At 41.2% G+C, this 121896-nt stretch overlaps 3 protein-coding genes across 5 annotated transcripts; all 3 read right to left on the reverse strand.

Moving 5' to 3' along the window:
• Positions 1–59930: 59930 nt before the first annotated feature.
• Positions 59931–85654, reverse strand: LOC118229271 (feline leukemia virus subgroup C receptor-related protein 2-like). 3 transcript variants are annotated; one of them, XM_035421110.1, is made up of 11 exons: positions 84300–85654; positions 80686–80827; positions 76141–76281; positions 72453–72520; positions 72177–72280; positions 68955–69065; positions 67806–67911; positions 65709–65820; positions 65240–65295; positions 63989–64100; positions 59931–62997 (listed from the first exon to the last, which is right to left on the reverse strand). In XM_035421110.1, the coding sequence occupies exons 1-10, from the start codon at positions 84876–84878 to the stop codon at positions 64032–64034; spliced, it is 1488 nt and encodes a 495-aa protein (XP_035277001.1). In that variant the 5' UTR covers positions 84879–85654; the 3' UTR covers positions 59931–62997; positions 63989–64031. The 3 variants fall into 3 exon arrangements, with proteins under 3 accessions (XP_035277001.1, XP_035277002.1, XP_035277000.1); XM_035421111.1 differs by lacking the exon at positions 63989–64100 and having other exon boundaries at positions 84300–85653; XM_035421109.1 differs by having other exon boundaries at positions 59931–65295.
• Positions 85655–86764: 1110 nt separating this feature from the next.
• Positions 86765–94949, reverse strand: LOC118229272 (basic leucine zipper transcriptional factor ATF-like). Its single transcript, XM_035421112.1, has 3 exons — positions 94022–94949; positions 91448–91552; positions 86765–88755 (listed from the first exon to the last, which is right to left on the reverse strand). Exons 1-3 carry the CDS (start codon positions 94085–94087, stop codon positions 88549–88551), a joined length of 378 nt encoding a protein of 125 aa, XP_035277003.1. The 5' UTR covers positions 94088–94949; the 3' UTR covers positions 86765–88548.
• Positions 94950–101206: 6257 nt separating this feature from the next.
• Positions 101207–116144, reverse strand: LOC118228806 (jun dimerization protein 2-like). Its single transcript, XM_035420239.1, has 4 exons — positions 115984–116144; positions 104440–104655; positions 103061–103165; positions 101207–102306 (listed from the first exon to the last, which is right to left on the reverse strand). The coding sequence occupies exons 2-4, from the start codon at positions 104638–104640 to the stop codon at positions 102121–102123; spliced, it is 492 nt and encodes a 163-aa protein (XP_035276130.1). The 5' UTR covers positions 104641–104655; positions 115984–116144; the 3' UTR covers positions 101207–102120.
• Positions 116145–121896: the final 5752 nt, after the last annotated feature.

Consider the following 121896-nt stretch of genomic DNA (forward strand, 5'->3'; position numbering starts at 1 on the left):
AATTTGGTTTTAACATGGTCATGGAACTTGTTGTTCCAGACCAACACACGCAGACGACACATCCAAGTTGTCTTGACACATTCCAGTCGAGACAACTTGGATGTGCACAGATCCACCTGGGTCCTTAACGAGATGCGCCTGGTCGGATAGACAATGTCTTTACCCTCAGAGGAAAGCTGTTAAATTTTGGTTAGTTTTTATTCTCACAAAGTCACTGATGCGACAGAATCCCACATGTTCCCTGGAACCTGGTTGATAGATTATTTTGGCCGCACAAACATTTGATTGGCTCATGGAATTTGAGCTGTCAATCAGACACTGATAGAAAAACCATTGATACACTGCTTTAATGTTTAAATCAGACTCCCTATTTCCTCCTAAAAGAGGTGTTCCTGCCCCAAGCTGGTGGCTAATTGATCAAGCAGTGGGTTTATTGCAGGGTCATAAGAGTAAAGGGACAGGCATGCCATTATGCCTCGGTTGACCAGAGATGTTAATTGTGAGTGTGAGAAGACGGTCAGTCCCATGGTCAGGGAGCCAGACGCCAAGAATTTCCTGTGTATACTTATACACTATTACAGTATAATATTCTTACAGTGAAATGCTGTATTTGCTTTACAACAGATATAATGGGACCCGTGTAGTCAAAAAACGTTCAGCTTTTCACTCATCGGCCCATAGAACATTATCCCAAAAGGCCTGGAGATCATCCAGATGCTTTCTTGCAAATGTGAGATGAGCATTGATGCTTGTCTTGGCTAGCAGTGGTCTCTGACTTGCTACTCTCCAATGAATACCATTTTTGCCCAGTCTCGCTCTTATTGTGGAGTCATGAACACTGACCTTAACTGAGGCTAGAGAGGCCTGCAGGCCTTTTTGATGTTCTTCTGGGATCTTTTGTGACTTCCTGGATGAGTTGTCACTGTACTCGTGGAGAAATTTTGGCAGGCCGGCCACCTCTGGGAATATTCATCAATGTTGCAAGTGTTCTCCATTTGGAGATAATGGCTCTCACAGTGAAGTCCCAGAACCTTACACATGCCTTTGTACCTCCAGGGTGATGTATTTCAACAACTTTTTTCATCTCATCTCTTCTGGTATTTCCTTTGATTGTGCTTGTGGAAACTTTGCAGTGACTACTTGACCCTGATGGTAAGGTTCAATATGAGTGAGGTTTTGATTCAACAGGGCTGGCTGCAATCAAGCTTGGCTGTGTTCAATCAGCTGAATCTAATTATCAATTAAATTTTGTTAATTGGTTGATTGAGTAACTAGGGGGGCAACTTTTTCAAATGGGTGTTATGGGTGTCTGATAACTTTCTTTAAATAAATGTAAAAAAAAAAAAAAGATTTTATAAATGGCTTTTGTGTTTACTCAGTTTCCTTTTGTCTAACATTGCATCTTGTTGAAAGATCTGAAACCATTCAGTGTCACAAATGTGCAAAAATAGAGGAAATCAGGAAGGGGGCAAATACTTATTCACGGGACTGTATATTGCTTATGGGATTCCAATCTTCAGACTGCAGGTGACAGGTGTTTTGCTCTAAAAACACACTCTACAACGTAAGGTGTAAGAGTTCTAAAAAAAGTATGATGCCCTAACCAAGAAGAATAGACAGCCTGGAAGCCCTGTGAGGGAGGGAGAGGGGGAGAGAGAGAGAGAGAGAGAGAGAGAGAGAGAGAAAGAGAGAGAGAGAGAGAGAGAGAGAGAGAGAGAGAGAGAGAGATTTGGCATTGGAGTTAATTATTTAAAATATTATTATTACTTTTTATGGTTGTCATCACATAGCCATCAGCCACATCTACATTCCATATAGCTTGAATCAATATTAGAATTACTGCTACTCAACCCAATCCTCACTAAATGAATAGCATGATTATAAATAACCCATTAGGATTAAAGCAAAAGGCAATTGCCATGGCTAAATAATATATGGAATAGAAAAAAAAAACTGAAGAAAACGGTATCCAGGTTATAACTATGTGCTCTCACTGAATTTCAAGTCTTGCTGAATGTATTGCTTGGTAAGCGCTGTCATATCTCCGAGTCTGTTCCAACCCCCAGCAGAAGACTAGAGAGGGACAGTGGAATGGGGGCTCTGACGCAAATCAACAGGGTGAGGGAGTGAGAGAGTAAGGGCTTATGGCAGGTATCCCTTTGAAAAGGAAGGCCCTGACTCCTGGCTTTCTTGGCCTCAGAAAGGCAATCAGATGGCTATCTCTGAGAAAGAAAGCAAAGGAGAGAGACAAAAGGGAAACGGAGTTGTTAAAATGTGTAATTGTGAGAACGCACATCCAATTCCTGAATCTTTTTGCTTACAACGATAAACAAAGCAGTGGTGGCATGAAAACTCCCACTCTGACACAGTGGCTTGCCAATCGAGCATTAACAAGGTAATGAGGGTACACAGTGCCTCCTTGTATGAGCTGCACCAGTCCCCATTTAAAATCATTACACAACTCCCAGGGCAGATATGCTGCTGGACACAGTCCAGCCGCAGCAGAGTATTACGGTACAGGAAGTGGGCGACTCCATCTTAATTGGCATTAAGCAGCTCTGCTCAAAAATGAACTCTGGCATTTGTAGTTGACATTTCTGTTTTCAACTGGCTGGAAGTCTGGAGAGAATTTATTGAGTCATTGTGGTGTGCGTGTGTGTTCACGCAATGCACACACAAATATTTTTTTTTATTTGATCAGAGCCTTAACTACATATTTCCAGCATCCAGAAGAACACTAGTTAGCAGGCATGCACATTGGTGCACATACTGTGTGCTGTTTATACTTTCTGCAGGCAGACCTTAGTTTGATTCAATTTGAGTCAATTCTGGACATCCTGAACTTCAGTTCTTAGCCCTGGCTTTATTACAAAGGAAATAAGCACAAATTCAGATGTTTATAATGCTGGTGCAATTGTCACGCTATTCGTAATGCAATACTTCAGCACTGGTTGCCCAAGCAACATCCATGAACAGAACTTGCCGGCACTCCACAAATGCAATTGGAAACACGTTGGTTTATTTGTTTCACAAAATGCCTCTTATAAATCTGCAATATAAATCTCCTTAAACTGCGAGACCTCAGAAGTCCCACAGCTGCCAGCTTTCAAAGGCATGCTGACTGCTGTAGGTCCTTTTGATTGCTTAAGTCAAACTCGCATGTGTGCCCCGAGGAAAAGTTCATTCAGCTTTTTTATTCATTTTATTTATTTTTTGCCGAATGGCACTTCCCTTTTGTAATGAAAACAGCAGACCTTGACTGCATCTGCTATTACCACTGCAATAAAAAGATGTAAAAGCAAATTACATCAGGACCACATGCAGCGGTTGAAAGGTTTAGGGTATTGCGGAAAGGGATTTTGTATTGTCTTGCACAGTGTAAATGAGTGTTGCAGACCAAAACAGTAATGAGACGTGGAAAAATTGGTGGGAACCACGGAGAAACACCCCCTTGTGTCCAACAGGTCTCTTTCTCTGGATGTACTCCTGGGAGAGAGATTGCCGTATAGTACAAAAAAGGACTATTCCCTCAGAGGAGAAGAGCAAAATTCTATGAGTGGAGATTACAATTAAAGGCATACTCTACATGATTTTTTTTATTAGAAAATATTAGAAAATAACAATGCTAAGGCATATCTATGACGCACCGGCAATATCAGTCTTTACACACTTCAGCCAAATTCATGCAGCTTGTATTTGTTATTCTGAAATGCGTTCGAGACGTTTCTAGGCATGGCGCTATTTTCTGTGTGGTTCTTGTTGCTAGTTTACTGCTGCAATGACAGATGCAAAGATGCCTAGATACAGCAAAGCAAAAAGACAAGCAACAGGGCTCATTCAAAAACTAGAGTCATCCTTGGAATTACTTTTCTTCAGTGGCGTCAGCTGAAGTTCGCCAAGGGGATGAAAAGCAACGCAGTTGGCCTGTTTTCTGTTGGACCTGTAAGTAACGCTACTTTTAGCTAGTTACCTTACACAGCTAGATGCCTAAGGTTGGGTAGCTTCTACATCGAATTCTGTTCTTCTATCAAGATGTCTTCCTCCCCTATGGGAACTGCTGTTACTGTTTATAGCTGCAAATTAGCTAGCTCTGTAATTTACCTGCATTTATTTTAATCAGGGGCTATGGATAACTTCATGAAAAAGTCACTTTACAATTATATTAGCTAGCTATGATAGACCTATGGCCTGCTAATGTGACTCATTCCACACATGATTCAGTGTTTACATCCCAATTCCAACTAAATGTCCAGGGGGGTATTTCTGGAAGCAGAATTATTGAGTTAGCTGGATAACTGGATCCTTCACTTTCCTCCTTTGAATGAAATGCCGGTGTTCCCATGTTCTCAACAATCAGCATTACACACAAGAACACTGCACACAGAGGGTAAACACCGCAACCACTGCAAAGACACACACAGAGCCAACTTATTACCTTCACCCTGACACGCCACATGCACAAACAGAGGTGCCACACACAAATATCGAGACACACAGGTCCACATACTGTACTTCTTCTCTATCCCCGCCCCTCTAGTGACTCCTTTGAACCTGCCACTGGGGCAGATTCAGGCAAGTGGCCGCACCTCAGCTCTGTGTGCCAGCCACGCAAATGGCATGCAGCCTTGAGATTCTCGGTCTTGGTGCAAAGAACTTCACAGCATCGCTGTCACCCCAGAAATTTAATGCTCAAACCTATGCACCCACAAATGTGCACACTGTCACACCAGCACCTGTGATGATTTAACTGCACATATGCTACAGCACTGTACAAACTTCATTTAAAGGGGATAGGAAATAGGGGTGGTCTCCCTTGACTTCACACTGCACACTAACGTACATCTTAAAAATGTGAACTGGGAGCTGGCTGGGGTCAGGGACGTTGTGACAGCAATGGGATTAGATGCAGCTCACTCTATAGAATTCCCCCTGCACTCTAGCCAGGGGACCACAACCTCCATTGAAGCCATGTGCTTTAAACAAGCAAGCACAGATTTCTGCCGATTATTGTGTAATTTGGCCAGATGTTCGGTAATAAAGTCATAATGCGGCGTGGGAACCAGATGGCAGTGTTCGGCTCAACTCATATATGCTCTCCCCCCCCACAATCCCTTCTCCCGTCCTGACCACCCCTCCTCGTCTGCCCCATAATCACCCCCCTTTTTTTTCTGTTAATCTCCAAACCAAATAATGGTTGCTCAGAGCTTACAGTATAAAGAGACATATGACACAGAGGCGCTTTAAGCTTATTGGTCTCACTCCACTGGCTTCATATCACTCCTGTCGTGAAAGCAGAGTGGGCTGTTGTCGTTGGGGAGCTCCACACGTAACCAGAAAGCTGGCTGCTCAAATCCCAAGCTGGGTTCTGCTGAAGTGTGCTTTCGGCAAGGTACTGTTCTTGGCCTTGCTTCAGTAAGCACGCAGCTGTTTCAATTAGATATTTATGAAACGCCACGGAGATTCTCCCAGGGCATTCACGTTCTTGACATTAGGCATGTCCTTCCGCTTTTGCACTAGAGTGAGGTTCAACCTCCCCACTTGGGAATTTTTTTTCACCTCACTCTGTGGTTTTGTGGGGTTCAGGCCCAGTCTTTCCCAATTTTCTTATTTCCTGTTTTTCGTCTTTGTGACAATGTCTGTGTACAAAGCGTTATACAAATACAATTTAATTGAATTGAACCTAACCGCAAATGCATTTGACCTTAAAAAATCATATTGGACTGGGTTAAGTAAACATTTGTCCGTATCTATGAGCGCAAGCATTTGTTTCAATTTTCACAAACGCAGTTTGGTGGGTTAGTCATGGTGAACTTGCCAAATCGTGTTTGTTAAGAAAATACAAACATTTTCATTTAATCTTGAGTGAAACTTAACAAATGTTAATTGAATCCAGGTCATTAACACAAGTTCAGGGGGTCACCAAAATCAAAAAACAATGTTGTGTAAGAAAGGAAAAGGAAGGCCAATGTGCTTAAATGTCATTCAGTTGGAGACTAAGCACCATAGTGGTTTGTTGGACTTCCCCCACAGAGAGGACGTACAAAAAAGGATTTAAATCCCATGCTTTTCTGAATGGGGAATGCCATTCAGTCTTCTTTTGTGTAGATTGCATAATTCTGTTTTCTCTAAAGCACCAACACACCCTTTTGATACTTAAGGACTCTTGTCCACTGCTAAGAATGTTAAGAACATTGAGGGAGAACATTCTCAAGCTCTCAGCTGCATTTTGCAAATGAATGAATGAATTATTTCAATGTAGGACTTAGAAATACAAAACACCAAAGTGGTAGAGAAAAAATAAATATGAAGCCATTTAGCTCATTAAAATGACATGTTGGAAAGGTACATAATAATACAAAATACATAAATGGCATAGGAAATCAATGTACTGTAGGAAAGTGAACAGCTCTAATAATACCAAGATACTGTCTCATGGCTTCATTCAACATTTGTCCTTTGAATAAACTCAGAATTAAATAATGTGAGTTTGGCTAGTCTGTTGATCAACACAATGAATAAAAGATGATGTATTGGAAAAAAAGTTACTCTAATTTAATTGTGAGTCAGTTTATTGAAAACACATCATAAATAGGACCCCATGTTTTGGGAACTTGAATTTTAAACCCTTTTATTCAGTCCTCCAGCACAGAGATGATGATGCAGGCTCCGTATATAGAGCCAACTATTCAACAGTCATGAATAATACCATTGCAGTACATGGATCATCTCAGAGAATAAATTCTACAACTACATTTTGGTCATGCAATGGTGATGTTTACTGACATATTCAGCTGTATTCACAGTAATGCATCAACAACACTTCAAAGGATTACAACATGGGTATCATCATTTAGCCAAACTGATCTTCTGGCATAGAGTGAATTTTCTAAAACATGAGCAAAACATATTAAATGAATAAATGTACCAAGTGCTAAGTACACAAATTTATATGGCATTGTTTCTTCTCAGAGTACAATGCTACCCTAGAGTTGGGACCACTAGACTGACAGGTTCAGGTAATCTGCAACTTTAAAAGTTGGACCAACTCTTCCTGGAACAGATCATGATCACTGTAAAATAAGTAAGATATTACATTTTAAATATTATTTTTCTACACTGAAACCTTACTATGTTTAAGTAAGGCCCATATGTTAGGACGTTGTGCTGTGTGAGCTGGGATACTTACAAGGGCTGATCGCTTTGGTAAAGTTTATCTGAAATTCTTTCCTCTGCCTCTTGTGCTATCATTTCAACAGACAAACTATATATCTAAGACCCTTTTTTTCAGAATGTATTTCAAAGGCAGAGCAAGGACACAACGAGGGAAGTTTAGTGGGAATTTGTGTAGATAATTGAAGAGCAGAACTTCCACACAGAGGGATCAGTGAGAGTGGGGCAGGTTCAAGAGGGGTATTCTTCTGGGGCTGCCACCTGAAACACTGCCAGCCTGTGGAGAGGCCAAGGAGTGTTTGACCACAGAAATGAGCTACGCTTAAGAAGAGCCCAGTCCACACAACACAGTATAGTACAGTCACATGCAGCACAGCATAAACTGGTCTACATACACAGCATAGTATTTCTCAGTAAACACCCATAGCAGAGCACAGTCCAACTCATATAGCACAGTCTCACATAGCATACTAAACCAGTTCTCATGGAAACATATAAAACATTGAAGAGCCTTTAATCCAGGGCCACCCAACCCTGTTCCCAGACGTCTACCATCCTGTAGGTTTTCACTGCAACCCTAACAAAGCACTCATCATTCAACAGCTAGAGATCTGGATGAGCTGCTAATTAGTAGAACCAGGTGTGCCAAATTAGAGTTGAAATGAAAATCTACAGGGTGGTAGAACTCCAGGAACAGGGTTGGGCAGCCTTGCTATAAAAAACTTTATGAAGTTGTTTTTCATTGAATTTCTTGTTTACATTTGGATGTTTTCATCATGTTGAGGAAGTGAGAGTATCAACATTAAAATTGTTAACTTTGACCTGGAAGTAAAGCAGAACTTTACAGCTGATCTCACAAACATCTGAAGGAAGTGCATCACGCCAAAACAGCAGCTCTCAAGTCCGACTTAAAAAATTGGTGGGGTTTAGCCAGAGCATAGAAAAGATGAACCAGTGAACTCTCCTCAGAAAGAGAGTTGGGGGAGGAGAGGGGAACAATGAACGCATGACCCCTTGCACAAAAACTCTGCGGTAATCATGTCCTTCTGGGCCAAAGAAAACATCAGCTCACTAGCATTAATTATGACCAGCCTTGGCAGGAATAACTGTCTTTAGCCCAACTATGTTCCTTTAAAAGACAAATAAATAATTACATTAAACAATACCAATTAAAAGCTAGTAAACCAGGATGTGACAGCCACTGGCCACTGAATTTCCACCACTTGTTATTCTAAAGTTGTTTGTTCATAGTTTAAGCCGAAAATATGAGTGGCCTTTCATTTTTGAGGCTGAAATTGGCTTCATATTGACAGTGTGGGATAGAATTAGTGTAATTGCAGCTGTCATTTCAGTGAAGGGCCAAAACTGAAAGTGAGAGCAAAACAGAAATAATATGTGACTTGGAATGAGTCAGCACTGCCTTTAAATGTTTTGGTGATGACCTTGAAAGTGGATAAATAAAACTGTAATGAAAGCTGGAAAACACTGAAAATAATTAAAGGAAGACTCATCTTCCATGACTGCCAAAAACCTTACCAGTTTGGTTGTTGGCTGCGAGCCCTGGTCTCGAGACTTCCAGTCAGGTCTCTCCACCAACCTTGAAAAAGCAAAGATGCTGAAGAGATGAAAGGTCAAATGAAAAATGAGAAATCTCTGGCTTTGAATAGTGAGCACCATGCTTCAGAAACATGCTTCCAGTAAGACCCTTCCCAGTGGATTCCATTTTGTAAACCAAAATTCCCAGAATGTTTTAGATAGGGCCAAAAAAGGTTTTCTAAAAAGGGCTAGCTGGTGAAAGACATGCACTTCATTGTGGTATGGGGAGTTGTTTGCACAATTTAATTAAGCACTGATGCTCTGTAGGCTAAATGCCAGAGGCTTCCTGACTATTTCTCAGCTTGATCCTGGTTTCCTGTCTTTTAGTTCAGCCTTTGGGAGTCTGGACTAGGGTTGGGAATCGTTTAGATTTTTCCGACACCGATGCCAAAGCCAATACTTTAAAACAGTACCGATTCCTAAATGATGCCTGAACCGATACCTTCTTTAAAATAAAGAGCAAACAACAACTTAACCACTTAGCACACATGCTAAATCTGGCCAATCCTTGCCCATTTAGGGGGTATCCTATTTAAAGCTTTATAACTCCAGATGTGAACACCACAGAGACTTTAAAAATGGCTTAAATGAAGCAAGGCGTTTGTACCATTTACAATCTAGCTTAGATTACTTTATATTCATAATATTGGAAGAAATAAAGTGCCACAAATGCAAATGTCTAGGCAGAAAATCTAAAATGAATTTGCTTTTTTAGTTTGCAATGAAATACTGTGAGATTGCATATATACAGCAGGTTATAGTAGTATACATGTTCTGGATCAAAAACTTCTTGACCACAAGTTCATAAAATCTAAGGGTGGATATGTAGAACTACTAAAGATCTATGAAGCAAAAACTAAGCAGTGTATCCAGAGTCACCAAATCTACCCAAAATGTCTAAATTATGCATTGCTGTAAATCACAACAAATTCACGTATTTCACTAAACATCAACTGTTTTTACTCAACAAACTCACTGTGCATCATTTTCAAGTGGTAATTACAAGCTTTCTGTCAGTACAGTGGTTTAAAATCGCTAGGGGTCCAGAATCAAAATGCAAAATCTCTCCAAAAAGGAATAATGCTTTTTGTCCATTGTAAACTATATAAATGAGCCCCTTATGAAGGTTTAAGATGAAACATTGATATCAGATTTGAAAAATAATGGAAAAATAGTGTACAGTACCTAAATGTGTAATAATTAACTCTTGTATGTATTTCTGTATTTTCTATTTCTATTCTGTACTCTCGTATGTTTTCTTGTATGGGGATGGGACGACATGAAAACAATTTTCAACCGACCACCACGTTTTGGCAATGTTCCAACTCTCACATCTCACTGTTGCATGCTTCACAAGAACTATTACACTACCATCCAACGCTTACATTACAGTGTGAAATATCCACATTATATAACACCACTAACCTATTTAAAGACTCAATTTCAAAAATAATGTATATAACCAAAATATTTTGAGCAGTAATACTTACATAGCAATGTTGAAATCTCATCTATGTTCAGTAGATGGCGACAGAGACAGTATCAATGATACTGTTCTATTCGCTTCTGTTTTGCTCCAGAAAACGATGTCAGCTAGGTCTATCAGCAAACATATGGCTTAGCTATGTCCAGAAGTCCTCAAGAATAACAGTATTTTCCAAGAAATTACGAAAAATCGTTGACAACGTTTCGTCTTTTCTGCTACCACAGAGTGAATGCTTAAGTTAATGTGATGATAACAAAACTTTCGATTACGCTGACCTATAAAACACTATTCCAAAAGCAAAATTATACATCGTTAGAAAGCATGTGCTCTTACCTACTGAATAAATGGATTGTCAATCAAGCCAGACTGTACAAAAAAGGCGACAACGCCGTAAACAACACGTGTTGGTATTATGCGCAGCTATTTCTGAAGGCACCCAGGCATCACAAATGCACATATATTTCACAAATGGATCGTCCAAGACAATATATGACCACTCAATCTCAAAAGGGACATCTCTATGCGTAAAACCAATGGTAAGGTTGTATATTTATTCAATATTTCGTTCCAGATATTGACTGTAGAATGACATGGTATAATTTTTTAAAACTTTGTCACCGTGGTTGAATTTGCATTAACTATTGCTATTGCAAGATCGCAATTTCCTGGAGGGGCTAAAAAGTGGCACCGAAATTTGCATAATGATTCGGTCTGGTCGGTGCTGACCATATAGGAACCGTTGTCATTAAGGTACCGGTTTTTGATACTCAACCCTAGACCTGACAGATTACATCTCTGCTTTATGTGAATGAGACTGAAACATCAATGTGTGTGTGTGTGTGTGTGTGTGTGTGCGTGTGGGACTACTAAAAACAGAATAGAGGTTTGAAAATCACCCTCCTTCCTCATTATTTAGTCACTTGGAGAATACAGATTGTAAACAGCTGTGTTCTAAGCAAAGAGTGTCAAGGTTTGCCTACCTGCATGTCTTTGGACTGTGGGAGGAAACCGGAGTACCCAGAGGAAACCCACGCGGACACAGTGAGAACACAGAAAGACACATAGCCTAAATCATTATAGCAACTGACTGATTGAAAATAAAGCTTGCCTGACTAGCTACAAAAAAGTGCATGACAACTGCCTGCACTCACCATTTATGTCTCCCTGGCTAACGTTAGAGATGTGCTGTCTGCTGCAGGTGGCTCAGATGTCAGCTTATCAACCAGAATTTTAATTCATTGGCCCTTTTCACAGAGATTGATGATGATTGGGCACAGGCAGAATCAACTGCATCCACATTCTACCCCTGTTCCTGAGTAAGCCACATGTTTTGAAAATAAATTTCTGCTGAATCTTTACGCGCAGAATTTTTTAAAATTGAATTTGAGGCGTTGTAAAAATGGAACCTGAATGTTTGGGAGCCTGGTTTTTCCAGATGACAATTTTTGAGATGTGAGTTCAAAACATTCAAATGCATTGATTAAACAGCTAAAAAAAATCTGATCCGTTAAATTCAATGTGTTCCTTATATTCTAATCTTTAAAAAATCTATTTCCTTCCATACTTAGTCATCAGAACCAAGAAGCAGAAGAGTAATTGATGGGATGAAAAGGACTGCAAACCAGGGAGGGAAGGTGTTTGCAAACTTGGGGGGATAGCTAACAACTGTCAGCTTGTGCCATTAAGCTGCAGTAACCTGAATGTGAAAAAAGGTGTCAGTTCTTACACTTAAATAAGTAAAGCGGCCAGATTTTAAATAAAAACCACAAAACCAACCAAAGCCCAAAGTTGTATTTTATAAGCATATTTTTACTGTGTTCCAATCCAAATTAAAATGCTCCCTTCACTTCTTTCCTCCAATGGAGTGAGCCCTGTGATGTTTCATATGACGTTTATGCAAGGGAGCCCTTCCTGAACAAGGGGAGTTATTGAGGGGAGGGGACAGACCTATTTCAATAGAGCAGGGGTGTCAAACAAAATTTCCAGGGTGTCATAGTGTCTGTGGATTTTTGTGGTTTCCTTTCAATCAGCTGCTAATTAAGGCCTTGAGAACAAGGTGCGTGGATTCTTTAGCCAATCAATGACTTGAATGAACCTCTGTTGCCATGAACACTTGGAAAACTAGCAGACACAGTTCGTGCATTCGGACGGTCCTCGTCAACTCGTAACGTCGGAAATTTGTCACGTGACCAAGTCGTATTTACAAAGTGTTTGCGTTCGGGCGATCATGGCAACTGGTAAATTTGTCACATGAACAATACGTATGTTCGCTGGGGATGTAAAGGAGGTGGACCAATGAGATCACCCACTGTTGGTCATATGACACTGTTTCTGTGTTTGCCAGTTGTCCACCATGTGTTGAAAGCAAGGTGAGGTCAATGAAACGTCACGACTCGTAAACTCGGGTATCATGGAACTTGCCCTTTGTTTACCACTGGTATTTACTACTTGGTCGGCCGTTCAAGTGCAACTTCCTGGTGATAAACTCGGAAATTTCCGACTTTACGAGTTGACCAGGACTGACCGAATGCACCATGTGTTACAGTGATGACGTCTTTTTGATGGTCAGCCTGGAAGTTTCTTCCGCCATGGTTTGCCTTGGCAGATTTCCAATGCTTGTCTTCCATAGGGATTTGGTTTTCTGCAGAAAATAAGGTCTGTGGTAAGCCTAAGAGAGTTTCACATTTTGTTCTATGAGATAAATTACACCCATTAATATCTCGACTGTGAATTTTAAATCTGTCATGTGCTTTAAAAAAGTAAGTTGCTAACAAGTTGTTATATTGAAATTGTTGCTTGCTGGCAGGCTAGTATGGAAACTTGAGTGGTGGTTGGCAGAATGTGATCGTTATTGTAGTTTCAATATAGCAACTTGTTAGCGACTCACTTTTTTAAAGCACATAAGAGCTTTGAAATTCATGGTTGAGAGATTAATGGGTGTAATTTCTCTCATAGAACAAAATGTGAAACTTTTTTAGGCTTACGTTAACCACAGGCCTTATTTTTCACCGAAATTGATATCCCTGTGATAAAAAAAGCATGGGAATTCTGCTGAGGGAATCAATGGCTCAAAAATGCTAACTCACTTCTGAGTTTTAGGACTACAAACTATAACACTCTATTTGAATCATTGAGATTTACAAGAACTGGAGACAGCTTCCGCTTACCAGTTTCATGAATTCTTATGGGAGCTGCTCACTGGCACATGAATCCAGTTCATGGAGGCTGCTATGTTCGACTGTGGGGCTTTCTGGCACCAGAGCTTGCGTACTGGTTACTTAAACGCGAAGGATCACGGTAAACCTGTAAACACAAAGCAATGGCGTGAACCACTGAGCACCCTTGAGCACCCTGGGGCTGCACTGTGGGAACTGAGAGCAGCTAGCTGGCTACAGGATTTTATGGAAGAATGCAAGTGACTCATTGTGACAAGGACATTTCAAATGGTTTCGAATGTTTTTGCGAGGTAAAGTAACAAAGGTGGACCATATTTTTATCGAAGCATTCAGCTGCACTTGTCTGTAACATTACTACTTAAGGAAACAAAGCTAACAACAAAGCCAAGAAACTTAAGCCAACAAAGCCCGTATAGAGAGATGGAGGTGGTACGGCTTTCTCTATATGGTCTTTGGTTCCACTGTCTAATTGTAGGTAGCCAGTTAGACAGCTCAATAGCTAGCTTGTCAAACATAAGTTATTTACTTAGCTAGCTAAGCACAACTAGCTAGCACTAGCTACACTTGACTTCAACTTATTTATAGCTAGCGTGGTCATAACCCACTTGTTTTTGTCTCTTTGCTTTGTATTGAAAGGCTGCTCGGTGCATGAAAGAAAGCAAAACAATCTATATTATAAATAAACTTTTTCATTCAAGTGAAAACACAGTCTTTATAATTTTGGCTATGTATACAATATGTAGAAATAAAACAAGAACTTGTCACCATTTTCATGAATATTATTTTCAGGAATATGACAGTATTGCAGATAACTTTATTAATGTTAATAATAATAATAATAATAATTTTAAAACTATATCATCAAAATAATAATGGCACTGAATGTGGATTCATCGTACTCTCTGAGGTGGAAAACTCAAAGCATTCTGATACATCGGTTCTGTGCAGGCAACTTCAAGGCTCTGCTGGCTCAACCCCTCTCCCCGTAGTCAACTCGGCCTCATGCTTGTTAGTGCACTGGTGTGCCTGTGTAAGCATGTGCGCGCACTCTGGCGTGAAAACATGTGTTTTTTTTTTTTTAAATCAGTCCCTGGAGAGTACTTAATTCAGTGTGATTAAATTTTAGAATTTAAAGAACTGTCCAAAATAGTATAATTTGGCCAGGGTAAGTCCATAGTTTTTAATGGACTTCAATAGGGAATTTTGCTTTTTGGCACCAGAGGCTAAAGGCACCAGTATACTCAAACGAAATCGAACTTTTTGTTCAAAACAACCCTTTTTCGAACAAGAGACGGACAAAATGACACAGTGTTTTGTGTTTGTATGGCACAGTGTGTGCAAGCCCTCAGCACGAACTGTTCCCATGCAGTTCGCAAGTTCACAGACCTCCTCCTGTTAGCAATTGGCCCATCCAAATATCACATGGTTATTTGTGTCACGGTTGACTGGCCGGGGCAGAGTGCTACTTTATTTTCCTGTTGGTCTCATCACTGCACTGTCATTTAGCAGGTCACATCTAGATGGGATCAGAGGTGGGTAACGCGGCTTCAAAGAGTAAAAAGACTGTGACCATGTATTTTCTCCACCACCATGCACTAAACCAGCTGATTCTAATTAGCATAACTCTTCACCATGGTAGGAGAACTAATTATTGTAATCAGCTGGTTTAGTGCATGTTGGTGGCGCAAATACATGGTCAGTCTTTTTACTTTTTGAAGCCGGGTTACCCACCTCTGGATGGGATACAGATTTGACATGGTGTCCTATCCAATAGGTTTGCCACAATAGAGGAATGAAATCATGGAGGAAAGCTTGACCTCATTTGTTAGACAAACTAAGGATAAATTGTTTGGAGAGAAAGGTTGCCAAATAAAAGATGGGAAACTAGTAACACTAGGTAGTTTCCCTGTCTTTCATAAGTAGCTTCCTCATCTTTTATTTGGTGACCTTTCTGTCCAAGTGGTGTATCCTTAGTTTGACAAATGAGGTCAAACTTTCCTCCATTTAATTATTCTATCTTGGTGAACCAATCGGATATGACACCAGTTCCTGGAATTTCCCATATCCCATCTATGCAAGACCGTAAATAGCATCAGCCAAAAATGAATATTTTGCATGAAGTAGTTAAAGTGGTAAAATCAGATAAACCTTTATTATGGAAATACTACAAAAAAAGCAGTGCCTTGGACTCAAAGTGCAGAAGTTCTTGCAGAGTTCCTCTAACACAGAAAATACTGAGAGCAAACATTTCACTGAAATCCAAGGAGCGACAGTAAAAATGAAACCTGAGATAAGGTTTGAAATTAAGATTAGGCTAATCTTTAGGAACGATCAGTATTGTAAGAAAGGCTAGCAGTAATGTGCATAATAAACAACTTGACTGTGAAATACAGTAGACTGTTCCCATCAACGTAATTGCAAAAGTAATTCTGATGTAAAGGGTAAAGGAACTTGTCTTGTAATCCAAAGCATGAAATGTCAGAATCCTCAATGGAGCATTGCTATTGTACCCTTGAGCAAGGTACATACTCCAAATTTCTTTGCAAAATATTCAGCTGTATAAATGGGTAAAATGCAAATAATGTAAGTTACGGATGTTAGGCCAGTGACAGTGTGAGAGGCCCAAGGCCAGCCTACTTGCAAGCCACAATCGTAGAATGTAACCAGAATTTAAATGCAGCCTACCTACATAGAGTGGCACAGACCATTAATACAATACTTAAATATTATCACATTGAAGTGTTTCCTTTACAGTCAGTCATTTATACAAACTAGGAAAGTATTAGCATGTTTTAGTGTAACATAATTATGATACTTTTCTGTAAATCCTAGCTGGATGGTATACTATGAAGTAAGCTTAACCTACCCAGGGTTTCTTGGCATTAGCTGGCCTCACAAAACCAACCACAATTGGGCTTAACCGGTATCACAAAGGTGGTTATAAATGTGCTAAGTGAACACAGGCTTTGTTATTCAAGCTGTGTGCGCATTCCCATAAAAGTACCATTGCCTGCAAAAATGAACAATGTACCAAAAAAAATGTAAAAATGATCAGTACCCCATGGACCATACTCGAGCAACGTATTTCTCACCGGAGGAAAACAAGACTGACATGAACATATAGGATGGGTACAAAGAACATACTGTAAAACATCATAATGTCAAATTAAATTAAATTACCATGGTGATACTCCATGATATAAAGTGACTCAGCTTTGTGGTACATAGTGTAAACCCAGGCTTAAAGCTTAAAGCTAGCTCACTAACCCTGTAATGTCGCTTCGTAGTAGACTCCTCTGGGCAGCATTTATTTTTGAACTGGGCCTCATATTCCCTTACAGTTGTCAGTTAAATAAAACTTTGCCATTAAATGAACATTAATGCTCAAGGTCACGGCTAAAATATACAAAAATACACTGCAGCTGGACGTGCTGCTTAGTGTGAAGGCATGTGCAGGGTAGGCCAATGCATGTTTTGAAACAGCTGGTGAAAAAATCCCACTGTGAGCAACATCTGTCTTTTACACGTACGAAGCAGCGGCCATGGAGCAGGCAGCTCCCAGTGCTCGCAAGGTCATTATTTAGATCACCTGCTTATTTATCCCCTCGTGCCTGCTCAAAAAGTCACCGCTGCAGCCATTTTTCAACAGAGACCTCATTGTTAATAAGTGGGATGCCAGAAGGCAGGGGAGAGAGAATGCCGGGCAGGAAAGTGGCAGGCCATGGCCCGTTTCTCAAGCGCGTGATCGGCAGGTGTCCGATGGACGTGTGTGGGAGGGTAAAGTCCGCCCCCTTGGGGAGGGCATATTTTGACAACATCTCCATTCAGCTAGTTAATGCTAGCTCCTCTGTGTGGAATTCTTTGCTTTTCATACCTGAGGGATTTGCTGAAACACAGAGTTGCATCTGATTCTTATTAAGATGAAGTGATGAATGAGAGCGAGTAATACTTTTAAAAGTACAACATCAAACAAAAAAAATGTCTTATCCTTGCTTCATTTTCTCCCTCCTTATTTCTGAGGGTCTGTCTTGAATCTCTAACTGGCCGGAAGAATTAAAGGCTAAAAACGTTTGTATGCATAAATTTTCAGGCGTGCTAACTGACATTTATACAGTCACAATACCCGCCAAGAAATTGCAGCACAAAATGTTCACTTCAAATTTTAATTTAGGTGTACAGCAGTAGAGCAGACTAGCAGTGAAACTCATGAATGAGAGTGATTATTTTCATACCTCTCACACAATTTTTGTTTTTTTTTAAGTTTAAAAAAAACAAGGTGCAGCAAGCACTGTGCATTACCACTGTTCAGCTCACCCCCAACTTGCACCCAATTTTTTAAAAATAACAGTGCATTCCACCAGAATAAGCATTTCTGTAGGTTACCTTTCCTATACAGACAAGGGAAGTTTGTATAAGGTGCAGCTTCATTCACTTTCATTGTGAAATTCGAATGATATTTAACCCTATTTTTACAAACACAGATCATATTGCAGTCATTTTTTTTAGAATTATTCTTTTTCCAAGGTGTTCTTTTTGTCTTGAGTCTTGAGTTTCTCCTTTTTCTGTTAGGCGGCCAAAATTCTCACTGAAAACGACAGGCTGTCTGTGGGGAACGCACCGTTCCAGGCAACGGTCTACAAATATATCCTTCCTGCTAACACGGAATCTTAATCAGCCCACTTGTCTTGCAAGAAAATCTGCCATGGGAATTTGTACATCTGCTGATTGTCAGTGAGCACTTTACCTTAAAACTCAAAAATCTGAGTTCAGAGTGTGCTTTTCCCTATTGTCAATTTAAAAAAAGAAATGTTCCGTGCATCCATATGAATTTGAAACGGTCTTGTTTTTAAATACTGTCGGCCCCTGGTACAAATGTACAAATGCATTGAACTACAAAATAACACAAATCACACAATTGATTCAAATAGTGTTTTTCACCCTTCGCAGCTAGGATGGGTGTCTTTGACTTGGGGTGGAACACGGCATTTACGATAGGTAGGAGGGCAAATAGAGGAAGGGTTGGATTGGTTATCAACAGAGATGACATAATTCAAATACTTGGGCCAAAATCAACCAGAAACATTCATTTCCTATTCCTAGTCCCCTTTTATAAACAGACTTCTCCATTACAGACCTACCCAGAGACCTGGTCACCCCTGCCCTTGAGAACAAGTCCAGATAGAGTTACAGTTGCACACGGTGGGAAAGGGACAGAAGAAACAGCACATGCTATGTGAGTGCATGGCCACAGCAAGGCGTTGGGAAAACTCCAAGCAGTGTTTTATTTCTTGTTAGGATTTTTCTGCCAATTCCAAAATTAGACCATGCATAATTTAATGCCTGTCAGGACTCTAGGACACCCCCCACCACCAAGAGTGAGACTGGTTTGTACCTGTGGGAGACGCCTGGCTTGCTGTTATCTAGGCTCTGCAGTACCCATCATTGTGGGGGCGTTTTCCCAACCCAATGGAAAAAGAGGCCTCTTTCCAGGTTTCCAGTGATTTTCTGGAGCTTCCTCTATGCTGAGAGCATAAAGAACCCTTCTCTTGTCATTTACAAGGCAGCTGATCCAGGTGAGGCAGGATTCCAGCCAAAAGCCAATCACAGCCAGTGGGATCTTTCTTCCCTGTATCTTTTCTGAGAAAAGTCCTTCTGATGTGTTCCCACTACAACTATCTCAACTGACTGGGCCTTTATCCCATTATATTTGCAGCCCCGTCCCATAGCCACATCATCCTGCATTAATTCGGGCGAAGGCAGAAAAGCTTGAGCTCTCTTCCAAAACAAAAAGAGCTGAGCCGTCCTGTTCTTGGAGTGGTGGACAGTATTACTTATAAAAAAAGACACATGCAGGGTGCAGGCGACCGGTCGAGCTGTTATTATGAAATGAGGTGCAACCCTGAAACCCTCTCTCAGGGTACCGCTGAGACCAGTTACAGTACACATTTGCCCTGTGGAGCCACTGGCCAGCCAGCAGTGAGGTGGGTTTGACTTTGGCCATGTAATGCGTCAATTAGCAAGTCCATAGACTTATAGACATTATGAGCTAGCCAGTCATTTCAACTGGCTTTGTTTTTAATTCATCGCAGAAACTAAAACCGTCAAAGTATATTTTCAAAAAATGCAGATGCACCCACTGTAGATGGAAACAAGTAGCGCACAGGGCTAATTCGAAAAGACATGTCATAAAGTTACTTTGTTTTTGCTTTTAATTTCACTATGAGTTCATGTACGATTAGGTTTTATTTAAGCCACATGTCAATAATGTTGATGCTTAAATAGGCTGGAAAAGGCAGAGCCCCCTGCCACACTTCAAAGACTTTCACATCACTGAAAAAAAAACACAAGAGATGTGTAGGCACAGGGATTCATTTATACTGGGCTCCTTAAGGAAATGTATCGCTGACGTATAGAAAATAATATAACAAAAATGAAAAATAACCATGATGCACAAGGAGAATTAATGAAAATATACCAAGAGCAGGGTGGCCTTCTTGGACCCATGGTATCGCACACAGGGCTGCCAGTGACTGCTGTGGCTCTCTCAAAACAGCGTTCCCGCATGCCTGAATTTGTGCTGGCTACAGGCCATGGCACTGTCAACGTTAGCCACACGTGCTAATCCTTTCTCCTGCCCCTCAAACAGTCATCATGCATCTCCAATGAGCCCCTGGCAGCCACAGCTCATCTGTCGTACTGGGGGCTGAGCGAATGGCCAAGCTCAATTCACAGCAAAATTTTCTCAACGCTGCTGAGCCCTGTGGCCTCAGCCTGAGCTCGAGCAGCACGTGCATGATGGAACAGGTGTCGTAGCCAACCCGTGGAACGCGGTCTCAACCGTGGTCTCCAAAATCACACTCATACTTTCCTTCTTGGAACAGCATGGTGTGCCTTCAGTTCACTTTTCCCACCCATGAAAGAAATGTAGAAGATTCCTTCTAAATATATGACATTTATCTAAACTGAAAACAGATCCTGTTTACAATTTACAATTCGGTCATTTAGCAGATGCTTTTAGCCCAAGCGACTTAAAAAAGTCCAGTTCATGTGGTGAGCAAAAACCACAAGTGCTAGAGATATGTAGCTACAGTCACATAAGGGCCAGTGCCAAGTTGCATACCTGTGAGATAATGGAAGAAAATGTTAGTAATTAGAAATGTATTTAGTAATATATTTTAAATTCCTTTAGTTTATTTTGGCATTGAGATTAGTTGTTACTTGAACTAGACATGATGTAATTTATTTATCGTTAAAAATCAAAATGTAATTGTGCTATGGTGGGATTTCTGGCCAAACACTCAGTTTACCTCTCTTGAAGGCTAATGCTTACTTTTGACAACTGGCAAAAAAGCCTTTGAGTCATCGATGGCAGTGAGCTTTTCATAGTTTTTCGAAGTATTGAGGAACATTTAGAAACCCAACACCAGTGAAATATTCACACTGACTCCTCCTGTTTGGCCAGCCTGATATGAAACAATCCAAAGACCCAGCTAAAAAGAGGAGATTCAATTTTTTTACAAACTTTTAAATTGTTAACTGTCTGCATTTTTGTTTGGATTAAATAGTCCATGCTATGGACAATGAGAAAGAGGTACACTGGGACAGTTTTCAAAAGCACGGAGACGACGTACCTGGCAGCTCCTAGCGATGGGACTTCAAAGGGTGCACTGCTCTTTGAAGCCCATTGGGCTACGCCCCCGTAGTCCCCTTAAAGAGCCAGTACGGTTAACGGCTTCCGCATGTTTGGCACGGGTCGCTGGTGCACTGGACTCAAACTTCATACATAAAAGAATGGAGTGGAAATCAAAGCCATCTCCCTTAACGTCTCATCAAAGATGTTACATTGGATTTAAAGCTCCTGCAACAGCTGCAAAAATAAATAAAATACCTGCACACCAAGTAAAAGGCGGGAGATAATTAGAGAAAAGAAATCCTGACATGTTATACTCAGTGGAAAGGTACCATATATTATTCATACAGTCTGGAACTAGCAGATTAGTCTTGACTACCATAGCCCACCACCCGGTCCTCACTTTCCCTCTCTTTCTCCCCCTCAAACACACCTTATATACCTTATATACTGACAACAAAACATTCACCTTTAGTATGATTTTCAAAAACATTTGACTTTCAGGTAAAACATTGAATTGATTTCAAACCCCAAAAGTCTACATCTATACATGTTTACAGTTATATAAGTGGACATACATGTTTCTTTGGTAATTCAAAGGAAAACTGTGGGTCTCTTCTTTGTACTTTTCTGTTACTTAGAATTGTTGAAGATGTTTCCTAGAACAGATGATTTGCCAGTCCTATTATTGTTCTGCTTTGGGCAATAAGAAAATAACTCTTGCCTAATTCTCTAGCTATTACAAACTGTAGTTTGTAATTCACACAGAATACAAATAGGACAGCATTAGCACCAGATTCATTCGTGCCACATTTGTTCAGAATAATGGATTTGGGCAAGAAGACCTTTTTTCCATCACACAACATTATGAGTTCTGTAGTCTGCAGTTTACAAATAAGGTTATGTAAAGTGACAAATAAAGTGACACTGACGTAATTTGGGCTTTACAGAATTGAAGATAAACAGCACTGCTGTTAAACAGGATGCTTAATTGGAAACTGGAGGAGCTACGCCAATCTGACTTGCCGTCTTTAAAGCAAATGCAAGCTTTGGGTGTCTGCACACAATTGTGGTTACATCGCTACAGTGTCCCACACTGAAATATACATTTGTAACAAAACAAAAACAAAAACAAATTCTAGATAGTTTAGAATCCATTCAATAAAGCCTTATTTTCCTCTCACCTGGAAAAAAAGTTTTTAAAAATGGAAAAATCCAGAAATTCCTGGGATTCTGTGGCAGTGTGATACACAAGGAAGGGCCAAACTCAAAATAACACAGTGAGGGGGGAACCCCAGGGCAGAGCTGTCAGTCACATATCTGTAAAAACATAGAGAACTGCCTGCCACCCGCCATTTGCATTTAACCCATTCATACCACACGTGTGATGAACATTTGAGGAAAACACAGTGTTCTACCTTTTTCCTTAAATGACCCAGACTACCCTGCGCCAGACATTTTTATAAAGCCTCCTGCCACTGTGGGCCATGTCCAGAGTGCTAGACATTGTTGGGGTGTGAGAGACGCCCAGTTGCGGCTTTGTGTGGGACAACTGCAGGAGGTGAGAGATGAGGGAGAGGATGCTCAATATTCAGCTATTCCTATGCTTATATTGTGTACATAAAGGCTTACTGACACTGGAGTAGTGCACCAGTCCACTGTCCAGCATTGCTTACACAAAAAAGGATTTGTGTGGATGAGTTGTCGGAAAGAAAACCTTTCCTGTGATCTCATTGCAAAAGAGATCGACATTTAGATAAGCCAGAGACTTTTTGTAACAAAGCGCCGTGGACTGATGAAACAAAAATTGAACCCTGGCCACAATCACCAAAGATACAGTTGGAGGAAAGGAAAGAACACCTTGCCAGCCATTGGGGTGGATCCATTATGCTTTGGAGTTGTGTGGCCGAGCGGCCCAGGAAATATAGCGTGGGTGGAAGCTTGTCCTGGAGTCAGTGAAGAAATTGAAACTGAAAAGATAATGGGTATTTCAACAAGACAATGATCCAAAGCATACCTGAAAAACAACCATGAACAAAACATTGAGTTTTTGGTGTGGCCTTCACAGACCCCTGGCTTGACTATTATTGAAAATATATGGGGAGATCTCAAACATGTAGTGCATACAGGGAAACCTAAGGATATTGCTGAACTAGAATAGTTCTCCAAGGAAGAGTGGGAAAAATTCCTAAAGCAAGAATAAAGACTGCTAGCTGGCTACAGAAAAAAGTTTTTTGAAGCTGTGACTTCTGCCAAACGAGGTGTTTCTAAGTACTGACTGACATTGTTCCCAAACATTTGTACATTTCCGTTAATTTTTTCAACATGTTAAATTAAGCAGATAAAAAGTCATTTGTAATATTAAATTTGTCAGTGGTTGTGATGACGTGGAAATGAGTGTCATTACCATGACATAATAATTTGTGTCCATAACTATGACATACCGTTGTTATGACACAACCTGCAGGTTGTGTTATGATACAACTGACACAGCTAACTGCATGGAAGGCTTGCTATGGCAGAGGTATCATAACACTGATTCATCATGACATTTGAAAATGACTATGTCAATAGTTTGTTGAAGGCTACGTCACTGTTCGCCAGCCTTGCCAAATAGTGAAAGCAAAAACAGCAAAACATAAAATATCAAAAACACCCCGTCATAAGTTTATGTATTTTTTATATGTAGGTTGAAGAGTTCATCTTGATAGATAATGTAACATTGTCCATTTACTGCGCGTGCACACACACACACACACACGTAAGTGTGCGCACAGACACGCATACACACGCACGCACACACACGTCATAAATTCCACAAAATAAGATGCGGCCTTTCCAAAGAACACATAAACTTTTGGGTCTTGACTTGGCGGTCCCTTGGAGGCTGTGAAACTGGCTCCTTTATGTTTTATTGAGTGTGACCCAGTACCCCAAGCTGAGCACCGATAAAAACCCACCCCAGGATGACAGGGTTGAAAACCCTCCCTTCCTTGATTTGTGCGTTGAAGGCTGTGCTTGACATCAGTCACACCAATGCATCTCAGCTCAGCCGGGCCCCTGTGGAAGCAAAGTTTCCTTTCACTGCGGAAAGACAGGACTGTGCTTCACTGACTGCATGTTCCACTGGGAAAATATGCCTGCGTAAAAACACTGATCCAGGTTGTGTCCACATATTGTAGCGAGGGTGGGCTGAAATGTGATGCAGCAGTTAGGGAATCAGACATTGGCATTGATCCAGTCATAATTTGTCCTTAGCTCTGACCTGCAGAACAGATAAATGCAAGAGCTGCTTTTTTCCTCTCAATGGAGACACAATTTAAGTGATTGTTCAACTCGCCAAACTGCAAGCTGTGTTTATGAAGAAGCACACTCGCACTCGCAATAAATTCCAAGTTAAAGTTAAGGGCAAATGTTGACGGACACAAAATACTCCATATTAAGCTATTTGCTGACAAAACCAAAGCAAATGAATCACATACATGTTAAACAGTGGCTGATTTACACCAGTGAAACCTCAAATCCTCAATGCCTGTGCAATTCAACAATGGATATCATCAATTATGACATTCAGATAGCTAATAAACTGGCTCTCACTACAGTACTGTATATCATTACAGGAATTAATACCACATTCTTGGGGGTGTTGTCAGCTGACCTGACACCCACGCTTAAATGTAGCAAGTTAATACCCACACAGGACCCAGAGCTGTACCTAAATTAAGATGAGAAATGGCAAAAGTGGTTCTCCTCGTAAGTTCAGAAAAATAATAACACCTCACTGGCAATTAGCATCAACAGTGCTAGGAGAGCCAATTCATAAAGACATAGCTTCTCAGGGGAGGAGTCTGCCTGCTCTCATTTGCCCCGGCAGGGACATGACACCAACGCGGGGCCTGCCCCCAGTTCTGATTTATTATGGAGGGTCCACAGCACATTCCTGCTCATTCACATAGAACCTGAGTTTCTTGGAAGGCAGTTTTTCCTGACCCATCCCCTACATCAGAGCGGCCCCAAATCCAGCACTCCTTGGTGACGCACCTCTCCTCACAGGTTCTCATCTCTCCGTGAGGAAAGGCTGTTTGTTTTGGCAACAAACCCTGGCGGGAGATTGTAGCGCGGCACCGGCTCACACCGTCGCCATCGGCATGGCAAACGCCACCCCACACATGAGGACTGGCACTGTATATGGGGCGTGGCCAAGGGGACGGAGGGCGCGCTTGGCGGCAGACTGGCAGAGGGCTGAAGGAGAGGCCCTGACATCCAGAGAGGTGGCGTGCACAAATCTGGCTTTCTGACGTGTGCTGTTCTCCCTTCTCTTCAAAGACAGGTCATTCAAACCGTAGTCCCCCAGGTGTGTGAGTTTCTGCTCTTACAAAACCGCCCTCTTAAAGCACGGTTCAAGTGGAGGTATATTTTTGCAATTTGGGCATATTTCAATTCACACTATTCAAGACTGAAAGTAGTGAAAAATCAGTTTTTCTGGCATTACAGTGACTACTTGTAATAACTGGTGCACTTTAATATTTGCATGTCATTACAGTGATTCATAAAATGAAAATGCAGTGGTAAACATACTGTATCACCTGGTCCTCTGACATCTAAAAACCAGGAATAAGCCAAGTATTTAGTTTTAAGAAGCTTAAAGTATAAAATATGATGTATTAAGTACTCAAAGTATTTAGGTAATTAATTAGATAAATACTTTATGTTTTCAGCGAGCCAACTAGTGCCGGAGGAAACACTGATCACAACTGTCTTTGAACCCCCTGCACTGTTAGCCGGCAACAGCAATAGCTATAATTGCACCGCTGACAGACAAGGTCCAGCAGGTGGAAATGTAGACATTCACCCTAACGTGAATGTCCCTGACGGTAGAGCACATGCTCTCTGAGCACAGATCTGTCTGTCTCTTTGATGCGGCCATCTTCCTGTCCATCAGACAGCTCTGGGGCCTCGTCTTGGCAGAGCTGAGTAGCAGAAGCCGACCCCCTTCCACCTCCTGCAGCTGAACGGACGGCTCACGCTGATATTTGCCTTTCTCTGTGGCATCTTCACTCTGCCCGAGGAGCCAGCTTTCCTTCACGGTAAACTACCATTTTTATAAAAAGGAGAGCAGGACAAACTGCTCTTCTTACAGTTTTTTGATTCATTCAGACAGCTAGAAAGTGGAGTCTAACACACACTGAAGCGTCCACAGCTAAGAAAGTGCCATAGCAAGGATTTAACACCCAACCACTCGCATATGGCTTAACAGACACATGCCCAACAGACTGCCTATATTGCAGCGTGCTGCATTTTACATTGATGTGTGAGTATATCTGTTCCATGATGTAAAAAAATATGTTTAAGTTGTAAATAAAATCTGAATGATGTCATTCGTGTATTGTCCAAGCTACAAACACAGCTGTGAGGAGAAATAATATTATGGATAGCAGGATATGGGCTGCTGGATGGCTCTTCCCAGTTCAGACCCTGTTCTGGTGTGAGGAAGGCCTCAGGGACCGATATCCAATCCTGATCGTGTTAATGTCACTGGCGGTTGGTAGACCCCCAGGGCCGACCGTAATTGGCTGTGGCATCACCCGGGGCGGGGAGGACAGCAGGATAGTCCGCATCTCATTGCACACAAGCAGCCTCCTCTGTTCGGTCGGGTGCCTGCAGCAGCTATTCGTGGGGCAACTCCATCACAAAACCTGCACAGCTCAATCTGCGCTCTCCCACATTAACAAATACTGGAACAGTGAGATGAGCCCATGAATTCAACTGGATATTTTAAATTGGGAGAAACCTGAAAAAAGCCTGGCTCCATACTATCCAAAAATAATTATGAGATCATAGGATATGACTTCACCCTACACGGGTTCTTCATAATGTGGCCAGCTGTAATCCGTCGCTTGCAGCTGCACCCCCCGACCCTCGTGCTTCATTGCTTATTGTTCTAAATTATTCGGATTTGTACAAGCAAAAGAAAACAAAAAACGTGAACATGGGACCTTGTATAATGTACCCAAACTGTAGAGGAAGCCAGATAGGATGCATTTGCTATGCAAACAATTAATAAAAATTGTGATAATACAGCGGAATAGCGAAAATATACAATGGGAATAAGTAGCAGGCCAAATGGAGCAGCTGGAGGGAGAACATGGCAATCCTGTTCCTCTTGAATGCTATACTCCCAGGCAGACTGGACCTCTGATTTACATGGTGTTACCTGTAACATTAACCCCCGAGGTATTTACAGCAGACAGCACCTTTGGGGATTGCAGAGCCGTATTCAAACATCGTTAGCATGGACATCACGCCTTTCTGCAATAAATGTACCGTAAAAAAGCAAAGAAGACGTGTTTAATTCTCACAGGTGCAAGTGGTCAGGCCTGATGTACCCACAATGGAATTTTCAAATGGAGAAAACAGGTATTTCCTGCTTTCATGGTTTTAATGATATGAGAGCTCAGTGACTCTGGTGGAGGCTAGTTTTCAGGCTTGTGGGGATTTTGGTGGGGGGGGGGGGGGGGGGGGGGGGGGCTGGGTGGTTTTCTCAGGGCGGCGTTCCGGGTCGAGCTTGGGGTGAAGCCCCCACTGGTGAATTGCCCCACCAGTCTGGTTCTGGTGTGGGAAACTGCAAGAGAGCAACTTCGGTTAGAGTTAAACCATTGGGTCAGTTCCATCAGCCTATTACAAAAATCTCCCCTGCTTTTGGTCATTATTCACAGAAAACGATCATCAATGTTTTTCCAAAATAATGTCTGGAGTGTTTTTTGATGCCGATGCTGTATGTGTTTTTTAGCATTTTCAGTGACAATTGCCTATAGGTCAGTTTCCCATATGGTTTTTCTATTATAGCGATTATCTGTCATAACTGGTGCAATTAATATCTGCATCTCATTACCGCAATTCATAAAATTAAAATACAATGATAAAAATACTATGCCTCCTGGTTCTCTAAGGTTTAGATCAGGAGGATCTAGCAATGTGAAAATGAATCAATGAGAAAATGTATACATTTGTGTTGCTGTATGGAAATGTGGTTTATTTTTTCCACTCCCACAATGATGTAATGCATTCATGTAAAATAAAGTCATTTTAATACAAGTTGTCATTGGTTTATAAACAGATCAAATCAAGCCAAACCTTTATTTCATGATACAAAAAGAAGATATTAGCAACTGTTATTAATAAGCCAGAGCGCTATCAAAAGAGACACTTAATGTGCTAATGTACTGTGACTTAACGACCAACTCTCTGCTGCCTCATAATTGGCAACCATAAATTTTGAGTTTCATGAACTGAAGACCTTTAAGAAGGCCTACCCAGCCTTTTGCTCCAAGAACAGTTCCCAGAAAAAAAAGCTAACAGTGTGAACTGTTGTTGTTAATGAGTTATGAGTTACTTGTTATTGCAAACAAACATCTGACCCCAAGCCAGAGGCTCCGACAGTAATTCATGTCCCAGCTGAAACTGGTTGCTGCTTTCGCCACGAAAATGCGTAAGACTGCCGTGGCCACAAACCATTCATCCTCTGCGCTGTATGAGGTCCGGCTCCCTGAGTCTCTTCAACAAGGTGCCCTGGCCCTCTGGGAAGACTGTGGCTGATATTCACCACTCAGATCAATGAGGGGGAGGAAAATACTTAGTTTTGGGCATTATCACCTTGGTGATAATGAGAGGGGGAGGAAAATACTTAGTTTTGGGCATTATCACCTTGGTAGACATCATTGAGCTGAAATGTGGGGGGGGGGAAAGGTTAATTGCACAATCGCACATGTCCTAACCAAGCAGGTCCAGCTTCTTAGTATTTCTATCACCATGGAAATCTGTATTAAATAAAATAAATAAACAAATAAATAAAATGAATAAATAAATAAAATAAATGTAATGCATTGTCCGAGAACCAAGAGCGTAGTCCAGAAAGGCTCTGGAAAGGAAGAGCAGGATGAAAGGGGAGGTTGGAAAAATAATAATTGTAAAAATTATATTTTAAAAATGAAAAATTTTGTTTGAGAAAGGTTTACTGAGGATGACTGTCTTGATGGCCGAATTCTGAAATATTTCCATTATCCATGCATGGATACATTTTTCTCCTGCTGCTCTGCTGCTTTGGACACCAACAGCATTGTTTATTTTCCTACCGGTTCAAGGAAGGTTCTGGGCAGGTGAGCAAATGGTTTGGCTGGTCATCGTTGCAGAAAAAGAAAAACGTTGCATATACTGTACCTCTGGGACAGGTGTTTAAATGAAAGCAGAGACTTACAGATCAGAGAAAACTGTGTTTTCCTAGGGCCCAGACTGGCTCACATTCAACTCAATTATTTCCACAGTCCAATATGTACTACCATAAAAATGTGTGCTTATTCAACTTCAAAGCTTTGCTTGCTTGTCTGGGACTGTGGACTGTTGTGCTGAAACTTATTTTCAGAAACCCAAATGCAGTGTTGCCAAGTCAGCGGAGATTCTTTTGGAATTTGCGCTCCGTAATTAAAATCAAAGAGTTCAGATGGACCTGTCGTTTTGCATACAGGGTGCCAAACCACTTCACAAAATAAACAGGATGTTTGCAATTCCCCTTCGAGAGTTTGGGGTCTATTAATCCTGCTTTTAAACAGGGGAGCTGTTATCACTTTCTATCACTAACAGATTTCATCCCGGCCGGTACCAGCACGTCCACGTGTCAAGTATTGTTATCTGTTGGCATTCTGCAGGTAAATCAAAAATAAAAGAAAAATCTGGATCGCTCTTAAAATTGTAAATAGAAGTTTGCGGCCAGGTGTGACAAGACAGGCAATTCCACCGGGGGGCAAGAGGGAAGGTGAGTCTGCCATTGAGGCGTAAGGCTCCCTGCTCCATGCAGATGTGGGCAGCACAAATAAAATAAAACAAAATCAAACCATCTTCAAGCTTCTCAGTGATGCTGGTCAGATAAATGCCGTGAAACGAAACAAGGTGGAATTTGTTTAATGTTGCGCCACTCCATGAAGATAATGGCAGGGGGGAAATTGTGTCATCCAAAGCGCCTTTTTCCTTCATGTAATTATAGGCGGTCTCTCAGCTGATATCAAAAGCAGTAACCTGACCCTCCTGCTCTGTTCTCTAATTAGCAATGGATGTACTGCTCACATTGACCCAGGTCATCAATTTTGATTTTATGACAATTGTGAAATTTATTTTAAAATACCAAATATACATTATCTTCATCTTCAAGTTATCTTCAAGGTATTACCAATATAAACATTAAACAATATTTATTGTTAGTCGCTGTGATTTAGCTATTAAACTATGTTAACTGTGAGAAATGAATATGAAACAAGGTCTTCATGCATCCAAAAATGGCTCTTCCTGTCTCAGAATCCCACAGACAATTTGGTTCACTCCCCTATTGACCCCTGCTAGAATGAAGATTCCAAAATAAACACGTAAATGTGTCTCATCAATGTCTTTCTGCACTATATGCACCAAATGTAAATTTGTTGTTTTTCATGTTCATTAGAGAAACTGAGCCAAGCACATGAAGTTACATGACCAAAAAATCATTTTTAGCATTACTCCACCTATAGTAAAAATTTTAAATGGGTAATTTTGACCCAAACAGAACATAGGCATTAAGCAGCAACAGGTGAGCGAGGCAGGGATTTAAAACCTTCTTCAGACAAAGCGGGAAAATACAGGAGTTTCTTTCACCTTTTGATCACCATTTTAGCTGTGAACCAGATGTAGAGGTCAAAACTTCCCTTTGAATCTGATGTAAATGGACACTTGAGTGAAACATTATCCTTATATCTACAAAGGGTTCCCGATTTCAATTCGTAACATACTGAACTTTTATATCATATAAGCATTGTTGTTTCCAAAAAGGGATTCAAGGCCTTTCTGTTCAAGACCAGTCCTCAAAATGGAGAAGTGAGAAATGTGCTCTCTCCCTCCTCTCTTTGAATTTGTAAATGTGCTTTTCGCTTATAACAGAATACAGGGCTGCTTTAGAGGAAATCGCTGATGTCGTCAGTCTGTGTGGTCCAGTACCATGGCCTGGGGGTCCGTTGGCTCCTGCTGCAAACTGAAATGGTGGAAGGAGATTCTCTTTCACAGAGAGAGAGAGAGAGAGAGCTAACTGTCCAGTCCACTATTACATAACCAAACGGATACAATATTATGCCACGTATGAAGAATAAGAAACCTGTCCCATTTGATTCTTGGTCACCCAACACTTTAAAAAACATAAACATAAAACAAGTACAATTAGTTCACCATCAATGGCAGTAAATCAAGTGAAATGAAATCACACCAGGATGATTCAATGCAATAAACCTGCATGAAATATAGCCATTTTTTTTAGAATGCATTACTTATTCTGTGAATGGAAATAATGTTTCACATACAAAGTTGTTTGATCCAGGCCTTTCAAAATTCCAGGCTGGGAAATGCACTTTAAAAACAGGAGGCAGGTATGTACTTCCAGGGTCCGGCTATCGAACGCTTGTGTCTGGTCCAGACCTGAAGTGTCTTACACCACCGCATAATAAGCTGTGCAATCTGTCATGCATTCTATATTCACTGCACAGAGTGAAATGTGACGATAACCACACATAAATTAATTAACCAATGAATGGCTACACTATAAAAATATCCCATAAAAACGGTGAAAAAACTGGCAGCGGTGTTGCCAGTGAAAAACCATTTCACTGTAATGAAGGGAAAAAACTGTATAAATCCTGTTATTTTATAGGATGACTTAAATAATAAATTATTGCCATTATTCTATATGACTTTGACAGTGTTTTGAAAAAACAGTGAAATCCTGTAAATCTGGGAAATTTGTTCCACAACTGGGAGACCAGTACAGACAAGCATTATGACTCAGGGGAGAGGGGGATAAGGTGGGAGGGGATAGCCAGTCGCCAAGGGAGTGTTTTGGGGGGGGGGGGGGGGGAGTAGGAATGAGGTGGCACGTGCCCCCCTGGAATTTTATTAGCCACTCTGGGTGCCACCCCACACTCTGGGAAATGAGAGGTCATTAGGCTGTCAATCAAACAGACTCGGAACAGCTACATTCTCAGCTAGTGAGCACCCGCATTTAAAAGCAAACATGTAAATATAAAGCCCCAGCTTTATATTTATCTTAACTTTTAAATGTTCTGAACTCTTAAATGTTCTGGATAGACTCTTAAATGTTCTGTAGTTTTCATTGTAGGCATCCTGTGTGAAGAGCCGGAGTCGATTTTACATGTAAGACTTTCACCAATTTTTATGGAATTACAGATTTTTCCACCACGGATCTAGTGTGAACAAAAGCAGCAAGGTTTATGGATAAAACATGTAAAAGGTTATGATGTTCCTGCTTAAAACCTTGTTTATAGCGCAATTTCTTCATTAAATATTTTAGGCTGCTGAATCTGCCCTTTCAGAATAAACAGTGTCGCTGTCCTTACTTGGCATGGCTTTGCTTGTAAAAATGTTACTAAACGCAATTCTGTGCCCAGCTTGTCCCCCCCCCCCCCCCCCCCCCCCCCCCCCCCCCCCCCCCCCCCACTTTTAAACTGGCCCGGACACTCCACTGCCAGTCGCCCCTGGGGGTGCAAAATGGAGAGATCTGGCTGGGAGACCAGTACAGTATCCTAAGCCTCTCAACAGGCCTTCACTGTTGGCAGCTCCAGCTGATGAGCAGTTGGTAGTTATTTCAGGACATGATGCATGATCATCTGTTAATAATAACATATGACACTGCTGTGACCTTCTGGCCAGACAGCAGTTTATTTTAAAGACTGAGAGGGTGCATCCACGTCTCCAAGCATTCCAGGGCCAGAGGTGTGGGTATGAGGCTCCATACATGCCTTCAGCCAATGGGTTGATGGGAGAGGAGGTCACCCCATCTGCAAAATGAACCTTAAGGCCCTACATTATACCACCTTATCACACAAACCATCTGCCAACAAAGGAAATCCCACAGCTGACACCACTGTGGATCCTGCATCTACAAAGAGGTGTACACAGCATGTATGTGAGTGTGTGTTTTTTTTTTAAATCTCACAATGAATCCAATTTAGCATTTTGAGGCGAGTATGCCTTTCATTTTGTTTATGGGTCTTCTTGTGATGGCCAGGCACGTCTGATCGCATACTTGAAATTCTGTAGAAAAAGGCTGCCTTTTGTGAGCATGGAAACACCATGCCTAACCACTGCCTGCTTCATGTTTGATGTCCAGAATGGTAGGGCTCAGTACAAGGTCTTTAGGGCCAAACAAAACAAAGATGATAGAGCAAAAGAGGGTGAACTGCATTAATAGAAGTGAACTGTTTAAAAACGTGTTCTCTCTCATTTATCCAAACAGCCCACAGCAAAGCCGGAAGAATACTCTGAAAATAAAGCAGCACACTGCCATCTGGTAAACGTGACTTGATCATAGACTTCCGTTCAATCAATAACATAAATTTTATAGGCTTGGCAGAAAAACCTAGTGCAGTCACTGAGAAGCGCATTCCTGCTGCAATAAAGACTTGACACTTTTACAGTCATAATAACATTGCTGGGAATTCACCAGTCCAAACTTATTTAGTAATAATATCAATAATAATATAATAATACTCCCATGCAATCCTCCCTTCCACTGTAGTGTAGCTGATAACCTGTATGTGTTATAATAACAACATTTTGACTAATAATTACCCTTACAAAGAAGTTGCATGTGAAAAGCATTCACTCATCCATCCATCCATTTTCTAGCCTGCTTATTCCTGGTCAGGGTCATGGGGGGAGAGGGAGGGTAGGAGCCTATCCCATCATGCATTGGACGAGAGACAGGAATGATATCCCAGCATGCATTGGGCGATAGACAGGAATGCTATATTCTTATAACTTAAAAATAATAGTTTGCATATGATTCTGGTATCAAGTGAAAGTCATTTTGCTGAGTGTTATTCCTTATGAAAAGTACTTATTTTGTGATTGCAATAAAAGGTAAATGTGAATGTAGGAAAGAGTTAGTGATGGAGAACGCAACAGGGACATGAGCTATTGCTTTATTGGTTGCATCTCAGTATGCATCCGCATTTTATAGGTCAGGCAACACATTAATTTCACTGTAAATCTGATATCTGACTGGTTTTGGATCTAGGCCAGGTGTTCTCAAACTTGTTTTGGGGCCCTCCTGCGTGTGTTGCTTTTAGTTGCAGCTTTTTGTCTGAAACCTATTAACACAGTACATGTCATCATTCATTATTTATTTAAAGTGCATTTCACATAAGTCTGAACACATTGTGCATTTGAAACAAAATGAAAGAAAAAACTACAGCAAATGAGCATTCCTGTTTGTGTGCTCATTGCCATTTGTTTTATCAACAAACTCATCATTTTCCACAAGTCATTTAGCTCCAGTGACCAGGGACTCATTTCATGAATAAAGTTAATTTCACAAGCACATTGCTATTTTAATTACACTGCGTTTTTTTATGCTTGATTCTGATTGGGCACTTTGGTCATTCTACAGTCATATATTTCTGAATAATGCCTGATGCTGAGGATAAAAGACTGCTTTGACTTAGAACTCTTTACATATTCCTCATAAGAAGGAAGTGCCATAGCAGTCAATTTAACCGTTGTCACTTTAAGAAAATCTATAAATCTTTTAAAGTCCACGTGGCTCCCCTTTCAAGATTATTCCTGAACAAATGCATTTAAAATTCTGATAAAATTTGAATATCAATATTACATTAAAAAAGGTATAGAAATTTACTTGCTTAAATGGCCATAAGCAGTCAAATTGCTCGTCATCTTTTGCCTGAATGCTTGATCATTTTGATTCCCCTATGAGAAATCCACTGCTTGGCAATCATTTAATTTCCCCTGGCTTATTTTATTGTTTTGTAATCAATTTTTAAAAACACCACCTTTGATAGTGACCTTTTACCACATAGTGCAAATACATAAGTAAGTATTAGGTGATCTGACACATTAAAAGTCCCAGAATGTAAATATGGAACATTTTTCTTCATGGCATGCAAATATTTCTGACATAAAGTGGATAAATAAGAGGGTAAATCAGACATAAATAATCATTAACAGTGTCTCATTAAGAACATTTAACAGCTTTTTGCAATTCAGAGACTGTAATTGCAGTTGAAATAATACAACTGCATAGACAGGGGGGGCCCTGGTCCAGGATAGGAAACCCCTGGAGGTTTTTAGCATGTCCCCACCCCCCAACGTAATTTGTAACAATATCATATTTTCCCTACCCATGCAAAAGTCTGAGCGTGGAATGTAAAGAGACATCGGCTACAGAAATGTCAAGCCAAGAAGAAAAACAACTTGCTCAAATACGATGCTTTAAAGCCTGAAAAGTGATACCATTGTTGTGGAGCATGTTGTATTTGTACAGTACACTAAATCCTGTTGCCTCATGGAAGCAATAAAAATCACCCTGATGGTACGGTGAGCAGTGCTTGGCTTGCTACGGAGTTTGGGGTCACAAGGTTTCAGTGGCATGGTGTTTATTTGCTGCTGTTGGGAAAATAAAGACGGTGGAGGGAGACGGCCATTAGAGTGAGCGAGCCCATCGAGGGGCGTGAGATCCTTCTGACTCAATAAAACCCACGGCTACGGTGAGCCAGCTCACATCTGGAAAAACGGGAAGAGGGACCCGGAGTCGGGGATGGATCTCGCCTTAAATGCTCCTGTTAGAATGTTAAAAAAAAATAGCATGGAAGGAGACAAAACTAATGGAAAGTATTTTGCAAAGTAATAAAGTCGTCTTTCGTTCGTGACTAAATGACCCGTACAGTCTAAAAAACAGTCGCTGCTATGGTCATATAAAATATGAGACACAGTCACCTTAATGGTGATGGTATGGTCTGATACATAGTCGCTGTTATGGCCCTATAAAAGCTGAGACAGAAGTCAATGCTACGGTCCTGTTCGAGACATGGCCACTGTTACACGTTTTAAGTTCAGAGCCCCGGTCGCTGTTACACCCAAGACCATCTGAGACAAAGTCAATGTTATGGCCCATTAAGGTCAGAGCCGTGTTGCTTTTCCCATCTGCGCTTTAGCCGAGTGCTCCCGTTTCCCGTCCCTCATCTCGTCTCCTGGATCACGCTCGCCCGGATGTTTTTACGCGAATAGAATGTCAGGCTCTCCCTCCAGATCAGTTAAACCACGGTGGTGGGATAGTCATTTAAAAAAAAAGCCACCACACCACAAGTGAAGAATTCAATTTCCTCATAAGCGTAAGAGAGAAAGCAAAGTTAATCTTTAAAGTAAGCACGGTACAATTAGCTAAGGTGGGGACGAGCAACAAGACAGAGAGGATGTCAGATGTGTCATATGTTGGACTGGAGCTATGAGAGAATCATGGGTAACTCAGGGATTTACCTGATGAGGCACAGGCGCGTTGATCACTGCATCACTAAGATGTGACAAGAGGAGGCTCCTGGGTGGCTGTTTAGGCTCTGATCAAATGTGTGAATGAGCCCTGGACCATACAAGCTCCCACCACAGCCAGAAGCCTCACAGATTGCCACTGTATTTCCCTTAAGCAGCTGTCATGAGAAAAAGCTACCATTTAATACTCAAAGAAATCCTTGCATGGTGATGTATAATCCATAGATGTAGCATATCATGGCTGTCTATAACATAGATCAAACTAGTCATGTATGCAAAGACGGCAAATACCTACTTAGCCTCTATGAGTAGCAGTATTAATAAAGTAATGAGTTCTAACATTCTAGCTGCATGGTTATTGCAATGTTATAATGAAGGCCACAGTTGTACTCGGTGCACACAAGGGACCTTAGTGGAAACCAAGGAACCTCAATGCATGTGCATGGCATACCATGCTTGCATATCGCATGCTGACATACGACAATGAAACATATAAACTAAGCCTCATAAATACACATGTTCCCTGAAGAAATCACATGTAAATGGAGACAGCAGGCTTGGATGTCTTTTGGAAACAGAACATTTTGTTAAATGTGTTCTCATATGTCCTCCCTAGCTGTGGAAAAAAATGTGTCACAATTTGCTACAACACATTTTCAATCTGTTCTTACTGGAAAACATTATGGTTGAAAGCTAAAAAAAAAATTAAAAAAAAACATGTCAAACTGACGACTACAGAATATGTAAGGATTTTATGCAATACCGGTCACCATCATTAACAAAAAATACAGAGGATTCCAGCTGGTAGGATGAAGGAAAGACTTCTGTGGAAGTTTCTGTGGAAGTACTTACCTCTCTGAGAAACGTCTTATCTCCATAATGCAGATCGCTGTTTCATACTCAAGATAACTGCTGCAAAAATAAGGCATAAATCAACATTTGAGCAGATGACGGCATCCCTCGGCAAGATACCGCAGTAATCCGGTTCGCTTCTGTCAGATAGGGAAAATGAATGCGGTGTGATGCAAATCACTGCAACTATGTCTTCTCTGATGGGTCTTGTCATGGCAGCTGTTATAGCGCTTTCCCCTTTCTTTCCAGGAACAGCGAGCAACATCACAACACGGGGCCAAAATCACAAACAAAACTGTGAAACTACTCAAGCCACATTGTGATTAGAGCTCTGGAATTCCAGAACACCGTCAATCCTTCTGTTCAAGATGACGCAGTGTCTGGCATAATCGCGAGTGGTTCTCTGCCTGATGTGTGCTTGGAAGGCCCAGAGCCTGAGGTTTTCTTGCAGCCTCAATGAATACTGCTTTACCTTGATTTGAGACAACAGATGTTTTTACAGAACAGTCTTCTAGGGAATAACAGTGAACCTGTTTAGTATACTGAGTTGGCAATTTGACCTTTCACCTTGAACCATTAAAGGACGATCATAAAAGCTGTATGTGTTTGTATATGTAATGATGAGGAATTTTCTTTAATTGTTACTTTTGTTATTTAAGAAGAATAGTGCATAAATAGTGCAAATTAAATGTTCCATTACATTATTTTCATGTTACAAAATTTGGGAAAGAAATTAATATCTGAAATGGAATAGGTTATATGATAGAACAGTATTTCTTTTCATATATGTATAAAGTTTAAAGAGTGTCATTCAAAAGGAAGGTAACATAAAGTATTTATTTATTAGCCTACACCTTCATTCTTTGAGGAAGATAAGACCTTTGCAAACCGCTGGCCGGTGTATTGTCCACATTTGTCCTGATTTATTGAGCTGAAAAATCTGGTTCTGTTGTGTCAATCACTGCAATTATTTTGATAATTGATGGTCATTTTTTTTTATTTTCAAAAATAAAGTCTGTCTGGCCACCTAAAATGGAGGAGTTATGGCACCATAAAAAAAGCCTTCCAGGCAGTTAAAAAGTCACAGTTGAAAAATATATTTTTGAAAGCAGGGGCTCTCAAATTCGTTTCTTGGGAGTCATGCACACCCCTTCAACCCTCCCCCCCAAACGCCTAGATGACTATAACATTTAATGCTCCCTGAAAAACCACCACTAAGTAAATGGCACTTTTTATATCCCCAGTGGCATCCAGGCCCTCTCCCATTGCATGCATTAAAGCAAATGATTGATGGCTTTGAATAAAGGGTTTTAGGGCCAGCCAGAAACCACGGCTGTCATCCCTGAGCATCATACACAGACACTGTGATCTAAATAGCATGCAGATCAGTTTTCATTTTGTTTAACAGGCTTGGCCCTGTTGCACACTCTTAAGGCTAACATGTCTTAATCCTCCATAATAATCCTAAATGGCATTCCTTTTCAAGGCTCTACCTACACTTATTATCAGCCTCCAGTCCATAAGACTGAGGCTTCTGATCTAGTTCATCAGTTCCTGCACTGTTTGCAGGTTCACTAGATGTTTAACATATACACCTATTTTTAGGAAGCAGTTTTATGCAAGGATATTCACTGTGCTTAGATTTGTAAACACAGTTAATTTATACAGCTGGGTATTTATTGAGGACATGATGGTTGTGGGTGCTGTTGACGCTAAAATCCTCCTGATTAAAATGAGCTCTCAGCCAACTCTTCATGTGGCGAGGGCAGAAATATAGCCACAAACTGCTGTGCATGCTCCAGGTACCTGCTTTCCTAAAGACTACAACAGGCAGGTGCTTACAGTCTAGGGGCAAGCGTCAGACTACTGCAGTCACAGGTTGCTACTCCCTCTGAATACAAACATAGGGGCTGGGCATTACCACTTGGCCTGGAGTTGTTCTTTGAGAATGTTACTCGCTAGCAAGCTAGCCACTAATGAAAGAAAATTTGGTTTATGCACTCAGTTTACTTTCCTGCTTCTAATAAAAAGAAAATGCTAGGATTTGACAAAACTACGATTTGAATGACTGCGATTTATGTAGTTGACTCATCTCATGCTACCTCAGAAACGGCTACGACTTGTACAGTTGTCATAATAAATCCAGCAAGAACAGACATTTTTATAGAATACAAGTGGTCAGAGAGAATGGGGGACAGGAGACAAAGGTGTTAAGCCAGGCAAGGAAAAATACAGTACATGGCCAAAAGTATGTGGCCACCTGACATCCAACATCTCAGCCAAAATGATGGGCATTACTATAGAGTTGGTCCACCCTTTGCTCCTATAACAACCTCCACACTTTCCAACCGATACCCAAGGTGCTGGATGGGGCTGAGGTCAGGTCAAAAAATATCAAGTTTGTTTATTGACATTTTTAATTGCTTTTCTCAATTATAAATCGACAGTGAAATGCACAGACCTGCTTGACTTGTCATTTTAGTGGAATAAAGACACAAATAGCCTATGTGAGTCTGAGAAACACTTTTCTGAAAATCTGGGAATACTGCTAAAAAATTTCAGTATTACTAGTTCTACTGCCAGTCAAAAAATAAATTATTTCAATATAGGGCTGTCATTTCATGTTCACACACACACATTCATGCCTGTATGTCCACACAAAGAAACACACACCAACACACACACTCATAACACACCGATTCCATTAAGAATGTTAGCACGGAGTAGGGTGGAGCTGGACTCTGTCAGAACACTCTCCTTAAGCATAGTTGAGCTAGTGAAGGCAGTAGTCACTCAATTAAAAATGATGAAACACAAGTTCATACAGCACAGCACACACAGCATGATGTCACTTCTGAAATGTGACTGCAGAATATTTATTTTACATTAGAACCTAATTCCATGGGAGTAAGCTTGCTGCTCTGCAAAATGAAAAAATAAAAAAAAAGGTTTTTCACTATTATGCTGAAATAAAGCCAACACCAGGATATATTACTAATGAGGTCAAACAAGGTGCTCCATTCAAATCTTTGGTTAGGGTTTGGGTCCAGACCAGGGGCCCCATTTATTAAAAAATAAATAAATAAAAAATGAATCCCCTGGTCTGGGCTTTAATTTAAACATAATCTTAGGATAATTTCTCAAACTGTGCTTACGCTTGGTTTATAAAAAAATAACTGGGGCCAAAGACAAGTCACTTACATTGGTTTAAAGTGAGTATCTGTGACTTACACACTCTGATGTAGCACACTATTTATTAAGACATTTTTAAAACATCTTATCTTATCTTGTCTTTAAAGGAGTACCATGGTGATTTTCACACTTTCTCGGTTTTATGTGCTATTTGCACAAGAGGCATTGAAGAAACACAGTAAGCAAAGTATTAAATATGTCCGTTCTGTATTTTTGGAGAAATATGCGTTTTAAATTCATCGTCCTATTTTCAACCGGTTGAGAAAGTTGTCATTTTTCTACGTCACGACTACAGTAACCACTCCCATTTCCACGCCCCGTAAAGAAATCTGACAGGACACACCGTCCTGCTGTTAAGACAATGCAAATATTTGACTAACGTTAGGTTCACTTAAATTAGAGTGCCTTTAGATTATTTCTGGTTATATTCATTTAGCTAGCTAGCTAACGTTAGCTAGCTAGGAGGTTTGCTTTCATAAGGCAATGTTATCGATAAGGTTAGCTTGCTAGTTTGCTTTTATGAGGACGTTATAGTTGTGCTTTTATCTTAACTTGGCTAGCTAGATAGCAAAAATTATAATTGGATATAAGTCAACGTCCTTACCTTAGCTATCTATCGATACTTGATATACTACTAAGCTAGCTAGCTTGTGAACATTCAGTCTCCCAAAGAGAGCGTATCATGGGGGAAGCTATAGTAACGGGGCACGGTCTGTCAATCATAGCTAACTGACAGTTCTCATTACCACGCCCAGACGGTTCGGGTGAATTTTTATAGTGGGAAATTTAGGCTTAGAAAAATACGTTTTAAAGTACATTGAAATGACTGAAGAATAAAAAAATTATGCACATTTGTTTTGTTGTTGCCTGAAGACAACTGGGAAGTGTCACGTTCAACCACCATGGTACTCCTTTAAGTTCTTTTTTTTAAACACCTGGGATTGATCATAATTCTTGCACTCTTCATGCCTAAAATTTATTATCAATTAAGTACTATTCTTAAAGCTTACGTGCACACAGCCAACTTCAGGGATTCACGTGCAGCCCTCAAACATGCAGTACTTCCACATAACCAGCAGGTAATTAACTTAAGACTAGTGAAAACTTTACATAGAAATGTGATCATATTCATGTCTGAGTGGGATTTTATAAATACCCACTTTGTTTTCTAAGCCACTATTTAAAATGCAATTTGATCGTAAGTCCAGGGAGGCGTGCTTTCTCTCGAAACCTAGCCAGGAGAATAAGGACTGATGTCATCTTCACAGGGCAGGGACTACCTTCGCAAAAGACTACAAAACAAAATGCTACAGCAATGGGATGAAAACAAAAATGTTCTGTATACATCGAGATCCATAAATTGCATTTGTCATGCCCTAAAAGCTTGGTAGAGACTTGTTTTAGTAAAACCACAATCCAAATTAGTCAGTTAGAATGATTTACAACATAAGCCAATGAGAGTTTTATTTTCCCTTCCTTGTCAGGTTTTCAGGTGTTCTTTATCAGATACATGATGAATTACTGACAGCCAAATAAGTGAAAGTGGAACACGAGTGCGGGCCACCATTTAAAGAAGCAGGAAATGTCACAGAGCAAGTGTAACCATTTAAAAACAAGAATTTATTATTTTGGCTTTAGGTCAGTACTCTCTACTTAATGTAAAAACTTTGAAGCCGTTTAAAGTTTCAAACTAAAACAGCAAAAGTTTACATTTTAAGTGCCTTTCACGCTTGGTCAATTGGAGCAATTTCTCCAAACCTGAGTATGTTTGACCTCTAAATTTGGTGAATTTATAGGTGTGACAGCATTTTCTGAACCCAAGAAAAAAAGTTGTTTTTTTTTAAGGCAAGGTGTCTCGTATTGAAAATGTACTGTTGTCCACGTCACAGTGGTGAAGTGAAGAGATGTTGTTCAGAAAGTACATCTGGCTGCATGTGTGCACAGTTTATAGGGGTATGTGGCACTTATATACACTGGAGTTAAATGCAAAAAAATATGGCATATGGTCGCTGACTATCAACTTTAATTTGTGAGTATTTACATCCATATTGGGTGATCAATGTAGGAATTACAACCCTTTTTATACATTATAGAGGAGAAAAAGTAATGGGGAAATTGGCTGCTCAGCTGTTTCTTGGCTAACTATATGTAACTATATGCAGTTCATGCTCAAGACAGCTATCAAAAATTTAATAGCTAATTCTAGGTGTGGAATTTGCATTTGGAGTCCGTTGCCGTTGTCTCTTAACATGAGGACCAAAAAAGTGTCAATGCCAGTAAATCAGGCCATCACAAGGCTTAAAAACCAGGGTGGCAAGGGTCAGGGTTGGGCATTGCCCATCCTAGCCTCCATCTTGCTGAACCAATCAGAGAAGGAACATTGAATAGCGTGCGCTAGCAATAAATTATTATGGTCCTGCATGGGTTCTCCACAGCCAAACGCATATGGTGGAAGAAATGTTAATAACTCAGTACGATATTCCCGCATGGTATGTGCTTTATGAAACCTCAGTTCAACAAACATATCAGCTTCAGCATAACCTCTGTCGGTACACCACAAGATGCAAACCACTGGCAAGCCTCAAGAACAGAATGGCCAGATTTGAGGTTTGAGTACGTTTTAAAAATCTGAAGACTGGAACAAAGTCTTATGGACAGGTGGGTTAAGTATTAACCTGTACCAGAGTGGTGGAAAGAAGAACATATGGAGAAAGAAAGGAACTGCTCCTGATCCAAAGCACAATCCCCCCATCAGTGAAACTTGGTGGAAGTAGTGTTATGGCAGTGGCTGCTTGTCATCATAAGCTATTTCTGAAAATAATGGTTGATAATTGGCTCATTTTTCATGTTAGACTCTTGATTAGTTACTGAAAAAAATGGCTAAATGATAGACGCAGTGGTTTGTAATTCCTACACAGATCACCCAGTATGGATGCAAATAACCTCAAAATACAGCTGATTCTGCACATTAACATAATATTGTTTCTTTTCAAATCCATTGTGCAGGAGTACAGAGCCAAAACAACAAAAATGAATTGCCCCAATACTTTCCCTAATCCTCCCCCCCCCCCCCCCCCCCCCCCCCCCCCCCCCCCCCCCCCCCCCCCCCCCCCCTTTACAAGCACACACACACACACACACACAAACACACATTAATGTGTTCATCTAAAGATAACCAACTATTTATGACTCCCTTGTTTCCCTGACCACCCGGGCTGGGAATTCAGACCATATGTTGATGCTGTGGAGGGTTGTGGATGACGCAGCTGCCTTTCGTCAACATCTAGAGAAAAACAAAGGCCTATGTTTAGCATTTCAAAAAATATGCTTGTGTGTGTCATAAACATGGATTATGGCGTAAAGGATTACATTCACAATAATGTTTGTGATCTAAAAAAAACGTGAACATGGACCAGTGTATGAATGAAACAAAGAAACATGTCACACTGTTTACAAACTGCCGCATTTGCATGCACTAGAAAAACGTAAGATTCTTGACTATACGATGGCTTGTTATCATAAACCAAGTTATTCTACATCCTTCTTATAGCTAGTCCAGGGTCCTCATGTTACTGCTGAATAAAAACCCAGAACAAGTTTTGATATAAAATGGCAACCAACAGAAGCATCCAGAACCAAGCAGAGATAAGGAGAGCTATAGTTGGCGTGTGTTGAAATATTTTCACTTTCCAATGTGTATACAGCACCATTAGTGAATCCATGCCCTGGGCTACTGGCATTATCATGTACCTGTGTGCCAGGATCTTTTGAAATGATTAACTTAGATATGCTGTTTCTCCTGGCCTTGAAGCTTGAAGGATACAAATCCAATTTATCAGTGAAACTTCCAATAAAAGTTAATGACTCGTTGTGGCTTTGCTCACTTAGTAACTTGACAGACAGTGTTCGACAGGCACCGAGCAAAACAACGCCTGCCTGTCTCCATGCGGCAAAGAGACGCCAATTTTGCAGTCTTCCCTCAACAGCTCCGGGCCTGAAAGGAGCCACACCCGGTCAAAAACCAGACACAGAGGAACCAGCTGCAGGCTGACAGAGCATCCTGGTCTTAAGGCTGAATTGCTAATCATGCAGAATATAACACTGTCAAAATCTTGGTGATGTTAAACTGTTTGAACTATATGGAGAGGTCTGAAATAAGGTTAGAGACCTATATAAGCAGCCAGCATGGCTAATGAACTTGCTATTTCTACATGAGAAGGCTAGTGCTAATTAGATAGCTTGCTACTTACCATATAACAATTTTGGGCCAAAGAAGATGGACAAGGCCTGATCCAATAGTCTATGATGTGATATGTGCCTTTTCAGCTGAAAGGAATATCTGATCTTTCCCAAAGATGACATGAAGAGCAGCATTGACAGCAATATGGGGCAGTGAAACCTTGGAAGCCCACTATGTGGGATAATCCCAGTTGTGTACCACCTCCAACCACAACATAGCCAAGACTAAATAGGGCCCAGCCAGTACTCATGAGAACCACTTTTACCCAGTGAGTCCTTAAGGGAGCCCTAACCAAATGCAGAATGCTATGAGCATGGACAGTGTTATCAGGTTAATAAAGAACTTAATCTGGGGTTAAAGAGTTGGCAGGACTGTCCTTGCCTCATCTCTTATCAGTGATTCCTCTGATCGATCAATGTATGCAGGCAGCCGCCCTCTACTTTGAGAGCTCTGACTACGTGGCACTCTCCAAAACTGGCAGAGGCAAACAAACAGTATATGGGCATTTTAAATATGGAGAAAAATAAAATAAAATCAGGGTTGAAAATTGCTTAAAGAAAGTGAAATTCAGGAATGTTTTTCCTTAGGTGAGAGGGATTTTGTGTGTGAGACCCTTTCTCCTGATCTGAGCTTGGTGGGTGTCTGAACAATAAGCCCCTTTTAAGAAGCAGCGATGTACCCCTCCCCACCCTATGTGTACAAACAGAGCCCCTCTCTGTCCTCCCCTCCCTGCTATTAAATTGGCCTGTTGCCGCGGGCGCTTACCTCACGCCCCGCGGGACCCCGCTCACCGCTCCCCCCAAACGCCCAGGGAGAGCCTTGCCAGTCATCCAGCTTCACCATTATGAGGCAAAACGCAGAAATCACATGTTTGGGGTGAAACAAACCTAACATGACTTTACCCAAAGCACTGAAAGGAAAAGTCCAATGGGGCCCTGGGGTCCTAGGAAAGTAGTTCATCTTAGTCCAATTTGACAATTTGACATAGGGGTTAAGCTGAATCCCAAGTTTCTGTGTCACCCACCCAGCCTTGGTTTTACATGTTCTGAGGGGTGCAGGTTTTACACGTTTAGGAGTGACCGTTTAATTACATCAATTTGGTGCGTCAAATAGATTATACATCATTTGGAAGAAATAACGCTGGAATCAAAAACAAATTCATGCTCTGGCAGGTCTGACTATGTTTGCATAATAAGCATCCAGGGCACACAAAGATTCCCTCAGTTTTTCCTCCACTGGGTCCATGATGGTATATTCACACTCCCTCGCACTTGCTTTGAAATCAGAGGCAGATCCCCCACCCCCCCCCCACCCCAGCCAAAACCCAACCTCCAATTGTGAACACAAGATTTTGCTTTAAGCCAAAGAAAGGAAAATCAAAATCATCCTTCAGATTCTTTTTCTAAATTCTTCATTCCCGACACCGAGCATGGCTCTTCGTGGCTTTTAATGATGTGTCCATGTGACAGCGTGACCTAGGAGTGGCTCTGTTAGTGTAGCCGAGCACAGTGTAGATCCTTGGCTGAGCTTTTGGCCAAATGTGACCAGGAGCCTGCAGCAGGACATAGGTGAAGTTGACCAGGACTGCTGCAGGTTTGCTGTTACAGTACATTAGTTCCTTCTAACTTCATGCCAGTTACCCACAGGCAACCACTTGTTGTCAATGAGAGATTAGTGCCTGCTCTTTCGTGCAGTACTGTGTAACCCATATGAATAAAATAGCCAATGATTTGCAGGTGAATGAGAGCATTTCTTCCATTACGGTGCTCCTTGCTCTGGCAAAGTGAGCACAGCAGTAATGTTGATTGCAAACTGGGGTGAAAAAAATAGAAACCCGCTTTACAAGCCAGCATTACATCTGTAGTCAATCCATGTGCTGCAGTAAATTCATTCTGTTGTCATCCAGTGTAAGATTTTTGTGGTCACAAGGTTTATGAGGCTACATAACGTGGAGTGGGTTAATGCAATGCTTGAACAATGTTCTACATATTTAACAGATGCACCAAAACCCTTGATTTGTGGGATGATTTTTCGACAAGGAAAGCCAAAATAGTAGTCATTGACCAGAATTGTTTTTTTTTTTTTTTACTTTTTTTTTCCTTTTGCGGGTTTAACGCAGCTACCCACTCACAAAAACATCACATAAACCTGGCAGAACACCACAGTGTATTTGATTCGGCCTGAGGCGGCTTGTCATTAGGGCCGCAACAACATAAAGAAACACAATAAAAAATAACCACTCCCTGACTACTGGTGGCCATACATGTGTAGTGAATTTTCCTCAATTAAGAGCAGACGGCTCTCTCTAGCCTGGCCATGTGGGCACGCACATAGGCCCAGACACATTTGGTCTGCAGATTATTGGATTCAGTTGAGAGCACTTGCTGTCTAGGGAAGAAAAATGTACACAGTGCACCGAGAAAGGCAGAAATGAGATTAATAGAGGTAAAAAATTAGGCAGATTAATTAATTAATTAATTAATTAATTAAGTGGAGGTCACTTCTCCAGAATGGCACTGGCACCAAAAATGAACACCTTTGATTTTCTTATTGAAATACATGTTTCAAATTCAATAAAGCTGATTAAATAAACAAGTTGTCTTTCACGTCTCATTGAAATTTTTTTATTAAGCATCTCTGGGTGATAAAAAGCAAAGAGGGACCTACAGACGGGTGACAAATTAAAGGAAAAACCAACATAAAGTGTCTTAGTAAGTTGCTCGGCCACTAGAGCAGCCTCAGTCTTGGCACAGATTCTACAAGTCTCTGGAACATTACTGGAGGGATGGAACACCATTCTTCCAAAAGATATTCCCTCATTTGGCATTTTGTTATTGCGGTCTGCGTATTTATGTAAGTGTGGTTTGTGCACTCTTTCCCAGAGGTGCTAATTGCACTTTGGAAATGACACTGTAGCTGTAGCTTGCCCTTATTTGTGTGTGTGCGTGTGCATGTCTGTGTATTTGTGCTCTTACGTGAATATGGGCTCAGTAGTGTTTACAAATACGTCCTTGTACTGATTATTGTAATATTTTTTCTTTCTCTCCTTCACCATCACAATAAATTGTATTTCCTTTTCTCTAATTAAGAGGCATAGATAAGAAAAAACAGCTCTGTAATTTCACTATAACCACAGAATTCAAGAAAGTGTATGATATTACAATTATATTATTAAAGCTAATTAACATAATCAATGGTTATATTAAATCTTACATCATGGAAGATTAAAATTATATAAACAAGCAAGCAAAAAAAAAAAACCCTAATCCACAGCAGATGAAACTTTTTTGTATTAATCCAGTTCTGCAGTCGTCAGCAGCATCGTCCTCACTGTAACTGACTGCACAGTGCGGCAACTTACTAATGTAGACAATTCATTGCCATACCGCCATTGACCAGCTTCTTTGTGCATGTGTGGAAGTGTGTTTGTGTGAGTGAGAGTGAGAGAGGGTTTTGAAAGAGAGATATGAGTTTGGAGAGTAGTCTCATATGGTGTGGGCAATTACAGTTGAAAGCCAGGGTAAAGCATGAACTAGCACCCACCAGTGTTCATTGGAACTGGGCCAGTGCTCCCAGTAATCACATTTTACAGTTAGCTCTTAAATGCCTCCCCACACCCACTATTCATGAGGGAGTGCACTTATTTGACCGAGGGTGGGGAAAGGGGTCAGCTAGTGAGAGATTTACTCATGCAATCAGTATAATTTGTCATCCTACAATAGTGTAATTTAGCTCCTATTGGACAGAAGACAGCTGGCCCAACTAGGACATTGTGGGGAAAAAAGAGAATGAAGTAAGAGTTTAACAGTTTAAAGAGCAGTGTAGTAAATTCACTGTAAGGTATGAGCTCCAAGACAATCCAGCAGAGATGGAATACTGTGCGAGAGCTACTGTATGAAGAGAACTGCTTTACAGTAATCAGCCAAATCCTACGTGCCTTTATATTAACACACAAGTTAACTGTCAGTCTGTGGGCAGCTGCTTGGATTTTGGTAATTGTGTTGTATCACTATGGACTCACATTCAGTCTCTTAATGGTACAGCTTAAACCTATTAAACATATGAAGATAAAACCTACAACAAAAGAGTGGAGCCTGCACTTATGGGAGTATTTACTGGCTTAGATTTTAATTTGACTGGTCCAATTCCCACCCTAGTTTGGAACGCCCAATCAGCTATCTGCAGTTACTTTCGTGCAGTGATCCCTGCGGGAGTGTTCCGTCGTCCTCTGAAACATGTGATGTCACCAGCCGGCTTCTTTTCACACCACAGCCCACAGCCAGTGAGTGGAAGGAAGACATTTCTTGTGTGGCATTTGGCAAGCGGTCCCTGACATCCAATCGCCCAGCAGGGGTCACTAGAGAGCGATTATACACGGACCCCTAACTAACAGGAGGATAATCTGTGTGTGAATTGGTACAGAATTCCCCGGTCAAAATTTTGATGTGATGTGATTTTTGGATGTATGACTATTTTGGTATTCATCTGACCCAAACTCCCTCTCTCTTTCGTTCTCTCTCTCTCTCTCTCTTTCTCTTACTCTCTCCCTCTCTCCGTCCCTCCCTCACCTTGTATGTTCAGCCTGGTGGTTGTAAACCTAGCATTGGCAGTTCCATTAATCTTTGCCCTGTTTGAACAGGCAGCGCAAACATGTTGGTCGATCCTGGTTCGCCCTCACCCTACGGCTCACCCTGGGCTTCTGGCTCTGTTCTCAGACAGCTCTCTCTGCCTCTCACACATAAACCCACTCAACTGCCTAGTAGAAACAAAGAGAGCCGTCATATGACCCACAATCCAAGCCTATGAGCAGCAGCCCTGATGGCCAGTGTGTTCTGCACAGAGGGAAGATTACCCTTTACAGGGCACTCACTGTAACATTGTGACATTACTGTACCTAGTGTTACACTCTCCAGTGTCCCATTCGTCCGCACACAGACACCTCACTCACCTTTACTGAAGGGATAAACCTCCTGCCCAGCGATACTTTGGTGCCAGGCACTGAAGGATGGAGAATCTTCATGTCTTTTCTTCGTATTTCTCCATATGGGACATAGTTTCACATTTCCTCAGAGTGATTGCATCTTTACGCTCGTGCCTCTCTGAAACAAGGCTTGCGCCCTCAGCCTAAACAAGCTCAAGTTGAAGGCCTATTTTGTCTGAAGGATGTTGACAAATACAAAGAGGGAAATTTAGAAATTTAAGGCTTTCTCTTTTTGGAAGTTATAAGTGTGGGGGGGTTATGGGTTTCTTTGAGGGTCTGCCATTGCAGTATGGCAATTGATTACTGATACTATGATTGCAGGGGAAATGGAACTCATGTGAGCGAGTGTCATGTGGCCAGGTAATATGATGCTTCTTCTCCCAGTTGCCTAAATCAGAGAGATCTAAATGGTAACCAAAAAAAAAATAACATCCACAAAGTTGGTCAGAATGCTTCCACAGCCTGGGGAATCAGAGGAACAGATTTATTTTTTAATAACATGCTCCAGCTGGCAAGCATTTCTATTCAAGGTATTTATAAATGCTATATCCGTGTCCTTCTACGACTTCCCTGAATATTTGGGCTTAAAATAATTGTGTTATTAAAATAAACATTTTAAAATCAACTCAGTATAGAAATACAGGCCATTTTCTTCACAGGTTTTCACTGAAACTGAGTCTTTGAATAAACTGAATGGAGCAGCTGCATGACAACTGTGTGAAATGTAACTGATTTGTGTGTGTGCAGTCCCAGCAAACCACCTAAGCTGCACCTTCTCTGGGGAATTGATAAGAGGAGAGCGATGGTGCATAGGCTATGTAAAAGAGCACTTTTACATAGCCTATGTGGCAAGGGAGGGAGAAATGTGCTGAATGCTTTTTGATTGAAGAAATTTATATTTTTAAATTATGTTGCACTTTGTATTTCTTTAACTACTTTTTCCATTTTGTGTTTTGCCATGCACATTTGAGCACTTTCCTCAGTGTTGCTGCAATATGTCTCGATATATTTTGCCTAGATAACAAAACTGCTATCATTTAGAAATACAAACGTTTTTACAAACATGAACTTGCAATATATGGTTTTGTAATCTTTATGAAATTAGGTTGTGGCTAGTTCAGAAATTGATGCTGTAATGCAAGATACGTCTGACACAGCTGGAGATCAGCATGGCGGTAGTAGGTAGTAAAAAAAGCTGTTGGCTAATGAGACACCCAACATTGACTCATGTGGCTCTAAAATATCTGACCTGCCCCCCAAAGCGAGTTTCCTCCAACCAATTTTTTTAGCATTGCATGATGTTGTGTCTCCCCATTGCTCTAGACTGCTTTCAGCACATGTGCAGGAGCTTGTCTTCACAAAATACAACTTAGGGAATTTTGAGTAAGAGCATAATAGCGGAAGATATATTCCATCCAGGGAAGCTTTTCGATTTTTTTCTTCAATTTATTCAAGCTTATGCAAATCAAACACACAGGTAAAGTGAAGCTTCAACAAAGAGGTATTAACAAACAAAAAACAAAATATGTTAGCCTTACATTCTGTAGTTTTTTAATTTTTTTATTAGGAGTTCATAGCATACAGTAGTTCATAATTAAGTATGAAACTATTTTGTAAATTATAAAAGAATTTCATTTTTCAGTTTATAGTTGACTTCAGTGTTCCTCAGGTATGGGTGGTGGTGGGGCTCATGCAGTTTGTACTGTGTAGTTCAGAGTAAGGATGCGTAAATATGTTTTGCTTTATAGAAACATTTCCTATTTTCCATTTCTGAAACTTGATTTGACTGTCTGTTTACCTCAGTATTATAAAAGCCTGTTATGGCTATATAACATATAGGTGATTGTTAAACACAGGTTTTGAAAGGTTGTTAAACTGGATTATTATTGATGTATTGTAAAACCATGACTTTACTGCTTTAATATCTCAACAATAGCAGTGCCAGTGATTATAATGGTAAAAAGCAGGGATTATTGGTAATTTGTACATCTTTGGATTGAACTCTGCATACTTCTGATTCAGCCTTTTGTTTTTTTATCCAAATATAATTACAAATACAAACAATTTAGTTGGTTGAACAAATACAGATACAAATACAAATAGTGGCATTGCCCTCTACGCCTAATCACCAGGCATAGCTTTCAGGCAATCAGCTTCACTCTCGAGCTCAGTTCTTATAGAGTCACTCAGTTTCACCACCAGACCCAACTCTCTTAAAGACCTAGTTAGCCCAACCCTAGAAGGAATTGAACAGTTTCTGTTTTTTTGTTTAACATAAAACATCAACAGATGTCTATAACATCTAGAAAAGTAGTGAAAGATGATTTGCTTGTAGAAACAACTTCAAAGCTGGCCCTTTTTAAAATAAATGTATGTAAATGAATGGTACCTTATCAAGATATACGTATTATCAGGCCGTCTACAGGACAATAGTTCTAAAATACAAAAACCTGAATATTTTTTCTGAGCTTGGAGCATAAAAAAGAAAATATAAACTTAAAGAAACAATCTGAAGCAACAGTGTTCAGATAGGCCAGTGCCTGAAGATGACTCGTATATGAACTTTGACTGCACTAAAGAAGCTCTTTTGTGGAATGAGATAAATGTGCTGGCCCTGAAATCTTTTTCCTACTGTGTGTGTGTGTGTGTGTGTGTGTGTGTGTTTGAGTGGAGCAGACACCCTTCTGCAGTAATGAGAATTCCTTGGCATTCAGCAAGTACCTGAATACCTTAGAACCCACAGGAATGTTAAAGATAAAAGCGTGGAAACGGAACCTGGACAAATGCTATTACTCACCGCTGGCATTCCAGTGAAGGAAAACAAAAACAGTGAAAAAATGTGGGAATGGAAAAAAAAGATATTTATGAAATTTCACTTCTGTACATTTGTCTCATTCCTGGGCAAAAAAACAAATACAGCTGATGACTCTGGCTTATGAAAACACAATAAAACAAACAAATAATAGAATGTACTACCTATAAACTACCTCCAGCAAAGACCCGTTTTCTGTGTAGCAAATTTACCAGCAGTCATGTAAAGGAACTTTCTATGGAAATGTTTTTGCTGCCACTTAGTGGTGGTATGGTTGATATTCATAACTCCCACTTTGGAAATACCAGGTTTTTTAAAAATGGAAACAGGATGATTACTGTAACAATATTTTCCTCTGTCTGCTCCATCTTGCTCTGTAACATCATTGATAAATTACCTTTATGGATTATTTCAGTTTGACTTATGGTGATGACCCCGCCTGTCAATTGCATGTCATAAAACCAAGCACAGGATGCACAAAACATCTGAATAGAGGTTAAACATGTGTAAATCTGTTGATTGCCAAAGAAAGTGATATGAGTTGAAACACAATAATACCTTTAAAAAATACAAATACCATTTCCCTAATTCCCCAGCACTAATACATCAATGATCCATAACTTGCAGGATATACAATCAACCGTGTGATCACTTCTTTTGTAAGTTATGAATTATCCATTGAAGATGATCATTTGCATGTGAAATTTAGTGTAAAATTAAACTCTGGAATAATGGTGACAATCACAGTAATTTTGGCAAACGCAATAATGTACAGTATAGTTTGTGGGAGATTGCCAAATATAAAAAAAAAACAAGCAATCAAATTGAAACGTGAATCCAACCATGGTCACGACTCACGACACTAGCAACTCAAACTTTTGTGTTTTGTAAGAGAAGGGGTCATATCGCTGAGCAAAGGGTTATTTCATGGACGTTTTCCTTGGATAGAATCTGGTTTGGTACAGGGAATACAGACACCTGGGCAGTTTCAACATTTCTGAAAGAAAAAGAAATAGTTTAGCTTCACTTTAGATGAGGCTGCAGAAAGCACAATGGGCTACTATGGCAAAGCCAACCACCCATGAGTCACCTCAAACAGCTAATCTGACTGATCTGAAATAGCACCATGCGTCATTAAACTCAATCATCCACGCATACTGTACACATCTGCAACGCAGCTAAAAGAGGCATCTGAGTCCTACGTTGGCAAATAAAATTTTTAAATAGTCTCACAGTGGCCTCAGAAACTCTGCTCAGTGATTTTTCTTCACATATGTTGTTCTTTTGAATACATATGAGTAGGAACTGGTGTGTCTTTCTGAACTCTGCTCTCTGAATTTCAAACCACATTAATGGACAACTGTGTTACAAAAATCACTCCTCCCTGTAGATAGGAGTGATCTGACAATACTTATTTCAAGTAAAGCACGGCTATCAAAATACTGGCTGAGCTACTATTGTGGTACACTATTACAAATGCATTTGCTGCATATACTCAGATGATAATTTAGTTTACAGCAAGTCTCTGTATGTTTGGTTAAATGTAATAAAGTTAAACTATTTAATCTTCTGAGTAAATGTATAATATTCTAGGCCAAGCCACAAAAACACAGTTTATGCAGTTTCATTGTTTGCACCAAGAAGGCCCTCAATTTTTTTGCATGTTCTCCCCGTGTCTGTGTGGGTTTCCTCCGAATACTTCGGTTTCCTCCCACAATCCAAAGACATGCAGGCCAGGTTAATTGGAGAGTCTAAATTGCCCTAGCTATTAGTGTGTGAGTGCATGGGGTGTGTGCCCTGCGATTAACGGGCGAACTGGCCGGGGTATATTCCTGACTCCCACCCAATGCATGTTGGGATAGGCCCCAGCACTATCCATGACCCTGATCAGGAATAAGCAGGTATAGATACAGTAATGGATGGATGGGTCGTTTGCACCATAAAAAATGTAACAAAATAATAAAATGCTGAGAAATAGCTGCAATTAGCTGATAAGATAAAGGGTTTATGACATTCTCCATTCTTACTGGCCATGTAGGTGTTCGAGGCAGGTTGGAGTAGTGTTAGCAAAGTGTCCACATCTACACAGTGATGACATCACCCCCTTTGTGCTGAACCACCTTGGTTTTTGCGGTCGAGAAGGCGTGACTCTTTTTCAAAGCATATGGTTGCATTTATCTCTAAATCCTTCTATTTGATTCATGTATTATGGAAAATGAGATATAACATTTTTGACCACATAGGGTCTTTGAAGCGCTCCACGAACAATAACTCGACGAGGCCTCGGCTTGAGGTGGGATCGGTGTTCAGTCCTCTTTACGGAGGCCGACGGTCCAGAAACCCCAGCAGAAATGCGTTACAGGTGTGGCGTTGAACAGCCCGCACAGTTCACACAAAGCCCCGGAGTTAAAAAAAAAAGGGCAGAATACCCTGCTTCTCTAACATCTAACATCTCTAACATTCTTTCCACTGTTCTCGAGAAAATGGAAAAATGGGAAACTTCAGATGACGTCAAAATGAGAAGACCTTTCCCTTCCAGCAAAATGCCCTGAAGTAGGTGATTTACCACCATGCCACTTAATGGGAAACACAGCTAGGACTTAGTGTTTAGAAAACTGCCCGACTACACCCTCACCCAGATCCGGGGCAAGGAGGAGTACATTTCTAACACCACATACTTGCTGTATGTTCTTGCACTGGACGCTGTCCCACATAAGTCTGACAGGTTGCAATGAGAAGAACTGAAGATCCACTTAATGGATCTCGTCTCCTGTCTGTTCTGGCCCCACGATGGTGGAATGACCTCCCTGTGGAGGTCAGAACAGCTGAGACTGTGACCCATTTCAAACGACGACTGAAGACCCACCTCTTCAGGCTGCACCTCTCCCCATCCCTCCCTTCCCCCCCTGTAAATGACTAAACTTAGGGTTGTAACTAGGCAGCTGTTTAATAGGTGACTTAGTCGATGCGCCAGTCTTAACGACTACTTGTATTTTTATTTATTTTTATTTTTCCATAGATTGCGTTGTTGCCGTTCTCGTTGTTAGTGTTAATCAGTTTAACCACCAGGGTCCAAGTTGAACTATGCGGTTGTTCCCTGTACTTGGACCGGTACTTCTCTCTAGGGGTTTCGTCATACTTGTTCCTGGTTATGGTTATACACTTTGTTGTACGTCGCTCTGGATAAGAGCGTCTGCCAAATGCCTGTAATGTAATGTAATGTAATGTAATGGTCATAACAGTACTGTTACATTGTTTATTTCCTTTGTTAGATGCCCGCTGAAACGTACATTGCTTACATTTTACAAATAATTTAAACAACTGGACGTTTTACCGAAGCATTCAGTTTATGTGTCTTTCTCAAGGGCCCAACAAAAGTTGTCTGCCTTTGATTCAAACCTTCTGGTTACAAGTCCATATCCTGAATCTGCTACAGTGCGGTATGCATGAAATGCGACACATGTAAAACATATGTAAACGAGCGGTCCCTGTTGTAACATGATGGAAACAGTACTCCAAAGGCATGCCTCTACGTCAGTCACTCTGAGTAAAAGAGCTTCAGAAAAAAAACGTATACGGATAAAACAACACAAACGGAAATGAAACATTCTAACATTACATCAAGACAAACACTCATTCACAGATCCTACCTAGCCATTTTGAATTGGTTAAGCTTAGTTTGTTGTGCAAAATGTGTGCAACCTCAAAAGCGAGAGGTGTGACTAAAAGCACAAACGCCCCAAAAGGAAGCGTTTGATTTTTCGGAAGTCTGAGTGATTCTGGTTGAGACGGGGGTGTAGTCACTTTTCTGTCTGACTCTTTCGGCATGTGTAGCAACTGCTCCTGCAATTAACCGCAGACTCTTAAGTACTGAGGGACGCACGCTGGAACCCATGTCTTAAAACACGTGGGCTGGACACAGTAAGCTGCAGCTGCAGGTATCCCACCATTTACTGGGTGTAATAATGGCCCTTTCGTACTGTTCTGGCAGACGGTTTACCAGCTATTACTATGCCAATCACTTCCATTGTTTTTGTCCTTCCCTCTACTCATTGTGAGGGGGTAGTGTCGGCAGACATTCCACCGGAGAATAAAAGAGGGCCAGATGTTTGCAATCGCTGGCTACTCCACTTTGTCTTCAAGGATGTTCACTTTGGCAATGGTTTTATTAGAAGTTGAAGAGAAAGAAAAAAGGAATTAGCAGTCTGTCTCGCACCCCTCCCCGGCAAAACAGTTGTGACCCCTTAGCACAGTTCACGTCCCTTGGGTTTGATATAATGGAGACAGACTAGTTTCAAAAATAGAAAGGAGGCATGGAGCCTGGGGTGAGGATGGCGGGTAAGAAAGGGGGGGAATTTAAGGAATTGGTGGGGGATTTAATGTGCTATTTTACATGACCAATGTTGTTGTGGTCACATATATAATTTCCTCATAAATGCCAAGCTTGGCTACCCTTTGCAGTGTTCCTAAAATGTTGCGTGTGAATTTTTTTTTAAATGGAAGATGGAAGTAGGATAATCCAATCCACTTGTGAAAATTGTGGCTTGTGAGAATACTGCTCAACAGACAATTCAATGCCTGAACAGTGCTGAAGGTCAAATGAATACAGTTATACAAAAGTGAAGGAGAACATCAGTGATAGCCTCAGGAATAAAAAAAATGATTCTGTTGTTTGTTATTGTTTTCTTTATATTTGTAAATGCATATGGATAAAGACACTGTGTATCTGCTAAGAAAAATCCCAGTCATAAAATTAAAATACAGAAGTGCAAGATACATAAAAATCCTCTGTTGCCTAGGACAGATGGTCAGGACGTTTGGTCAGAAACTTTAGAAGTTAGTTAGGCCCGGAACATCAGAGTCATATGGCAAGATATAAAGAAACTGAGCACACTATCATGGACCAATTTACACAGCTCTCAGGTCTGTCCGGGTCCAAGCCAAGAGATCTGTTTGCTGTGGGCCTGCGTGAATGGCTTACCTCACAGAGATGGAATGCGGTCCACAGTTGTTTACGCCACCGGTACAGACAGGGAGGACTGTGGCGCGAGGTGCTACTGGAATAACAAACCCTCTGTATCTAACAGCAGTGTGGCTATCTCAGATACATCGGGCAGCAGGCAGGGAAGAGATAAGGCCCGATGTTGATGGAGCAGAACTCAATCAGCCCTGACGGTGGCTGATAAGACGAGGAGATGCTGGGCCGGAGGCACGGAGGGACGTGTCATCGATGCCTGCACCCCCATCGGGGTGAACACGGGCAACGGGCAGGCACAAGCAGCAGACAACAGAGGGACCCATTGGCGTAATCTAAATTTTAAACAAGGGACAGTGAACAGGTTTTTGGCTGTACAGGCAAGCGACGGAGAGCTCACGCCTTGAGCGAAAAACGAATCCCGCTTTAACTAGCCTTGGCGTGAAGCGAAACGAAAGCACATGATAAACGAACCTCCGGCTTCCTGTGGACAAACATTCTCACGAAGAAAGGTTGGCCCATCTCTTAGCCCTTCGCTTCGCTGCGCCAATTCTTTTTCCTGGTCTACATTTTCAGCAGACCATCTCTCAGTTGTGTCACCTTAGATGGTATGTATGCCAGAATCCCCTCTGTGTTCACTCAGTGACTCATGCTGCTGCAATGCTGATACGGGTCTTTCCCTGCAGCACCAGCCCAGCAGCATTTCGGAAAAAATCCGACACTTGTTTCCATTCCACACAGTGTACTACATCACTAAAAACAGCCTTTATGGGAATCAGTAATGTAATGACAAATTATTTTTAAATAATAATTCAAAGATTTCAGGCATGATATGTGTCAGGATCTATGAACATTTCTATTTAAACAGATTTCTGTGTGACAGAGACTTAATGCAGGGCCAAGCCCCATTCCTTTTATAAGTGGTTTCTGAGATCTGCTGCAGACTCATAGCAGATCTAGAAACCAGCTCGTTTTAATTGGGTCCAGTTTGCTCACTGCACTGAAGTCATGATATCACTTAACCAGTTACGTGAAGCATAAGTGGACTCATTCTGTCAATGGTCAGAATGGCGTTTTGTGATGAAAAATGACACAATACATTCCCTTAATTATCATGAATCTGCTTATAACCCTTTCATCCTTGCCAGCGCTGATTTTCCTACAGCTTTTCAGAGAGAGGTTTTTTTCAATCAGATGTTTGAACATGCTGGCAATACGTACGTGACATGACACGTAACTCAAGAGTATAATGTAACCTAGGTATAACAACTGGGGCACACTCTCCTGTACAATTTGTGAACCGTGATATTTAAATCAAAATATTCTGCGTGTGCCTAACATAGCTCCTCCCTGACAAACCAAACAAATTTCATTTTACATAGCATCATAGTATGGATTGCAAGTGAAGTATAGCCTACACAATTCACAAAAGAATGACTGAATAAGTGGACTTGCTCTTACCCAGCTTGTTTGCAGGCTTGTAGTGCACTCTCAGTTTTCAGTCAGTTGGCTTTTCATGAACAGACCATATTTGAAAGCACACACTAACAAATGTATTTTTGAAATACTTTTTATCAAGTTACGCCAATATTGTAACTACAAAGGAAGCATGTTTTTAGTCATGAGCGGTTAATGGTATATGGCATTATTTCAGTAAATGTTCTATATCAAGCAGCAGGGGTGCCACAAGGGATTTGGGGCCCCACCCCATAAAATCCTACACTCCAATATTTTTTAAGGGCCTTCCTCTCACCCCTGTCAAGCAGTAAACATCTACATCGAGAAGAATCGCATGAGACAATAGCAAGAGAAAACTATAGAAGTTATCAAAGCAAAAAGGACTACAGGAAGTTGAGTTTTCTGTTAACTCGCTGCAGTGTATAGTTCGAGGCACGTGGCCTTAAATCTGGAATCTTGCTTTCGTCGCTATGACTGTTTCCAGAACAAAAATGCAAAATGCACATCCCGTCCGTCTGCGGCCGGCCTCCGCGCGCGACTGCGGCGCTGATTCACACTTCCTCGCCCGAGTTACGGTAAGAGGGTTGACTCCGTGTTTACCCAGCGGCGTCCTGAGTGTCCTGCCGGCTCCGCAGTATTACGCCGTGGCCGTTTGTTCTGGCGCCGGCGCTCTTACGCTCTGAAGTCTTCAATGCAGTTCGTATTCAACACACTTCCTCTCACAAGTGGCGTTATGGCGACCCCTCCCTGCTGCAAATAAATACTGCATCTAATCATCCGGGACCCAGAACTGGGTGACAAGATTGAGGAAATTCACTCATTAAAAAATAAAAATACTTACCATCTTTAATCCTAATGTGCCCAGTCCTAAAATAAGCACTGGATTGCTTTAAAGATTAATTTGTGGGGACTAAATTTTCATTATCTTTCACTAGTGTGATTTTTCACTAGTAACCATGCCACTCAGACATATTTTTAAAGACACAATCAGGCTGTTTTGAAATTTAAAAACAATTTATTTCAAAGAATATTGTTAAAATAACAGGTATGAAAATATTTATAGTACAACATGGACAATTCCACAAAAATGCATACTGATATGTTGTTCTGCATTAGAATTAAAACAAAGGCAGTTATATAACTTCTTAAAACTTCATTGTCATGTAAAAAGATACCAATATGTTTTACTGAGTGCAAAACACATTGCTGAATAGTTCCTCGTAAAATTACTTCATTGCAAAAATCAATGAGCAATCGATACAGATGTGAACAGAACTGGACAAATATTTCTTCACTGGCAAAATAATTTGCAGCATTAGGAAAGCGGGGCTTTGTTAGATAGGATTGTTAGAAAAATCTTAGATAAAAAAGCTCCAATTAAAATAGGGGGTAAAGCCAAAACTAATTTCTAGAATCTCATTTCTTTTTCCATCATCAAACAGATCTTGCAGGTACCTTACACATGGTTTATTCTAACTTGATTGCTTAAAGGCCCATCACCACCACAGACCTATTTACAGAGTAAGATTTTAAAATGTGTCAAATGGCAAAAGTTGTCACTGAACAGCCAATGTTCTCTCTAGGTTGCCTGGTTCAGTGATCTTTCATTTATCAGTTGGTTACCATAGGACCATTTTAAAGCTGTCAATTCAAATTCAGCCCAGTGTAGTATGGCATAAAAGTGCAGATCGGTTTTGTGCTTTGCTCTTAATTGTGTGGCGTTAAGAGGTATTAAAGGCATGAAAGTTTGGAGCAGAGTGATAGAAAATCAACCGACTGAGATGAACAGCAACAGCTGCCTTAACACCCAAGAGGTGTTGTTGTTCCTGATATTCTGTCTGGTCGCCATGTTAAAAACACCCTTTGGTCAACCAACATGGGTGTTTCAAAACTGGCCCCAAGAAGAAGTCTCAGAGGTACCTCAGGCAGAGAGAGGACCATTTTCCCTTTTAAGAACATTTTGCTCATATTCCCATATTTACTTCATTACTTATTTTAGACCTTCAGATAAAATAAACATAGACTTAATTTACACAGGATCACTATAATTAAACATTTATATTACACTAAATAGTAATTGAATTGCAGCGTGCTGTGGGTGTTCCATAAAGGTATCTTCACAGTTTTATTGTTCTCAGGGCAGTTCTCAGCCACAGGTTGGCCAATTTATGTGGCCACAAGGTACAGCAGACTAGCCGACAAGCACCAAGTTGTGGAGTCCTCTCGTTACACAGGAATCAAAGGAAAGTGTGCACTAGCTGCATGGGATTCTGTGCCTGGGGAGTCTGCAATTGGATTTGACGGCATCAGTTTAGCGATCAGAATTGTCTGATAGCCTTGACTTAACCTCCAGTACACTGTGGAAGACTGGTAGATAATAACTGTATCCCTGAGAGAGGCTTTCAACTGAATCCGCTTTCAGCTTTTAGCAGCCATATCCTGAGAAATATAGACAATCACAACAACATATAGATTTAATTGGTCACCATATTGGTGGAGCGAAGGGGACACTGTATGTCTCTATGCCATCTACATTACCAGGCCTATGCTGTCTCATTAACCGACGAGAGGGATTTTGTGCATGTTTAATGCAATGAGCAGTAACAAACATTTAAAGGCATACTATGCAGGATTTTCTCCTTGAAAATACTAAAAAAAAAACAAAAAAACAACCGTGCTCAGTAATTGCACTGGCAATTTGTGTGTGCAATTCTGCCCAGTCACCGTGCATGACCCTTTTTTCTCTGTGGGCTATATCTGAAAAGCATGTAGCCAATATAAGGAGAAGAAAAGGAGAAACAGGCATGGACTGGCTCGTACAGAGCTGCTTTATCAGCTGGGTTAGTGCTGGAGAGACAGGGTCACCTAGGTGAAGAACCGAACACTAGCCATGTGGTCGGTCAGTGTTTGGTAATGTTTGGTAGCTGCTGCGCTTAGGCAACTAAATTCAGTAACGTTCAGCAACGTTAACTGCGGCTGACCATGATGGCCCTTGAATTTGCTGTGGGTTCGATATTTTACAAAGTACTGCAACAACTTAAGGCTGGAGAACAAGATTCCAATCCACTTCCCGGCTCATATATGCTATTGTTAGCTAGCTAATAGGGGTCAGTCCACCAGGCGGAAAATGATACTATACCGTATGAGTCAGGTATTTTCTACTAATATGACTGCAGCTGGACTACTACAGTATCCATGGTCAGAGAGAAGTTGCATTTTCCAATAAATTAGTAGTTCAATAATAGTTTTGAATGTGCGGTCGTTTGCCTCTATTGCCAGAAGGGTCGGCTGGTAGGCCCTGCCTGGAGGTCTTCTAGGTGGCCATCTAGGTGGCCACCCATCTAGCTATGCGGCGGGAGAGGCATACAACTTTGGTGCAATAGATTAGAAGCTAGACTAAGAAAAGGTGCTAAATGAATAAATAAAAGCGACAATGAATTGATGAGCTTGTAAATATGCATGCTTGTTTCAGTATTTTGCCAGCAGGCTAGAACTGAAACTCGTTGGAGCTGGGCTAGCAAAGGTCCGTTCCATCACCACAAAGCTTCAGCTAGCTACCCAACAACTTTGTTACATTTGGCAGTGAAGTGGGAGTCATCTTGGGGGTGTAGGCAGGTGCTGAATGGGGGAGGCAATGTTTTTGATTGTAAACACAGGAGCTAAGCCAGGAAATAAATCCTGCATAGTATGTTTTTAAGTTCATTATCAGAATTTTTTTTTTAAATGTCAATTTTATTTACTTTTAAACTAGAGATTAAGCCCTTCGGGAGCTATAGTTATATAAAACTCGGTAACCAGTCCTTTCTGAACAGTGTTTCGTCATCTTCAGTTATTCAATAACTGAAAATGAGGGACTTGGAAGGATGATCTTTCCCTTGTTCTTGTTCTTATTAGTGTGTGCGTGCGCGTGTGTGTTAGTGTATGAAGAGCAGCACAGGACAGAGTTTTGGGGATGGGACCGTGTCTGCATTTCAATCCAGGAGGCTGTCCATGCCTACAGCTTGGTCTCCATCAGGATAACAGGCGAAGACGTGTCCCTCTCCAGGCCATCCTCCAGCTCCTGTCAATCAACAACAAAAATCATGAACAAGCAATGGCCACACCACAATAACATGTTCTCAACACACCAAAACAGCACCTTCAATGACAACAGCGACAGTAGTCATTAAAAAGGCGCAACACTGTGGCACGCATCATGCTTTAACTGTAGCATTTCCCCACACATGCACAAGACTATTCAATGCACAAGCAGTTCAGTATCTGAACTCACACTCCAGAGAAGGAGAAGTACCAACAGCAATAATACAACAGCCCTGTACATGGGTGCTTTTATTGTGGGTGCTTTATTGCATTGGTTGTGTGTGCGTGTGTGTGATGCATTAGGAATACACTTAGGAATACACTTTAGTTATCAGATTTCTACAATTACTACTTCTGCTAAATTCTGATCACATTGTGTTATGTAAAACAACATTACAAAACACATATGTTCACCCCAAACTGATACTGGTCATAGTGTTCCTCATGAGAAATGTTAATTGGCAGGTAAACTTTTTTCATTACATATCATGATAAATATAATCTTGGATTAGATTTTTGGATCATTGGGCACCAATGTATTAGCCAGTGTTAGCCTACCAGGCTAACAACAAGGTTTATAGCCAAAGGGGCCAACTTGAAGGGGTTCCCAAATTGGGGTATGGAAGGTAAAAAAAATAAAAATAAATAAAAATGTACAGTACACATCCTTGGCAATATGGCGGAAGTTTACTAAAACATCTATATTTTGTACTAAATTGCTTTATGCCTTAAGCAGACCAATAATGTAGTTACTTCACAATTCGGGCAACTTATTTACCTAAGGTGTTCTGTGTTGCATCCTGTGGTTGGTATTGGATAAAGTTGCAAAAAACCATTTTAAAGGCGCTATCAGGTGAAAATGCTGGTAAGCCTCCAAGCTAGCAAGCCAGCACGCAGCTCTTGAGACGTTAAATGCGAGGACGAGTGAGGAACCAGAAGCAGGTGTGCACTGACCGCGTGGGGTTTCGTACCTGGGCGTGTCTGTGATTGGGTTTGACGGTTTGAGGCTAGCGATCAGGGCTGTGCCCCAGCCATGGGGGTCACTGCCCATTGGTCCTGCATCGACGACTGGGCATGCACCGCCTGGAACAACACCGGGGGAAGTCACGAGTGGTGGCGGTGATGGCGGGTGGAGGCGCGGGGGGTTGACACGCCTGTGCCTCTGGTAATTCCGCCCAAGTCACCGACTTCATTGGTCGACGACTGCAAGCGTCGTCCACATTAACGTGCTTAACACCAGCTCCTGTGGAGGCTGAGCTGAACTCAGCAGCACGGTGTGCAATGGGCAGAACGCCCTCATTCTAGAACATTCTAAACTAGCAAGATTTTAAACTTTGCTCCTATGGTGACAGCAGCTTGATGCTCAAACAAGAAAAACAGCCCTGAAATATCAAAAATGTGGAGAGGCAGCTGTTTTTCTGCTGCTATGACAAAGTCTGGTACCTGAGACAGGCGCCAGCAGCGATGAATGAGCATGGATTGATGGGTAATTGACTGGTTGGAGGGACTGTGATCCGTCCAGAGACCAGTGCAAGAGCAGGAACTGATGCAAGAGCAGGAAGTGATCGTAGAGGAAGTTGATGAAGAGAAACGGACTGCAGGCATAAACTGAAAATGATTTGTATCCAGCTGTTAAAAATGTGTAAGAAATGCTGGTGAAATCCGGAAAATGATCCATTGGTGATTTGTTTTTGACGTCCAAAGGACAAGTGCCTATTTTGACTAGTAAAGCGAGCAGAAATGGTCATGTTTTACTGTACATCATCAATTGGCAGCAGCACCACAAAGTCATCACTTAATTGCAACCATAAAGTGATTCGATGCGACCAGCTTTACACTGGCAGAGTTTTTGTGAGGTGAAAGTTCATCCTTCACACATTGTTCCAAATCTGATGGCAACACTAGTCAAAATCAGTCATACCTGGAGGAAACCGTGCAAAGATGCATCAGTGCATCAGTGCACATTTAAAGGCATTTCATGACGTGGGAGATGCGGTACAGCCGAGCACGGAAAGGTGCTCAAATTCAAAAACGGCGGGGTAGCGGTTAAGGACAGCCAAGCCGAGGAGGATGGAGACGATGTTCTGAGCAAGCATGGAGTCAATGGAGTTTTTAGAAGCGCCGTCAAACGATACCCACATTCAAAGCAGGCATAGAAGCCATCCAAGGCCATCCTGTGCATGTAGCATCACATTGCAGACACCACACACATAAATGCTTACACACTCCTCAGCAGACTTGTTCGCCTTTTGTCTCCTCAGATCTGACTTGATGAATCCTACAGTAGAGAAAATGGACACAGGACCAAGTTAGATGTTATGTTGTCATAAAATAAAATAATAAAACACTTAATATGAAGAAAACTGAATAGAAGACAAAGTCCTTAATACAAAGTTTTAAGGACTTACGCTCTCCACCTCCTTATCACCTTGAGAAATATTCTGTGGCATTCTGCCAATTGAAGTGAATGAGTGTGACAGCGGAAAACTAAGAGCTGAATTCCACCAGAGGGCAGCGGAATGCCACAGAAGATTCCCACCAGTAAGTTGCTTGGGGGGTAATTTTCCACTAGGATTACAAGGACTATACCCTTAACTATAAAACTCAATGAACCTTCCAATAAGAGTTATTATGTAACTGGAGTTACAATTAGCACTGACCTCCCTGTTCAATCTGACATGAGGAGTGTACCTGTAAGTATGGTCCCAACTAAAAGAAAGGCACAAAGGAAGATGTTTCCAGCAAGTGTACCGAAGGCATCCATCACTTTCCCCTGAGCGATGGTGAATCCGATCCCGAATACCTGAGGACAAGAGAGGCAAATTTTCAGACACACAGCTCCTCCTCCTACACCCAAGCATTCTTGTGCAAGTGTTCGTTCACATCTGTAAACACACATGCACACAGAAATCCATCCAAGTGCATAACCACTCTGTTATACAGATCTATACATGCATGCATGCACTGTACATAAATACACGCACGCACGCATACACAATCGTAAATTACAAATACACACACAACTCATATTGTACACAGTGAAGTATTCATGCTTCTAATAAGCATGTACATGCAAAAACAAATCACGGTAGAGTAGGAACAAGAATGGTAGAGTAGCAGCAGCTTTTAGCCTTAAGACGTTTTGTGAATATGGCTCAAGAGGATTGAATATGGCGGAAAAACAACTAATCTGTAAGCTAAACAGAAGAATTCAACTACGGCAGTTTGAAAATCTTGAAAAAGAAAGAAACTACAGGTGGATTCGGAAATAAACACCGTACAGGTCAGCCAAAGACAACTACAGTTGATGACTGGTGAATATTAAAGAGCTGTTAAGAAAACCCCTAAAACTACAGCCAGTGACATTGTCAGCAGTCTCCAGAGGGCAGGGGTGAAAATATCACAAGCCACCATACGCAGAAGACTTCAAGAGCAGTATTACAGAGGATACACTGAAAAACACACACCTCTCACCAGCAGCAAGAATCGAGAGGCCAGATTACAATTTGCCAAAAAATACAGATGAGCCAGAAGAGTTCTGGAACAAAGGTTTATGGACAAAATAAACCTTTACCAAAACAGTGAAAAGCCAGAAGTGTGGAGAAAGGAACAGCTCATGATCCAATGCACCCCTCCCTCATCTTTGAAATATGGAGAAGGTCATGGCCTGGATAGATATGGCTGCTTCTGCAACAGGCTCACTCGTATTTATTGATGATGTAATGGAGGTTGGCAGCAGTAGGATGAATTCACAAGTAGGGATGGGCGATATATCGCAACGATAATTATCAAATGCAGTATAGATAACACCGGTGATGTTTTTTCTGGAAGCATTTCATACGGCCTTTGAAGCATGGTCATTTACTACCGCATCAGGTATAATTAGAGAAAAAGACCAAAATACTTCACACTGTGGCTAATTATTGCATTCAATAATTATCATCATGACATATCTTCCATCCGTACTCACAAGTGCACAGACAAATTTTATACAAAGATATTGCCCCAACCTCATCAGCCAGCACTTCATCCTGCAGCAAGACAATGACCCCAGACACACTGCCTACACAACCATACCAATGAGGGGGAAAAGAGGAAAGTTTTGGACTAAGTCAGTCACTGGATTAAAATCAAATTTCACTTTCTGAAGAGGAGACTGAAGACAGAATCTTCCCGAAACAAAGACTAGTTGAAAGCGGGCCGGGAAAGGCATTTGCCGTTTCTGTAAAATGGTGAAACGTATACTTATTTAAATGGCATGAAATAAAAGCTTATTCTACACTTTGGTCTCACATTCATCCTTTGATTGCAAATCCAAATGCCTTAACTATGTAGGAAAAATAATTTCACTCTACCATTCCCATACTTACGGAGGGCACTTAAGTGTGCAGTTACACGAACATATCCGTGACAATACGTACACAACCGCATACACCCACACGAGTATACGTGCGCAGAGGGGCTGTCGAAATGGCAGCAGGAGGTAGCAAGGAAAGAGAAGTGGGGGAAAACTGTTAGGGATTATTGTTTATAATCAGAGGGCCACTGGTTTCATGGCAATTACTAGGCGCTACTGCACACATCAGCTACACAAATAGCCTTGAGTTAAATGTAAAACGAAAGTTTGTTCCAAACTACAGAACCAACAACAGTGGTGGCGGTTATCAGCTTTTCTGTCTGATAGTCGCAGGAACACCCACACTACCCCACGGGTGAACCCCAAACAAGCCAATAGAGATGCAGAAGTTTGTCATTGTTCATAATAGGCCGGGGCATTGAGGCAGTTACTTGTGCTGAGCAGTTAAGCAGGCCTGAAGATGTGCCTTCTGACTCCGGATACGTCAGCTCCACCGCAAACTCGAACCCCAGGGGGAGGTACCCTGTCATGAAGAACCTGAGGGACAGAATTTAAAAAGACACAGGGCACAAAAAATATATCAGCACCTCTAAAAAAAAAAAAAAAACTGTGGGTCAAAGTCTTTTTTTAATTTATATTAATTTTACCAGCATGTGGAGAAAGAAAAGCGGTAATACAGGTTTAATATGTAACTTAAATGCACAATAAAACATTTGTGGTAATAGTAATGCTTCGTTATTATCTGTGTTCGTCGTTGTGATTCATCCAAATACTTTCCACGTGGACCTTCCACGAAGAAAACCAAAGATAAAATTCAGCTGAGGTCAAATGCATCTGCTATGGAGTATCATGGAAAAACATGCTATGACAAAGTAGCCTTCTAAAAGAACCAATTATTGGATCAAAATAATAACAAATATAGAGCAAATAAGGGGTCCTAGCTTCAGAAACAAACAAGAAAAAAATATAAACAAATACAATGACATTCCATATTTTTCTTGCTATAAAAACGTGGAACGTTTTATAGTGTCATTCTACAGTTCAATAAAAGCAAAAAGATTGTTACAGAGCTTGAACCCTGGACCTTGAGATTTGGAGAGATTTTAACAGCCTGTATCGTGGCAGAGTTGACAGTCAGCATGCAAGCAACTATACAGGCTGACATAGCATAGTTAGCATTTAGGTCATTTTAATAACTAACAATGTTTCAGCATAATTAGAATTAAATTAGATTGTAATAATAATTAGCATTTTGCTCATTTAGATAGCCACCTTATTATTATTATTATCAGAATTCTTAAACTGATGTCATAGACATTTTTAAGAAGTGGCAAAAAGAAACAAATATAAAATTGAGCACAAATACAAAATTTTTCCACCAGCCTTGCTGCTTGGAACCCCAAAAAATCATCATTCCTGCATTCCAGTTCCTTCCATGAATACCAGTACTGTTGTGTGTTGTGGTAGTGGTCTACAAAAGCATGTGTCCCCTGCACATTGATGCACAAATCCCAGTCATCTGTCCAAAATGGCATCAGGGTGACAAGTGTTGGTTAGTGTGGTCACTGGTCGGCCCTTACCCCAGCGTACCAGCAGTGATGAAGACCACCCACAGGTGACCCAGGTCGAGGGTGAAGGCGTATACCACCATCCCAAGGAAAGACATGAAGTAAATGACGAATGTAGTCTGTCTGAAAGAGGGAAGAGAAACCATCCAGTCATACACTGCTCCACCTCCCCATTTTCACACTTCTCAGCATGATCATCTCAGCCACACTCTTACTGCTCAACATGATCTTCTCAACCACACTCTTACTGCGCAACAAGAGTTAGTCAACCACAGACCGGCTGACATAGTCGCATAACAGTAAACTTAAACTCACCTTTAAGGCTCCATATGGTTTATTAAATCCAATTCTAAATGTTCTGTACATGTGCTCATCCACACCAAGCTGCTCAGCACGGTGAACTTTGCATGCTTTATCATAAAGAACTACACAGATCTATGAGCAGCATCTACATCATATTAGCTTTGCAGGTACACAACAGCAATTTAAAACTAAGCTTGGCCAGAGCTGTAAAGAGATCATATGATTAAACTCCATAATGAATGACATGGATAAGCATGAAAGAAAATACACAGAGCTGAGATGTTCACAGATTTCATTTGATACACTAGGCAAGATCTCAAGGCATTATGCAATAGCTGAAGACTCTGTTGAAAAGTCAGTTTGAGCAATAACCTGAGTTTCATCATTTTCAGTAGGCATGGACGTGTGTGTGTGTGTGTGTGTGTGTGTGTGTGCGTGTGTGTATGCGTGTGTGTGTTCTACCATTTCTTTCCACAATACTCATGAGGTTTAATTTTGCCCACACTCGGTTGAGGATTGAGGAACTGTTTGCTCAGTCAGCCTTAAGTCAGTGTCTGGGTCTTTTTCTATGCCTGCTAATTAGAGAGAGCCAATGAGGTGGCCACGGAGGAGCCTGAGTGAAACTTCCTTGAAGAGTGAGCACATGTCTGGAGGCTGTGTGGGTGGGCCAGCGACAGTAATTCTACATACTACCCCAGTCAAAAATCAAATAAATGCTTTCATTTGACCTGGCCGGGAAGCTCAGCGCCTGGGGTTCATCGAGGCACCGACTGAGAATGCTAAAGCAGCAGGTCTTCACTACCCTCCCATGTCCTACATGGCCCTGCCAGTTACAGGCCTTTCTCCTCTGTCTATCACACTGTGACTGCAATTGGAGATTGTCCAGAGTGCTGTGAAATCACCCACAATGCACCCCTTGTTCGCTCCGTGGGGAAAGAGGGCCCATAAAGTACAATGTACAAAACAGAAACTAGTATGCGTTCACTGCTTCCAAAAGGTTGCTGTCATGAGGTGTGCACCTGCTTTTACTGCAGGGCCCTATCCTTATTAGCGCAGCCCATTCTGAATGACGCGGTGTCCTGGTGCATTTGCCTACCAGGTACTGTGGCTGGATCAGCACAGGTCACTTCAGCTTGTCTAGAGGCACGATTGAGTCCTTCCACCCACACACGCATACACAAAACTGATGAACTCAAAAGTCAATCAAAGCAATAAAGTCTAATATTTGGTTGCATATGGCCCAATGACATTACCAGTTGTTTGGTAACTTCTTTGAAAAAGCCTTCCCAGGCCTTCACTGTAGCTGCTTTGAGTCGATCTTTGTTTTGGGGGTTTGTGTCCTCAGTCTTCTCTTCAGCAAGTGAAACGCACGCTCAATTTGATTTAAATCAGGTGACTGTCTTAGCCAGTCCAAAACTTTCCACAGTTTTCCCCATTGATTAATGCTTTGGTTTCATAGGCAGTGTCTTTGGGGTTACTGGGATTCATTCATGATATTGGAGTACAATCACATTTGATCGTAAAATCTGTGTAACATTTCTGGGAACACTTTGGCAATCATCATTTTTTCTTATCTGTATTTGTTCATGACTGTTATCTCGAAAATCACATGAACAGGATTGTGCATAAAGTTTACAGCCAGCATTCAAACAAAGGTCTGCACATGCGTCATGAATGCCCATATTTGGTTTTTCAAGAACATTTTCAAGAACAAAAGTAAGAATGTTTTTTTGAGTTTTGTGAATGAGGCCCATTGTCTTGCTGCAGGATAAAGTGCAGGCTGATCAGTTTGGAGGAATTTCTTCATACAGCCTGATGAAAATATGTCTGTACACTCCCAAATTCCTACTGCTGCCATCCTCCCTTACATGATCAATGAAGACAAGCGAGCCTGTTCCAGCAGCAGGCATACTTGTCCAAGCCATGACACTACCTCCTCCACATTTCACAGAGGAGCGGGGGGTGCTTTGGATCATAGGCTATTCCTTCCTTTCTCCACACTTCTGGTTTACCATCGTTTTGGTAAAGGTTTGCTTTGGTCTCATCTGTACAAAAAACTTCCAGAACTGTTCTGGCTCATGTATTTTTGGCAAATTTTAATCAAGCCCTTCAATTCTTGCTGCTAATGAGAGGTTTGCATCTTTCAGTGTAGCCTCTAGAATTCTGTTTTGCGTAGGGTGGCTTGTGATATTCTCACCCCTGTGCTCTACAGAGTGCTGGTGATGTCACTGACCATTATTCTAGGGGTTTTCCTTCACAGCTTTTAGGATTAGTCTGCCATCAACTGTAGTTGTCTTCCTTGGCGAACCTGTATAGTGTTTATTTATGAGTCCACCAGGGTTTCTTTCTTTTTCAAGATTTCCCAAACTGCTGTACAGTTAAATATATGCAGTTTCTGTGCTATCCGTCTTAATGAATTCTTCTGTCCTCTCAGTTTACAGAATAGGTGTTTTTCCAGCCATAGTTAGTCCTCTGGACCTGGTGGTGGTGTATGCCTTCTGAATTCAAATGGAGTCTCCACAGATGAAAACAATGGCTAAAACACTCACTGCTCTTGAACAATCTGTGAACAATCTATGCAAAATGAAACACCTGAGCTACAGTTAACATCTGTCAGTCTTCCATTAACTGTTTTTGCACAGCAAAAAATGGGGGGGGGGGGGGGGGGGGGGGCGGGTCAAATACACAGGTTATAGCATATTAGAATACAATATTTGATTGCCAGGCTGGCTCCTCATCTACAGAGGAGAATGGGTATAAAGTTTGAGCCTGGTTAAAGCACTACAGTGGCTAATGGGTATAAAGAGCCAGCCTGGTAAATGCTCTGCAGTTGGAAAAGGGTACAAAGCGTCAGCCAGTTTCCAGCTCTACAGTGGAAAAATGGGATTATCACGGTAACAGCCTTGAGGATGAGGTTGCCTCAGGTCTTACTTGTATGTTTTTGTTCTGTCTAGCCAGAAACCACAGATGAGTGAGCCCAGCATGCCTGCAATGACGATAGTGAGGCCAATTCTCCCTGCATTCACCTCTTCATCCTGAAAGTAGAACCAATGTGGTTAATCACCTGACCCAGGGGAGCAGACTGCAGCACACAATTGCTTGGGGGCCCAGGAACCATTTCTGCATGAGGAAGGATTTGAGACCCTGCACTTTCTAATGAGGAGGCAGTTGGGGGCATGGCAGCTGTGGAGGAGGGGCGGGACCCACTTCGTAGATCTCGATGATCATCCTGTTCAGCAGCGTGCCCACAGCATAGAAACAGCCAACATTCAGACCTGTGGGAGAAATGAGGTCACAGTTGAGTGAGGTCATTCGCATCAGCACTGCTGAACAGATACAGATACCCTCATCCACAGGATGCGCAGGAAATGGCAGGAGGTCCCACATGTTTGAACCTGACCAGGATTCCTGTGCAAATGGGACAGGGGTAAAGCCCAAATATCTAACCTCGAAGGGTTGCTTTAAGCTGCATGCTTTCTCAGAAGACCAAAGGCCCAGAGGTATTGCTGTTCACAGAGAGTAGACAAGGAGACAAAAAACTAAAAGACTCTCAACTTTCTTCAACTTCAAAGTGAAGTCTGGTTGCCATGAAGGTTTTAGAAAATGGAAGCAGAAATGCATTTTAATCATATATAAGTGTACCTACCCATTATATACCCTTAGTGAAGCTCTTTACCATCAGTCTACAAAGAAAATATCCATCCAACAGACTAACTGCCCAAAGCTAGGGAGAGAAATTGCTGCTTCAAAATTAAATTTGATACAATTAGATTAAAGAATCATGGGGTTACTTAAAGGAGAGTCTTGGAGGTTAGGCAGAGTTTAAAACCAGAACATAAAATTGGTGTCTCTCTAAACAGACCATCTCCTACATGCCATTTTTAATTTAATTTGCAGACACGGCCCTTGCCACTGCATTTTTTTGTCTTTTGCATTCCAAGCAAATAAAACCTTCAAATCTTGCCCTTTGTATCAAATGACACAGTATCTCAGAATATCCCAGATCATTAGTGCAGCCTTGCCACATTTCAAACCCACAATTAGACTTATGCAATATTTCAACATTTGTGTTGCCAAATTTGGTAAATAAAACTTCCTAATATCCAGTCAGAACATGACCTCGTATGTCTAATTTTTAAACAAGCATTTTCAAACAAATTTGTTGTATAGCTGTCATATAAATTGATGAAATAGGTGAAATAGTTATATATCATTGTATGTGCAGACAGCACACAAGCAATAATGACCTTTGGGATAGGTAATTGCTTACTCATTGGCGTGCTACTAGGGCTGTGTCCACAAAAATTCTTGCTGTATCTTTCCTTCACCTGATATTTAGAACATGAAACAGTGAATATGGCAAAAACCTATCCAATCAGCAGTCTCTTCAAAATCTTACATCTTGAAATGACACAAGGAAGTAAGGGAATGCTAGAGACGCTAATACAGAGTATTTGGAAAGGGACAGATTTTGTTGTATATTCTTCACGTCAATCAGATTACAGTGAGCCAGACCCAGGCTAGCTGTATTTACTCTACAGACACTAAGTAGAACATTATATCTAATAGCCACTCAGATCTGTGAGGTCGTTCAACTACATAATGCTACGATCATCAAACTGATAAAACTGAAATATACGTATTCTTTGCTGATGTGTTGTTGTTCTAATGCTTTTTTTACGTTAATAAATGTTCCAGAAATATTTCAATTTGTAGAAAAGCCAGTGCCATGATTGGCTTGCCTTCCCCCTTGGCTAAACGCCAGATTTCCAGTGGGCAAGGTTCACAGTGAGCAAGGTTTGCTGGGTATAATGGGCCTCATTTATCAATATTTTTCATAAAACCGAGTGTAGATTTACACATAATAGGAAACAAACCAACAAATTTCACCAGACTAATCAAACACGCATAAACACAGCTATTTTCATTCACACGTGCATATTTTGATCAATACCAATCAATCATAAATGAAACGTGTGCACAGAACTTGTGATTCACATACATGAACATCCATAAAATACCCTATGAGGAGTTTGGAATTCCATTGCAGGCAATTTAAATAGACGGCTGAGAAAAGACAAAAGAAAAAAAAACATCTCTGAACAGAGATGAAAGTGCTGTTAATGAAAGTACAACCAAAAACATATTGTATTCAGTAGTATAAGCAGTGAAGTGCCAGGGCCAGGGATAGACTAAAGCCTGGCAAGATAGAGCTGTTATTGTAAACGCTGTCTCAAGTTCTGCATCTTATGCAACTGGTAAAATGAAAATGGTTTGACATGAAACTGGATGCAAAGCAGAACATTCTAGCCCACAAAAAACAAAGACCGTCAGCCACAGGGGAGGTCAGAGTTTGGCCTAGTTGTCTGTGCTGGATGAACACATAGGTCAAATTACAGGAGAAGTCACTGCCTGGAACTACGCCGGCGAGTGCCAGCGCTATGTTTTCCATGCCCTTGAATCTATGGCCATTCAACCCCAAAGATAAGTTTTTGTATACAAGCCTTGTGCATTTAATACCAGCAAATAGCTTTGTTTAAACATTTACCCCAGGATGACCATTAATAAATCAGGACAATTTGATTCTATAAAAAACTTTACATTTTTTTAAATGAATTCAATAATTAATATATATTTTTAAGAGGAACCTGGCACTTCTGCAGCCTCTGCCAAGACACCCAAAGCTCTGTCCATTTTGAGTCCAAGATGCAGGCGCTCCTCTGGCCCAAAGGTCAATAGTTAATTCAAATTATTTTACCATTTTTAAAAAAATCTAAATAAAAAATGAATGAATGGAATAATAACAGCACAAACACACATAACACAAAAGTGTTTTTTGCCCCCCATTTATGAAGACAGTATGAGAAAAAATCTGTTCCTATGAACAAACCGATACACTGATAAATGAGGCCTAATGTGAATGAATGCAATACAAAATACACCTACACAGTGCATCTCAGTAAAACCCAAAAATCTAAATGGCATGTGAGAATTTTCATTTCCTCTGCCAGCAGCCATACCACCATACCACTTCTGAAGCTAAGCAAGCGTGGGCTTGGTCAGTACTTGGATGGGAGACCTCCTGGGTAAACTAAGTTGCGGCTGAAAGTGGTGACGGTAGGCCAGCAGGGGGCGATCTTCCATCTCTTTGAATAATCCCCAATGTCCCAGTGCAGTAATGATGACACTGTGCTACAGGAAATGAGGCCGTCCTTCGGATTGAGATGTTAAACCAAGGTCCTGACTCACTGTGATCATTAAAAACCCCATGACACTCATCGCAGAGTAGGGGGTTCCCCGGTATCCTACCTTCCCAACCTGGCTCGCTCAACCTGCCAGCTAATCATCCCCTGATTTAATTGGTAAAAGAAATGTCCTCTACCACTCCACATCAGCTGATGTGTGGTAAGTGTTCTGGCGCCAAATGGCAGCCATGCATCACCCAGGTGGGTGCTACACATTTCGTGGTGGCTGAGGTGAGTTACCTCTGATCTCAGCGAAGCACTTTGAGCATCTGGAAAAGTGCCGTATAAATGCATTCATTCATTCAACTGTGTAAGCTATGTAGTGTGGAAGCACTAGTGCCGTGCATCATTAAGATGACATTCACACTGCACAGTAATTTTGGTGGCATGACAAATTAATTGTGAAATGTAGGCAATGATGGCAGATATCCCACAATTAAAAATGTGCATTAACCAAACCATAGCTGTACTTATGCCAATGTTGCTACCTTTTAACGCATACAAGAAGGTCTGCATTAGGGGTGCCTCTCAACCTGATGTAGTTTGGATTCGACTACTTAGTCACTGCACTAAGAAGAAGATGGTGATGGCTGATTGTGATGAAGATGAATGTGCCGAGGTGATAGTGGGGTAGTTAGGGAGCAGCTCACCATAGGTGAGGATGAGGAGGAGGAAGGGCTTGTTGCGGAGGAGTCTGAGGATGGAAGCCATGTAGGAGTACTGTTCTGGGGGGATGCTCCGGGCTGTCACCTGGGCCTGCGTTGGTGGAATTTCCGGTATGTCCTGGAACACTAGACGATAAAACAAACACAAAAGCTGAGCAAACACCAGAGACAGAATTTGAGTACACAATCAGGGCCAAGAGTAGGCCAACACTGGACAAAGTTCTACCAGTAGCTTTGTATTTTCATAAGCACAAAAATAGGCATATTTCACAGAGGTTTCACATAAGGCAGTACCTAGGGCTGATTGGATGTCTCTCAAACACGCAATCTGACCCCATGACAGAATGTCTCCCAAACATGCAATCTGACCCCACAAGCTGTGATGTTAGAAAATACACACATCATGCCGTGCCAAGGGCTCCTTCCAAGCGCTTATTTTATCCATCCTCGTCTCATCTGTTCTTTCGTGACCCAGAAATCGATAGAGGTCTGCCATCTTTAAGGACATTCCAGTTCCTCAAATGCTCCTTGGAGGAGCAAGGAGGCTCCCGAAGCAGGTTTCAGTAAGGTTACACAAGTGCAGCCTTCGCCGAAGTCTTTTTTCAGAATGTGTGACAAATAAATGACCTACCTCTATACATCTGCCACAGTTTTAAACATGGGAACACCCCTACACAAATGCAAGATCTTGTCATTCCTTTCAATTTATTATAAAGTGCTTTAATCCATATGACACTCATTCTTTAAGACTAACAAAGGCCCAAAAATATTATAATTAAACATAGAATTACATTTCTGGTGATTTTGTTCCCCACATTATTCAGTTTGTTTGTTACAGCACTGGAAAACACAACCTTCAATGCCCAATGCTAATCCCTGTCGTTTAAAACCAGTACAAAACAATCCATTACAAGCCTTGACGCTTGACTGAGCAAGGAAACACCATTTGACTAATACACACTGCCTTGATTCCTCCAACCTCGTATCTCATCCGTGTATCTCTTTCTCGTGTCCTCCAGAAGAGAAGCGAGGAGTGCAAATTAAAATGAGCGAATGGAACAAGCCCTAAGTGTCTAGAGAGTGCTCCCAACAAGGACCGTTTCATGACCGGTCGCAACATTTACCTAACAGTAAAATCACACCACTTCTGCTGCGACAGAACAGCCTTGGTTCTTATTATGAAACTATTCAATTACTATTCCTTGGATGGGTCATATTTAGGGACAGGCATTCCTGGACTGTAAAGGTAAACATCTGTAAAATAGCATGGCAGAAGAAAAGGCAGGAGGAGACAAACAAGGAAGGGCCAGCAGAACCTTGGTGTGGATTGCATTGACGCTTCCTTCTCCCACTGCATGGATATACCTATGCTAAGACATTCATTTGCCAGATTTGCATGAGGAGCAAACCTGCTCCTCATGCAAATTTGCTGCTAGATATTTAAATTCTCTTCGTAGTGGGTCATTTGCATACAATTATAGACTATCTTGTAGTTACACTTCATTCTGCCAATGTCTTGATCGCAATGCTGCAATAAAATTGATTTCTAGTATGCTAGCAGTATCTTTAAGGATATTTACTTAAGTAGGTCGGTGTAATCATGGGAAGTAAATGTGTAAAAACCTTCCTTTTCAGGTGAGAGCTGTAAGAAAATACAGGCACTACAGACATGTTTCACAAGATTATTTTTGTGAATGAAGCCAAAAATAGCCAAGCATGTCAAACATGCCACCAGCTGCAGCCCCCCATGTGTTCACAGTGCCCCCCGAAAAAGGAAGGTTTGATTGTTCCAACCATGTATCACATTTTAGCATGATACCACTTCTGTAGCTACAGTATTGGCTGTATTTATTGGCTAATTTAAATAGGATCGGTTGACTGAGTACTCATGATCTTCAGCAGCAGCACCCTGTCAATGTCCCCCCAAGTAAAGAGCATGTCTTTGAATATGAATTAGGGAAACCTAATATATACAATATACTATAAAATGTCTGGAAATCAACAGGGCAGGAGAGACAAGAAGAAGGGTAGAAGGATCAGGAAGGAATGACCAGTGTGTGGCAATGTGGTACATTTGGGCCACGTCTGAAACTTGCCTACTACTGAGCATATAAGTTGAGCGCACTGGATGAGAAAGTTATGTAGATAAAATTCTCAGAATTCTATGAAGCAAAGCCGAAACTAAATACCAAATACTTACAGACTGCAGTGTATGACCAATGATATACTGTAAAAAATACATTATATATCTAAACCTGGTAAGAAACCTTCTCAAGCAAATATATTATACAGGTAGAAACCAAAGACCAGAGAAAAATAAAGTATGGGGCAAAGTACATTCAAGAGCAAAATTAGATACGGTGGATCAACATAATTCTCTCACCAGCCCATAAAGACAGAACAGAGTGACATTTAAACATCATAACAAGAACAAAAACAAGAACTAGACAACTGCGCTGTTGCGCTGGCAATGAGCCAAGAACAGCAAGTGCCAAGGGGACCTCTAATAAGCAGAGGAGAGCCAGAGCCAATCATCCAACAAACCACACGCTCCAGCCTTCCCTCACTTCAACCACACCCTACCCCATCCTCCAACATCCAACATCCACCACCAAACACCCGGCCTGCCCTCGACCCACACTCGCCTGCCGCACACCCCAGATCAGCAGCTACACAGCTAAATGGCCCAGGCTCCTGTCGTGACGTGGGCACGTGACAAATGACTCACAGCTGCAGATGGCGAGGCAGTCCACGCATCAGATGTTGCGTGCAGAACAAGCCATCTCAGGCAGAGAGCCCAGGAACAAGCTGTCGGTCTGTATGATAAACTTGGGGGGGGGGGGGGGGGGTTGTGAAGTGGGCAAAAATGTCCCCTTCCTATACAGTAAAAACATGTAAGCCTTCACATTTTAACCTATACAGTAATCAATGGAAGGCAGGGAAATGAACGCTCTCCTCCATTGCATTCATCCAAAAGAGCAGACCAGATTCACTTCCCATGAAACAACAGTATTCATGACACTGACTCAGTTACCGGCACATACTGTTCGCACACTTTGGTCAACCCGGGTCCCTCATTGGCTGGACAAAAGTCAAAGGCTCAGACTGTGCCCTGGCCACTGGCCCAGCCTATAGGCAGGCCGTTGCGATTTGACAGCACATGCAACAAACCCCTGCTCATACTCAGCAGAAGGGAGGGAAGCCACGCAAGGGTTAGCAGCAGTCTTTCTCAGCACTACTCAGCAATAGCCTGGTGCGTCCAGAGGTTTTCCTGTCCACTTTAGGACAGTAAACAAACAGGCTTCCTGTCCGGACAGCTGAGGAACAGTTTACTTCCCCCACAGAGAACAATAAAGCTCACTCTTCCCCACAACGTGGCCCTAAATGAAAAATCACCAAATGTCTGAAGCAGAACCTGCCTTTCCCTGTGGTAAGAATGTCCCAGAACTCGAGCCCTCAAACAAAGTACTCGAGTACTGCAAACAAAATTCAAATGCACCAAAAGCCACAAACAAATTTGTTTTTTGTTCTTCCTCGACAAAAAATTTATTCTTTTGACGAAGGGTTTTGGTCAAAAGGGGTGGCTCCATGATAGTTAAAGTCTATCCCTCCTTTCATTCTGAAATTAAATATCAAACAAAAATATAAAATCATACCACCCTCACTGCTGCCACATGGCTCACATTTAGACATGCACGGAAACACATAGAAACAAACATCAGGCAGGCAGAAGAGTATTCACCACACACACAGACATGCAGCAAGCAAACGTACAAACCTACACACACACGCACACAAACACACATACACACGCACACACACACACACACACCCACAGAGGAATTTGCAGAATCTGGTAGACTCCATACACAAAGGGAAGCATACATAAAACAGAAGGCCAGGCTACTTGTAAAAGAGACTTCTGTTAGGTACTGCAATACAGGGAGAAGCTACTATTCAGAAAGTAACCTCAAATAACCAATGTGACATGAATGTGTTATAACACAGGTTTCTGTTAAATAAAAAAAATTAATAGAGACCATTTCATTAAGATTCACAATCCATTGCCACTTCTATTCCCGGGTGGAAAAGATTATATTGGTTGACAATCATCAGTAGCTATAGATGTTATGACTTGGGTATGGATATGGCTTGGGTAAGATTATCCTTTAAAAATAATTTGAAATGGCTTTTGGAGACAGGTAAATCAACAAGCTTATTCCAAGCAGAGCACTGTACACTTATTTTTGTACAATCTGAACTAAATAGTCACATTTGAATTGAGTTATTAAGTGAATACAGATTACTGGCAATTTAAAGGTTCCAGATTTTGCCGATTAATTTGTTTCCATCTCTAGTTCCTGGGCAAGAAAGGACAGCATTTTAGAATCAAGTATGGAAAAATAAAAGCAGTGAAACAGGAAAGGTTTAAGGTCTGTATGTGCATGTGTGTGTCTGTGGTGGGGGGGGGGGGGGGGGGGCTATAGAACATGTGTGCTGTCAAGATCAAAGGGGTGTTTAAAGCTTTACCTAGGGTCACCAGGATGAACAGCAGGGTCGCCACTCCAGCAGTCATGTAGAACATGATCCTGATGTGATGTGCCAGCATGTCCATGTCATCCACATTGGGCACCATCATGGGTGGGACAAGGAACCCGATGGCTATGCCCAGCTGTTGGAGGGGGTGGAAATGCAAAACACCACTCTGTTACACGTGCTCGAGGGGGGAGGGGGGGCAGGCTAGCTCAGCACCTGGTTAACATTTTACAGTCCTGAGATTTATTCATAAGACATAGTTCACAATGTGGCTCAGCAGACAGCAAAAAGGACTCACCCATGATTAAAGACGGAGGCATACCAAAAAAAGTCACATATGTGACATCAGCTGACTTAGGGTCCATGCAAAGGGGAAGTGGATACAGAAATATCAACGAACAAGCAGAAAGCAAGACAATGTACAAAATGTTTTCTCCAGAACAATAGTACAAGGCATGCGTTGTTTGGGATTAACAATAGTAGCGAATAAAGGAAGCAAAATACCAAAGGAAATACCTCCACATTAAACTGTTACCAACAGACAAATACCAACAACAAAAAATTGATTTTAGATACACACGTTCATGGTGAGGAGTTGACAGAGTATGAGCAAAACTGCAAGGAAATCAAACAGTATTATTAAAATCAAAACCTACAAGAAGATGCTTGCAAAGCGAGAAACCAAGTAAATAGCACTCGATGTCTGTCACATCCTAATCCTGAATTAGATAAGGTGGCCAATAGTGTTACAAAAGGCATAAAATAACACTGTAGCCGGATAGTGTAGTGGACTGGGGTAGACAGAGTCTGCTATAAAAGATGGTTTGAGCCATCATAGAGGCAGAACAGTAATAATAAATGAATAAAAAATAAATGAATAAATAAGCACAGTACAATTAGTTCCCTTGGCTGGCCACAGGCCATTATATACAGTATCATGCAAATGGCAGTTTTCAAAACTTTTTTCAACATACCAGCATCTGTAACATGCCATAAAGTTGACAAATTACTACTTTAATGACAAGGACAGTAGACAGAATGGAGGGTGGAGTGTTTTACAATGGCTTCTGCCAAGGGTAATGAATTCAACTTCCACTGTGAACAAGTACCCAAATATAATATTGAAAAAATATAAAATATTTAACTGACTTTACTCATGTATAGCTAGTTGTTAGATAGTGGATACTATAGATTTTTTTCTTCCCTTCACATCAATGTGTGAGAGTGAATTTCACTATGAATTTTTTCTTCCCAAGAGAACCAACTGAACTTGTTTTGAGGAGGCTGTAGGTAAATTGTTGACTGAGAACAGCTACGGGGAAGGCAATGTTGTTCTCTGGGATACGAAAATGTTAACTTCAGCCCCAGGGAGTTTTCCTTGGCGTTGCAGCTCGTTTTGTTTTAACCAAACTTGTTAGCATTTCTAGAACTGCACCAGCCAACACATGACATAATTTGGTCAGATACATGAATTTTAATTTATTTGTTATTCATTATTTGTTTTATGTTTTTTAAACCAACTTTAAAATTTAAAATAACTGAGGCCCCAGTAGGTCTCAAATTGCACTGTTACAGCACCACATTAATATGGTCTTCATGTCTAGACTGTTTTGAGAAAAAGCAATGATGCAATAACTCAGACAAGCGCATCCAAGTCCACTGTTAACCATTCATTTGGGAATGGATTAGTCTTATTGTTTTGTTCATTGTTCCTGATGACCAAAATGCTTAGAACCCACTCGTTCTGAAAAGAGAGGGAAATAGGAAAGGAACACATATTGTTATACTTACAGTATGCATCTCCAAAGAAACAACAACAAAAAAATCAGCCATTACCAAGCATCTAGAACTTCAAAGAAGGGACTACAGAGGCATTTCTAATCTTGAAAAAGGGAATGGTTTTACATTGTCAGGAGAATCCCTTAATTTAGAGTACCTACCGCTTACTCACAGACACAGGCCGATGAAAGAAACATGCACATGCATAACAGTGTAATAGGAGTCCGGTAGGTATACATGTACTGGATGGAATGCCAGTCTGACACAATACTGCAGGTGCTTATACCACACACAACCAACCATGCTGCCCTATGAGAATTTAAGACTTGGGTGACCCAGCACAAGCAGGAGGAGCTGCTGAATATGAGGACAGGGGCAGTGTCAAACAGGATATTATAAAATCACAAGCAATACGTCATAAAATGGGCACATCTCAGTAGCTTTTCCTCGCTCAGCTGGAACTGAGCAAAAAGATGCTTCTTCGAACTCACTGGACACAAAAAAGATCAAGAACCATCGTGGTTTTACAACTTCATTTTCTGCCTTCCAGCACCCAGGTGAAATAAAGGCACAACAATTTCTTCTGAAAGGGGTAGGGTGAATGAATGTGGTCCAACCTGCAAGACTGCAATCTATCTGCAATTGACTTGTATGTGCTGTTATCTAAACACTGGTAGACAGTCAATGGCTAGAGCAACCCCTTATTCTTTGGTACAACACAACTAGCACTACTAACACTGGTAATACACTACATACCCAAAAGAATGTGGACACCAGATCATCACACCGATATGTGCTTGTTAAACATCTCATTCCAAAACCATGGGCATTAATAATGTGCAATCCATTCAGGTCTTTGATTTCTCCATTGAGCATCACCTCAGTAAAAAGAAAAATGCATCCATATACTGCAGAGGTGTCCAACCTTATCCAAAAAGGCCCGGAGCAGCTGCAGGTTTTTGTTTCAGCCCACCACAAAGACACCTGATTCTAAAGTATTGACTGAAGATCATGATTAGCTGAATCATGATTTCTTAAAATGTGTTTGTGCGAGTTAAATGTTATATAACTGCTCTCATTTTTAGTAGGCATTTCCCACTACTAGCAAACATTGCTGTCAATCATCGTCTGTGCTTGATTAGTGGCAATTACTTTTTCAGTTTATATCATTTAGACGGTGCAAATGGAATAATGGTTTTAGAAGGGGCTTGACAAAGAGGGTATTGTGACCTCTAGCTGGTGGAGGACTGATGTACAATGAGAGAAAACAAGGGGAGACAAACGGGTGGCCCTAATTAAGACATAATGCTAACCTTTTGTCCATTGACATAGGCCTAGTTATGGAAATCAGAGCAATTAATACCCCATGTTTTAATGGAGCACCAAACATAACCTGGATGACTTGCGTGCAATTAATCACTTACTGAACATTTGTCAAGAAGAGCCAGAACAAGCAAACAAACATTAACGTCATGTTTTGCATTAATATCAGATTTCATTCTTAAAATATATTCAATATGGTCAACAGTCCAAAGATCAACTGAGATTGGGAGCAGGCTACACCACAATATCTGATAGATGGGGAAAGCTTTTTCTCGTCCTGTAAAAATGGCAGATCAGGAAGACAATACAGAGAAGTTGACAATTGGGGTTTTTGATGTTTAAGGAGAAAGATGCAGGCTAAATCAGGAGGCACAGGGCCAGGATCAGTCAAATCATGATGGAAGCAATTGCTACTAATGATTTTCATTTTCCTCTTATGTGGTGTAAATGCAAATACATGGCAGGCAGAATTGGTTTTATAAAGTAATTGCATCATTGCAACGCACCTGGTTTCCAAAGACTCCAATCGAGCAGGCTGTAGAGACCTCTTCGGAACCAAACCACACCGAGGCGATACGGGATGGCATTCCAAGTATGAACACCTGGGCCAGAGCACTGGTAAACTGTCCCAACATCGCTACGCCAAACAAGTCAGGTCTTACGCTTGCCACCTTTATCCACGTCCCGATGCAATTCAAAGCGGTCGCTACAAGTGCGATTACCCGCAATCCCTTTTTGTCCAAAAGCCAGGTGACGGGAAATATGAAAGGGATGTATGTCAACATATAGATCATTGACATCCAGTCAATGGTGAAAGAGTCGACACTGTAGAACTTCGTAAAAATATTGTTGATAATTCCATACTGTATCCATTGGAAAGAGTTACACAGGGAGTACGAGCTGAACAAACACACAATAAACCATCGCCGCTTGTACAGATGGGTGGCTGGTATAGCTCTCGTGCCATTATTAAAGTGCCTCTGGAACGCGTCAGGGTCATCATATTTGGTTATTTTCGTTTTTTCCGAATCAACATTTTTATTATCACTGTCCGTACTACCAACCAAATCAGACTTTTCGTTCATGTTGTTATGTCGATGAATGGGTTCATTAGAAGCAGCCGAGTAAAAACTAAAATAGACTATCAAGAACAGTGTCCAGGAAGATAAATCAAGTGCAAAATTAATAGGCTATTAGAAAACCTCTGATTAAAATACTAAAGAAAGTAAAGAAAATCACCGAATGAAAGAAAGTAAAGAAAATTACCGAATGATTTGAGAATTAACAGCATGACAACATTTTACTTGTTTGTTTTGGTGTTTCTCCATTAACAGCCGTGTGATTTATTAAATTAGCACTTTCTTCCAAATCCCGTCAGCACGATCAAGACCGAGATATGCTATACAATTTGCAGGCGCAATAAACAAGACTTTATACATGAAGGTCGTATATTCTTCTGATTATCAGGAATAAGACATACAGCCCATAATACTCGGCTTAATATAGGCTACTGACCGACTGTAGTGTTGCAACCAAGTTAGTTGGACTGGTCGATAAACTACAACACAACAAAATTGCAAGTTAGACAAATAGAACAAAGACAACTTCAGGATGACGGGACGTTACCGTACTTATATTCCCTCGATCAATAAACGGCCTACGTGGCGACAATGTAAAGCATTAATAACACTTCTAATTCCATGTACGCGCTTCCCGATTCCTACCGAAGTTGTCACCCAGTATGAACGCCGGGTCCTGTAACCACGTGATACCCCAAACGCACACCTCCAAAGTCACAGGCAAAAGATACCTCCCCTCTGATTTCTCGATGACCTCCACCCTATGAACTTTCACCATACTGTAACTTCATTGGAATTCATTGGAGGGCGTTCACGTAGCTGACGTGTTTCTACACTGACAGGTCACATGGTTACAATTTACTATTTTGCAACAAAAACGAATAACTAAGTGATTGACAAAGGACTCGTGTTGACATCGACCGCCTGTAGTCATTTCGTCATTGATGATCGTGTGTTTGTGAATGCAAGTACTTTAGCGAAATATTTCGTTAAAAGGACGTTTACTCTGTTCACCTCGCCTACTGCCATTCACTCATGAAATTTCGGTAATACTTTAACGTGCGCGGTAGCATATATGGTATGATGGAAATAGCCAACTTGTATGTTAAGTATATTCGAGCCTTAAATGAGTAGGCTACGCGTTTCCTTCACTTGTCTCAGAAATCTCGATATTTCGCAATGTAAAGATAGATCTCATTCAGCTGCGCCCAAGTGAGACGAGATACCAGCATGAGACGAAATTTAACAAAAATAAATAAAATGAAAAAATTCTGAGTGTAAATTTCGTCAAAAATGATTGGGTCTTTATGTTTGCGTTCTGAAAGATCAGCACAGACTACAAATAATCATAGGCAAAATGTGTGAAACGAATTTAGTGTCTTCTGCCGATTTTTTAAAAATCACAGTCATTATCATGCCACGTCACGTGGCATCAATTCACCACACACCAAGTCATCCAAATTCTCATTCCTGGCAACAACAGCCATCATAAACAGTATCTAAAACAGACACGTTGAAACATCCCGTCCTGACGAGCAATTCGATTATACTGATTATGTTCCCTAAATCCAATATCACACCGATGCATTTTAAAGTGCAAGCGCAGCAAATACACAACCTAAACTATAGTAAAAACAAGTGTTAGGCAAGCTGGAAGCAACCAAGGTCCCGCTGACCCTGAATACCTCTGCCCGCATTTCGATGTTGTCATTTGCGAGTTCCCGGCTCGTCGGACGCCTGCTGCGGTAGGCAAAATTGGGGATTCAAGAAAGAAGGTCTGGGTTACAGACTTGCTGTAGCAAATGGTTAATTTGGAAGCTGACTGAGTTACAACTAACACCTCAGGCTGGCACGCGGATTAGGCATCGGTCACTAAAGGCATAGAAACAAAATAAACATTGTATGACTTTATTTCCAAGAGTACAGCACAATCAATCGGTGGTGCCAAATTGTAACAACATCACTACATTCAATAAGTCACGTTATAACAATCAAAATATCAAGGTGGAGGGACAATGAAGCATCTTCATTATTATAATGGCAATGAAAATACGTTCAGAAATCTATGATATTTAGCAGAATAAGGTATTGAAAACCAGTTCCCAGTTACATGAAAACATCCCCTCTTGGTGGACCAGTGTTGCCATTTACCTACGATCAACAACTGGTGAGCGACATCTGGGTTCTGTACTTTGAGCCAATTGAAATATAAATCATTAGTTTGGACCCATTGATTGGGTGAGACATTGAAAACACTTTTTCTATTGCTCATCACTGAAATATAGTTAATAAGTCTTCAGGATCAGTGTTTCTAAATCTTGCAGGACTGAAGTGGATGCCATAGTATCACAGTATTGTCTTCAAAAAGCTTTGGATGGCTCGATCAGATGGAATGACCGTACCATCATAGTGTTGGTAGGACAGTGATAAGTTGGCCATGGCTATCTGGCACACTTTTGCCAAAGTGACTGGTACATTTGCTGGGGGATTAAACTAAAAAACTAAACAAGAGTTTTGCAACAATAATAGTTCCTTCTGACTGCGCAGTCACAATGAAGAAAAAAGCACAACATTTGTTGGTACTGTGTCACTCCTGAAAAGGGATTGCCAACTCCTTTGCTGATATCTTAAAGGGTTTACCCACTCTTATGCTGGTGTTTTATTCTCACATGGCATTGATAACCTCAACAAATAAATATTATATGTTGGAGGTCATACTGTTTACTTTCTTTAAATTCCAAAATAGTGATTTTGCTCACTTTCTGGAAAACGTTGTTTACACAAATCTAAATTGTCATTAATTTGTGCTTAATCCTGAGGTATTTTGTTATATCTCAAATTCCCCCATCATTATTCTTTTACAATGAATGTAGCCTTGCACGATGAACTTAGCCATACAAATTGTATCCACACTGTAAATTTGATAAAGTGTAAAAATAATATGGTAAGCACTATTCAGTAAAATAAAACATTTGAAACAATAAAAGAAAAGGTACACTAGAAATGAGTCATCTCACAGGTAACCAACACTTTAAATTCAGCTCTCATAACTCCCAAAGGACCACTATTAAAATAAATAAAATATTTTGAGTCAAAATGCTTGACATTAAGACATTAAGTATAACAAAAAATATAATTCATAGGGAAGTATTTTAAGAAAGAAATGTTATTTAAGTCTGACACTTTCAATCTAAAATATACCATGTCAGATGAGAAATATCAGACAAATTGACAAATACAAAATCCAAATTTCATTTTCACATTTGACATTCTGAAATTCATTTACGGACAGAAATACCATTCATTTATAAAGTATATTATGTACATTCAAAAACAAGGAAAATGAGCACAAAAGAAAATGCACATGGCTGGGAAAATGCAGACCCAGAATCATACAGGAAATTTTGCTGTAAGGATCTTTCCAGTTGGATAAGTTGTCCATCTGCTCTTCTACAACTGTACAAATATGTGTTATATTTACCATCAGAACTGAACTGCCCAACAGTCAAGCAACATGTCATTTTGACATTTCACACTCAGATGTGGTCATCAGTTTATGAACTTGGTCACCTTTAGTCAAGGATTCTTCAAAGATAGCAGCTCGCTTCAGTCAAAAGCATTTGCATAACCGGTACTGACAAGGAGATGCTCCAGCACTCTTTTCCCTCTCTGGTGGTCAGTGTTGATAGCGTGGAGAGGTCATGTGCGACTGGTGGTAGACCCCGTGGTGGGGGGTGTAGAGGATGTTGGAGGACTGGGGCCCCAGGCCAGGGCACTGAGGTTCATGGTTGCTAAGCACGGTCGTCAGGTACTTGGCTTCTTCTGAGAGCCTCTTCACTTCTTTCCTCAGGGCTGCATTCTCTTTCTCCAAGTTCTCGCTCTCCTTAAAAGACAGGGCTAGGTTTGTTAGAATTAACAGGAATTTCATAGTAGATATGAAATAGGCCATCTATGTGTGTGAAACAAAACTTCTAAAATGACCAGGGGCTTTCTCAACCATTCTACCCCTCATTTGCATACGTGTATGGAGACAAAGCATTCGCTTTCGCTAACGGCAAACAAAGATCATGTGATTGAGGTGTGTTGGTGCCTATTGTTGTGGCCTTTCAAAGGTGTGCTTGATGACTGGGGGAAACAGAGAGTCAGTTTCTCTGGGGATGGATATGTCACCACCAGGCTCACTGTCATCAAGGTACCCCCCACCCCCACAACCCAAGGTTACCCTAGCCAAGTGGCCAAAAACAGGCTTTGTTTTGAAGCTTACTTACTGGTTTTGTTAAAAAAAACTTTGCTTACTAGCGCCAGTGCAGTTGGCTCCAGTATAGGTCTTTCAGCAACCTGTTTCAATATTAGTCAATGATACTAACACAGTCAAAATACAAAGTCAATTATTTTCCCCTGCAAAAATATGTAGTCACAATAGGTATTTTTCTTTGTCTAATGTTGCCCAATGTTCCAGTTTATTGAAATATTGTGTAATTTGGACACTATTTAATAGTTTGTGGATGAATCAGGGACATTTTGCATCACAACCAAGTCACTGCACATTACTGGTGGGGGCCGGTATCTCACTTGCTTGGTGGATGATCCAGACTGGGTCATGTAAGGCACATAAGGGTCCCCCCTTTTCCGTACTGCACAGTCTCTGGCTCCAATTTGTACTACATGGTGGCAAGAAAACTGCACTTGCGCTGTTACAAAACACTTTTTACAAGCCCATGGAAAGTCAGTGGGTAACATCACAGTCACTTTGTCCATATTTTTGTTCTACAGTCTGTGGTCCTGGCTTGTTCGTGGTACACCCCTTACCAGAAATGTTTGACTCTTGCCCCCCTTCCGCCTACTACCATGCCACAGCTCATTTTCATTGTAGAAAAAAAAATAACCTGAACAAGTAAAACTGCTCTGACAGGAAGTGTGTCACCCAGAGGGAAATTTGAGCTTCCTGTTTATCACGGCATAGTGCAGAGACCGAAACCACAGCACACATTAAGCACTCATGCTCTCCACTCTCATTTGAGGCTCGCTCTGGCGCTGCTTGAGTGGACCCTCACCGATAAGTGTGGGTGGAAGATTCTTGAAAGTCATGCAATATGTAGAGATGGGGGGCCCCCGGTCCTCCGAGTTGTCGGTTGTGACATCACTGACAGTGATATGTATTTTCCAATGGAATCATCACTACATAACACAAAGTGTTCACTTAACTCACAAAGCTATAAAGTTTTATTGAATTTTTTTTTAAATATCTCAAATTACATTTCAGGTAGAAGTGGGTACTGGCTAAGAGTTGCGTTTTCGAAGCGTGCCTTTGGATTAGCATGCTAGCTAATGATGCAGCATGTCACATTTTGCCCAGAAGGGACTGGTGCTCACGATTTGAAAACCAGTGCCAAAGTCAGCTGTAAGCATGGGGAAGGCTGTTCCAAGTGCCCAGCACGACAGAAGCCATGGGGATGACACAGACCCACATGGTCCCTCACAGTCTTAGCATAGCACGGATCAGCCCAGGGGCACGTTCTGCTAAGCTTGGTTGGTTATGTTAAAGGGGCTGGTTCAGACATCTTTAATGTAAGCCAAATGACTGGCACATCTGACAAAGAAGCTGCCTTTGGGCTTCAGGTGTCTTACAACAGGCCCCTGGATTCAATGAAAAGAGCCAAGTCATCTTAAAGTCATCTTAAAAAAAACTGCCATTCAAGCATACAGCCCAAGTAAAGTCTGTATTATGGCCCAGATTTAAGCAAATCCACTAAGCCTTTGTAAGAGAATAAAGTCACCTTGTGAAATACTTCTGAGGGGAGATGTTGTTTTCTTTTTACCGTAGTAGGATTAGAATTTTCCCATATGTTGGCAGGTTTGACTGAATACAAGGGTCAGTACTAGACAAGCCTGTTGGCAGAGATTAATTCATAACCAGCAACATCATCAGTGAGCCAGGAGTTCACAGATTGTCCGATTTTTTTTCTAACTTGGTAGAGGACAGTTGGTTCCACCTTCAGCTCTTTATTTTGACAAGCCAATGATGAATAAATCAAAGGCTGTTTTTTGGGATACTTGTAAAATGTACTGCAGATGCAATCAGTCACAGTGAACAGTGCGAGAAACTTGTGTTTATGCTTATCTGACTCTTGCAGGGTGAGTACCGGGAAACTGGGCACCAGTACCAACATCAGCCCCCAGTTCAGTCCATCTGAACCCCCCAACCTGGTTGACAACTAGTAGTGGGTGTTTCGAGAGACTGTTAGGGCAGGAAATATCTTTTTGACTTGACAGCACTGACCATGCGTTCAAGTTAATCAAATGGATCCATATCAGTTACGGTTTTTCTCAACTCAATCATTTATCATTTTGAACTTAAAAACTGCTGAGAATTACATTGACAGACAGACAGGCAGTTAAGGGTGGCCCAGCAAAATAAGCTGGATCTGAGCTCTTAAGTCTCTGTGGACCCCTGTGGATAGGCTATACCTGGCTGTGTCACTGCGCTTATTACTTAGGCCAGTGGGGCCTTGCGGCCTGCATGTCCTCAACCTATCTTGCTGGCTGTGAAATAAGGGGGTGGGTGCGCGCCTCACCAGGTGCAGGCTGTCGGCCTTCTGCATCTGCCTCATCCTGCTCTTCTGGGCTGCGATGCGGTTCTTCTCCCTCCTCAGCACCTTCTTCACATCATCTGAAGGATCCTGGTGACATCAACGGTTAGGGGTCATTATCTACAGGGCCCTACTATTTTAGGAAAAAGACAGGATTTTATATAGATCTATAGTGATATTTTATATAGATATATAGTATAGTGCTCTAATGCACAGAATGCATCTGAAATGCATCACTAGAGCCCCTGCAAAGGACAAGCAGAAACCAAGATGGGCTACAAAGATGTTTCACATAAGTCAGTATCCAGTGTTATATCATCCTCCGGCAATGCTGGTTCATCAGAGCAGCCCATGTTTTCCTTACTGCCCACAGCTCTCTGCTAATGTATCATTGTCAGCTCCTGGAGGCACCACTAAATCCAGCCCTCCCTCACTGACATGCTCAGCGCCTGCGAGGAATCAGTGGTGAGTGGTGAGATTCACAGTGTGATCAGCACCATTTGTATTGTGTTAATATTCACCTCACACACATTAATGCCCTTCTCAACCAACACAGTCACTGGAGTATTCTGTAATTTATATGCATTTACATCCCGCTGCTGTATTATCCAATTTCTTTTATACCTGTCAATTTACCTTTTACTTTAAATGACCCTGAAATGCAGCTGTGTTCTCTGTTGCAGTAACGTTCCCTGGAAGGTCCCAAAATGCCTCTGTAATACACCAGTAATGTTCTCTTAATCCACCTATGCTGGCAACGTGTCGTACCTGTAAAATACTTCCTGAACAAATAATGTGCCCAGAATCACAAAAATCCTGCCAAATTGTTGCCAAGTTTTACAGGGTAGCTAACTTCTGGGCTGTAATTTTATGAGACAGTGTGCCATTTCTCATTAATGGCATGACAGACAAAATAACTTTGACGAGAAGCTCGAGAAGCTCCAGAAGCTCTCTCTGCAGTTCTATGAGCAGTCGGCATGCACTCCGTGGCTTGCAAAGGCATTTCAGAAATATACTACACTGGAGCCAGCAGAAGGGAGGGGCCCGTGTCGGCATTCTTAAGGAGAATGAATGTGGAATTCAAAAGCTGCTGCAGCCGTGATCTTCACAACCACAATGTCCCTGCAATGTACCCAGCCTTCACAACATGCCTCTGGGGCAAGGTGGAGCGGCTGATGCTTCAGGGCTGTCAACAGCTGTCAGTTAGCATCATCCGTTCCAAAACTTCCTCAGAACTCACCTCCTATCCCCATCATGCACTGCACAATCCCCCCCCCCCCCCCCCCCCCCCCAGAAACACACACCACAATGTGAACGGTATCATAATGATTGTACTTTAGGTAACAGGTCATAAGCCTTTCAATTAGATAGCACTAACCAGTGAAGTACCTGTGAACTTTTGAAAAAAAAAAAGCATTTTGCTTTGATTTGGCATCGTTCTACTGTACTATGATGCACCATGTGCATTATGACTATAACAGGCAGTTACATCGAAAATTAACTCCGCTGAAGATAACAGTCACAGAACAGTCCCCTTTGAAGAGCAACTCACAATCTGCAGTAGCAGTGGTGATTTGCTAATACTCTGGAGACAGAAAGCATTGCCACCTTGGCATAGCGAAATGATAATGAACCTTGAACCTGTTTCTGTTTATCATGAATGACAGTATGGTCCATTCCAGCAGAGACCACCCACCAGTCGCTGATTCCTTCTTACTCAAAAATGTTTAACAGTTTAACAAATGTTTAACAACAGGCAATTGGTAGACAGTATTACAGATAACTAGATGGCTAAATGGACTTCACATTAAGTGAACAAAACTATGGCTGTAACTTGTAATGAAGTAAAAAAATAAAAAAAGCAATTATGGTAGGTTAATTTTCACCTTCATTTCCAAGAATGTTAATTATGCAAAGTAAGTAATCAAAAACAGATTTAGAAAGATTATCACATAAAAGTAACTTATTAACCTTCCCTGTTCATAGCTGACCAGTTGCTGCCAACCTTCAGTATAAGTGTTTACAAAACTACTCATTTTATACTGCACAGGAAAATTTCATCCAGACCAATAATAATAATCATCCCTACTCAATATCTGACTCCACGGGCATCATAGCCTGCTACCTTCCAGTTTTCACTGATCTGGGCCAGATGGCCTGTGGTTTGTACAACATCTCAGGCAAGCTGTGCTCTTGATAAGCTGTGCAGAGTCCTCTACCCTCCTGCCACTTTCTAAGCACCTCATGTGCGTTATGATCTGGAGCTCTGTGACCCTACAGAGAACCCAAACTGTGATATCCCTTCAGGTGCGACGCCCAGAGTGAAAAAGAGCGAAGAACTGAGGAACAACACCAGTCATTTCCCACAAGCCTGAGGGAACATCATTGTAACGTTTATTTTAAAAAAAAACTATTTCACGTGTTGCAGAAAGGTGTTCAGTTTGAACACGGCCATCCTGTAGTCCTGGAAACAACCTGTCGGTAGCCTGCAGCGCGGCTGTCATCCTGAGAGCATTCTCAGCTTGCATTGGCTGAGAGAGGAAAGAGAGGGTTTATTACCTGCTTGTTGCCCGGCGACGGGGACTTGGAGTACCTTCTTTCGTTGCTGTCACAACCCTGAGCCATCGCCAGCAGCGTCGCCTAAAACCCCTCGGGGCTCTTCACTTCTGCGTCCTTTGCGTGTGAGTGCGTGTGTGTGTGTGTGTGTGTGTGTGTGCATGTGTGTGTGTGTATGTGTGTGTGTGTGTGTGTGTGTGTACGTGTGTGTGCGTGCGCGTGTGCACACTGAGCTCAGCTTGGCCGTGTACTTAGTGAGTAATAATTCTCTGTCACCGCCTCTCTCTTTCCCTCTCTCTCACTCCCTCTCTCTCTTTCTCTCTTGCACACACACATGCATGCATAACAAGCTTTGTGAGTTTTTATCTCTATTTAATTCACAGCGTCTGATGTGGTTTCTGGTAAACACACAAGAAGTGTCACCCAACTGGAAGTCACATGGGTGGAAACTCGTCACAAAAATACACTTAGTATTTTGAGTTGCTTGAAACTTCTGTTTGGGTTAGAGTGAGAAGATAATCATTTAGCATAATAATCATTTACTATACAGCCATATGAAAATAAATAATAGGCTAATAAGAATGCAAGAGTCAGTATTTCTGTGATATTTCTTGGTATCTATCTACCAGCATTTCATTAATCAGTGCTCTCGGGATAAAATAGCACAGGGCCCAAGGATTCCAGATACACAGCCATAAAACCGGATATTTTCTACAGATGTGTCAGTCGTGAGGGACATGATCCTCTGACCTTTAAACAGAGTAATGTCAGACATGGGTGGTATCTGCCAAGAACAAGGCAGATGAAGTCAGTCGATCGCAGGGGCAGGGGGGAACCAAGCGGTCGCAACTTCCCCATCAAAAACTCAGCAGTGTCATTTACCATACAAGCTACATCTCAATGGGGCATCCAGGATCCCACAACTAACATTTAAAGCAAGTGACTGAGACACCGGCACCCTGCCACAGCACAAGAACATTTCTGATTCTAGGTCACTGGGCACACTGGATACATATTAAGAGATGTCATTTATGAGGCACTTCATAGAGAAGAGGGGAAAATAGCAACAATTGGGTGATTTCTGGCAGCCATTTTGTCCCAGGACACAAAACTGAAAGGTTCCAACGGAGGGGCAAGTTTGTAGACTAAAATAAACTTATAAATAACCTTCTGAATGTCTAAATGCAATGGATTTGCTGAGTTAATGAAGTCACAAAAAATGAGTCACTATGATGTATTTAAATAGACTGTGGTATAAAATATAGCTTCTAATATGCCTTTAAATAAAGCTGCATGGTAAGGAAAATGATATGCTACAGTGTTGTAAAACAGGCTAGCTTCATAAAGAAGGACTGCTATTCATGCTTGCTCTGTTGTTGTTGTGGTTCAGAGTTGTTGTTATCATCTTGAATGTTCTGTGAGTTGGCGTTCAGTGGCATTGGACCAAGATGTCCTTGTGCGCCCATCAGAAAAAAACTGAATTCTGCCTGGTAGCACAGCCCGACCACACACAAACACGTGTGCTGTCAATAAAGACAATTTTAGATCTGACAATTTGCCTGAGGGAAGGAGGCAGATATTTTATGCAAGCTGAATTTGGTTTTGACGGCTCTGTTTACCAAGATTAAACCAAAGCTGCAGAGACAAAGATTGATGGAGCAATGATAGTTAGTAACATTAGGTCCAGTCCACATTTGGCTGAATGACATTTCTGCCAAAAACCCCTGTAAAGAAAGTCCCTTTCAGTTTCTACCCTCCGATAAAATTGGAGTGGGTGGTTTTACATTTTTCAATGGAAATGCGTATTTGAGATGAGAGGACTACCAGAGAACCTCTTATTTTCACGGAAAAATATTTTACATTCACAAACAACACCAGGTCAGGAGTGGTGACAGGAACACGTAGAAGGATAGATTCAGCGAAAATCACAATCTCTTGTAAGTCCACTATGTCTAAATGCATTTTAAGCCAATAGTCATTCAGTCATTTATGATGGCACATTTCACTTAACTTAAATATGTCATATTGTTTCACAATGAGAAGCATATGTCTAGGATTTGAAGTTTTCTGAAGGTGAAAGCATAGTGATGGGAATGTATGGCTGCATTATTCATAGTTGGCAGAGCCATGACACACTGTCAATCACTGGTATGTATGAACTAATTAATGTTCATTTCTTTGCACAGCAAAACCCCACAATGGTCCAAATCAGTGAGCTATTGGTAGAATTTCATATCTCCACTCATTTTGGGGTGCATGTCACCTCACTGTCCCGTCACTGTGAAACAGTACTGTCCCTTGGTAGATGCTACTCATTTCAGACAAGCTGTGCATCCCTGGATGATTCTCTATAGTCTTCAATCCTCATATCACCCCAAAGGCAAAGCAAGTGAGTAGCACTTACTGTAACGATACTACTCCAAATATAGAGGTGCTGCTCAGCAAAAAAAGCCCTGAACTTCACATGTGAAATCCAAAGATAGTAGCTGATGTTAACTGTAAACCAGTGCTCTACAGTGCTGACATTTTAGGAGTATTTGCTCTTGAAAATTGATGTGTGCTGCTAACTGAAAAAAATAATTTAAGAGCGCATCTACTCACTGGAATGTATTCGTTTTATATATTTTAACAAAGGAGCACATGTGCTCCTCGGAAAAAATGTTAGTGCAGTTCCCTGTAAGCTGTTTAACACAAGCCGTAAGAAATTAAACAACCACTTCTTTAAATATTGGAGATATTCAGACATACTCATTTTATGTCCTCCGAAGAGACTGTTGGTACAGCACAGTGGTAGCAACAGGCAGGGTTCAAAACTCTGTTGGTGTTTGTTCTTCCAGTTGAGCTGATGTTCCGTTGTGCGTCAGCGCAGTGTGCCTGGTTGCAATGAATAAACTGATCCTGTTTACCATGACATAATTATCATATTTGATCCTCTGTCTTGCAGAAAACATAACAGGATGTGGCAGGTGGAAAATCACTTTTTCTGTACGAGACTATACAGCTGGATGTGTACGATGATGCAATGGAAATCTTGTCAGAAACATATGTAATTCTACAAGCACATGTGTAAAAATAAATAACTGGAAATCAAAATTACAAAAAAAAATACCATCACATACGTTTGTTCATTATATTAATATTTCTTTTGCAGACATGGTCATCCAAGGCAACCTGTATATTATTTCAAGATATTTCACCTTTTTCCACAAAAAAACAGTGTGATAACAAGAAATATGCCCTTACTCTCACCCACTAACCCCCAAAAGGTCACATCACTTCTTATATTACTAACAGACATCAGCTTATTTCAAATATACAAGCATGTGCATGGTATTTCTGTCTGGTAGCACAAAACAAGATAAGCCATGTCCCACACAAGCCATTGTCCACAATCGTCCTTACAACTTGGTGTAGAGAGTGACTCTTGCTGGCTTCTTTGACTAAGTACACAAGTGAAACCTTTAGAGAAAGCCAGTCAGATGGAAAAGGGGTTACTTAATACCTGAAAACCAGTGCATTGTATGTCTGAACAGTAGTTCATGTGCATGTCATTCAGAAAATGACTATGTTACTCAAAATATAAACTGCAGAATATCTGAGGAACTCCAGAGTCCAATTTCTTTCCGTTTTATTTGGGTGCTTCCAGCAACAATAAATCTGATTACAAAATAGTTCATAGCAAAAAAATAAAATAAAAAAAGACTGGGTCCCTCTGTATTGCACTGCAGCACCTATTCACAGTTGCAATCCCACTACTGAGCAGCACGGTGGCATTGACCAGCTTCGTTTCTGACCTGGGCCGGTTCAACCCCTCCTTAGCTCCTGGGGGAGCCTGGTGGTCCCAGGCTCACCCTGACGCACCATTTACAGCGCAGACACCCGATCGGCATAGTGCACTGCAGCTCAGAACTCCTGAGCACAAACGCCCATCAGCCTCAGCTTTCCTGAACTTGGATTACGGACAGGCACTTACCGCAACCGGAAAAAATCGAGGCGAGATTTTACAGCTTTTCAATCCTGACGTCAGATGAGTCAAACCTGTTTGCCTACCTAAACGGTGTATCAGAGGCCATACTGATTCAACTGTTATTCCGGCACCCAATATTTGCCTCATTATATAATTACTGCATTGCATTCTTCAGGAAAATGTGCACACAACATTCCCTGACTGATAGTTCTAATTAAAAATCTAAATCATAATGACATTGAAAGCTTGTCTATTTTGGGGCCTCAGTGAACTATCCATCTAAATGTCTTCCTTTCTTCCTCCTCTCATCCCTGCTACCTCTCTGTAATATAGCCTACTACCTGTTCTGGGCACATTTTGAGAAGCAAAATATAACAGGTAAAACTGAAATGTTAGTAGGTCCATTTTGAATCCAGTGTATTTATTGCAAAATTATAAACTAATGTACGTAAAAAAAGTAATGTAAGTAAAATAATGCACATACAAACCAGATTCCTCTGAAACCATGCGAAATACTACAATTGTACATATCAGTTACCTATTTATTTAGTTATAATATGATTTAGAATTGAGCATGTCAGGTTTTGGCTATCCAAAATACTCTGAAGACTTTACTGTAAACAGCGACCACCACTGGATTCTGGATGCATTACATACACAAATTTTGCATACACATCATTTAAACTTTTTTTTACCAGTAGGCAATGGAGTGTCACTAAATATAATACATATATAATAGGCACAGGCAAATTATCACCCACTAAATTTTATATTCCAGAAATCAATTAATATGACACTCTGGTTTCCATACAAATAGACTGGGTCCCAGTGCATCTGCAGCAGACTGTTCTGCAGCACGAATTCACAGGCGTGATCCCGCTACTGAGAAGCACAGGGGCTTTGACCTTCTTTGTTTACGACCTGGGCCATATTTACTAAGGATTTGTGGGGCTATTGTAGACACTAACAAAACAACTCGGAGGCTTGCGCTGGTAAAACGAAAAATTTGCATTTTTGGGTTAATAAGTATGTACAATACATGCCTGAAAGTGTGTGGACACCTGACATCCAACAATTCATCCTAAATAATTATTGAGTTGGTCCACGCTTTGCTGCCATAACAATGTCCACTCTTCTGGGAAGACTTTATACTAGATTTTGGAGCATTGCTGCAGGGATTTGCTTTCATTCAGCCTGAAGAGCATTAGTAAGGTCGGGCACTGATCAGGCGATTAGGCCTGGTTTGCAGCTGGCTTTCCAATTGATCCCAAAGGTGTTGGATGGGGTAGAGGTCAATACTTTGTGCAGGCCAGTCAAGTTCTTCCTCACCGTTCTTGATAAATCATTTTTATATGGGTACACTAGCTTTTTGTTGCACATACTAATATGTTTATCAAGGAATCATTTCAATGGTAACGTCAGACCAGCCATATCCTTAGATTATGAAGCATGGGGCTATAATCCTGAAAAAAGACTGTGTAAACATTGACGTACAAGGAACTTTGTAATTTACCATGACGTGAGTTGTGGTAAAGTCCAAATAGATGAGGGAAGCTGCTTTTGTTTGTTTCTTAACACCCAGGTAAACTTTTACAAAGCAAATAGTCAATGTGATGTATGTTTATTATAAATGCCTTGGACCAGGTAACTTTTTCCTTTCAATTAACCACTTGGAGCATGCAGAAGATGAGGCTATTTCAACACAACAAGCAAACTCGTTGAACACATTTAACATTAAACACTGAATGAACTTAAAACACATTGATGAGTAAAATTAATTTATTTAATATTTATTTAATAAATATTAAACACCATTTAAAATCGCCAAGATTTCCCCAAAAGGACACTACATGTACTGTAGATTTTCAACACGATATAGTGTCCCTAATCTCCATATCTGAAGCCCTCTCCATGACCTCCCTGGGTGCCTCTCATTTTCTATTTCGATGACACTCTCTAAACATGTAACAGCAAAAAGCACGTCGTTTGTTATAGCAACTAGTAGGTGGGGTAACTCCGTAACAGCCATTTCATTTATAGAAACAGGGACATCACGTTTTTTGGTCAACTAGCATCTACTTCCCACTCGAATATACTCCGAAAACCATACAAACTTTCAAAAAACAGATACGTTTTTTAAACTATGTATGATTGCCAATAAAAATAAAGCCTTATACTCGAAAAATTAGTATTAGTATCGCACACAGTCACACATCACATTTCTCCGTTCCTTTGGGAGGCTATAGAGAACTGAACTGCATGCGTACAAACCTGCAATGGCTACGATAGCTGCATTGTACATTAAGTTATTGACTGGTACCTTTATCAAGCGTTACATTTATGGCGACTCTCCCCTACGTTTGTGAAAGGAGAGAATATTTTAAAATATTTTTTGAACACATGACACATCTTTAGGAACATTTACCTGTTAGATAAGTTGAGAGGTGGTGACTCTGGAGATGCTTAGCTATTCAATAAATAATTAAACAGCCTGAAATATGAAAACTGTGTACTTAGTTTATACGGGCAGTGCATTTGAACTCGCTGCGGCTGTACTGTTTTACATAACCAGTCTTACTAAATACGCCGCTAAATTAAAAACAAGCAGCAACGCTGAATTTTGCTGCACTGACGATTATGCTTATGGCTGCTAGTGCAGACACCTGATAGGTATAGCGCACTGCAGCCAGAACTCAAGTGATCCGCCATCCTCAGCCTCCCCATAACTTGGATCAGAGGTACAAGGTATTGATGTCACATCAGATGAAACACAGGTACTCAAACAGTTAAACTAAAAATAAAAACTGTTCAGATACAAAGAATAAAGTACTCTTTCGTGGATACAGAGCCATATGATCTGAAGGAGTGATTATATATTTTTTCTTTGTTTCTATATGTGTTATCTTAAATAAAAACCGAACTTCAGTTTGCAGCGGGATTGGGATATTTTAAAAAGAGAAAGTGTGGTTGCTGTTTTGAGAGAATGGATCTTTTTTGTTTGTTGGTTGGTTTTTTGTTTTAGAAATGTGTAAAATCTACTGAAATAATTATTTTTTCTCATGAATGCCTGCTAACAACCCAGAATAACTGACTTTCGCAAGTTTAGCATTGAGGAGGCACTCAACGGCACACAAACATCCGTAGGCCTGGCGGTCCGACAGGAATTTTTTTTGCATAGCTGAGAACTGAGAATCCAACCAACAGAAGGCTGAGACATCATGTTTCATTTGAAAACAGTATTTAATTGTTATAGAACAGAGTAACAAAGAAATACATGTTACAGGTATAAATGTGGGCACTGAAAAGCCACTCTGCCGGGAATGGATATTTACCACATTTTTTTTTTTTTATAAACGTGCAAACAACAATGCAACAATGCAACAAAGGTGACTTAACATAGTGTAAAAAAAACAATCGGTTTGTAACAGACATAAAATGCATCACATCTAGTGAATACACATATACTTTTATATAATACATATATAAACCAATATAAAAACATGTATTGTGTAAAACTGGAAGTAGCAATACAAAAACAGAAATTGTAAACAACTCATTTATATATGTGCTTTCATGACGCCTGCGTCACCACAGTGCAGGTTAAACCAGAGACTGCCTTTTGTCAAAGGCAGAATGCAAATCAGCATTATAAAATACTACACATGTATTTCCAACAGTTATACCATTGGCAAGAAACAGAGTGACACGCTGGGTTCCATCCAGGTACGTGTGACAGATCTGCCGTACTGATTTAGTGTTTCCTCAACAACAGCGTGGTGCAGTCCATTTAGGAAGGGTCTTCTCGACCGTCCGCTCGTCCGTAGCAATCGCCAGCGCCAACCGCGCGGCAGAAGATGCTAACTACAACTGGGGGAGGAAAAGCGAGCCAAAAGTCAATCACATCAACCGGCCCTTATAAATGTTGTGGGAGGGGAAGAACAAAAAAAAAGCCCTCAAAACGGCAGGCATCGGGGTGGGAGCCGCAGCAGAAACGCACACACGCACACGCACAAGCACACGCACGCAGCTCTGAGCTGAGCCGAGTGTCGCTGGCTGCTCTGTAAACAGTCCCCGTGGCGATGGTCGCCATGGAGGCAAAGGGTGGTGGTGGGGGGGGGGGGGTGCTCCGCCCTCCTCATTTGGCTGCCAGCTGCTCCAGCAGGGGGTTGGCCTCGTTCTCGGGGGTCTTGACGCTGTCGGTCCGGACGATGCAGGTGGGCCGGTGGCGGTTGAGCATGACGATCAGCTGCTGCCGTTCCTGCTTCAGCTCCTCTATCTGGGCCTTCAGGTCCGAGTTCAGGACCTCCAGCCGCTCAGACTCCTGGAGGCAAGGGGGGGGGGGGGGAGGGGGCAGTTAAAAGAGTGTCCGTACCGAACTGCATCGGGTCAGGGGTGCGGGACTGCAACTTAGATTCACTGCATTCCTCTGCGGCTTAAACTGATAAGCCCACCATTTCACATGGAACCACTACATACAGTATACGTAGTTTAGGGGTCAGGTGTTAGAAGTGGTGATGAAGTTCTTAAGAATCCTGTCCTGCAGAAGTGGTATGCTGTTCTTTCATGCTTTTGAAAGAGAAACAGCTGGTGTGGGTCTACACTAAAACCCAAGTCTTCCATGTAAATATTAATCATAGGGTGATGATGCGGATTTCCATATGAAAGGCTACACTCCCAACTGGGACAAGTTAGACCACATAAAATAGATTTAGCATTATTGAATACTGAAAAATGGCAAATGGCAATAATACCAGCTGAGTCACAACATGTAGGACTCCAAATCACCTTCTCTGAAGAGAGAAATGCCTTTTTCCCCCACAAATAAACTCAATCAATCTGACATGACTCCTACATTACAGTTCAACTGAAAATTAAAAAAAAAAAATCACCACACTGGAGAGTTGAAGCTGGGTAAAATGTGTGCTATGGCCAGACTGTTATGCAGCCAGCAGGTGGCACTATTGTGACGCAGCACTGTGAGGGTGTGCTTCGTACAAATCTGTGTGTTTAAAAGAGCGTGATAACTGAAGTGAGGTAGGTAGGGGGCGCACTCTGCTTTACCATTCCAGACTCACCCGCTGCAGGAAGTCCGTCCTCTCCTTCTTCTTGTTCCGACACCTCGCGGCGGCCACTTTGTTTTTCTCCCGCCTCCGTTTCCGCCTCTCATCGTCCTCCTCCATCTGCCAGAGAAAGAGAAGCATTCAGTCGCACTTATCAAAACCACTAACCGTTTTCTCCACAGACTGCATTTCCCATAATTACCAAAAAATGTTAAACGAATGCATTCTAGATCATCTGTCAATTCCAATATGAATGCAGACCTCAAATTCACTTAGAGATCACCTTGCATAAATGATTTTCCATGGCAATTCTTAACATCTCAGAGAAAGCTGAATCAATTTGGCAGCCTACACAGTCACAACTGGAGAGGCATATGGACCTGCAGCACTGCAGCCTCTACTGATAAAAGCTACAGTGGAAGTAAAATTACTGCCTCCCTGCCCATAAGCAATCATACAGTTACTGTACATTTATTCCAAATCTGTCCATATATTATTATTGGTCTGAGCCAATATCATAAACTCAGCTCTCCCACTGAATGACATAATAAAACATTTCTGTTACATAAAACCTCTGTGGTGCCTTCTGAATTTTGTCCACTTGAGGACACCATTGCTCATGTTATGAAACAAGGCTGTTACATTGCCTTCCCTCCCCAGTGAACATGCCAAACACCAAGACTTCTGACCAGCACTCCAAAGAATCTTGAGGGAAATGTACAGCACTCAAACATGCACATTCAAACATGTGGCCTTAAAGCGCTACTCCTGTTGCGTGGAATAGGCTGCCCAAAATCTACGTATATTTCTGACTAAAATACAGGCAACAATCAATATGTCCATTCGAGGGGACATAAGTTTTGTGTGTGTGCATTATGCTCCCACTTCATTTAGAGAGGCGGGGATGCGACTCCCTGAGGACCTGATGCTTGTGTTAGTCCCACACGTTGAAGCAAAACCAAGTCTAACTACATTCTGAAGGCAATCTGCACTTCTGCAAATGTCATTCATACGAATGCTGCATCTTAGTGCTGCAGGGAGCATCATTTAGCTATTTATGTATCCCTCATTAAGGTAAGCTGAAGATTTCTTACATCCCCGCTAAAACCTTTCATGTTATCCAATCTGAACCAACATTGGTGTACACAGATATTTAACTAATTGAGACATCGGTGCATTGGTGCAACTAATAAATTACAGTTCAGGTGCATGACAACTGTAATCCTAATATGAGTAATGCCTAATAATCAAAGGGGCTCTGATTATTAAAATAGGGTTATTATTATTCAAGAGTCCACTTATTGATGCCAAAGCAGATGCGATTTCGCCATGGAAAGAATGTGAGCTGCTCATTTCCAGTTCACTGCCCCACAACCACATGCCAAGGTCCTCACCTCCCCCTTGATTGGCAGGGGCAGGGGCCTCTTGCCCAAGCTGCCCAGGAACTGGAGCGGGGACAGCACGCCCCCCATGGCGCGCAGGTTGGCCAACTTCAGCTGGTCGGTCAGCGTGGTGGCGGGGATCCCGGCCAGCGGGCCCAGGTTGGGGAGGGAGCCGGTCGTCAGGGAGGGGTCCAGGAGCTGACCCGGCATCATGTCACGCCTGACCAGCTGGAAGAGAAGAAGAAGGGGGGGGGGGGGTTAATACAACTACATTCCACTATTGAAAGAGAGAGAGAGAGAGAGAGAGAGAGAGAGAGAGACATAGAGAGAGAGAGAGAGTGTGTGTGTGAGAGAGAGAGAGAGAGAGAGAGAGAGAGATGAAGTGAAGTGAAGGAGGACCAGAAAAATAAAAAAGGGTACAAAGAGTAGTGAGCAAAGAAGGAAAGCAAAGAGAGGAAACATGAACAGTTGGAAAGAAGGACTGAAAGAAGGGGGATCAGAAAAAAGGTTTGCTGTTATGCTTAATAATCCGTTTCATTTCCATGTAGAATTTTACGAACAGTAAGGTCACTTGCCGCTGTTAGGGGAATGGATTGACCCTGGCGGACTGAAACTACTTAAGGAAATGTTCTGCAATCGATGAATGGGTAAAATGCAAGGCATGTTTACTGCCGATCACCCCAGAACATAGGCTAAGTAACTGATAAACAATTTAATGATCTACTGTATTTCCAGTAGAGAGGAGGGCATGTGCATTTGGTTAGTTTTTTTAAATTCTTTTTTTATTCTGGCTGTAGTACTTTGATGGGAATTCATTTTCACAAAACAGACAGGGTGTAAACCCTCAGACGGCTCCCAAAGCCAAAACAGAAAGGAAAAAAAAGAAAGAATTGACCTTACATAACCATATTCCAACAATCCAATGCTCCAAGTAGGTGTGGCCAGTGCAGTCTTTCAATCTCCCTTTCAGGCGGATCTTCGATGCTAATATTTCATTGGTCAGTTTTCCCATCGAGTCTTGCCCCACCCCATTTCTGTCTTAACCCATCAGCCTGATTACGCTCAATGGTAAGTCATAGCGAAGGTGCTCCTGGCCAACAGGCAGGCAGGCCCTTGCATAAATTGTTAGTCTGCTACTCAAGGTGGATGAGGCTGGAGCCAGTCCAAAATCTACCCGTTTTATCATTTCTTTCCTCTTTTTTCTTCCCCGAGGCAATATCTCGACTCATTTACAGAGCACTTGGTGGGGCCCGTTTGCTTTTTCTGGACACGTCAGTGAAAGAGGCAGCCAGGCTCAGAAGCAGACCCTGACACGTTTCCCCGCTTAGCTACGAGGAAAGCAGCTTCCAGCGGTGCCAAGAAACACTGAACACCACCACCCCGCCCCCCCCCCCATCCCCCCAAACTAGCTTCCCTCACACGCGACGTCCTGTGTGGCCACAGGAGTTGCAGGCACTGTTCCCCTATCCAGCTCTCCTGCCACCATTTCTCCAGTGTTAGGCGTGCCGCGTCGGCCAAAGAGCCTGTACTGAGAGGGAACATTTCCCCGAAGCACAGGCCAGGCCTGAGAGAAGTCGACAGCCGTGAATCGCCAGTTCGTGGCCCAAATATCCTGCCCCACCCCCATCCCCACCTCCCAGGGAAGAGGAGGAAGAGTTCCCGTCATGGCCCCGGACAAATCAGTACAAAAAATATTCTGCATCGCTCAAAAAAATAAATAATAAATAAATAAAATTCCGCAGCAGACCTCCCACAATATATAATTAAATGGGAGTTCACTAAGTATTCAAAGCCTCGAATGTGAGGAAAGAGGAAAAACAAAAATACAGAAATTTCCCCTCCGGCTTTGGCAGGAACGATGCAGAGCTCTTACTGTAACTACTCACAGAGCGCAGAAGGAAATGACCGCTCGTGAAGGAGGGGATTTTTCTCGCCGGCAGACGCTTGGCTGAGATTAGCTGCCCTTCGTTGATGCAATGCCGCCATTTTGGCTCTCGCAGTGAGGGCAGAAAAGCCTATGCCGTGGCTGAGTTCTGCCCAGGGCGAAGTGGCCCGCGCAGACTGGCGCCGTGCCGGAGGGCCACGCGGCGGGGCTGCGGAACAGAGTCGTGCCCAAGGCAAACTGGCATCGGGCCGTCCCATTTGATGCTTTTGCCACGTGCGTGTCTGCGCATGTATCAGTGCATTCATGAGTTAATAAACGCATACATGAATGTGTCTCCAGGCTGACCAGCCTCCGGTGAAAAGGTATCTGCAGGCCCCGGTCCTCCTGTGACCAGGCTCTGAAATGAGCACCCGTGGGTAAACTGTTGGCCGTGGCGGGTGAAACTGTCCTAGCCACCAGCTACATTGGCAGGCGTGCATTCAAATGGGTGTGACCATTCTAGAGTGGTTTCTGGAGCGCGCCCATCAATCAAACCGATGTGATTAGAACGCTGCAGTAGAACGTTCAGCCTCGCGTATGACATCACAATGCCAGCACGCCGTGCTAACACTGACCATGCTATTCTATCACGAGCGTAATCAAATTACAATTCTTTAAAACACTGCACCCTCAAATTAGGTTTACTTTTTTACATTTGCACAATTGTCTCTAGACTGCACAGAAATAGCCTAGCGGCAAAACAGCTCCACTTTGTACATAGCTGGGTTGCAGCCTATACAATGACAGTATTGACAATAGCCCCAATGGCAGTTTTACAGGTCAAACTTTAATGCAACAGAGTCAAGTTATGGAATACTGCATATAATTTACCGCAATACGATTTACCGAAATACAATTATTGTACCGCAGGTGGAAATGTCGAGGTGCGGATAGCCGAGACAGTCTACCCAAACAACGTGCTCCTGGAAAAAATCCATCTGGTTGACTGATAATGAAATATGCCATTTATAAAATATACATGGATAGGTTTCATCTGAGATGTTTTCAAAACTTTAAAGAGAAAGAGAGAGAGACAGAGACAGAGGAGGTGAAATTAATATGTTAGCTAGTGCCAATGAGCAATACCAGCCAAAATATTTCTTATTAGATTTCCAAACACGCACAAAAAATGTAATGCAATCCCTGACTTCACATTTTTCAAACAACTTTGGGGGAAAAAAAACAAGCCCAAAGTCAACTGATTTATTTTAGATGGGAATTTCCTATTTGAATTCTAAAAGGGCCTTTGTAACTGTAATGTTCTCCCCATGGTTTTCAGAAGTGGCTGGTAAAAAAAAAACTGGTGGCTAGCAGAAAATGTATTTGGCTGCCACAGTGGCTGGTGGAGACAAAAAGATTCAGCTACATTCACAGCATGGGCCTCGCACTTTAACAACTCCCACATTCGTTGCAGTGGAGCTGGGGAGTGTTACCCTTTGTGCATCTTAGAGGGCGTTCCTTTTTTAACAAGGAGTGAACTTGACAAAAAGTGCTCCCACAGCACTGGCCTGCCCTGGCAAGGGTCATACAGCATTAAGACACTGCAAATATGAAGAAAAGATGGAACTGAAAATATTGCAACAGTCAATTCATCTTTCACTTCTCCTTGGTATCATAACTGACAAAAATCTAACAGAAGCCCTTCAGTGAGCTGACGGGACATGACCGGCTTTGGGAAACCCAACCAAACCCTAACTGACATGAGAACACGTCAGCGGGCGATCCCTGGTCGGGGGCGGAACAGGACAGCGTTTTGTGGGATCAGGCTCAATCTCGTCCTCCCACGCACTGACCCAATATCCTGATCCCCACAGGGAACTCAAGGCTCGTGTGTGGCACGTGCGAGGCTGGCCCAGAGCGAGGCGTAACCATAGTAATGCCAGTGGATAAGGTCGCCTACGCGCGAGGCGGACACATGGACCCGCTGCAAACAGTTTTGCGGTACTCCTGCCCTATATTTATGTCTCGCTGCACACAACATAGAGGAGTGTTTGCTCTAAAATGCTGGATACTGTGCAAGTTGCTTTGGCTAAAAATAGTAAATTGGGCTGGTATATCACTATGCCCTTCGTTTCCTTCTAGTCCAACTTGCAGTAGATATTTCAACACACAGCCAAAATACTGAAATACTTTCAAATTGTGTAAGTGTCCTAGTAAAAAGAATTAATTTATGAATCCTTTGAAAATAAGAAGTAGTGTTTTGGTAAGGTTATAGGGTGCTGGGTGACCTGGAAAATACAAAAGAAATGCTTATCTAATGATGCAGCCCAGACCTGAAGGGGGGAAGAGTTTGTGAGCCTGAAATATAGGAAGTTGAATCGAAACTTGTTGTTCCCAGCCCATTTTATTTCTCAGATGTATTCATTCAGTGTTTGCAAGAAGGATTTTGGATAACGCAAGATAATGAGCTCAGCATTAAAACAGCTGATTCTGTTTGCTGATGAAAAAGCATACATTTTGTGAATGAACTTTTCCACTAGGAATTACTGCATTTGCTATTGGGATGTTAATGGGGCAATGTATCCCTTCACGATAAAATGTTTATGATGACTAAACTGATTTTTCTAAATTTGATCACGAAAATGATTTCATGTGAATGAAGATAATGCTACCTTGAGACAAAAAGGAATTTCCAATGAATTGTATTTGTTCCAATGATGTGCTCTCCCCCTGTCTTTCTGCTGCATGGGTGTGTTCTATATTTTTCTCATGGAAAGGAAAGCAGGTTCATTTTTTCATAGAATTATGCTTATAGTCTGCAATCCGTTTTCCCATTTGATGTGTCTGAGGCGAGAGGTTCATTTACAAACAATAGAAACATCTGAAAAATGTTACAGAGGGGATAGATGATTCTCAAAAAAACAAGGGTTAACGCCTACCTGGAGAGGCAAGAGAGGCAGGTCTGAAATCAGACCAACTACCACCATGCAGGACAATTTAATGTAAATTGGAATTGGAATTGTCATATGAGAGTCAGGGACAATAATTATGTAGTAGGCCTATAGCACTGCCAATTGGCCAACATGTATGACCTAAATGGGGGGGGGGGGGGGGGGGCACAGCGGCCACCTGCCGAATATGGTTACTCTAGGACTTATGATTTCTGAGCCACAGCTAGCCTACTTTTATTGGAGAAAAAGAAAACAAAGCGAATTCCAGCAAAAGCAATAGGGTTCCAGGACTACATGCTTGGAACCCTAATAATACAGGCTAATTGATAAATAAATAATCTATAGGCTAATTATTCCTACTTATTAAATACTCATTTCAGGTTTCTCTGCCTGTGGTGTAGACATCCCTTCAGAAGAACAGTTCTGCTTTCCCTCTGGGTTCCTTCCATGCTTCTTGTCATGTAGCAGATATTATAAATCTAAACAGTCCAGAGTGACCCACGATCAACAGCTTTCAACAATCCATCACTGGAACAGAACATCACTTCCTGCTTTCATTCCCATAACGTTATACATCTGAACACCACCACTGTTTACCAATGCCCAGGACACAATCGTAAGGTTACACCAACTGCTCTGAGCTTTAAATATCTACGGAATCTACTGTGTCGTTTATTTTATTCATTCACTCGATTTATGAACGTATCCTACAGCAAGTGCAGTATGGGTGGGAAGTCATCTTCCCAGGGCTGTAACAAGACAATGCAGTATTGCACAGAGGATGACCAGTGTGACCTCAGTTGCATTACCATTTTTGTGGTCAGTACATTGTTCAGCCTTAAGTGAGGCTACTGCCCCAGTCGAGAAAGCGAAGTTGTGTAACACGGGTATTGCACAATTCTGAAGAGCATATTTTCACATATAGTCATCACTTATCACTGGATCCAAACAGCAGCCACTGTGAAGCAAATTAAATTTCTCACACCTTGCTTCAAACCTTACATGCATCAAAAGATGGCAGCCTACAATCCATTTGCAAAACAAGCGCTGCCCTGCCAGAATATGTGAACAATACTCATTAGCATTTAGGCCGGATAGTATAAAAACTGGAAAGCGTTGACAAATAAAACTTCAGACAATAATTCTTCCCCACCCTCCCCTCCAAAGCCCTCGACATTTTAGACAAAAACCAATGCTCACCACTACATAAAAAGACGCAAATGAAATTGAAAAAAAAGTTGAAATTATCCACAACAAGGTCTGAGAATATCCAACTCGAATTTACGCAATCTCGTAAAAAGTCACACATTTGCAACCGCAGTTGACGGTCGATTGGAAGCGGCCTTCATTCACAGCAGCCGTGGTGCTTATGTAACGGGGGGGGGGGGGGGGGGGTTCTGCCATGTTATGTGCGCTTTCATGTTCTGAGCGTGTCCTCACTGGCCCACTTTAGACAGACCACAGCAGCTTTCTCACTTTCCATTCCCAGCTCCAACTGTTTATCCTAATTTATCCTGTTTCAGCTGCAATATACATTCCTGCGCCCATTTGTGCTACAGGGAACAGATCTCGTAAGGACCAATGAAAATACAACTAAATGTACCAAGTAGGCCTATGCCACTCTGGCAGCAGTTTGGAGTAATGGGTAAGGAACCATCTCACTGCTTGAAGACTACAACTCATAGCATAAGATAAGGGGTTCTGCTGAACCAGTACGCAATGTTACACAGGTAAATGTCAAACTAGTTTCACTAATAGTCCTCACAGCAAAGAACCTCAAAATCTCAAACCTACCACAACTGCATGACAAAATTGTTGGAGTACAATAGCATAATGTTCAAATGTTTTCTAAGAGCCCTTCTACATGTTGAAGTTCAATGTTCCACTCACAGAATGTCACCAAGACAAAGACAAAGCATGAAAGCACCCCAACCGGTTACAGTGATGAAGCCAAATTGCCTTGTAGCAATTTCTGGGTCAAACACCAGCAGGTCTCCGTGTCTGGCCCAGCAGAATAGGCTGGAGCACTTGTCTGCTAGGCTAAACTACGGACCTGCTTTCCCTCATAGAAGGGCAATAATGTTGACAGTAAATCCACATTGGCTTGTACAGCCTGTGCCTTGCCTGTCCTTTTGTTCTTAATCTCCCAAATCTGCCTGCTTGTGTGGAAACAGAGAAAAAATAAAAAGCCAAAACAGTAGTGGTGCATGACTTCCTGAATGCCACTCAGATCCCACCTCGCACGTAGCTTTATTTATTGAAATGCGTTAAAATGAGAGCAGCATTAGATGTGTTCACTTCCATTGTTACTGCACTAACCATTGCACTAAATCAACAAAGCACATAGGCAGCCACTTGGACATACAATGTTGTTGTCCTGGCATACACTGAATAATAACCCCACCACCTCCTCTTCCTGACTGGGAGCCAGACAGAACCAGTCACATCTAAAGCTGCCCTTAGAATGCATTTCAAAAAATAAAACTCCTATGTGCTCCCACCTCCTCTTTGACATTCTGGAGGCTTTTGCAGGCATGGATACTCTGTGCTTCAAGGAACCGGAAGAGAACAGCCATTTAACGCTGCTATTAATGTTTCCACAGTGTGGTGTAGCAGTTATGGAGCTTGTCTTGTTACCTAGAGGCTACACGGAATAGGTTCTCAGGTGTGGTCTTCCCACCTGACCTTTGAGTAATGCCTGAAGCGCTGTGGCAGTGACACAAACACGCACAAACACACACTGTTCGACATTCAACTTAATTCGGATTTAATTCAAAGTCCTCTGTGAAAATATTACAGTTAGTTTTTCTTTTCTTTTTTCTTTTTTTTACAAATTGAACAAAAGGTCGGCCTCTGTTTGGCCGGAGTACCAAGCATGCATCACCCAGCAGGCCGCCCTGAGTGTTAGTCTGGGATATATTCCAGCAACCGGGAACACCATCCATCATACAGGCTGTTACACTCCAAACCACATACAGTAAAGCTACCTTCTTTCTGTGCCTTTAAAAATAAATGATGCATCCCACACTATCAGGAAACTTCTTTATTTTTAACTGGTAACACTTCACATGGAAATGATGTAGGCTATAGGCTATACCATAAACCAAAAGCACACAACACAAGATCTGCACTCTTACCCATGATCATACACATAAAATATAAAAGATAACTGCAACTTAAAATGAATTTCATTTTTGTAAAAAATAAAAAGGTATAATTGACAGCCCATATGTTTTGTGCAAATAATCATGCCATGACCAAGCTAAGCACTCACAGGAATTACAGTAAAGATTTACTTGAGGGGCACAACTGCATGCTGAGAACTAGGCTATAGTTCAGAAAGAAAATATAGTCATGTTGCTTCTATATGTAAGGGACAATGTGCAAGAGCCAGTAAATTGTTTCAAAAAAAGCCCTAAGAAGGTGGTGATCCTGAAACACAAAGTGAAGGGGTCTTATTCATGCTGAAGGCTCGCTGTACATTCTCACTTAGGCAATTGCTACTTGCCAAAGAAATCAATTATCTGCCATAAAATCGTATTTAGATTTTATTATGAATATCTGTATATTTCTAGCTTCTGCCAAAAAAAAAATAGTTCCAACAAACAGTGGATTCTAGTATTCTAGCAACTACAAACAAGCTAGCTCAGGACATACATTTTTTGTAGTCTATGTTGTTCATAAAATTTTAAAAGAACATTTAACTGAACTTTTACATTCACCATTCCTTCTGTCAGAGACCACCCTTTCTTTTCTTTACTTTCCAGTGAAAACGGTCACTAAATGCAAGTTACTTTATTCAGTGTCAGAAAATAATGCAGCAAACACAAAATTACACAAAAACTCAAACAGCTATGTATATATCAAATATTTTAGTGCGCTCTTCCTTCACCTTTATTATAGCTTCCATTCTTTTCGGGAGACCTACTTACAGTTTTTCAAAGCAATCTGCAGGGATATTTTTTCCACAGCTCCTGTAAACACCTCCCAAGTTCAGTCCTAGACATTAGTTGCATTTTCTGCTTCTCTCGATCCAAGTAGCCTAATCCCAAACACGTTCAATGATGTTGAGGCCTGAACTCTGGGGTGGCCACTGGCCAGTCCATTGTTCTGAGAACGCCAGCACCTTGATATTCTTAGCAGTGTGCTTGGGGCCATTTTCTTGCTGTAGAACGAATTAGCTCCCAATCAAACATTGTCCAGAGGGTACTGCATGATATGTTAAGATGTGTTTGTATATATCAGCATCCATGGTGCCTTTAATCAAAACCAAATCATCAAACCCAGATGTTGTTATACAACCTCAAACTTGCACTGATCCTCCACCTAACATAACGTCATTGACGCTTTTAGTAACAACATTTGTTGGGAGGACACAGCTGTAACTTTTTGTTGATTGGAAGGATTGGTGACCTAAGACCTAAAGTGGTAGCAGGGTGCACAAATGAGAGTACACAAGTACTGATAGATATAGGCTATTATGTAGTCTTGGAGGTTTTTCTCTAATTTTATGCATAATACATTTCCTGCATTAATGTCTAACACTGAAAAATAATTGCACTGAAGGGCTGATTTGACTGGAAAATGAATAAACCAAACGTTTGACTTTTGCACAGCACTGTAGATCTGTGTGTTCACATAACAGAAACCTAGAGGAGGAACAGATCTCCGACTCAGGACAAACACTACAAGAAAACATAGAACATACTATCCTGCATGATAAGCGGGAGTGCTCTGGGGCAAGCAAGCATGAAACAAGCAATTAAGACACATATTACAAGCATAACCAGTCCCAGGGTGCCATTCTGTCCTCATGAATACATGGGCAAAAATGGGAGCACAAATGGTTTCTGCCTTTATCACCTGAAGACCCCTATGCCACATGCTTAGGATCATTTTGGCCTGCCAGAATCTTCCCTCTACAACCAAAGTCACCAATTACATCCCAAACTGGGGCTATAGCCAATAAACGTCTTGCAACTCACCCCATGTCCTTCAAGCTGTCCTTGTCTAATGAAAACTGTCCTTTGGTTTAAGACTATCACTCAACAGCTTATAGCTAAATCTAACCAGGGGTTATAAGCATACTGCTTCCTCCATTAGCTACATATAATGGGTCTGTTCTGAATGGTCGATGTGCAACTGACAAAGATAAATAAATAAAACTTACTTGCAATTGGTTTTAACATTGTCGACTGAGAAAAATGGTAAAGTACAAACTGAAAAGGCAGCTTTTAAGAAAGATATTAAAGTGTCCTTTTCACCTCTACTTTACGTGTGATTAACAATGGGGTGTACGAAATTCTTAATTAATAAAACAATGTTCTGTATTAGGCTGAAAAAACATTTACTCGATACACATTCATTGTGAATATATTGAATAGCCATTTCATCCGCAGTTCAGGAAAACAGTAACAGTTTTCATAAAGATAGGCAGTAAACCGCACGCTATCAAACAAACACACACACACACACACACACATAAAAGAAAACAACAATTAGAGAATTCCTTTGAATATGGATTTAATTTGATCCATGCTTCCAGGTGAATTCCACGGCATACACTGTTTGTAATTACCTAAAATCGATCGGCCCCCGGTTAATGGACATTCCAAGAACTGTGGTACTCAGCTGTTCTCAGTATGTCCTTGGCAAACTATTGGCTATCAACCCCCCAGAAAACAGCATATGACTACTGGTCATCCAATTGTAATCAATTTAATTTAGCCATATTATTATGTATTAAGGAATTATCCCGCGAACGTTTGGTCGAAGAAGATCGTTACGCAAATAGTTGCAAAGTAACTTCCTTTTCCATACATTGTGAATTAGCAAGCTCTTTACAATAACCATTCGACTGTCATAGCTTGGTTTAACTGGCTGACTGTACAGAATGTTTGCCTGCTGGTGACAGCGTTGAGCACGTCGCGTCTCAGTGTGACAAATACAGTCATGTTTTCGCAATGCAATTATCACAATTGAACGCATTTCGTTTTGATTCGCAAAGCGAAAAAGAGCTGCAAGTTGGTAAGGTGAAGATGTGACTTGCTAAGTAAATCCAGGACCGATAGTAATCACATCGTTACCTTGCGCCATGGAGTTAGTTAGATAGATGCTTTTTTATTATTTCGGGAACAGAGTACAGTAAAAGCTCAGATTACCTCACAACAGTAAATTAGCTCGTTAGCGATATTACTGGTTCTGTAACGTTACATAACAAGACAGCAAACGCTAGGCTAATTAGCCTAGACTTGTACAGTAGTCTAGCTGTCGCGGATTTCCAGTTAAACTTTCATGTAACAATTTTCCCATTTAATAAATTTCCCATATGTAACCTGGCAGGTTAGCTGGGGAACTTGTTTGTGAAGCAACACATTGGTTAACTTGTCAGCCAGTCAGTTAGTAATTAGAAGGTTAGCTTAGTTATATATGCTATGATTCCGAGTAAGTAAAATTGCAGACAACCGACAACATTAAAAGCAGCAAAAACGCAAACAATGCACAAAAAAGCCCTTTGGCGAAGCCATAAAGCCTTTAACAAAAGTGATGTAAATTCACTTCCAAGCTATCGGTAGCTTGTATTTGCATTCAGTTAGGCAACTTACGAAAGAACAAGGCTGCAAACTTCATAGGGAGTTTTAAAAAGTTTTAATAGTCATCTAACTTTATTTAAACTCACGAGTCCTGTCTGCATAATTACGTAAATATGTTAAGACAAGCGAGAAAAAAAGTTTGATTTACCTTCGTCGTTGGTCCTAAATCCGATTTACAGAATTTTTTTCCCGATCAACTGAAGTTCTCATGCAGACTTTTGAAAGCAAAAATTGTTACATCAGCCCGTTTATATAGTATCGAGGGTTGAGAATGCGGAACTCCGTTTTTACCAGCCAGACGTAAGCACTGGTGTAAAAATACTGCTCAACGTCGGAGGGTGAAAAAAACTTGTTTTCTCCGCCCCTAGCAACAAGAAAACACACAACAAAACTTTCTGCTTTTTAATATGCCCAGCGACTCCTTGTCAAAATCAACACACGCACCTGACGTAATTTATACTGCAATGGTAGGCTAGATAGAGAATGATACATAGTTTTGTTTAAATTAATTAACACTATGAAAACGCGTACAGTTTTTTTCTACTTCTTTTTTGGTCAATATTAGTTTGATTATGATTACCGAGAGATAATGCATTGTGTCCCAATTTAACGGTTTACACACGGAATGGTGACTTAGCTTTAGTTTTCCTTTCAACAACATAAACCTCACATAAAATGTTAGGTTTGTGTAGACTGTCAGGTGTACCTTTCTTTGTTTGATCTGTAGAAACTCAATCACAGAGGTCTTTAGCAATAGTGGGAATAGTGGGTTCTCAGGGTTAACTGGTAATGGACTGCAATTTTTACTGTGGGACATTAGCTCAAGAAACAGCTTTTATGGCATGAATAGCCACAACCCATGCTGGCTTAGAATCCCCAACCTTCCAACAGGAAATCTGTGTGTACATTGCACTGGTCCAGGCTCTTTTCTTCATGAATACGCTAGTCATTCAGTTTCAGATGTCAAAAGACATATCTTACCAGTCTAACCAGGCCCGTGCTTAAGCAAGTCCTTGTGCATACTGCTGGGGAATGTTACCTGTGGCTAAAACATGATACTGCAGTCCACAACTCATTTCAGAGGGAAACGTGAAAAAAGCAAACATCAGCTACATATTACAGTATTTCTTCTGGTGAACATATTTTTTTCCTTTTTTCATATAAGCAGCTACAGGAAATAGCGACCAGCACGCATACCTAAAAGAGCGCTGTGGAATTTTCCTACCTTCCTGCCAAATGTTTGCAAAGGTCTTTGCAGACTTGAGCAGTAAATATAGTCCATATTGGCTTGCGCAGAAGACCATCTGTGAGAGCTAGGGTTAAAAGTGAGTGACCTTTGAACAACCATCCTTTCCAGTCTTCTCTTGTGGCTTATCAAAATTAGATTATATCAACGCATTCGTACATTCCTATTGAAATCCACAAGTTTGTCTGTGCTCTCAGAGTCTCCCCCTAGCGTGTAAAGTCTTTTTTTATTTGATTTGATTTTTCACCATGGTGCGTATGTTTAAGATTGAACAACGCTCCTGCATATGAAGTGCATTAATCAATGCATCTTTTCAGTTTCTGGAACAGGAAATTGTGGAATCACTTGTTTTGCAACTTTGTTTCAGGCAATGGCATCTGCTTACAGTAAAGGATTTAAATGGCTTCAACTTGAATTCCCAAACTATTTTTTATGCTTTGGTTTCAGTAGGCAGAATTCCACTTTAGCATAATTGCTTTCTTGCTGCAAATCAAACTTATTAGACAATAGTAAACTTAACCAAATACCTTGGAATAAAGATGCTCTGCAAATAGTGAAACCAGAATCTCACATTTGTTGCTGAGAGTTTCCGCATTGTAATGTTGTAATGTCTGTGAGCAGTTCTTGCCAAAAATTTGTGTTTACCATCACATGACTGTGACATGCATTGATTGACTCTGTAGACAATTAAAATCTTGGCAGTATCTGACAATGTCAAACTGGGAAGCTTTCCAGAGAATTATCGATTGCATCCAAATGCTTCCATTTCCTCAAGCACCAGAATCCATGTTATACTGTACCATCACACTGTAGCCTCCCCCAGATATCCATTTTAGGTCAATCAAAAATCCCTGTTATTAGGTATGTGGCAAAACCACTGCATTGTCAAAACATTGTCTGATAAAGAGAAATAATTACAAGTATTACAGTAAATAAGAAATTGTGTCTGATCTGGCAATTCTGTAGTCACAAGCAGGAGACTGGTCCAGTCACTTTTCTCATTTATACTATAAGCAGGGAAAAATGTTCACTCAGCTCAGCTTTTATTGTGAAATTCTGTTGGAGACACGGAAGGCTCATCTTTGTCATTATTTATTGCATTGAACAACAGGCATGTGATAGTTAACATGACGCTAGCATTTATTACCCCCAATAGGACTTTTCCAGTTAATGTGCCATGCAAAGTACAGTACATTGGTTTGCATGATTGCTTCCGTTGCCAGGCATTCTGTGGTTATACCTCTTATGTATAACACACAATAACGATAATGCCTATGGCTATCACTTGAAAATACTGCTGTTTAACTGTTAATAAAGCATAGCATATCGTATAGTATTGTTTTGAATCACTTTGCATTGGGGTGCCGACGTGCATTTGCTGCTGTCCCCTTCTAGTTTTCACTCATTCCAGATGCCTGGGAATCAAGCATGGCAATATGTAGCCATGCTACAGCAATAAAAAGCTAGGCCTTATGTGTCTAAAAGAAACACACATATCAGAGGCCTCTCCATTTTTTTTAGAGTGCTTATTTTTAGACTGCTTAGGCCAAGTGTGGGCTGCTTCCATTCAGTCATTCAGGGACCTTCAATCTCTATAGTGATAGACGCTCTCTGCTATCTCTGGTCAAAGCTCAGCTGGTATATGAGATTCACCTAATATAAATGAACATGATATTGGTAGGGCTATTATGCGAATGGAAAGTGAATGATGATGCCAACTCTCCAGTGCAGATAATTCTCAGCTTGTTCTCAAAACTATATTTATTAGTTTATTGAACTGGTGTGGCAAATGGGTCAACTAAGATTTATGCTGAGTTGCAATTGTTGAGAACTATTTTCCAAAAAGACTTGTTGGGACATTGCAGATTCATTCATAAGACCATTTTACCTTTCTCTTTTTCTGGGTGAACGTCTTTGTTAGTGTCTTATACAGGAATGAAGTTGTGCATCTTGAGAAACTAAGTCCTAATTGTAATTATAATTCAGTTAAGTCAATAGCATTTTTATTGTTTTTTGGATTAGAGGATCTCCAACTGCAGGAGTGATCTACTGACACACAGGCATAATTTAACTAATTTTATGATGGAATAGTGGAAAATGTATATTGTATTTAGCCAATTTATAGTCTATTGTGTAGCGTGTACTTATAGTAAAGCCAAAAATCTAAGTCTAACAATCTAAGTCTAACACAGACTCTTTTTGGAACAAATTTCCCAGAGAAAGGTTTATCAGCAGCCTAGTTCTTTTCAAATATTCAAATTATTTTATTCATTATCAAGTTACACTGAAAACTGAGAAATGTGTACATTTGTAAGGAAGCTATTTTGAGGAAAGTCATGGCTAAGATTATTTTAAATAAAACTCATCTTTTTTTTTGGCTAGAAAGTGAAAAAAAGTTAATAGTTTGGTTTGTTATTCGATAGACATACATTAACTGAATGTCTACCTAAGGTTTTTAAAAAATAAAACAAAAAACACACGGCTTGTACTATATATACGTATATATATATATATAAATATATATACTGTGCTGCCTGAATCAAAGTTGTACAAGTACACACCAATTTAAATCAATGAAATAAAATGTTGAGGCACAATGTGCACCATGTATAGCCTGTAAACACCATTGCATATTCTGTTGAATAATTACTGAACAACTATGTTAAAACACTGTTGTATGGTACATACTCTGTGTAGTGTTTACACTGTGTGACAAATTTACTGCACAGTCAGTGTTATTCCGTTGTTTGTCAATAGATAATGGACTAAACTCTGGATGCGAAAATCATCCAACCAACTTAACTCAACAAATTTAACATTAGATTACATTGCAAGCATTCAGCACTCTTATCCAGAGCGACGTACACAACGTTTTTTTTTTACATATACATCTATTGCATCTATTTATAAAGCTGGATATATACTGAAGCAATACAAGTTAAGTACCTTGCTCAAGGGTACAACGCCAGTGCCCTCCCGGGGAATCGAACCTGTGACTTTTAGGTTACAAGAGTTTTATTACCCATTATACTGCACTGCCGCCTTAACAAACAGAAGTCCCTAGTAGTTTGTCATCTCTGGTCATCTTGTGTCATCCAGATAACAATGTTCCACCTTCTTTGTAGATCATCCTTCAGAAAAAATACAGTTGTGTCATTCAAACAATTTTAAAATATATCACTGTTTCCCTTTTTTTTTTCTAAATTCTAAATGAGTCCAGTCGTGATTTATGTCCAGTTCCTTTAAGAAACTATGTGTCAGTCAATTCTAAACATAGATTGATGAATTTGGATTGACGTGCCCAGGGAGAAAATGCAGAACTGTAGCTGAGTGGCTGAAGCAAACACGGATCATGTCCAGAATGATGTAGATCCACATCTTATACAGGAACTTTGATCAAGTCACTTAAATACCCAACTGTGTCAGTGGAAAATACCTATATAAAACATACGCTATGTTAGAAGCCCAAAAGTGTGGCCATGCTAATTTTTAAAAAATTGATTATGTGGTACTGATTCTCCCTTTTGTGTATAAAGAGTTATAATTTCTGTTTCCAAGGTTGTCTGAAAAGGACAACCAATAATTAAAGCTAACACACCCTCAAACATATCTGCATATAAACAAGCCTTCAGTGGGAAGATTTTTCCCAGAAGTAACAAACTGGGCAGGTAAGATGTTTATGTACACTTCTGAATTCATCCTGCTGCTGCTGCCAGGAGTAACATCTGATCAATAAAGCCAAGTGAGCCAGGTCCTGTGGCTGCCACACATGTCCAGGCTATAACATTACCTCAGCCATAGTTCACTGATGAGGTGATATGCTTTAGATCATGAGGAGTTCCTTTCTTTCTCCACACTTTCCTCTTTCTGTCACTTTGGCATAAGGTTTAATACACATCTCATCTGTCCATTAGACTCTACAGCCCTGTTACTCAAATCATGGTCCTTGAGAGTTGAGAACTGCTGGTTTTCTATTGTCCCTTTATTTGGAATCAGGTGTGAAGATAGTCTGGCCAGTCGGAAGGATTAATTGTTCAGTTAATTACCTGGGAGAAGAAAACCAGGGCAGGATTTGGATTTGGAGGCCATATTTGCTCTACAGTTGTTTATGTTATTTATTTATTTATTATTTTTTTAAAGCAATCTAACCTAGCCGTTCTGCTTCTGAGGCTTCTGAGGCAGAGTGTACTTGACCTGTTTGACACTGGGGTTTTTCTTCACAATTGAAAGTACATTGGTCTTCTGTGGTCTATCAGGTCATTTGTTATTGCTGAGCTCACCAGTTCTTTCTTGCTTCTTAACAATTTATCAAACAGCTGATTTTGACACCCAATGTTTTGGGCATGTCTCATCGATTTATTCTGATTGTTGTGCCTTCTGCTTTACTGGCATTGATACTTCTTTGGTCTTCATGTTGAGAGACCTTTCCACACCTAGAATCAACTCTGGACCTTTTGTTAGTGTTCTTATGCATGAACTAATGATGCAATGACACACAGCTGCCATGAAAGAGCTGAACAGGCAATTGTCCAATTACCTTTAGTGACCTAAAATGGGGGAATTATTTATAAAAAAGAGCTGTAATTCCTATACAGTTCCCCTGATATGGATGCAAACACCCTCAAATTAAATATGACAGTCTGCACTTCTAACACCATCTTTATTTTTTCATTTAAAATCCAATTTGCTGGAGTCCAGAACCAAACAACAAAAATTGTGTCACACTCCATATACCTATGAACTGCACTGTTGGTTAAGACAATAAATATGAACTACAGAGGGCTTTATTTACATTTGCCTCTTTTCGAAAACAGA

The sequence above is a fragment of the Anguilla anguilla genome, chromosome 6 (genome assembly GCF_013347855.1).
Source record: "Anguilla anguilla isolate fAngAng1 chromosome 6, fAngAng1.pri, whole genome shotgun sequence".
Taxonomy (NCBI): Eukaryota; Metazoa; Chordata; class Actinopteri; order Anguilliformes; family Anguillidae; genus Anguilla; species Anguilla anguilla.

Excerpts from the sequence above, each read along its gene's own strand:
- LOC118228806 (XM_035420239.1), bottom strand. The coding sequence starts at position 104,640 with ATGATGCCGGGTCAGCTCCTGGACCCCTCCCTGACGACCGGCTCCCTC. Across the intron at positions 103,166-104,439 it reads CCCTGCCAATCAAGGGGGAG|ATGGAGGAGGACGATGAGAG; the intron begins GTGAGGACCTTG and ends TTTCTCTGGCAG. Across the intron at positions 102,307-103,060 it reads GGACGGACTTCCTGCAGCGG|GAGTCTGAGCGGCTGGAGGT; the intron begins GTGAGTCTGGAA and ends CCTTGCCTCCAG.
- LOC118229271 (XM_035421109.1), bottom strand. The coding sequence starts at position 84,878 with ATGAACGAAAAGTCTGATTTGGTTGGTAGTACGGACAGTGATAATAAA. Across the intron at positions 76,282-80,685 it reads GTTCATCCTGGTGACCCTAG|TGTTCCAGGACATACCGGAA; the intron begins GTAAAGCTTTAA and ends TTTATCGTCTAG. Across the intron at positions 65,821-67,805 it reads TGCTTAACTGCTCAGCACAA|GTATTCGGGATCGGATTCAC; the intron begins GTAACTGCCTCA and ends TCTTGTCCTCAG.
- LOC118229272 (XM_035421112.1), bottom strand. The coding sequence starts at position 94,087 with ATGGCTCAGGGTTGTGACAGCAACGAAAGAAGGTACTCCAAGTCCCCG. Across the intron at positions 91,553-94,021 it reads CGTCGCCGGGCAACAAGCAG|GATCCTTCAGATGATGTGAA; the intron begins GTAATAAACCCT and ends TGATGTCACCAG. Across the intron at positions 88,756-91,447 it reads AGGCCGACAGCCTGCACCTG|GAGAGCGAGAACTTGGAGAA; the intron begins GTGAGGCGCGCA and ends CTGTCTTTTAAG.